General features: G+C 42.3%; 1 protein-coding gene and 1 pseudogene across 2 annotated transcripts; one reads left to right on the top strand and one right to left on the bottom strand.

The window, feature by feature from the left end:
* Window positions 1-29955: 29955 nt before the first annotated feature.
* Window positions 29956-36845, top strand: LOC123482018 (annotated as a pseudogene).
* A 39413-nt stretch (window positions 36846-76258) lies between these two features.
* LOC121570634 (apoptosis-stimulating of p53 protein 2) lies at window positions 76259-143923 on the bottom strand. 2 transcript variants are annotated; one of them, XM_041882112.2, is made up of 20 exons: window positions 143423-143923; window positions 120638-120785; window positions 112299-112412; window positions 107967-108037; window positions 107340-107441; window positions 100244-100418; window positions 99912-100093; window positions 97843-98007; window positions 97543-97584; window positions 94858-94905; window positions 93997-94192; window positions 92252-92362; window positions 91878-92002; window positions 90835-91240; window positions 81834-82660; window positions 79367-79504; window positions 77293-77426; window positions 76935-77101; window positions 76571-76770; window positions 76259-76437 (listed from the first exon to the last, which is right to left on the bottom strand). In XM_041882112.2, exons 1-20 carry the CDS (start codon window positions 143447-143449, stop codon window positions 76396-76398), a joined length of 3420 nt encoding a protein of 1139 aa, XP_041738046.1. In that variant the 5' UTR covers window positions 143450-143923; the 3' UTR covers window positions 76259-76395. The 2 variants fall into 2 exon arrangements, with proteins under 2 accessions (XP_041738046.1, XP_041738052.1); XM_041882118.2 differs by lacking the exon at window positions 97543-97584.
* Between the last annotated feature and the right edge of the window lie 256 nt (window positions 143924-144179).

The raw sequence follows: 144179 nt of genomic DNA, 5'->3' as shown, positions 1-144179 counted from the left end.
TCGATAATTGTGCACATTTTCAATCATTGTCACCCTAATTATTAATTTACGAAGTATACAGGACGGGACTCTTATTCTGAAGGATTCCAAAAAATCCGTGACCCAGAAGTACTTAGTTGTTCTTGCCTGCTTCACAGCGGTCTAAACCACCCCGGTAGTTTGCTAGCGAACATAGCCGATGTATATTAGTCACTGTGTTTTAAACACGCTTCTGTCGTATCTAGTTACCCAATTTAATTTAATATTTAAATTGTTAGTCAGCGCTGGCTGGTTAAATTAGCTAGCAGTAGCACTAACGTTAGTCTAGTCGCTAATGCTAACTAGCTAGCTTGCTAACAACCCAAACCATGGGTTCACAGAGTTACTCCTATCCTGCTAAAGAAGCGGGGGTTTGCTGGACCGAGAAAGAAACTCTCGTAAAAGAGCAGAAGGAAGAGGAGGAGGCTGTCACCGTCAAAAAAGAAGTAGAGTTTGAGGCTGTCACAGTGAAAGAAGAAGGAAAAGTTACAGTGAAAGAAGAGGAAGAAACTTTTAGAGTGAAAGAGGAGGATGTTACTGTAAAAGAGGAAGAAGTTACAGTGAAAGAGGAAGATGTTACTGTGAAAGAAGAGGAGGATGCAGTTTTTGGAGTAAAGGAGGAGGAGATGACTGTCACAGTGAAAGAAGAGGACAACGTTTTTGGAGTGAAGGAGGAGGAGATTACTGTCACATTGGAGGAGGATAAGAATGAGGAGGAGGAAGAAAAGAAGACTAGAGATCTGATTAACACCAGTAAGCACTGTCCTAAAAACAGGGGCACAAACTCAGCAGTTGTTGAACTGATGTGTGGTTTTAAAGGGCCACTCCGGGATTTAAACAACAGCAAAATGGCTGGCCTGACACTTGTTTTGGTACACAGATGAGAGATGGGGCTAGAGAAACGTACCCACTCTCCAAAACACAGGCAAAATTATGGATACATGGACTGACCATCCATAAGATACCAATGATAGTGGTTTAAAGGGGGCATGCTACTGAAGTTCTAAGCTTGAATATGTTGTTCTGTACTGTAGGAATTAATTGTTAACACTGCAAAGAGCAGAGGCAACCATCAAAACATTAATCTCTGAATATCAGCTAAACATGACACATACCATCTCAGTTTGTTCTGAAATTGTTTCTGTAGTTAGAAACAGGTAAGATTGGGATGCCTGAAACATTATTTTATAAAAAATAAAAAATAAAAGCTAATTGATTGCACCCAAGTTGGCCATTTTAATTGATCTTATTCAGATAATATTCAAATAAATATAGTACCCAACATCCGATTTGGACCAAACTTCATCCTAACACTGAGGAATTCAAAAGAAATGTCAAAAGCGACCCACGGACCCCCCACACTCCATGTCAATCCCACCCCAACAAGCAGTATACAGTATCAGTTCTCTATGTTTGACAAGTAGTATGAAGCTGTGGCTTGGAGTATTGCTATTAACTTTTTTTTCTTTTTTTTCTCCTGTTCATAGAAATCTGTCATTGAAGTTGTTTGCATTATTTACCATAAAGTAGTGTGAAAGTACCAGGTTTTGACCACTGGATGCTGCTGTTCCTGCTATACCGCCATAGTCTTTTATCAATTTTGCTGTCTCTTGTGTTTATTAAATAGGTCACAATATTTCCTTTGCAACTTTGGGGAGAAAACCAATAGATTTGGCTCATGATGAAAATAAATTGTGGTCATCACAATTCAAGCCAGTCCTCCATTTCAATAAAATAATGTTTCAAGGAATGCTAATCGTATCTGTTACTAACTACAACGATTTCAGAACAATCTTAGATGGTGGGTGTCAAAATCCTCTTGTGTTTTTTGAGGTGAAACGACCCTGTAGTGCTTTTCTCAGTCTCTATACTCGACATCCCATGAGAGCAAATGTATGACTAAGTTACTCACATCTCTAAGTTGCTTTGGATGAAAGCTAAATGGCATATCATTATTATTATACAAGGTTCATACAAATGCCTGCCCTCTGTTGCAAACCAACTGTTAGACTAGAAGCATTGGGTAAAAATCTCTAGATGCTTTTTCCCAGTGGAGAATAGTTTGAATTGCCTGGCTGGGCTGCGGGACAGTGGATGCGCTGTCCATTATCCTAGATTATCGTGAATAACTAACGGCTAGGGATGTTTTTTTTAAAATAATTACACTATTCGAATAGTATAATTCATTTTTGTCAGTTATCCGAATATATATTATTTATCATCCCATATTAACAGTGCCTATCTTGACTGGAGTAGCCTAGAGAAGCTAGCTAGCTAGCTTAGCTCTCAAACTCTAGGCGGCCTTCTGCCTTCTCCTTACAGTTTTCAGTGATTAGCTTCGCCCACGACTGGCTCATGTGAACTACAATGTTTAGAAAGATTGATAATCATCGCTTGCGATACGGCTTTCGAAACATATGGCCCTTATCTTTCATCAGAAAAAAATTATCCTTCAAATAAAAAAGATACACTTACTGCAGCAGTTTGCACAGATCCATACAGCTATGGGTGCCTCCACACAGGTGTTCGGAGCACACTTGATACCTAATTGTCACAGGTGGTCACCTCTGTCTTCTGTCTGTTTTCTGTAAACAAGTGCTGTAACATGGAGATATGGAACACTAACCCTATAAAGGTGTAGATCAATTTAACCTTGAGTTTTGAAAGTTTTTTTCTAATATGAAAGATAAGGTCCTTCTGCTTCCAAAACCATAGCACAAGCCATGCGTGTTAATGTTCAGACCTGGCATCGGGGCTCTTAACAAAACTCCCCCGTACACAAAATGCCTTCATCCAATGACACTTATGTGTAATGTAATGGAACTGAGAGTCATGATCAAGGGCTACAGCTAGCTAGGCTAATTGAGGCTACATGCTGTGCTTTCTCCCCAACCCCATTTAGATAAAACAACAGCCTACCTGTTGGTTGCTCGTTGTGGCCTACTCCTTCTCATTTCACTAACTTTTTATTCCGTAATTTTATTCCAACTTGCAATGCATTCGTGAACTCTCACCTGCTTTTATTGGCCAACATAAACAACAAGCTACACACATGAAGGCTTCCTGTTGCACCGTGCATGTCCTAAAAATTACATTGAAATTAATTTAAAATGCAATGTTATATCCTTGTATGTAACAATGTAACAATGTCACATGGATATTTTTATTTAATTTAGGAAAAGCCTTTTCAATGTTAAAATAGGCCTCATCAAAATGCATACTCACACAAGTATTTGAATACTAACGTCCGTTTTAATATTCAAATAACCGTGCACATCCCTACTAACAGCTATCAACCAATAAGCATCCAGGATCCAAATGTACTATTTTATGAGAGATCTAGTCTGGGTTAAACCTCAAAAGAAGACAGTTTTATCATGTGTAGGTTTCTTTCAAGTCTCTGTTTTGTTATTGAACTAAATACTCTGTCTTTGACAGGAGAGACACCAGACTCTCACTCTGACAGGGGGAAGAGTCCTTCGGGGGAACCAGACCCAGAGATGCCCAAACCATTAAGACCACACCACTGCTCCCATTGTGGAAAGAGTTTTACCCAGTTAGGGAAACTGAAAGATCATGAAAGAACACACACAGGAGAGAAGCCTTTCCAGTGCTCACAATGTGGAAAGCGTTTTACCCAGTTAGGGAACCTGAAAATGCATTTGAGAACACACACAGGGGAGAAGCCCTACCACTGCTCAGAATGTGGAAAGAGATTTACCCAGCTAGGGAACCTGAAGTCACATGAGAGAACACACACGAGAGCGAAGCCTTACCATTGTTCCCAGTGTGAAAATATTTTTTTCTCATCAGGGGACCTGATAATGCATGACAGAACACACTATGTAGAGAGGCCCTACCAATGCTCTCAGTGTGGAAAGAGATTTATAAAGTCATCTCATCTGAAGGATCATAAGAGAATACACACAGGAGAAAAAACATTCCAATGCTCTCAGTGTGGAAAGGGTTTTATCTGGGTAGGGAACCTGAAAAAGCATGAGATGACACACACAGGAGATAAGCCTTTCCAATGCTCCCAGTGTGGAAAAACTTTTAACCAGTTAGTGCACATGAAAACACATGAGAGGACTCACAAAAGAGAATAGCCTCACTTCTGCTCCCAGTCTGGACAGTTTTTTTTCTCAAGTTATGGGATCTGAAAGAGCATGAGAAAATACCCGGGAGGAGAAGACCTACCACTGCGCTCATTGTGGAAAGACATTTTCCCGGTAAGAGGACCTGAAATCACATAAGTATTATTGTTCTATAGTTGCCATGGCGCCATAGTAGAAGCCTAAGCAGAGTTTTCTTGTACATTGGTAAATATTTTATTGTTGTGTTTTTTTACTGAATTTATTTAATTAACTTTTTTAGTTATGTAATTGTTTTATTTTGATATATTCCTTTGAATATATTGTAATATCCATGTAACTTAGGAAGTGTCATGGATCTTTGTATTTGTGGGGATGATGTCATGATTGTCACAATTTATTTTGATGGATGTTTTCTTGGTAGCATGTATAAGATGATGGGTCAGTTATCTAGCATAGTTAAGGCTCTAGTCAGATACAGTGCTATGAAAAAGTATTTGCCCCCTTTCTAATTTCCTCTACTTTTGCATATTTGTGATACTGAATGTTATCAGATCTTCAACCAAAACCTAATATTAGATAATGGGAACATAAGTGAACAAATAACACAACAATTACATATTTATTTCCTAAACAAAATTATGCAACACCCAATTCCCCTGTGTGAAAAAGTAATTAATAATAATATGCCATTTAGCAGACGCTTTTATCCAAAGCGACTTACAGTCATGCGTGCATACATTTTTTTTGTGTATGGGTGGTCCCGGGGATCGAACCCACTACCTTGGCGTTACAAGCGCCGTGCTCTACCAGCTGAGCTACAGTAATTGCCCCCAATGACTCCAACCAAAGAGAGTGGGCAAGGCACCCTTGATGTAAGCTAGGATACATCATAAAATGAAATAGAGTGGGTTTTTAGTCCCGTAATGTGTAAGACATTATAAAAGAATAGGTTACGGACCTTTTAGATGTGGGAGAACATCATAAAATAAAATAGATGGTGAAATACTCAAAACGGCCAGGAGAGGGAGGCGATGAAATGTAACATATTGAATCATAGCACCAAAACGACATTGAAAGGAAAACTAAATTTTAATACATATCAGGATGGAGATTTTGTAAGTGTTTAATTACTAATAATTGCATGTACTAATAACAGTAATGAATGGCCAGCTTAGTAGACCGGTATATATATATATTTTAAAAAAGTCACCATTAAGAGTAAATCAGAGTAAATCAAATCATTTAATTCGAAGTGAGAGGCAGGAAATGACGAAATTATTACAGGCAAATCCGCAGTTAGAATAAGTATTTTGTAAAAGTAATGTTAAGTTAAGTAATTGAAGGGGACAAAATTGGCTATCTTATGAACAAAGAGCAGAAATGGGTATAATAATTTGATATAAGTTTGGATAAGAAGTTACGATATATAACATAAAAGGTCATAGAATATCAAGGAGTGGTAAATAGAGCTTGATGTTATTTTAGAGAGTAGTGGAAAGTCTGTGTTTTCTGGGACAGGCATGGCAGTGTCCTTGGAAATTAAAGTCTGTTTTTTGGTTCCGCTGGGAGAATGATTGAGAGGCTGATTTGGGTTGAATGAGGATTGTTAAACTAACAAAAGTATTCTTTGATGTGAGTACCTAGAAGTTTCTAACGTTATATATGTATTAACTTGATCACCCAAACGTAGACGTACGTCATGGGTGGGAAAGTAATTAATATGGGGTTTCTAAGTTTGTACCGTTGTTGGATCATATGATAGAGATAATATTTAATGATTAAACTGACCATAAGTAATGTGGTTATAGACGTAATGTATAATATAGTACAAAGCCAATATAGGGTTCCATTGAACTAATTAATAGGGTAGAGCTAACGTAGTGAAGTGATGGAACTTCATTTTGTATCAGAGGGTAAGATGAGAAACCATTGTAATTGAGCTATTTGTGGAGTTTATTTCTCATTTCAATGGCATAGAGTAAAATCTGTATTTATGAGTGTAATTCATATGATGGTATGTGTTGCTTGAATGGATACTACAAAGTATTTGGTTTGGTGATGTTGAATGGAAGATTTGTAGCGTGGTGCGTGGTTTAAATAGAAAGACTCACCTATTTAACAGGATAGCGGATTGTATGGAGCGACGGGTAATGGTGTTTCGATGGTAAATGTCGTTGATACAGTGGGGAAAAAAGTATTTAGTCAGCCACCAATTGTGCAAGTTCTCCCACTTAAAAAGATGAGAGAGGCCTGTAATTTTAATCATAGGTACACATCAACTATGACAGACAAAATTAGCATTTCTTTCTCCAGAAAATCACATTGTAGGATTTTTTTATGAATTTATTTGCAAATTATGGTGGAAAATAAGTATTTGGTCAATAACAAAAGTTTCTCAATACTTTGTTATATACCCTTTGTTGGCAATGACACAGGTCAAACGTTTTCTGTAAGTCTTCACAAGGTTTTCACACACTGTTGCTGGTATTTTGGCCCATTCCTCCATGCAGATCTCCTCGTTTTGGGGCTGTCGCTGGGCAACACGGACTTTCAACTCCCTCCAAAGATTTTCTATGGGGTTGAGATCTGGAGACTGGCTAGGCCACTCCAGGACCTTGAAATGCCTCTTACGAAGCCACTCCTTCGTTGCCCGGGCGGTGTGTTTGGGATCATTGTCATGCTGAAAGACCCAGCCACGTTTCATCTTCAATGCCCTTGCTGATGGAAGGAGGTTTTCACTCAAAATCTCACGATACATGGCCCCATTCATTCTTTCCTTTACACGGATCAGTCGTCCTGGTCCCTTTGCAGAAAAACAGCCCCAAAGCATGATGTTTCCACCCCCATGCTTCACAGTAGGTATGGTGTTCTTTGGATGCAACTCAGCATTCTTTGTCCTCCAAACACGACGAGTTGAGTTTTTACCAAAAAGTTCTATATTGGTTTCATCTGACCATATTACATTCTCCCAATCCTCTTCTGGATCATCCAAATGCACTCTAGCAAACTTCAGACGGGCCTGGACATGTACTGGCTTAAGCAGGGGGACACGTCTGGCACTGCAGGATTTGAGTCCCTGGCGGCGTAGTGTGTTACTGATGGTAGGCTTTGTTACTTTGGTCCCAGATCTCTGCAGGTCATTCACTAGGTCCCCCCGTGTGGTTCTAGGATTTTTGCTCACCGTTCTTGTGATCATTTTGACCCCACAGGGTGAGATCTTGTGTGGAGCCCCAGATCGAGGGAGATTATCAGTGGTCTTGTATGTCTTCCATTTCTTAATAATTGCTCCCACAGTTGATTTCTTCAAACCAAGCTGCTTACCTATTGCAGATTCAGTCTTCCCAGCCTGGTGCAGGTCTACAATTTTGTTTCTGGTGTCCTTTGACAGCTCTTTGGTCTTGGCCATAGTGGAGTTTGGAGTGTGACTGTTTGAGGTTGTGGACAGGTGTCTTTTATACTGATAACAAGTTCAAACAGGTGCCATTAATACAGGTAACGAGTGGAGGACAGAGGAGCCTCTTAAAGAAGAAGTTACAGGTCTGTGAGAGCCAGAAATCTTGCTTGTTTGTAGGTGACCAAATACTTATTTCCCACCATAATTTGCAAATAAATTCATTAAAAATCCTACAATGTGATTTTCTGGATTTTTTTTTCTCAATTTGTCTGTCATAGTTGACGTGTACCGATGATGAAAATTACAGGCCTCTCTCATCTTTTTAAGTGGGAGAACTTGCACAATTGGTGGCTGACTAAATACTTTTTTCCCCACTGTATGTATAGAGGGTCCCTGGTTCGAGCCCAGGTAGGGACAGAAAGCATAACTTTTACATTGATGCTATTGACCTAGATTACTAGATGAATTGATAACATTACGTGAAAGGAATTGTCTTATCAGCACATAGCGAATAGTATAAATAGATGTTTTGTTAGTTTTGATTATAACTAATTTATATTTTGTTGAGGTAACGTTATATGGAAAGTTAGCGATAGAGAATAATAGATATTGTAGAGGGTTTACAAAGTAAGTAAGTTAATTGGGTAATGAGACAAGTTGAATTGATGTTGAATTGGATTGTTTAATAAGACTGGTATTAAAATAATTATTTATATTTAGGTGAATGAAAATATGTTATTAGGTAGTAGTGCTTTGTGGATACAATTTACTAATGACATGATTTCGTAAGAGGGTGACAGGAAGTAGTGATAGTTGGGTTATATTGACATATGTAGGAAGCATTGGGATGATATGAAGAACATGTCTAGATAGTTGAATATGGAACGTTATTTGATAATTGGTAATTATTATTATTACATTATATAGTTTGTTTAAACAACAGTGAGTTATACAGACAGTTTACTTTGAACAACAGGATATAGTTTTTACTATTAGGATGATGAATTTAATTTTTTTTTTGTAAGTTATGAAGTTATTAAACAAGAGGTTTATATTTTATAACATCAATGAAACAGGTTGCGGGGATTAAATTAATTGAAAGGGGCTATAGGTTTATATTAGAAGGTGTAGTGTACTTAATGAAACGTGTTATTACCTAGTGTCTTCTAAGTGGGAGTTTTTTTATCCAGGATTGATGGAAGTCTCCTTTAGTATTATGTTAAGGGTAAGGTAGGAGACAACATATCAATCCATTTTTAAAATAGATGCCTGGGATAAAATATCACGTCTTACTTACACGGAGTACGTGATTGTATTGGCTAATGAATGACATATGACATTTACAGGGGTGACAGGAACAATAGAAGGGGAAACAGATTTTCCTATGTTGTTGATCAAGTAAACGATAATGGATCATTTGATAAGGGATCACATGGAGCAGATTTAGGGGTTCAATGATCATTGTGAGAATTAAAGAGGATATGGTCTGAAGGGTATTCAATTAAACATAATCATTGTATACTCAAGGAATTTTGAGTGGTTTTCATCTTTTGAGAGATTGTATATAATATTTTTATGGAGTAGTTATGAGGAATTATATTGATACAAATTATTATTGATGAGATAGGACTGTGTGTGTATCTGTATCATGTTTTGTGTGTAATTACTGTCTTTGGATTACTGTTTGTAATTGAATGTTAACAACATGTATAATTTCTCTTCCAGGAGAAAGGGGATTTCCTTATCTCATTGGAATGTTGCCAGGGCTAGGGGGAGAAGTTTAGTGAAGTTAGGCAGTATTAGGTTGTACAAGGGAGCTACCAAATTAAGTAAGGCCTGGCTATTTTTGTTTGTTGTTTTTCAATTGGGTTTTTCAAATAAAAAACAACACACCTAGTATGATGTTTATAAAGGGTTGTTATTTTGATTTTAGGGGGGTTTCAACAGGTCAAAGGTGATAAGTCTTAAAGGAGCACACACAGTGAATTTTATGAAGTTTTTCTTTTTCTTTTTTGACTGAGTTTTGGGTATACATGATTTCTTATGAGAATACAGTGGGGAAAAAAAGTATTTAGTCAGCCACCAATTGTGCAAGTTCTCCCACTTAAAAAGATGAGAGAGGCCTGTAATTTTCATCATAGGTACACGTCAACTATGACAGACAAAATGAGGAAAGAAAATCCAGAAAATCACATTGTAGGATTTTTTATGAATTTATTTGCAAATTATGGTGGAAAATAAGTATTTGGTCAATAACAAAAGTTTCTCAATACTTTGTTATATACCCTTTGTTGGCAATGACACAGGTCAAACGTTTTCTGTAAGTCTTCACAAGGTTTTCACACACTGTTGCTGGTATTTTGGCCCATTCCTCCATGCAGATCTCCTCTAGAGCAGTGATGTTTTGGGGCTGTCGCTGGGCAACACGGACTTTCAACTCCCCTCCAAAGATTTTCTATGGGGTTGAGATCTGGAGACTGGCTAGGCCACTCCAGGACCTTGAAATGCTTCTTGCGAAGCCACTCCTTCGTTGCCCGGGCGGTGTGTTTGGGATCATTGTCATGCTGAAAGACCCAGCCACGTTTCATCTTCAATGCCCTTGCTGATGGAAGGAGGTTTTCACTCAAAATCACACGATACATGGCCCCATTCATTCTTTCCTTTACACGGATCAGTCGTCCTGGTCCCTTTGCAGAAAAACAGCCCCAAAGCATGATGTTTCCACCCCCCATGCTTCACAGTAGGTATGGTGTTCTTTGGATACAACTCAGCATTCTTTGTCCTCCAAACACGACAAGTTCTATTTTGGTTTCATCTGACCATATGACATATGACATTCTCCCAATCCTCTTCTGGATCATCCAAATGCACTCTAGTAAACTTCAGACGGGCCTGGACATGTACTGGCTTAAGCAGGGGGACACGTCTGGCACTGCAGGATTTGTGTCCCTGGCGGCGTAGTGTGTTACTGATGGTAGGCTTTGTTACTTTGGTCCCAGCTCTCTGCAGATCATTCACTAGGTCCCCCCGTGTGGTTCTGGGATTTTTGCTCACCGTTCTTGTGATCATTTTGACCCCACGGGGTGAGATTTTGCGTGGAGCCCCAGATCGAGGGAGATTATCAGTGGTCTTGTATGTCTTCCATTTCCTAATAATTGCTCCCACAGTTGATTTCTTCAAACCAAGCTGCTTACCTATTGCAGATTCAGTCTTCCCAGCCTGGTGCAGGTCTACGATTTTGTTTCTGGTGTCCTTTATAAGCTCTTTGGTCTTGGCCATAGTGGAGTTTGGAGTGTGACTGTTTGAGGTTGTGGACAGGTGTCTTTTATACTGATAACAAGTTCAAACAGGTGCCATTAATACAGGTAACGAGTGGAGGACAGAGGAGCCTCTTAAAGAAGAAGTTACAGGTCTGTGAGAGCCAGAAATCTTGCTTGTTTGTAGGTGACCAAATACTTATTTTCCACCATAATTTGCAAATAAATTCATAAAAAATCCTACAATGTGATTTTCTCAATGTTTTTTCCTCAATTTGTCTGTCATAGTTGACGTGTACCTATGATGAAAATTACAGGCCTCTCTCATCTTTTTAAGTGGGAGAACTTGCACAATTGGTGGCTGACTAAATACTTTTTTTCCCCACTGTAAATGTCATAAGGACTTAATGTACACTTGGGATAAGTAACATTTATGAAATGTTTTGAATGTTTGTAAGGTTTAGCATACTATAGGATGGAACAATTCATTGAATTATTTCAATGACCTCTGAACTCTGTTTTGACTTTCTAGTGTGATTTGATCACCCACACTGGTAATTCTAAAGACAATGAGAAGAGGACTTTAAGATAGTTTATTTTACAGAGTTGAGGGTAATTTATAAACCTTAAAATTGTGAAAAAGTTTATAATTTGGTAATAATATATATATATGATTCTAACCATATAAAATAATAAGAGAGAGAGAGAGCTTTCCCTGAATGAGGGATACCTGTTGCTAGTTAAGTCTACTAATCTTGGATTACTTTACGGGATAGAAGTGAGTTGAGGTATTATCAAATGTTGTCATTTTAATTTAGGCAATGTTGTTGTTTTGTTATTGAATGCATAAATCACGAGGTGAGTCATGTGTCCAAGGGGGGAAAGTACTATTCAAATGAGAATTATTGGTAAATATGTAAATATTATAATGTATATCAGCAGTAGTCAGTAATGTGTTATGGGTTAGATTACATGTTTTAGGTGTAAAATGTATGTGTGGTATAAGGAAGAATGTAGAGGAGGTCTTTCTATGACATTAGTAGACTATAACAAGATGCAAGAATGTGCACTTCCTAATCTAAAAGGCTTATCAGGACTGATAAGAAGACAGGATAAAGTAGCATGCTGTGTCTCAACTAACAATGTTATGAAGTTTTCTTTCAAAAAGGTGAAGGCAACTCTGCCAACATGAAAGGAGTATCTGGGCATTTTCTGTGCATGGGTGACTATGTGGCAGTGGAGGATTACAAAAGTAAGAGCTGGACAGAATCTAGAAGGAGTGGTTAGTACTAGGTGTTGCTGGCTACCTCAATGGAGGTGACATTAGATAGAGAGATTTGTGCATATATTTGTCCCACGGTAGGAGTGTTAAAAATCAGAGGAGGAAGATGGAACTGCCACTGTGGAGCATTGTTTTTGTGTTTATGTCTGTGTGTCGTTGCAGCAGTGAATCTTGAATCCATATTGGTGTGATGCAAGAAGGACGCTACACAGAGCGATGTGAACAGAAATTGGGAAGTATATTAGAAATTGGTATTAAGAATAATTGTTAACACATAATAATTTGTCATATGGTGAATGATTGTATGGATTTATTGGATTAGAAATGAAATCAATTAAACTGTTATGTTTGTCTTCTAGTGAGATAAATACAGATGGTGTATTGATGCATGGCAGAGATAATTTGGACTAGCATGGTGTGAACCTACATAAATAAAAGTAACAAATTATTAACCGGCTGAAGATAAATATATGAGGCGTTGAAGACGTTTTTGTAAAATACCACTTCTACATGCAACATGTCTACAACAACCAATCAAAGATATCAAAGGATTTTCTCATGTTTTTATATTGAAGGAGTGGGACAGGAGTCCACCATTGAGTGAGAATGGAGAAAGATATGTTCGAATGCAACATTTTAATGATGTTGGTATGATGGTTGGAAAAGACAATGAGGTTGTGGAGTTGGTGGTGACTCGAAGAGACATTGAAGTTGTGACATTGTAATGGGCAAGTCATTTTGAAATGTGAAGATGGCTGAAGAACATAATGAAGAGACGCCAGAAGATTTAAGTGTGGGAGAAAGTGGGGTTGCTTAGCTGTGTTGATAATAAAATTAGGTTTATATACATTTGCTAATTTGGGTAGTAGATATATACACTGATAAATTAATAGTATTAAGAATGCATTGAGATAATGGTCTGTATTTATTTTCAGGATGATGAAAGTCATAATTGAATTATGGATGTTTATAATGTATGTTAATATAAGTGTATATTCTGACAGTTGTAATGGGTGATCAAGTTGAGGGTTTTAATTTTCATTGATATGGATTAAGTGAATCAATAACAATTGTCATTTTAAATTTGGTTGAGTTAAGTAATTTGGTTGGTTATAATTTATAACATGAATGAATTATTTAAGTAAATCATTAGTATATATTAGTATATTTATTTTCAGTATGAAGGGTAATGATTGTATAATTGATATACATGTTTTATATAGATATTATGGTTAAAAGTGATACATTATCGTAATGTCTTAGGATACACTTACCGGTATATGATTTATTTTGAGAAGACATTGTTGAATCATACTGTTTGAAACATGGAAGTTAAGGTGAGGATTGTGAATGAAATCATGAATATGTTGATTAATTGGGTTAAAGTATTAGCATATTAGTCATTATATACATTTGACGTATTGGGTGATATTGATATGGATGTTTAGAGTGGTAAATATCTATGTGCTAGGCAAGTACTGAATTGGTTACTATCGTGGGGGTTATGATATTTTCATATGATCTGATTTTGGTTAAATTCTTAAAGCATGAATAGTTTAGGGATGTAATGATTTAACAGGGAGTGATATTAGAGTGTTATCATGTGTATGTCATATTAGGAATAGTAGGAGGACAAAGTCGGAGTTGAACATTGTATCTTTTAACAATCATGGGTTTTTAAGCAATTGGAGCTGAGATGTTACTCATTAGAATATGTAAGTGATAATCACATAGCATTGGATGCTATTATAGTAGATAAAGAGGGAATGTATGTGATTATATGGGGGATACATGTTGGACATTAAGATTAGGAAGGTATTGGGAATTTAAATAAAGCTATGGGAAATATTAGAGACATATAGGAAGGTATTAGGAGTATGAATATATATGTATCAGTCAGTATAAATGCAAGGAGAGAAAGGATAAATTATTCATCTATACGTTATTACAGTTTAGAGTACATTGATAATGTTGATTGAGGAATGAGGAATGTTAAGTTGGAAATGTATAAAGTGGTTTGAGGTTTACAGGATTGAAGATGTGGAAAGAATCTCGGTAGATCAGCTAGCGCCCCAAGTGACCAGTGACAAGCTTGGGGTTCATCTGTATGAAGATGGATGAAAAAGATTGAAGTTGTTTTATTTTGATATATTCATTTGAATATATTGTAATATCCATGTAATTTAGGAAGTGTCATGGATCTTTGAATTTGTGGGGATAATATAATATGCCATTTAGAAGACGCTTTTATCCAAAGCGACTTACAGTGGGGGAAAAAAGTATTTAGTCAGCCACCAATTGTGCAAGTTCTCCCACTTAAAAAGATGAGAGAGGCCTGTAATTTTCATCATATGTACACGTCAACTATGACAGACAACATTAGATTTTTTTTCTCCAGAAAATCACATTGTATGATTTTTAATGAATTTATTTGCAAATTATGGTGGAAAATAAGTATTTGGTCAATAACAAAAGTTTCTCAATACTTTGTTATATACCCTTTGTTAGCAATGACACAGGTCAAACGTTTTCTGTAAGTTTTCACAAGGTTTTCACACACTGTTGCTGGTATTTTGGCCCATTCCTCCATGCAGATCTCCTCTAGAGCAGTGATGTTTTGGGGCTGTCGCTGGGCAACACAGACTTTCAACTCCCTCCATAGATTTTCTATGGGGTTGAGATCTGGAGACTGGCTAGGCCACTCCAGGACCTTGAAATGCTTCTTACGAAGCCACTCCTTCGTTGCCCGGGCGGTGTGTTTGGGATCATTGTCATGCTGAAAGACCCAGCCACGTTTCATCTTCAATGCCCTTGCTGATGGAAGGAGGTTTTCACTCAAAATCTCACGATACATGGCCCCATTCATTCTTTCCTTTACACGGATCAGTCGTCCTGGTCCCTTTGCAGAAAAAACAGCCCCAAAGCATGATGTTTCCACCCCCATGCTTCACAGTAGGTATGGTGTTCTTTGGATGCAACTCAGCATTCTTTGTCCTCCAAACATGACGAGTTGAGTTTTTACCAAAAAGTTATATTTTGGTTTCATCTGACCATATGACATTCTCCCAATCCTCTTCTGGATCATCCAAATGCACTCTAGCAAACTTCAGATGGGCCTGGACATGTACTGGCTTAAGCAGGGGGACACGTCTTGCACTGCAGGATTTGAGTCCCTGGCGGCGTAGTGTGTTACTGATGGTAGGCTTTGTTACTTTGGTCCCAGCTCTCTGCAGGTCATTCACTAGGTCCCCCCGTGTGGTTCTGGGATTTTTGCTCACCGTTCTTGTGATCATTTTGACCCCACGGGGTGAGATCTTGCGTGGAGCCCCAGATCGAGGGAGATGATCAAATCAAATCAAATTTTATTGGTCACATGCGCCGAATACAACAGGTGCAGACATTACAGTGAAATGCTTACTTACAGCCCTTAACCAACAGTGCATTCATTTTAAACAAAAAAAGTAAAAATAAAACAACAACAAAAAAAAGTGTTGAGAAAAAAAAGAGCAGAAGTAAAATAAAGTGACAGTAGGGAGGCTATATACACAGGGGGGTACCGTTGCAGAGACAATGTGTGGGGGCACCGGCTAGTTGAGGTAGTTGAGGTAATATGTACATGTGGTTAGAGTTAAAGTGGAATGTTTTCTTGGTAGCATGTATCAGTGTTCTTGTATGTCTTCCATTTCCTAATAATTGCTCCCACAGTTGATTTCTTCAAACCAAGCTGCTTACCTATTGCAGATTCAGTCTTCCCAGCCTGGTGCAGGTCTACAATTTTGTTTCTGGTGTCCTTTGACAGCTCTTTGGTCTTGGCCATAGTGGAGTTTGGAGTGTGACTGTTTGAGGTTGTGGACAGGTGTCTTTTATACTGATAACAAGTTCAAACAGGTGCCATTAATACAGGTAACGAGTGGAGGACAGTGGAGCCTCTTAAAGAAGAAGTTACAGGTCTGTGAGAGCCAGAAATCTTGCTTGTTTGTAGGTGACCAAATACTTATTTTCCACCATAATTTGCAAATAAATTCATTAAAAATCCTACAATGTGATTTTCTGGATTTTTTTTTCTCAATTTGTCTGTCATAGTTGACGTGTACCTATGATAAAAATTACAGGCCTCTCTCATCTTTTTAAGTGGGAGAACTAGCACAATTGGTGGCTGACTAAATACTTTTTTTCCCCCACTGTACAGTCATGTGTGCATACATTTTTGTGTATGGGTGGTCCCGGGGATCGAACCCACTACCTTGGCGTTACAAGCGCCGTGCTCTACCAGCTGAGCTACAGAGATGTCATGATGTCCTGATGGTCACAATTTATTTTGATGGATGTTTTCTTGGTAGCATGTATAAGATGATGGGTCAGTTATCTAGCATAGTTTAGGCTCTAGTCAGATATAATAATAATATAATAATATGCCATTTAGCAGACGCTTTTATCCAAAGCGACTTACAGTCATGCGTGCATACATTTTTGCGTGCATACATTTGTACTACTGATTGGAGAGCATTGTATTGTATATGAAGTTATGGGAAATGTTGGAATTAAGTAATGCTACTTACCACAACAGAGAGAGAAAAAAAGTGGATTGTAATGATGTCATGTCATAGTATTGTGTGGACCAGGGAAGAGTTACTACATAAATAGTTTGGGGCCACGGAGTCTACATTCCGTTATGTCAAAGGAGATTACTGATGTTTATGATAGCATGATGGATGGACAGGATATACTGACTTGGGGCAAAGGGTAATAACATCAGAGAAAGGGAGTGCCCATGGAGGGTTACCAGATGTAGGTTAAGGAATGGTAACCAATATGTGAGATTTGTGTATGTGGGCAGTTCAACTGACAAAGGGCAGAGCTATGTCCGTTTTGTTAGATGAACCCACGAGCTCGTGATCCAATAAACACTTGGTATAAAATCTCCACCGAATGTCTCAGTAAATTCTTGCATCCTCACTTCTCAATACTAGAAACTCATCATAACAGTAATGAAGCATTGATTATATATATATATATATATATACACATGATTCCATATGTGTTATTTCATAGTTTTGATGTCTTCACTATTATTCTACAATGTAGAAAATAGTAAAAATAAAGAAATACCCTTGAATGAGTAGGTGTGTCCAAACTTTTGACTGGTACTGTGTATATATAAATTATACACAGTACCAGTCAAAAGTTTGGACACCTACTCATTCAAGGGTATTTCTTTATTTTTACTATTTTCTACATTGTAGAATAATAGTGAAGACATCAAAACTATGAAATAACACATATGGAATCATGTAGTAACCAAAAAAGTGTTAAACAAATCAAAATATATTTTATTTTTGAGATTAGCCACCCTTTGCCTTGATGACAACTTTGCACACTCTTTGCGTTCTCTCAACCAGCTTCACCTGGAATGCTTTTCCAACAGCCTCCAAAGAGTTGAAGGACAAATTTCCACCGGTCTAATGTCCATTGCTCGTGTTTCTTGGCCCAAACAAGTCTCTTCTTCGTATTGGTTTCTTTGCACAAATTCGACCATGATGGCCTGAATAACACAGTCCCCTCTGAACAGTTGATGTTGAGATGTGTCTGTTACTTGAACTCTGTGAAGCATTAATTTGGGCTGCAATTTCTGAGGCTGGTAACTCTAATTAACTTATCCTCTGCAGCAGAGGTAACTCTGGGTCTTCCATTCCTGTGGCGGTACTCATGAGAGCCAGTTTCATCATAGTACTTGATGGTTTTTACGACTGCACTTGAAGAAACTTTCAAAGTTCTTGAAATGTTCCGTATTGACTGACCTTCATGTCTTAAAGTAATGATGGACTGTCGTTTGTCTTTGCTTATTTGAGCTGTTCTTGCCATAATATGGACTTGGTGTTTTACCAAATAGGGCTATCTTCTGTATACAACCCCTACCTTGTCACAACACAACTGATTGGCTCAAACGCATTAATGGAAGGAAAGGAATTCCACAAATTAACTTTTAACAAGGCACACCTATTAATTGAAATGCATTCCAGGTGACTACCTCATGACACTGGTTGAGAGAATGCCAAGAGTGTGCAAAGCTGTCATCAAGGCAAAGTGTGGCTACTTTGAAGAATCTCAAATATAAAATATATTTTGATTTGTTTACACTTTTTGGTTACTACATGATTCCATATGTGTTATTTCATTGTTTTGATGTCTTCACTATTATTCTACAATGTAGAAAATAGTAAAAATAAAGAAAAACACTTGAATGGGTAGGTGTGTCCAAACTTTTGACTGGTACTGTACATACATACATACATATATAGATCTAACCTATATACACAGTTCATTTGGAAAGTATTCAGACCCCTTGACCTTTTCAACATTTTGTTACATTACAGCCTTATCTCCTGCGTTGTCTTGGTGTTGTGCTTAGGGTCATTGTCCGGTTGGAAGGTGAACCTTCGCCCTCAGTCTCCAAACTCCAAGCGGGCTGTCATGTGCCTTTTACTGAGGAGTGGCTTCCGTCTGGCCACTCTACCATAAAGGCCTGATTGGTGCAGTGTTGCAGAGATGGTTGTCTTTCTGGAAGACTTTCCTATCTCCACAGAGGAACTCTGGAGCTCTGTCAGAGTGACCATCGGGTTCTTGGTCACCTCCCTGACCAAGGCCCTTCTCTCCCAATTGCTCGGTTTGGCCTGGCGGCCAGCTCTAGAAAGAGTCTTGGTGGTAACACACTTCTTCCATTTAAGAATGATGGCCACTCTGTTCTTGGGGACCTTCAATGCTGCAGAATGTTTTTGGTACCCTTCTCCATATCTGTGCCTCGACACAATCCTGTCTTGGAGCTCTACGGACAATTCCTTCGACCTCATGGCTTGGTTTTTGATCTGACATGCACTATCAACTGTGGGACCTTATATAGACACATCTCAATGATGATCAATTGAAATAGGAGGCACCTGAGCTCAATTTGAGTCTCACAGCAAAGGGTTTGAATACTTATTTAAATAAGGTATTTCTGTTTTTAATTTTTAATACATTTGCTAAAAATGATAAACTTGTTTTCACTTTGTCATTTTGGGGTAATGTGTGTAGATGGAAGAGGAAAAATAATAATGTAATTTCTAAATAAGGCTATGACGTAACAAAATGTGGAAAAAGTCAGGGGTCTGAATACTTTCCGAATGCACTATATGTATTGAGCTAACCAGAGAGAACCATGCAGCCAATTAACTTAATTGTCTTTTTTTTATTTTTGCGTCATTAAGATTCTTCTTGTGATTAAAAGGGCTACATAAATTAAATATATTATTATTGTTAGAATAGAGAGGCTCTGTTCTGACTTACGTTTTTGACTGAGAATTAGTGTTTCTGTTCATGCCACACAAAATCTAATTGTATATTTTACATTTGCATTTTAGTCATTTAGCAGACGCTCTTATCCAGAGCGACTTACAGTTAGTGAATACATATATATTTTATATTTTTTTTATACTGCCCCCCCCCTGGGAAACGAACCCACAACCCTGGCGTTGCAAACGCCATGCTCTATCAACTGAGCTACATCCCTGCCGGCCATTCCCTCCCCTACCCTGGACGACGCTGGGCCAATTGTGCGCCGCCCATGAGTCTCCCGGTCGCGGCCGGCTGCGACAGAGCCTGGATTCGAACCAGGATCTCTAGTGGCACAGTTAGCACTGTGCTCTGCATTGTTGGGCCCTTCCCAACAATGCAGAGCGTAACAAAATAGAGAAATAATAAAAAATTTAATAAATGAGTAACTATAACTTAGCATGCCAAATGTTTTCAGCCTCCTGAGGTGGAATAGGCTTTGTCGTGCCCTCTTCCCGACTGTCTTGGTGTGTTTGGACCATGATAGTTCGTTGGTGATGTGGACACCAAGGAATTTGAAGCTCTCAACCTGTTCCACTACAGCCTCGTCGATGAGAATGGGGGCGTGCTCAGTCCTCTTTTTTCCCCCTGTAGTCCACAATCAACTCCTTTGTCTTGATCACGTTGAGGGAGAGGTTGTTATCCTGGCACCACACGGCCAGGTCTCTGACCTCCTCCCTATAGGCTGTCTCATCGTTGTCGGTGATCAGGCCTACCACTGTTGTGTCGTCGGCAAACTTAATGAAGGTGTTGGAGTCGTGCCTGGCCATGCAGTCATGGGTGAACAGGGAGTACAGGAGGGGACTGAGCACGCACCCCTGAGGGGCCCCCGTGTTGAGGATCAGCGTGGCAGATGTGTTGTTACCTACCCTTACCACCTGGGAGTGGCCCGTCAAGAAATCCAGGATCCAGTTGCAGAGGGAGGTGTTTAGTCCTAGGATCCTTAGTTTAGTGATGAGCTTTGAGGGCACTATGGTGTTGAATGCTGAGCTGTAGTCAATGAATAGCATTCTCACGTAGGTGTTCCTCTTGTCCAGGTGGGAAAGGACAGTGTGGAGTGCAATAGAGATTGCATCATCTGTGGATCTGTTGGGGCGGTATGCAAATTGGTGGGGTCTAGGGTTTCTGGGATAATGGTGTTGATGTGAACCATGACCAGCATTTCAAAGCACTTCATGGCTACAGACGTGAGTGCTACAGGTCGGTAGTCATTTAGGCAGGTTATCTTAGTGTCCTTGGGCACAGGGACTATGGTGGTCTGCTTAAAACATGTTGGTATTACAGACTCAGTCAGGGACAGGTTGAAAATGTCAGTGAAGGCACTTGCCAGTTGGTAAGCACATGCTCGGAGTACACGTCTTGGTAATCCGTCTGGCCCTGCGGCCTTGGGAATGTTGACCTGCTTAAAAGTCTTACTCACTTTGGCTACGGAGAGCGTGATCACATAGTCATCCGGAACAGCTGGTGCTCTCATGCATGATTCAGTGTTGCTTGCCTCGAAGCGAGCATAGAAGTGATTTAGCTTGTCTGGTAGGCTTGTGTCACTGGGCAGCTCGCGGCTGTGCTTCCCTTTGTAGTCTGTAATAGTTTTCAAGCCCTGCCACATCTGACGAGCGTCAGAGCCGGTGTAGTACGATTCAATCTTAGTCCTGTATTGACTCTTTGCCTGTTTGATGGTTCGTCGGAGGGCATAGCGGGATTTCTTATAAGCGTCCGGGTTAGAGTCCCGCTCCTTGAAAGCGGCAGCTCTAGCCTTTAGCTCAGTGCGGATGTTGCCTGTAATCCATGGCTTCTGGTTGGGGTATGTACGTACGGTCACTGTGGTGACGACGTCATCGATGCACTTATTGATGAAGCTAGTGACTGATGTGGCGTACTCCTCAATGTTATCTGAAGAATCCTATAGAACATATTCCAGTCTGTGCTAGCAAAACAGTCCTGTAGCTTAGCATCTGCGTCATCTGACCACTTTTTTATTAACCGAGTCACTGGTGCTTCCTGCTTTAGTTTTTGCTTATAAGCAGGAATCAGGAGGATAGAGTTATGGTCAGATTTGCCAAATGGAGGGCGAGGGAGAGCTTTGTATGCATCTCTGTGTGTGGAGTAAAGGTGGTCTAGAGTTTTTCTTTGCTTTGGTTGCACATTTAACATGCTGGTAGAAATTAGGTAGAACGGATTTAAGTTTCCCTGCATTAAAGTCCCCGGCCACTAGGAGCACTGCCTCTGGATGAGCGTTTTCCTGTTTAATTATGGCCTTCTACAGCTCATTGAGTGCAGTCTTAGTGCCAGCATTGGTTTGTGGTGGTATATAGACAGCTACGAAAATATAGAAGAAAACTCTCTTGGTAAATAGTGTGGTCTACAGCTTATCATGAGATACTCTACCTCAGGCATGCAAAACCTTGAGACTTCCTTAGTATTAGATTTTTTGCACCAGCTGTTGTTTAGAAATATACACAGACCGCCACGCCTTATCTTACCGGAGTCAGCCGTTCTATCCTGACGATGTAGCGTATATCCCGCCAGCTGTATGTTATCAATGTCGTCGTTCAGCCACGACTCAGTGAAACATAAGATATTACAGTTTTTAATGTCCCATTCGTAGGATAACCTTATTTTCAAATGATTTAACATTGGCTAATAGGTTTGATGGAAGAGGCAGTTTACTCGCTCGCCGTCAGATCCTTACAAGGCACCCCGACCTACGTCCATGATATCTCCGTCTCTTTCTCATGCGAATGACGAGGATTTGGGCCTTGTCGGGTGTCTGTAGGATATCCTTTGCGTCCGACTCGTTGAAGAAAAAATCTTCGTCCAATACGAGGTGAGTAATCGCTGTCCTGATATCCAGAAGCTCTTTTTGGCAGAAACATTATATACAGAATAAATTACAAAGTCTACATCTACATATATCTATTGATACACCATGTAGGAGCATTAGGAGCAAGGTGCTTATTGTGATATTATATGTTTGTTTGACTGTAAGGTGAACGTCCTTAAAGGGGACGTTCACCCATTTTTAGTTGTGGCCTTATTTTCACTCTTTGTGTGCTTTTAGTTGATCCCCCAAACCGTTTATTTTTATTTTTTAATGTTTTGTTTCGTTACAGAGAAAATTGGTTGTAACATTTTGCTGAGTCATCACTTGCCATTGACTATAATGCAAATATGTCTAAAGCATATTAGAAAACACTCTTAAACACTCCACACCAGGGCTCTCCAACCCTGTTCCTGGAGAGTTACCATCCTGTAGGTTTTTGCTCCAATCCTAGTCTAGTGCAGCTGAAACTAATAAGTAGCTGGTTAATAAGCTGAATCAGGTTAGTTAAAACTGGGGTTGGAGCCAAAACCTACAGGAGAGTAGCTCTCCAGGAACAGGGTTGGAGATCCCTGCACACCAACTCGTATTACATCAGAATCCCATTCTGAATGATGTGCTGCACTCAATGTTTTTTTTAATGTTCCACAAATCCATGTTTGAATGATACTGTTTACAACAACAACAAAAATATGCAAATATGGATTTATGGGACAGTGGAACAATTATTATTATTTTTAAACGGTTTGGGTATGTGCAGTAGTATATTATGTTTTAAATTCTCACTTGTTAAAAATGTGCACTGATCACCGCATGCTTCTCTTTGTATGTGTCTATATAATATTATTTAAATGAAAAGTAAACTTATTGTCTGAAAATAAAACTGCATTACCCACTCTAGTCAGCAGATTGCGATGTGCGTCTTTCAGGCGATGCTGCTAGTGTGACCTATAGGGTGCGTTCGTAAATTCACTCTGGAGTGCCAGAGAGCGCTCAGAGTGCGCTCTGGGCGTTTGTAAATTCAGAGCGTTCTCAGATTGTTCGTTAGTAAATTCAGAGCGTTTCACTCACGGAGTGTGCACTGGACGCTCTGGCCAAGGAGTAGGGTTCATCCTAGCTATCTTAATGTTACTGTAGGTAAAAACAAGGTTAGTGACACACTTACACTCCAAATGCATGTTGCAAGGCCAATGTGTTAATCTTACATTGTCCTCATCACTGGGTAAGAGTTGAATACCGCTGATCTAGTGGATGGGACGCTAATTCAACAACAGCTAGTCAGTCACCTCTGTACCTTGCTAGTAGCCAACAGCCGAAACATTGGAGCTCTTTAGACGCTTTCAATGAGTGTGTCTTTGCCACTGTGTTTTAGACACACTTCTGTCATATAGCTAGTTAGTCAGCTAGATGGCTTGCTAAATTACCCATGCACTAGGCTAGTCCCTAGCCAAAAGGATCAAACTCTGGTTAATTTATTCTCTCGAGTTGGAACGGTGCTATGCCGGAATGTGGACAGGGAGCCCGGTGCGGTATATGGCTGGGAAAACGTACCTCATCCCGAAATGATGAGAAGATTGAAATACTGCTAGTTTTTTATTAAACTGCAGTTTTCGTCAGCATACTTGGCTAGCTAATGCTATAGCAGCCAATTGGATTCCATGAAAATTCGACGCCTAGTGTTGGGTGAGTAGCTACCGGAATCCAATTGGTTGCTTTAGCATTAGCCAGCCTAGCATGTTGACAACCCACAGACGCCCAAACCAGCGAGATGACACAACTGTTCCCAATGTGGAAAGAGTTAGGTGGTTAGGGCACCTGAAAATGCATGGGGACACATAGAGCAAAAAAATAACTACCAGCTTGAATTTGCGAACACACCCTAGATAGCTAGCTACAGTAGTTGCCTTGGTAACCAAACAAACATACTTGCTAGTATAGCTAACTAAACCATCAGTCCTAGCTTGCTATTATGAAAATTGAATTCAACAATGGCAATAATGTTTTCAATTCGACTTTTGATTTTAAAAGCAGCTCAAACATAGAACATGTAAGAATTAACTTCAAAGCAATTGAATTATACTGTGCATTATTTAAGTGATAATGCCCTCAAAGCCAGTGTTTGGAAGATATATTGGCATGGGTGTTGTTGGGCCCGAGAAGTCAAGGGCTTGCAAATCATGCCAATATATCCTCCAAACACCGGCTTTGAGGGCATTATCACTTTTATACAACAGGTTACAAACATATTCAAATAATGATTGACATATTTATTCATATGATTTCATCCTTCCACGAGATCGTCCCGACACAAATCGAAGGTTACTACCCAAGCCTGCTGGTCGTTTGTTCCATCGGTTAGATTGCCAGCGACGCGAACCAGTCATTAAGTATTTTCATTCTAAATCTATGGACGCGAACCAGTCGGTCGTTCTAAATGTTCCATTGCCATGATGGCTGGCAACGATCTTATCCCTTGCTTGCTAGCTAGCCAGCCAACTTCGGCTAACAAAGTCACGTCAAACAGTGCAGCCAGAATAACAGCAAAGCAGCTGCATTTGCATTTGCTTTAGTGGTTTTCTAGTGACATTTATTGGGATACATCCATAACAATGAGCTAATGATGGCCGATTTTGCTGGCATAGAACATTTTCTCTCTCGCCAGGACACTGTTCAGAGGAGCTAGCCAACTACACAGCTAACACAATCACTTCAAACTGAAGCTGGAATGACAGCCAAACTAGCTGCATTTCGTGTTTTTTCTATTGAATGACACAAAAATGCTGATTCATGATTTCGATTGGCTGAGAAAAGTTGCCAGCTTGTCTCCTCCGGACTCCCGGCAATTCATTACTATGGGACAGCTAGAGATCGACTTTTAATATTGAAACAATGTTGCAAATGTCGGAGACACAGACAGCAAGGTTAAACCAAATGCTAGTCTAGAAGAAACGGGAGATAATGGCTAGATGCTTTTTACAGTGGAGATCAAGTTTATAAATTGCCTGGCTGGGCTGATAAGACAGTGGATTGCGCAGTCAGATGGAATAGTGAATAGGCACTTCAATGTCATAGCCTTAGCCAGTGGTAAATTGTGGAATAGACACCGGCTGGAACGTGGTTTTAACCCATCAGCATCCAGGATTAGACCCACCCGGTCTAGAGTGCCCTTCAAGCAAATCAGAAATGAGTATTCAACAAAACTTGGTTTAGTCTGCTTTCCACCACACATTGGGAGATGAATTCACCTTTCAGCAGGACAATAACCTAAAACACAAGGCCAAATCTACATTGGAGTTGCTTACCAAGAAGACAGTGAATGGTCAAGAGTGGCCAAGTTATAGTTTTTACTTAAATCTATTTTAAAATCTATGGCAAGACCTGAATTGGTTGTCTAGCAATGATCAACAACCAATCTGACAGAGCTTGAAGAATTTACCCAGAAAGACTCACAGCTGTGTGAATAATTATTTAAATGAGATATTTCTGTATTTCATTTTCAATAAATTTTCTAACATTTAAAAAAAAACATGTTTTCACTTTGTCATTATGGGGTATTGTGTGTAGATGGGTGAGATAAAAAAAAATCAATTTTGAATTCAGGCTGTAACACAAAATGTGGAATAAGTCAAGATGTATGAATACTTTCTGAAGGCACTGTAAATGTTTTCTGAATGACTTCCTGTGTAACTGTCTACCAGCAGTACCCGTTTCCTGATGATGCAGTGACATACAGCACCAGCTTGGTTGGAGTCATGGCAGCTAAAGGTGGCACAACCAGTTATTGAATGTAAGGGGGCAATTACTTTTTCACACAGGGGAAATGGGTGTTGCATAACTTTGTTTATGAAATAAATATGTAATTGTTGTGTTATTTGTTCACTTATGTTCCCTTTATCTAATATTAGGTTTTGGTTGAAGATCTGATAACATTCAGTATCACAAATATGCAAAAGTAGAGAAAATTAGAAAGGGGGGCAAATACTTTTACATAGCACTGTATGTATTCACCCATTTGCTATGAAGCCCCTAAATAAGATCTGGTGCAACCAATTACCTTCAGATATCACATAATTAGTTAAATAAAGTCCACCTGTGTGCAATCTAAGTGTCACATGATCTCAGTATATATACACCTGTTCTGAAAGGCCCCAGAGTCTGCAACACCACTAAGCAAGGGGCACCACCAAAGCAAACGGCACCATGAAGACCAAGGAGCGCTCCAAACAGGTCAGGGACAAAGTTGTGGAGAAGTCCAGATCAGGGTTGGGTTCTAAAAAAATATCAGAAACTTTGAACATCCCACGGAGCACCATTAAATCCATTATTCAAAAATTGAAAGAATATGGCACCACAACAAACCTGCCAAGAGAGGGCCGCCCACCAAAACTCACAGACCAGGCAAGGAGGGCATTAATCAGAGAGGCAACAAAGAGACCAAAGATAACCCTGAAGGAACTGCAAAGCTCCACAGCGGAGATTGGAGTATCTGTCCATAGGACCACTTTAAGCCATACACTTCACAGAGCTGGGCTTTATGGATGAGTGGCCAGAAAAAAAGCCATTGCCTAAAGAAATAAGCAAACACGTTTGGTGTTTGCCAAAAGGCATGTGGGAGACTCCCCAAACATATGGAAGAAGGTACTCTGGTCAGATGAGACTAAAATAAAGCTTTTGGCCATGAAGGGAAACGCTATGTCTGGCGCAAACCCAACACCTCTCATCACCCCGAGAACACCATCCCCACAGTGAAGCACGGTGGTGGCAGCATCATGCTGTGGGGATGTTTTTCATCGGCAGGGACTGGGAAACTGGTCAGAATTGAAGGAATGATGGATGACGCTAAATAAAGGGAAATTCTTGAGGGAAACTTGTTTCAATCTTCCAGAGATTTGAGACTGGGACGGAGGTTCACCTTCCAGCAGGACAATGACCCTAAACATACTGCTAAAGCAACACTTGAGGGGTTTAAGGGGAAACATTGAAATGTCTTGGAATGGCCTAGTCAAAGCCCAGACCTCAATCCAATTGAGAATCTGTGGTATGACTTAAAGATTGCTGTACACCAGCAGAACCCATCCACCTTGAAGGAGCTGTAGCAGTTTTGCCTTGAAGAATGGGCAAAAATCATAATATCATAAAATAGTGAAGACATCAAAACTATGAAGTAACACATATGGAATCATGTAGTAACCAGAACAGTGTTAAACAAATCAAAATACATTTTATATTTCAGATTCTTCAAATAGCCACCCTTTGCCTTGATGACAGCTTTGCACACACTTGGCATTCTTTTAACCAGCTTCACCTGGAATGCTTTTCCAACAGTCTTGAAGGAGTTCCCACATATGCTGAGCACTTGTTGGCTGATTTACCTTCACTCTGCGGTCCGACTCATCCCAAACCATCTCAATTTGGTTGAGGTCGGTGGATTGTGGAGGCCAGGTCATCTGATGCAGCAGTGTATTACTCTCCTTCTTGGTAAAATAGCCCTTACACAACCTGGAGGTGTGTTGTGTCATTGTCCTGTTGAAAAACAAATGATAGTCCCACTAAGCCCAAACCAGATGGGATGGCATATCGCTGCAGAATGCTGTGGTAGCCATGCTGGTTAAGTGTCCCTTGAATTCTAAATAAATCACAGACAGTGTCACCAGCAAAGCACCCCCACACCATAACACCTCCTCCTCCATGCTTTACTGTGGCACCTACATATGCAGAGATCATCCGTTCACCCACATCGCGTCTCACAAAGACACGGCGGTTGGAACCAAAAATCTAAAATTTGGACTCCAGACCAAAGGACAAATTTCCACCGGTTTAATGTCCACTGCTCGTGTTTCTTGGCCCAAGCAAGTCTCTTCTTCTTATTGGTGTCCTTTAGTAGTGGTTTCTTTGCAGAAATTCGACCATGAAGGCCTGATTCACACAGTCTCCTCTGAACAGTTGATGTTGAGATGTGTCTGTTACTTGAACTCTGTGAAGCATTTATTTGGGCTGCAATTTCTGAGGCTGGTAACTCTAATGAACTTATCCTCTGCAGCAGAGGTAACTCTGGGTCTTCCATTCCTGTGACGGTTTCATCAGAGCCAGTTTCATCATAGCGCTTGATGGTTTTTGCGACTGCACTTGAAGAAGCGTTCAAAGTTCTTGAAATGTTCCGTACTGACTGACCTTCATGTCTTAAAGTAATGATGGACTGTCATTTCTCTTTGCTTATTTGAGCTGTTCTTGCCATAATATGGACTTGGTCTTTTACCAACTAGGGCTATCTTCTGTAATCCCCCTACCATGTTTTTCATCGGCAGGGACTGGGTAACTGGTCAGAATGGAAGGAATGATGGATTCTTGAGGGAAACTTGTTTCAGTCTTCCAGAGATTTGAGACTGGGATGGAGGTTCACCTTCCAGCAGGACAATGACCCTAAACATACTGCTAAAGCAACACTTGAGTGGTTTAAGGGGAAACATTGAAATGTCTTGGAATGGCCTAGTCAAAGCCCAGACCTCAATCCAATTGAGAATATGTGGTATGACTTAAAGATTGCTGTACACCAGCAGAACCCATCCACCTTGAAGGAGCTGTAGCAGTTTTGCCTTGAAGAATGGGCAAAAATCCCAGTGGCTAGATGTGCCAAGCTTATAGAGACATACCCCAAGAGACATGCAGCTGTAATTGCTGCAAAAGGTGGCTCTACAAAGTATTGAGGGGGGGTGAATAGTTATGCACGCTCAAGTTTTCTGTTTTTTTGTCTTATTTCTTGTTTGTTTCAGAATAAAAAATATTTTGCATCTTCAAAGTGGTAGGCATGTTGTGTAAATCAAATGATACAAACCCCCAAAAATCCATTTTAATTCCAGGTTGTAAGGCAACAAAATAGGAAAAATGCCAAGGGGGTTGAATACTTTCGCAAAGCCACTGTATTTTCTGTGATTTACATTCCATTTCTGCGGTACAGTTGATAACCATTCCTATGAACGCTAAGAAGCCAACGTTACTGAAGCATACACTACCGGTCAAAAGTTTTAGGACACCTACTCACTCAAGGGTTTTTCTTTATTTTTACTATTTTGTACATTGTAGAATAATAGTGAAGACATCAAAACTATGAAGTAACACATATGGAATCATGTAGTAACCAGAACAGTGTTAAACAAATCAAAATACATTTTATATTTCAGATTCTTCAAATAGCCACCCTTTGCCTTGATGACAGCTTTGCACACACTCAGTTATAATTATTATAAATATTTAGTTTTTTGTGAGTGTAGTATTAGATGGTAGGGTATTTTTTTATTTATTTTTATTTTTAAAGCAAAGTATAAGGGAGTTATACTCCAGTGTAGTAGGTGGCGGTAATGCAACATTTACTGGATACCAACCGCCCTTAAACCTAATCAAAGAAGATTATTCAACAACAATGAAATCTTGTCAACCACCTCTGTAGCTTGCTAGCCAATATATCTGAAACATTGGAGCTCTTTGGACGCTTATACATTTCCGTTGTATCTACTAGTTACCCCATTTAATTGCTAATTGTTGTTGTTAGTCAGCTAACTGTCTGGATAAAGTAACACTAGGCTAGTCGCTAGCTAGCTAACATCCTCGACCATGAGCTCACTAAGCTACTCCCCCTGCTAAAGAAGAGGTCTGCTGGACGGAGAAAGAAACTCTCGTGAAAGTGGAGAATGAAGAAGAGGCCGTCACCGTAAAAAAGAGGTAGAGGGTGAATCTGTCGCAGTGAAAGAAGAAGAGAAAGAATTTACAGTGAAAGAAGAGGAAGGAGCTTTCAGAGTGAAAGAGGAGGACGTTACTGTAAAAGAAGACGAGGAGGAAAATAAAAATGAGGATGCTTTTTTTGGAGTGAAAGAGGAGGATATGACTGTCGCAGTGAAGGGAGAGGGATACGTTTTTGGAGTGAAGAAGGGGGAGATTACTGTCACATTGGAGGAGGAGACTGGCGATCTGATTAGCACCAGTAAGTACTGTCTCAAAAACAGGGGCAAAAACAGGGGCAAAAACTCTGCAGTTGTTGAATGTGTGGTTTAAAAGGGGCATTCTATTACGTTTTACTGTACTATTTAGTTAAAGCTACAAAGAGTGGGGACCACCAACAAAACATAACAATGTATCAAATACATACAAAATAGCACTTTATGCTTTCTATGATAAAGGTAGCTAGTTTATTTTAATTCCTGCACACGGTATGAATATAATAGTTGTTTATTCACACTAGTTTAATTTCTATCTACCAAAACAAGGGTAGTGGTCTTAGAATATTACAGATGCTATGTGTTAGTATAACACAAATACCAGACTTGGCTTTTATCAGCTTGTCTTTGTCGTAGTGATAAACTTGGCCTCAGGTTATTGAGGGATCTGATTTGGATTAAACCTTACAGGAAGACAGTTGTATCATGTGGATGTTTCATTCAGGGTCATATTCATTAGTGCACTTCTTCTTAAATGAGGTTTAACGGCGGTTGGCATCCAATATGTTGCATTACCGCCACATACTAGACTGGAGTACAACTCCCTTATATTTTGCTTGGAAAATAAAATAAAGAAATACCCTACCATCTAACACTACACTCACAACCTTTGTTTATTTTTTAAACAAAATAAACCATTTAACACCACCCTACTCCACTATTTAAATCTATGTATTCCTACCTCATGCCCTCAACCTGAAAGGATGGGACATCACCACTTAACATGAGAAGAATTACAGGGTGTGTTAAGTCTGCATCTGCCACCACAACCTACATTTTCTTAGACTTATGTTCCATCCCTGCAGTACAATTAATACCCATTACTATAAATGCTAAAAATCCAATATTACTGAAACATATATCACTTGTTGGCCTTTCCCTCTGTACTGGTACATATCTCCTACTCTCACCACTCCTCCCCCTTGACCCCTCTTCCTCTACTTTCTTCACTGCCTCAGCACATGACAACTTCTTCACCACTCTTACCCTGGAAACCTCAACCTGCCTCTCTCGCACGGGACATACCACTACTTTCCCCAATGATACATATTCCTTTGTCTCATGCCCTTCTGCACACTTTTCACACCTTGGAACCTCCCTCCTACACACTGCTGCCAGATGCCCATAAGTTTGACACCTGAAACATCATAATATATTCGGCACATAAGCCCGTACAGGATAACTAACTTCACTTTGTCGGGCAAAGACTCAACTTCAAAACTCAAAAGAACAGACAATGACTCTTCTGTTTCCCCACTCTCGCCACCCTGTTTGCGTCGCACCAAACGACGAGCATCACAAACACCGGTAATCTTCCCCTTCAGTTGGTCAACTTTAACATTTACTGATACCCCAGTACTCACTCCTTTCAATGGCGCCCTTTTCTTGAGAGCGAAACAATTCACATTTCTTGCCCCCATTTGTTTAACTCCGAGCGCCTTCTCCCTCTGACCAACAGAAACACAAACAATTATCACTAAACCACTTCTGGTTACCCTCACCGATTCCACTATACCCAACTCTTTTTTTCACCCACCTCATTCACTTCCATTTCTCCTCCTGTCTTCAGCTCACTCTGCTTACATTTTATACCATTCTTCTTTAACAAACCTTCTCCATTTTTCCCGTCATTTGTAACCGACTCAAGCTCACAATCTTCCTCCCTCTCTCTCTTAGACCTCCTCTGCCTCTCTTTTTCACTCCATTCCTCCTCCTTAATCCAAGTATATCTCTCCTTATGATAATACTGCACTTCTCCTAACGTACATCTTGTTCTTGCTTTCTCAAGGGACGCCATTTATGAGGCTCTCCAACCAAATCTTTGTCTAACGTTACTTCCACCGTACTCCTGGTTTGCAGCAGGGGACTCTGGCATCCCTACGACGTTTCTCGAGATGTTTTCCCTTTTTGCAGTCCCAAAAACGTATTCCGTCGTTTATTTTCTCGACCACCCATTGAATCACTTCCGAAGCACGTACTCCTTCAGTGGACCTCAACCTCACCGCCTTCTTCACCAGTGGAGTTGTCTAAATAACCAGCGGTTACATGTCTCCATCTAGTGGACTGGAATGGGAAGTACAGCTTCATTAGTGCACGCCCGTAGCAAAACGTTTTTGCAACTCAAAACGAAAGCAAGCATTTCTTATTGGACAAGATCAGGTAGTCCGTCCGTCCCCCCGCCACATTTCGGCCTGTTTGCTTCCGTTTATACAACCCTGGTCTCTCTGGAGTCATTCCAAAGCACAAGAAAGAGGATTGAGGATTTCGACCCCCACCATCTGAAATCATTCCTGTAGTTAGAAACAGACAAGATTAGCATTCCTGAAACATTATATTTTGTTGAAATATAATATGATCTCTGAGAAATTAAGCTAATTGATTGCACCCAATTTGGCCATTTTTAATTTATGGGATCCATATAATCTTATATAAATATAGTACATTTACATTTTACTTTTTACATTTACATTACATTTTAGTAATTTAGCAGACGCTCTTATCCAGAGCGACTTACAGTTAGTGAGTGCATACATTTATTTTTCATACCTAACATCCGATTTGGACAATGAGTAAGACATGAGGAATCCAATAAATGATCAATAGCCACCCACAGACCCCCCCTAACAACCAGTATACAGTATCAGTTCTTTATGTCTTTATTTTATTTTATTTATTTCACCTTTATTTAACCAGGTAAGCCAGTTGAGAACAAGTTCTCATTTACAACTGCGACCTGGCCAAGATAAAGCAAAGCAGTGCGATAAAAACAACAACACAGAGTTACATATGGGGTAAAAAAAACATAAGGTCATAAAATACAACAGAAAATATATATACAGTGTGTGCAAATGTAGCAAGTTATGGAAGTAAGGCAATAAATAGGCTATAGTGCAACATAATTACAATTAGTATTAACACTGGAATGCTAGATGTGCAAGAGATTATGTGCAAATAGAGATACTGGGGTGCAAAAGAGCAAAATAAATAACAATATAGGGATGAGGTAGTTGGGTGGGCTAATTTCAGATGGGCTGTGTACATGTGCAGTGATCGGTAAGGTGCTCTGACAACTGATGCTTAAAGTTAGTGAGGGAGATAAGAGTCTCCAGCTTCAGAGATTTTTGCAATTCGTTCCAGTCATTGGCAGCAGAGAACTGGAAGGAATGGCGGCCAAAGGAGGTGTTGGCTTTGGGAATGACCAGTGAGATATACCTGCTGGAGCGCAGACTACGGGTGGGTGCTGCTATGGTGACCAATGAGCTAAGATAAGGCGGGGATTTGCCTAGCAGTGATTTATAGATGGCCTGGAGCCAGTGGGTTTGACGACGGACATGTAGTGAGGACCAGCCAACAAGAGCGTACAGGTCACAGTGGTGGGTAGTGTATGGGGCTTTGGAGACAAAACGGATGGCACTGTGATAGACTACATCCAATTTGCTGAGTAGAGTGTTGGAGGCTATTTTGTAAATGACATCGCCGAAGTCAAGGATCGGGTAGGATAGTCAGTTTTACGAGGGCATGTTTGGCAGCATGAGTGAAGGAGGCTTTGTTGCGAAATAGGAAGCCGATTCTAGATTTAACTTTGGATTGGAGATTCTTAATGTGAGTCTGGAAGGAGAGTTTACAGTCTAACCAGACACCTAGGTATTTGTAGTTGTCCACATACTCTAGGTCAGACCCGTCGAGAGTGGTGATTCTAGTCGGGTGGGCGGGTGCCAGCAGCGTTCGATTGAAGAGCATGCATTTAGTTTTACTAGTGTTTAAGAGCAGTTGGAGGCTACTGAAGGAGTGTTGTATGGCATTGAAGCTCGTTTGGAGGTTTGTTAACACAGTGTCCAATGAAGGGCCAGATGTATACAAAATGGTGTCGTCTGCGTAGAGGTGGATCTGAGAGTCACCAGCAGCAAGAGCGACATCATTGATATACACGGAGAAAAGAGTCGGCCCATGAATTGAACCCTGTGGCACCCCAATAGAGACTGCCATAGGTCCAGACAACAAGCCCTCTGATTTCACACATTGAACTCTATCTGAGAAGTAGTTGGTGAACCAGGCGAGGCAGTCATTTGAGAAACCAAGGCTATTTAGTCTGCCAATAAGAATGCGGTGGTTGACAGAGTCGAAAGCCTTAGCCAGGTCGATGAAGACGGCTGCACAGTACTGTCTATTATCGATCGCGGTTATAATATCGTTTAGGACATTGAGCGTGGCTGAAGTGCACCCATGACCAGCTCGGAAACCGGATTGCATAGCGGAGAAGGTACGGTGGGATTCGAAATGGTTGGTGATCTGTTTGTTAACTTGGCTTTCAAATACTTTTGAAATGCAGGGCAGGATGGATATAGGTCTGTAACAGTTTGGATCTAGAGTGTCACCCCCTTTGAAGAGGGGGATGACCGCGGCAGCTTTCCAATCTCTGGGGATCTCAGACGTTACGAAAGAGAGGTTGAACAGGCTAGTAATAGGGGTTGCGACAATTTCTGCGGCTAGTTTTAGAAAGAAAGGGTCCAGATTGTCTAGCCCAGCTGATTTGTAGGGGTCCAGATTTTGCAGCTCTTTCAGAACATCAGCTGTCTGAATTTGTGTGAAGGAGAAGCGGGGGGGCATGGGCAAGTTGCAGCGGAGGGTGCAGAGTTGGTGGCCGGGGTAGTGGTAGCCAGGTGGAAAGCATGGCCAGCCGTAGCAAAATGCTTGTTGAAATTCTCGATTATTGTAGATTTATCGGTGGTGATAGTGTTTCCTAGCCTCAGTGCAGTGGGCAGCTGGGAGGAAGTGCTCTTATTCTCCATGGACTTTACAGTGTCCCAAAACTTTTTGGAGTTAGTGCTACAGGATGCAAATTTCTGTTTGAAAAAGTTAGCCTTTGCTTTCCTGACTGCTTGTGTATATTGGTTCCTAACTTCCCTGAAAAGTTGCATATCGCGGGGGCTATTTGATGCTAATGCAGTACGCCACAGGATGTTTTTGTGCTGGTCAAGGGCAGTCAAGTCTGAGGAGAACCAGGGGCTATATCTGTTCTTAGTTCTGTATTTTTGAATGGGGCATGTTTATTTAAGATTGAGAGGAAATTACTTTTAATGAACAACCAGGCATCCTCTACTGACGGAATGAGATATATATCCATCCAGGATACCTGGGCCAGGTCAATTAGGAAGGCCTGCTCGCTAAAGTGTTTTAGGGAGCATTTGACAGTGATGAGGGTGGTCGTTTGACCGCGGACCCGTTACGGACGCAGGCAATAAGGCAGTGATCGCTGAGATCCTGGTTGAAGACAGCGGAGGTGTATTTAGAGGGTAAATTAGTCAGGATGATATCTATGAGGGTACCCATGTTTACGGATTTGGTAGTATGGAGCTGCTGCTTGGAGTATTGCTTCTTCAACCTTTTTAATGTATCCCCTGTGAATCTGGTGCTGGTTTTTTCCCCCCTGTTCAGAGAAATTAGCCATTGCTTGCATTCTTTAACCTACATTTGTGTGAAAGTACCACTTTTTGCCCACTAGAGGCCGCTACTGCTACTGCCACCACACCCTTTTATCCATTTTGCTGGTCTCTTGTGTTTATTAAATGGGTCACAACATTTTATTTACAACTTTGGGTAGAAAACCAATAGCTTTTGCTAATTTCTCAGAGATCAAATTATATTTCAACAAAATAATGTTTCAAGAATGTTAATATTATATGTTTCTAACTAAAGAAACAATTTCAGAACAATCTGAGATGGTGGGTGTCATGGCTTGCTGAAATGACATGGAATGACCCTCTGTTTAACTAAATACTTTGTTTTTCTTTGGCAGGAGAGAGACCAGACTCTCACTCTGAAAGCGGGACGAGTCCCTCAGAGGAACCAGACCCAGAAACGTCCAAACCAGCAAGACCACATCACTGCTCTCAGTGTGGAAAGAGATTTATCCAGTTAGGGCACCTGAAAGAACATAAGAGAACGCACACAGGGGAGAAGCCTTACCACTGCTCCCAATGTGAAAATAGATTTTCCTCATCAGGGTCCCTGAAATCACACGAGAGAACGCACTCAGGAGAGAAGCCTTTCCAATGCTCCCAGTGTGGAAAGAGTTTTACCCGGTTAGGGAGCCTGAAAAAACATGAGAGAATACACACAGGAGAGAAGCCCTATCAATGCTCTGATTGTGTGAAGAGTTTTAGCTGGTTAGAGCATCTGGAAGAACATAAAAGAATACACTCAGGAGAGAAGCCCTACCAATGCTCCCAATGTGGAAAGAGTTTTACCCGGTTAGGGCATCTGGAAGAACATAAAGAATACACTCAGGAGAGAAGCCCTACCAATGCTCCCAGTGTGGCAAGAGTTTTACCCGGTTAGGGAGCCTGAAAAAACATGAGAGAATACACTCAGGAGAGAAGCCCTACCAATGCTCCCAGTGTGGAAAGAGTTTTACCCAGTTAGGGAACCTGAAAGATCATAAGAGAATACACACAGGAGAGAAGCCTTTCCAATGCTCTCAGTGTGGAAAGAGTTTTACCCAATCAGGGTACCTGAAGTCACATAAGAGGACACACACAGGAGAAAAGCCTTACCATTGCTCCCAGTGTGGAAATAATTTCTCCACGTCAAGTAACCTAAAAAACATGAAAGAATACACTCAGTAGAGAAGCCTTTCCACTGTTTTCATTGTGAAAAGAGTTTTAAGAAGTTAGGGAAACTGAAACGGCATGAGCAAAGACACACAAGCGAGAAACCTTTTTCAACTACTCCTGTGGATTGAAATTTACTTGGGTAAAGCAACTGAAATCACATGAAATAATCCACACCAGAGAGAAACTTTATCAATGCTCCCAGTAGCTAGGTTTCCATCCAATTTGCGACAGATTTCAATGCAAATATTCAAAAATATGCATGAAAAATATTAAAATTTTCCCACCAGAGGTGTGTTTCCATCAAAGTGACTTGTTGAAAATAAAAAGCTGTGGGTGATGACATAGTGCACATAAAAGCACTAAGTCGTATAACTTTTCATTTAGGCCTACCAAATAAAACAAGTATATGTTTCCATCCCTTTTTTTTTCTGTCGATGATTTGGCACAAAAAGTCTGGCACAATCCAGACTCTGTCAGAGCCGGCCGCGACCGGGAGACCCATGGGGCGGCACATAATTAGCCAGCGTCGTCCAGGGTAGGGGAGGGAATGGCCGGCAGGGATGTAGCTCAGTTGGTAGAGCATGGCGTTTGCAACGCCAGGGTTGTGGGTTCGATTCCCACGGGGGCCAGTATGAAAATGTATGCACTCACTTAACTGTAAATCTGCTAAATGATTAAATGTAAATGTAAATGTCTGCAATAAACAGCAAATGTGCCCACTCTGGTCTTGGCACGTGCACTCTAGCCAACAACTCACAGATACAGTGCGGAGGGAGCCTACATGATGAGATTGTGGATAAGAGCAAAATCATTTTTATTTGTCAATTGGCAGCCAAGCACCGATCATCATGTCGCCAGCATACAAATGAAGACCCTGGATATTTATTGGAAAGGAGCATCAATCTCATCACCGTGCACTTTCACCACCCTGTGAAGTTCATCCTAACTTATTTAATCTGTAGCCAAATAAACTGCATGGTTATTTAAGTTGCGGTGGGAGGACCACACAACATATCAATGTGACTGCAAGTTTACTTCGACATGATGGTTATTCTATCAATATTTGTGCATGAAAGCGTTTTCACCGGAATTGTCGCATAGTTAATTTTACAGACACAAAAATATCCCACCATGTCGAACGAACAAGTTGTCTGTCGACATTTATGAAATTGTACCAACATTCCCTGTTTCTATCACACCTGTCGTGATTTGTTTTTACTCGCATAAAAAGGTTGGATGGCAACATGGTTAGTGTGGAATTATATTTACCCAGTTAGGGAGCCTAAAATACCATGAGGTAATAAACACAGGGGAGATGCCTTACCACTAAATAAATCACATCAAATGGACTTCAAGTTCATGAGAGAAGACATGCTGCTCCCACACTTGTCACATATTTTGACTGAGAAATTGTGCTTTTGTTCATGCCACATGAAATCAAATTGTATAAAGCAGACTTAAAAATAGCTGTATTTTTTTAAATTTCGAAACATGAACTAAATATGGAGTATGTCAGTTTGAATGTAGAGGATGTCCGTTTCAGGGTATACGCTTTGTGATTAAATTATCCTTTTCAAACTCTGGCTGTGTGTGTGTTGTGGCAACCCGGGGGCCAGCAGGGAGCTACAAAGGAAGGAGCAGGTCCTTGGTCAGCTCCAGGGGCTAGAGAGGCCAAGGTGAGTCAGCACCATGGACAGCTCTACAGGCACCAACTGGGGCTGGTGATTCAACACCAATACTACCCAGTCCAGGTGCTGCAACCAACTGGCACCTGGAATTGGACCCACCTGTCCCTTGTTACCCCAAATGGATATAAGTAGAGGTGCAGTCATTTGTGTGCTTGGTCAGACAGGTAGAGGGTACGCCTAGACCTCAGAAGAACCGGAGTGAGTATGATACGCACCTCGATCAGACGCCAAAGAAGATACTAGGCAATGTTTGACTCACCTGTCTCTCTCTCTTCCTTTTCTTTGCCCAAAGGAAGAGGACCCATTCCCAGGCAGCACGCCACCCGGGGAGGTTGAGAGCAAGTATTGAAACCCCCGGACTCCAGGCGGACCGAGGAGCCGCCACGCCGGACACAGAGTGACCCACCCGTTACCTGAGAGGCCTTTCAGTTGTATTTCTCCCCTCCCCGTTCCCCACAACCTTTATTAAAAAACAACTTTTGTTTGAGCACCGCAAAACGGTCTCCCGCGGTCTTATTTTATTGTGAGTTTCACCTCTGACTCCCCTGGGTTGCCACAGTTGGTGGAGGATGTGGGCACAACCCTCCCATGCTCTGAACTCACAATAGAATAAGAAGCCGGTGGTCATCATGGAAGACACTTTAACTCAGCTGGTGCAAGCCCAAAAACAGCAAACCCAAAGCCTCCTTGCCCTTCAGGAGACTGTCACACAGCTTAGCCAAACCATGGTCCGGCCGGACCGAATGACGGAACCAGGCAAGGTCCTCACCAAGCTAAGTGCTGAAGATGACATTGCAGCTTATCTAAAGGTAATTGAGCGCACCGCAGAGAGAGCGATGGCCCAAGGAGGACTGGGCTGGCAAAGTGTTCCACTTTCTGACTGGAGAAGCCCAGAGGGCCTGTAGGGACTTGGTGCTGGCGGAAGTCGACAACTATGCTGCTGTGAAAAAACTGCCATCTTTGCCCATTATGGGCACAACCTACCAACCCGGGCCCAACGGTTCCACTCCTGGGCCTATGATGGCCACGCCCCGGTAAGACCTCAATTAGCTGAGCTGGTTAGACTAGCTAGAACTTGGCTTACCACGGGGGACGGGCCATCAGCAATAGATTGACTGGTAATGGACAAATGTATCCGTTGCCTCCCCACTGACGCATAAGCGACATGCTGCCCAGAGCAACCCCCTGTCAGTTGACGCCCTGGTCGCTTTATTCGAAAATCAGCAGGTTACTGTAGAGATGTTGTCTCTCCAGAGATGTTCGATCGGGTTCAAGTCCGGGCTCTGGCTGGGCCTCTCAGCCACTCCTGCGTTCATCTTTCCCTTGATCCTGACTAGTCTCCCAATCCCTGCCGCTGAAAAACATCCCCACAGCATGATGCTGCCACCACCATGCTTCACCATAGGGATGGTATTGGCCAGGTGATGAGCGGTGCCTGGTTTCCTCCAGACATGACGCTTAGCATTCAGGCCAAAGAGTTCAATCTTGGTTTAATTAGATCAGAGAATCTTGTTTCTCATGGTCTGAGAGTCCTTTAGGTGCCTTTTGGCAAACTCCAAGCGGCCTGTCATGTGCCTTTTATTGAGAAGTGGCTTCCATCTGGCCACTCTACCATAAAGGCCTGATTGGTGGAGTGCTGCAGAGATGGTTGTCCTTCTGGAAGGTTCTCCCATCTCCACAGAGGAACTCTGGAGCTCTTTCAAAGTAACCATCGGGTTCTTGGTCCCTGACCAAGGCCCTTCTCCCCAGATTACTCAGTTTTGCCAGGCGGCCAGCTCTAGGAAGAGTATTGGTGGTTACAAACCTCTTCCATTTAAGAATGATGGAGGCCACTGTGTTCTTGGGGACCTTCAATGCTGCAGACATTTTTTGGTACCCTTCCCCAGATCTGTTCCTCGACACAATCTTGTGTCAGAGCGCTACGCACAATTCCTTCAACCTCATGGCTTGGTTTTGCGCTGACATGCACTGTCAACTGTGGGACCTTTATATAGACAGGTGTGTGCCTTTACAAATCATGTCCAAGCAATTGAGTTTACCACAGGTGGACTCCAAGTTGTAGAAACATTTTAAGGATGATCAATGGAAACAGGATGCACCTGAGCTCAATTTCGAGTGTCATAACAAAGGGTCTGAATACTTATGTAAATAAGGTATGTTTTTTATAAATTTGAAAAAATGTCTAAACCTGTTTTTGCTTTGTCATTATGGGGTATTGTGTGTAGATTGATGAGAAAAACATAATATTTAATCAATTTTGGAATAAGGCTGTAACGTAGCAAAATGTGGAAAAAGTCAAGGGATCTGAATACTTTCCGAATGCACTGTGTATATATATACACACACACACATACACATACATACATACACTGTATGTCCAGTATGAAAAAAACTATTGGATTTAGGCTGATAGTCCACTTTTTAAGGGTTACAGAATGAGCAATGACGCTCCTCTTGGTGTAAACTCTATGGATTTGGAAACTGTAAGTGCTCCAGAGTAGAATAGACCCTTCCTTTTACTGCGACACAACGTACAGAAGATTGTGTTCAGTGTACTATGTATGTCCAATATGAAAAAACTATTGTATAAGCTGATTGGCCACTCTTTAAGGGCCGCAAAATGAGCAGTGATGCTCCTCTGAAAGAAGCTCCTACAGTGCAATAAATGATAGGAGTACACCCCAAAAACATTGTTGACCTTTTAGGCTTGAAAATAAATCGTCAAAATATTATATAAATCACATAATATCGCATAGAAAATAATTGTAATTATTCTTTGTATGATAAGCAGTACAAAATATATCGATAATTGTGCACATTTTCAATCATTGTCACCCTAATTATTAATTTACGAAGTATACAGGACGGGACTCTTATTCTGAAGGATTCCAAAATCCGTGACCCAGAAGTACTTAGTTGTTCTTGCCTGCTTCACAGCGGTCTAAACCACCCCGGTAGTTTGCTAGTGAACATAGCCGATGTATATTAGTCACTGTGTTTTAAACACGCTTCTGTCGTATCTAGTTACCCAATTTAATGTAATATTTACATTGTTAGTCAGCGCTGGCTGGTTAAATTAGCTAGCAGTAGCACTAACGTTAGTCTAGTCGCTAATGCTAGCTAGCTAGCTAAGCTAACAACCCAAACCATGGGTTCAGAGTTACTCCTATCCTGCTAAAGAAGCGGAGGTTTGCTGGACCGAGAAAGAAACTCTCGTAAAAGAGCAGAAGGAAGAGGAGGAGGCTGTCACCGTCAAAAAAGAAGTAGAGTTTGAGGCTGTCACAGTGAAAGAAGAAGAAAAAGTTACAGTGAAAGAAGAGGAAGAAACTTTCAGAGTGAAAGAGGAGGATGTTACTGTAAAAGAGGAAGAAGTTACAGTGAAAGAGGAAGATGTTACTGTGAAAGAAGAGGAGGATGCAGTTTTTGGAGTAAAAGAGGAGGAGATGACTGTCACAGTGAAAGAAGAGGACGACGTTTTTGGAGTGAAGGAGGAGGAGATTACTGTCACATTGGAGGAGGATAAGAATGAGGAGGAGGAAGAAAAGAAGACTAGAGATCTGATGAACACCAGTAAGCACTGTCCTAAAAACAGGGGCACAAACTCAGCAGTTGTTGAACTGATGTGTGGTTTTAAAGGGGCACTCCGGGATTTAAACAACAGCAAAATGGCTGGCCTGACACTTGTTTTGGTACACAGATGAGAGATGGGGCTAGAGAAACGTACCCACTCTCCAAAACACAGGCAAAACTATGGATACATGGACTGACCATCCATAAGATACCAATGATAGTGGTTTAAAAGGGGCATGCTACTGAAGTTCTAAGCTTGAATATGTTGTTCTGTACTGTAGGAATTAATTGTTAACACTACAAAGAGCAGAGGCAACCATCAAACATTAATCTCTGAATATCAGCTAAACATGACACATACCATCTCAGTTTGTTCTGAAATTGTTTCTGTAGTTAGAAACAGGTAAGATTGGGATGCCTGAAACATTATTTTATATTTAAAAAAAATTAAGCTAATTGATTGCACCCAAGTTGGCCATTTTAATTGATCTTATTCAGATAATATTCAAATAAATATAGTACCCAACATCCGATTTGGACCAAACTTCATCCGAACACTGAGGAATTCAAAAGAAATGTCAAAAGCGACCCACGGACCCCCTACACTCCATGTCAATCCCACCCCAACAAGCAGTATACAGTATCAGTTCTCTATGTTTGACAAGTAGTATGAAGCTGTGGCTTGGAGTATTGCTATTAACTATTTTTTCTTTTTTTTTCTCCTGTTCATAGAAATCTGTCATTGAAGTTGCTTGCATTATTTACCATAAAGTAGTGTGAAAGTACCAGGTTTTGACCACTGGATGCTGCTGTTCCTGCTATACCGCCATAGTCTTTTATCAATTTTGCTGTCTCTTGTGTTTATTAAATAGGTCACAATATTTCCTTTGCAACTTTGGGGAGAAAACCAATAGATTTGGCTCATGATGAAAATAAATTGTGGTCATCACAATTCAAGCCAGTCCTCCATTTCAATAAAATAATGTTTCAAGGAATGCTAATCGTATCTGTTACTAACTACAACGATTTCAGAACAATCTTAGATGGTGGGTGTCAAAATCCTCTTGTGTTTTTTTGAGGTGAAACGACCCTGTAGTGCTTTTCTCAGTCTCTATACTCGACATCCCATGAGAGCAAATGTATGACTAAGTTACTCACATCTCTAAGTTGCTTTGGATGAAAGCTAAATGGCATATCATTATTATTATACAAGGTTCATACAAATGCCTGCCCTCTGTTGCAAACCAACTGTTAGACTAGAAGCATTGGGTAAAAATCTCTAGATGCTTTTTCCCAGTGGAGAATAGTTTGAATTGCCTGGCTGGGCTGCGGGACAGTGGATGCGCTGTCCATTATCCTAGATTATCGTGAATAACTAACGGCTAGGGATGTTTTTTTTTAAATAATTACACTATTCGAATAGTATAATTCATTTTTGTCAGTTATCCGAATATATATTATTTATCATCCCATATTAACAGTGCCTATCTTGACTGGAGTAGCCTAGAGAAGCTAGCTAGCTAGCTTAGCTCTCAAACTCTAGGCGGCCTTCTGCCTTCTCCTTACAGTTTTCAGCGGTTAGCTTCGCCCACGACTGGCTCATGTGAACTACAATGTTTAGAAAGATTGATAATCATCGCTTGCGATACGGCTTTTGAAACATATGGCCCTTATCTTTCATCAGAAAAAAATTATCCTTCAAATAAAAAGATACACTTACTGCAGCAGTTTGCACAGATCCATACAGCTATGGGTGCCTCCACACAGGTGTTCGGAGCACACTTGATACCTAATTGTCACAGGTGGTCACCTCTGTCTTCTGTCTGTTTTCTGTAAACAAGTGCTGTAACATGGAGATATGGAACACTAACCCTATAAAGGTGTAGATCAATTTAACCTTGAGTTTTGAAAGTTTTTTTCTAATATGAAAGATAAGGTCCTTCTGCTTCCAAAACCATAGCACAAGCCATGCGTGTTAATGTTCAGACCTGGCATCGGGGCTCTTAACAAAACTCCCCCGTACACAAAATGCCTTCATCCAATGACACTTATGTGTAATGTAATGGAACTGAGAGTCATGATCAAGGGCTACAGCTAGCTAGGCTAATTGAGGCTACATGCTGTGCTTTCTCCCCAACCCCATTTAGATAAAACAACAGCCTACCTGTTGGTTGCTCGTTGTGGCCTACTCCTTCTCATTTCACTAACTTTTTATTCCGTAATTTTATTCCAACTTGCAATGCATTCGTGAACTCTCACCTGCTTTTATTGGCCAACATAAACAACAAGCTACACACATGAAGGCTTCCTGTTGCACCGTGCATGTCCTAAAAATTACATTGAAATTAATTTAAAATGCAATGTTATATCCTTGTATGTAACAATGTCACATGGATATTTTTATGTAATTTAGGAAAAGCCTTTTCAATGTTAAAATAGGCCTCATCAAAATGCATACTCACACAAGTATTTGAATACTAACGTCCGTTTTAATATTCAAATAACCGTGCACATCCCTACTAACAGCTATCAACCAATAAGCATCCAGGATCCAAATGTACTATTTTATGAGAGATCTAGTCTGGATTAAACCTCAAAAGAAGACAGTTTTATCATGTGTAGGTTTCTTTCAAGTCTCTGTTTTGTTATTGAACTAAATACTCTGTCTTTGACAGGAGAGACACCAGACTCTCACTCTGACAGGGGGAAGAGTCCTTCGGGGGAACCAGACCCAGAGATGCCCAAACCATTAAGACCACACCACTGCTCCCATTGTGGAAAGAGATTTACCCAGTTAGGGGAAACTGAAAGATCATGAAAGAACACACACAGGAGAGAATCCTCATCTCTGCTCTCAGTGTGGGAAAAGTTTTATCAAGTTAGGGAACCTGAAAATACATGAGAGAATACACACAGGAGAGAAGCCTTTCCAGTGCTCCCAATGTGGAAAGAGTTTTACCCAGTTAGGGAACCTGAAAATGCATTTGAGAACACACACAGGGGAGAAGCCCTACCACTGCTCAGACTGTGGAAAGAGATTTACCCAGCTAGGGAACCTGAAGTCACATGAGAGAACACACACGAGAGCGAAGCCTTACCATTGTTCCCAGTGTGAAAATATTTTTTTCTCATCAGGGGACCTGATAATGCATGACAGAACACACTATGTAGAGAGGCCCTACCAATGCTCTCAGTGTGTAAAGAGATTTATAAAGTCATCTCATCTGAAGGATCATAAGAGAATACACACAGGAGAAAAAACATTCCAATGCTCTCAGTGTGGAAAGGGTTTTATCTGGGTAGGGAACCTGAAAAAAGCATGAGATGACACACACAGGAGATAAGCCTTTCCAATGCTCCCAGTGTGGAAAAACTTTTAACCAGTTAGTGCACATGAAAACACATGAGAGGACTCACAAAAGAGAATAGCCTCACTTCTGCTCCCAGTCTGGACAGTTTTTTTCTCAAGTTATGGGATCTGAAAGAGCATGAGAAAATACCCGGGAGGAGAAGACCTACCACTGCGCTCATTGTGGAAAGACATTTTCCCGGTAAGAGGACCTGAAATCACATAAGTATTATTGTTCTATAGTTGCCATGGCGCCATAGTAGAAGCCTAAGCAGAGTTTTCTTGTACATTGGTAAATATTTTATTGTTGTGTTTTTTTACTGAATTTATTTAATTAACTTTTTAGTTATGTAATTGTTTTATTTTGATATATTCCTTTGAATATATTGTAATATCCATGTAACTTAGGAAGTGTCATGGATCTTTGTATTTGTGGGGATGATGTCATGATTGTCACAATTTATTTTGATGGATGTTTTCTTGGTAGCATGTATAAGATGATGGGTCAGTTATCTAGCATAGTTAAGGCTCTAGTCAGATACAGTGCTATGAAAAAGTATTTGCCCCCTTTCTAATTTCCTCTACTTTTGCATATTTGTGATACTGAATGTTATCAGATCTTCAACCAAAACCTAATATTAGATAAAGGGAACATAAGTGAACAAATAACACAACAATTACATATTTATTTCCTAAACAAAATTATGCAACACCCAATTCCCCTGTGTGAAAAAGTAATTAATAATAATAATGCCATTTAGCAGACGCTTTTATCCAAAGCAACTTACAGTCATGCGTGCATACATTTTTTTGTGTATGGGTGGTCCCGGGGATCGAACCCACTACCTTGGCGTTACAAGCGCCGTGCTCTACCAGCTGAGCTACAGTAATTGCCCCCAATGACTCCAACCAAAGAGAGTGGGCAAGGCACCCTTGATGTAAGCTAGGATACATCATAAAATGAAATAGAGTGGGTTTTTTAGTCCCGTAATGTGTAAGACATTATAAAAGAATAGGTTACGGACCTTTTAGATGTGGGAGAACATCATAAAATGAAATAGATGGTGAAATACTCAAAACGGCCGATGAAATGTAACATATTGAATCATAGCACCAAAACGACATTGAAAGGAAAACTAAATTTTAATACATATCAGGATGGAGATTTTGTAAGTGTTTAATTACTAATAATTGCATGTACTAATAATAGTAATGAATGGCCAGCTTAGTAGACCGGTATATATATTTTTTTAAAAAGTCACCATTAAGAGTAAATCAGAGTAAATCAAATCATTTAATTCGAAGTGAGAGGCAGGAAATGACGAAATTATTACAGGCAAATCCGCAGTTAGAATAAGTATTTTGTAAAAGTAATGTTAAGTTAAGAAATTGAAGGGGACAAAATTGGCTATCTTATGAACAAAGAGCAGAAATGGGTATAATAATTTGATATAAGTTTGGATAAGAAGTTACGATATATAACATAAAAGTTCATAGAATATCAAGGAGTGGTAAATAGAGCTTGATGTTATTTTAGAGAGTAGTGGAAAGTCTGTGTTTTCTGGGACAGGCATGGCAGTGTCCTTGGAAATTAAAGTCTGTTTTTGGTTCCGCTGGGAGAATGATTGAGAGGCTGATTTGGGTTGAATGAGGATTGTTAAACTAACAAAAGTATTCTTTGATGTGAGTACCTAGAAGTTTCTAACGTTATATATGTATTAACTTGATCACCCAAACGTAGACGTACGTCATGGGTGGGAAAGTAATTAATATGGGGTTTCTAAGTTTGTACCGTTGTTGGATCATATGATAGAGATAATATTTAATGATTAAACTGACCATAAGTAATGTGGTTATAGACGTAATGTATAATATAGTACAAAGCCAATATAGGGTTCCATTGAACTAATTATCAGGGTAGAGCTAACGTAGTGAAGTGATGGAACTTCATTTTGTATCAGAGGGTAAGATGAGAAACCATTGTAATTGAGCTATTTGTGGAATTTATTTCTCATTTCAATGGCATAGAGTAAAATCTGTATTTATGAGTGTAATTCATATGATGGTATGTGTTGCTTGAATGGATACTACAAAGTATTTGGTTTGGTGATGTTGAATGGAAGATTTGTAGCGTGGTGCGTGGTTTAAATAGAAAGACTCACTTATTTAACAGGATAGCGGATTGTATGGAGCGACGGGTAATGGTGTTTCGATGGTAAATGTCGTTGATACAGTGGGGAAAAAAAGTATTTAGTCAGCCACCAATTGTGCAAGTTCTCCCACTTAAAAAGATGAGAGAGGCCTGTAATTTTAATCATAGGTACACGTCAACTATGACAGACAAAATTAGCATTTTTTTCTCCAGAAAATCACATTGTAGGATTTTTTTATGAATTTATTTGCAAATTATGGTGGAAAATAAGTATTTGGTCAATAACAAAAGTTTCTCAATACTTTGTTATATACCCTTTGTTGGCAATGACACAGGTCAAACGTTTTCTGTAAGTCTTCACAAGGTTTTCACACACTGTTGCTGGTATTTTGGCCCATTCCTCCATGCAGATCTCCTCTAGAGCAGTGAGGTTTTGGGGCTGTCGCTGGGCAACACAGACTTTCAACTCCCTCCAAAGATTTTCTATGGGGTTGAGATCTGGAGACTGGCTAGGCCACTCCAGGACCTTGAAATGCCTCTTACGAAGCCACTCCTTCGTTGCCCGGGCGGTGTGTTTGGGATCATTGTCATGCTGAAAGACCCAGCCACGTTTCATCTTCAATGCCCTTGCTGATGGAAGGAGGTTTTCACTCAAAATCTCACGATACATGGCCCCATTCATTCTTTCCTTTACACAGATCAGTCGTCCCTCGTCCCTTTGCAGAAAAACAGCCCCAAAGCATGATGTTTCCACCCCCATGCTTCACAGTAGGTATGGTGTTCTTTGGATGCAACTCAGCATTCTTTGTCCTCCAAACCTGACGAGTTGAGTTTTTACCAAAAAGTTATATTTTGGTTTCATCTGACCATATGACATTCTCCCAATCCTCTTCTGGATCATCCAAATGCACTCTAGCAAACTTCAGATGGGCCTGGACATGTACTGGCTTAAGCAGGGGGACACGTCTGGCACTGCAGGATTTGAGTCCCTGGCGGCGTAGTGTGTTACTGATGGTAGGCTTTGTTACTTTGGTCCCAGCTCTCTGCAGGTCATTCACTAGGTCCCCCCGTGTGGTTCTGGGATTTTTGCTCACCGTTCTTGTGATCATTTTGACCCCACAGGGTGAGATCTTGCGTGGAGCCCCAGATCGAGGGAGATTATCAGTGGTCTTGTATGTCTTCCATTTCTTAATAATTGCTCCCACAGTTGATTTCTTCAAACCAAGCTGCTTACCTTTTGCAGATTCAGTCTTCCCAGCCTGGTGCAGGTCTACAATTTTGTTTCTGGTGTCCTTTGACAGCTCTTTGGTCTTGGCCATAGTGGAGTTTGGAGTGTGACTGTTTGAGGTTGTGGACAGGTGTCTTTTATACTGATAACAAGTTCAAACAGGTGCCATTAATACAGGTAACAAGTGGAGGACAGAGGAGCCTCTTAAAGAAGAAGTTACAGGTCTGTGAGAGCCAGAAATCTTGCTTGTTTGTAGGTGACCAAATACTTATTTCCCACCATAATTTGCAAATAAATTCATAAAAAATCCTACAATGTGATTTTCTGGATTTTTTTCCCTCAATTTGTCTGTCATAGTTGACGTGTACCTATGATGAAAATTACAGGCCTCTCTCATCTTTTTAAATGGGAGAACTTGCACAATTGGTGGCTGACTAAATAATTTTTTCCCCACTGTATGTATAGAGGGTCCCTGGTTCGAGCCCAGGTAGGGACAGAAAGCATAACTTTTACATTGATGCTATTGACCTAGATTACTAGATGAATTGATAACATTACGTGAAAGGAATTGTCTTATCAGCACATAGCGAATAGTATAAATAGATGTTTTGTTAGTTTTGATTATAACTAATTTATATTTTGTTGAGGTAACGTTATATGGAAAGTTTGCGATAGAGAATAATAGATATTGTAGAGGGTTTACAAAGTAAGTAAGTTAATTGGGTAATGAGACAAGTTGAATGATGTTGAATTGGATTGTTTAATAAGACTGGTATTAAAATAATTATGTATATTTAGGTGAATGAAAATATGTTATTAGGTAGTAGTGCTTTGTGGATACAATTTACTAATGACATGATTTCGTAAGAGGGTGACAGGAAGTAGTGATAGTTGGGTTATATTGACATATGTAGGAAGCATTGGGATGATATGAAGAACATGTCTAGATAGTTGAATATGGAATGTTATTTGATAATTGGTCATTATTATTATTACATTATATAGTTTGTTTAAACAACAGTGAGTTATACAGACAGTTTACTTTGAACAACAGGATATAGTTTTTACTATTAGGATGATGGATTAAAAAAAAATTGTAAGTTATGAAGTTATTAAACAAGAGGTTTATATTTTATAACATCAATGAAACAGGTTGCGGGGATTAAATTAATTGAAAGGGGTTATAGGTTTATATTAGAAGGTGTAGTGTACTTAATGAAACGTGTTATTATCTAGTGTCTTCTAAGTGGGAGTTTTTTTATCCAGGTTTGATGGAAGTCTCCTTTAGTATTATGTTAAGGGTAAGGTAGGAGACAACATATCAATCCATTTTTAAAATAGATGCCTGGGATAAAATATCACGTCTTACTTACACGGAGTACGTGATTGTATTGGCTAATGAATGACATATGACATTTACAGGGGTGACAGGAACAATAGAAGGGGAAACAGATTTTCCTATGTTGTTGATCAAGTAAACGATAATGGATCATTTGATAAGGGATCACATGGAGCAGATTTAGGAGTTCAATGATCATTGTGAGAATTAAAGAGGATATGGTCTGAAGGGGTATTCAATTAAACATAATCATTGTATACTCAAGGAATTTTGAGTGGTTTTCATCTTTTGAGAGATTGTATATAATCTTTTTATGGAGTAGTTATGAGGAATTAGATTGATACAAATTATTATTGATGAGATAGGACTGTGTGTATCTGTATCATGTTTTGTGTGTAATTACTGTCTTTGGATTACTGTTTGTAATTGAATGTTAACAACATGTATAATTTCTCTTCCAGGAGAAAGGGGGATTTCTTTATCTCATTGGAATGTTGCCAGGGCTAGGGGGAGAAGTTTAGTGAAGTTAGGCAGTATTAGGTTGTACAAGGGAGCTACCAAATTAAGTAAGGCCTGGCTATTTTTGTTTGTTGTTTTTCAATTGGGTTTTTCAAATAAAAAAACAACACACCTAGCATGATGTTTATAAAGGGTTGTTATTTTGATTTTAGGGGGGTTTCAACAGGTCAAAGGTGATAAGTCTTAAAGGAGCACACACAGTGAATTTTATGAAGTTTTTTCTTTTTCTTTTTTGACTGAGTTTTGGGTATACATGATTTCTTATGAGAATAAATGTCATAAGGACTTAATGTACACTTGGGATAAGTAACATTTATGAAATGTTTTGAATGTTTGTAAGGTTTAGCATACTATAGGATGGAACAATTCATTGAATGATTTCAATGACCTCTGAACTCTGTTTTGACTTTCTAGTGTGATTTGATCACCCACACTGGTAATTCTAAAGACAATGAGAAGAGGACTTTAAGATAGTTTATTTTACAGAGTTGAGGGTAATTTATAAACCTTAAAATTGTGAAAAAGTGTATAATTTGGTAATAATATATATATATATGATTCGAACCATATAAAATAATAAAAGAGAGAGAGAGCTTTCCCTGTATGATGGATACCTGTTGCTAGTTAAGTCTACTAATCTTGGATTACTTTACGGGATAGAAGTGAGTTGAGGTATTATCAAATGTTGTCATTTTAATTTAGGCAATGTTGTTGTTTTGTTATTGAATGCATAAATCACGAGGTGAGTCATGTGTCCAAGGGGGGAAGTACTATTCAAATGAGAATTATTGGTAAATATGTAAATATTATAATGTATATCAGCAGTAGTCAGTAATGTGTTATGGGTTAGATTACATGTTTTAGGTGAAAATGTATGTGTGGTATAAGGAAGAATGTAGAGGAGGTCTTTCTATGACATTAGTAGACTATAACAAGATGCAAGAATGTGCACTTCCTAATCTAAAAGGCTTATCAGGACTGATAAGAAGACAGGATAAAGTAGCATGCTGTGTCTCAACTAACAATGTTATGAAGTTTTCTTTCAAAAGGTGAAGGCAACTCTGCCAACATGAAAGGAGTATCTGGGCATTTTCTGTGCATGGGTGACTATGTGGCAGTGGAGGATTACAAAAGTAAGAGCTGGACAGAATCTAGAAGGAGTGGTTAGTACTAGGTGTTGCTGGCTACCTCAATGGAGGTGACATTAGATAGAGAGATTTGTGCATATATTTGTCCCACGGTAGGAGTGTTAAAAATCAGAGGAGGAAGATGGAACTGCCACTGTGGAGCATTGTTTTTGTGTTTATGTCTGTGTGTCGTTGCAGCAGTGAATCTTGAATCCATATTGGTGTGATGCAAGAAGGACGCTACACAGAGCGATGTGAACAGAAATTGGGAAGTATATTAGAAATTGGTATTAAGAATAATTGTTAACACATAATAATTTGTCATATGGTGAATGATTGTATGGATTTATTGGATTAGAAATGAAATCAATTAAACTGTTATGTTTGTCTTCTAGTGAGATGAATACAGATGGTGTCTTGATGCATGGCAGAGATAATTTGGACTAGCATGGTGTGAACCTACATAAATAAAAGTAACAAATTATTAACCGGCTGAAGATAAATATATGAGGCGTTGAAGACGTTTTTGTAAAATACCACTTCTACATGCAACATGTCTACAACAACCAATCAAAGGTATCAAAGGATTTTCTCATGTTTTTATATTGAAGGAGTGGGACAGGAGTCCACCATTGAGTGAGAATGGAGAAAGATATGTTCGAATGCAACATTTTAATGATGTTGGTATGATGGTTGGAAAAGACAATGAGGTTGTGGAGTTGGTGGTGACTCGAAGAGACATTGAAGTTGTGACATTGTAATGGGCAAGTCATTTTGAAATGTGAAGATGGCTGAAGAACATAATGAAGAGACGCCAGAAGATTTAAGTGTGGGAGAAAGAGGGGTTGCTTAGCTGTGTTGATAATAAAATTGGGTTTATATACATTTGCTAATTTGGGTAGTAGGTATATACACTGATAAATTAATAGTATTAAGAATGCATTGAGATAATGGTCTGTATTTATTTTCAGGATGATGAAAGTCATAATTGAATTATGGATGTTTATAATGTATGTTAATATAAGTGTATATTCTGACAGTTGTAATGGGTGATCAAGTTGAGGGTTTTAATTTTCATTGATATGGATTAAGTGAATCAATAACAATTGTCATTTTAAATTTGGTTGAGTTAAGTAATTTGGTTGGTTATAATTTATAACATGAATGAATTATTTAAGTAAATCATTAGTATATATTAGTATAATTATTTTCAGTATGAAGGGTAATGATTGTATAATTGATATACATGTTTTATATAGATATTATGGTTAAAAGTGATACATTATCGTAATGTCTTAGGATACACTTACCGGTATATGATTTATTTTGAGAAGACATTGTTGAATCATACTGTTTCAAACATGGAAGTTAAGGTGAGGATTGTGAATGAAATCATGAATATGTTGATTAATTGGGTTAAAGTATTAGCATATTAGTCATTATATACATTTGACGTATTGGGTGATATTGATATGGATGTTTAGAGTGGTAAATATCTATGTGCTAGGCAAGTGCTGAATTGGTTACTATCGTGGGGGTTATGATATTTTCATATGATCTGATTTTGGTTAAATTCTTAAAGCATGAATAGTTTAGGGATGTAATGATTTAATAGGGAGTGATATTAGAGTGTTATAATGTGTATGTCATATTAGGAATAGTAGGAGGACAAAGTCGGAGTTGAACATTGTATCTTTTAACAATCATGGGTTTTTAAGCAATTGGAGCTGAGATGTTACTCATTAGAATATGTAAGTGATAATCACATAGCATTGGATGCTATTATAGTAGATAAAGAGGGAATGTATGTAATTATATGGGGGATACATGTTGGACATTAAGATTAGGAAGGTATTGGGAATTTAAATAAAGCTATGGGAAATATTAGAGACATATAGGAAGGTATTAGGAGTATGAATATATATGTATCAGTCAGTATAAATGCAAGGAGAGAAAGGATAAATTATTCATCTATACGTTATTACAGTTTAGAGTACATTGATAATGTTGATTGAGGAATGAGGAATGTTAAGTTGGAAATGTATAAAGTGGTTTGAGGTTTACAGGATTGAAGATGTGGAAAGAATCTCGGTAGATCAGCTAGCGCCCCAAGTGACCAGTGACAAGCTTGGGGTTCATCTGTATGAAGATGGATGAAAAAGATTGAAGTTGTTTTATTTTGATATATTCATTTGAATATATTGTAATATCCATGTAATTTAGGAAGTGTCATGGATCTTTGAATTTGTGGGGATAATATAATAATATAATATGCAATTTAGCAGACGCTTTATCCAAAGCGACTTACAGTGGGGGAAAAAAGTATTTAGTCAGCCACCAATTGTGCAAGTTCTCCCACTTAAAAAGATGAGAGAGGCCTGTAATTTTCATCATAGGTACGTCAACTATGACAGACAAAATTAGATTTTTTTCTCTCCAGAAAATCACATTGTATGATTTTTAATGAATTTATTTGCAAATTATGGTGGAAAATAAGTATTTGGTCAATAACAAAAGTTTCTCAATACTTTGTTATATACCCTTTGTTGGCAATGACACAGGTCAAACGTTTTCTGTAAGTCTTCACAAGGTTTTCACACACTGTTGCTGGTATTTTGGCCCATTCCTCCATGCAGATCTCCTCTAGAGCAGTGATGTTTTGGGGCTGTCGCTGGGCAACACAGACTTTCAACTCCCTTGCAGATTCAGTCTTCCCAGCCTGGTGCAGGTCTACAATTTTGTTTCTGGTGTCCTTTGACAGCTCTTTGGTCTTGGCCATAGTGGAGTTTGGAGTGTGACTGTTTGAGGTTGTGGACAGGTGTCTTTTATACTGATAACAAGTTCAAACAGGTGCCATTAATACAGGTAACAAGTGGAGGACAGAGGAGCCTCTTAAAGAATAAGTTACAGGTCTGTGAGAGCCAGAAATCTTGCTTGTTTGTAGGTGACCAAATACTTATTTTCCACCATAATTTGCAAATAAATTCATTAAAAATCCTACAATGTGATTTTCTGGATATTTTTTTCTCAATTTGTCTGTCATAGTTGACGTGTACCTATGATGAAAATTACAGGCCTCTCTCATCTTTTTAAGTGGGAGAACTTGCACAATTGGTGGCTGACTAAATACTTTTTTCCCCCCACTGTACAGTCATGTGTGCATACATTTTTGTGTATGGGTGGTCCCGGGGATCGAACCCACTACCTTGGCGTTACAAGCGCCGTGCTCTACCAGCTGAGCTACAGAGATGTCATGATGTCCTGATGGTCACAATTTATTTTGATGGATGTTTTCTTGGTAGCATGTATAAGATGATGGGTCAGTTATCTAGCATAGTTTAGGCTCTAGTCAGATATAATAATAATATAATAATATGCCATTTAGCAGACGCTTTTATCCAAAGCGACTTACAGTCATGCGTGCATACATTTTGCGTGCATACATTTGTACTACTGATTGGAGAGCATTGTATTGTATATGAAGTTATGAGAAATGTTGGAATTAAGTAATGCTACTTACCACAACAGAGAGAGAAAAAAAGTGGATTGTAATGATGTCATGTCATAGTATTGTGTGGACCAGGGAAGAGTTACTACATAAATGGTTTGGGGCCACGGAGTCTACATTCCGTTATGTCAAAGGAGATTACTGATGTTTATGATAGCATGATGGATGGACAGGATATACTGACTTGGGGCAAAGGGTAATAACATCAGAGAAAGGGGGTGCCCATGGAGGGTTACCAGATGTAGGTTAAGGAATGGTAACCAAGATGTGAGATTTGTGTATGTGGGCAGTTCAACTGACAAAGGGCAGAGCTATGTCCGTTTTGTTAGATGAACCCACGAGCTCGTGATCCAATAAACACTTGGTATAAAATCTCCACCGAATGTCTCAGTAAATTCTTGCATCCTCACTTCTCAATACTAGAAACTCATCATAACAGTAATGAAGCATTGATTATATATATATATATATATACACATGATTCCATATGTGTTATTTCATAGTTTTGATGTCTTCACTATTATTCTACAATGTAGAAAATAGTAAAAATAAAGAAATACCCTTGAATGAGTAGGTGTGTCCAAACTTTTGACTGGTACTGTGTATATATAAATTATACACAGTACCAGTCAAAAGTTTGGACACACCTACTCATTCAAGGGTATTTCTTTATTTTTACTATTTTCTACATTGTAGAATAATAGTGAAGACATCAAAACTATGAAATAACACATATGGAATCATGTAGTAACCAAAAAAGTGTTAAACAAATCAAAATATATTTTATTTTTGAGATTAGCCACCCTTTGCATTGATGACAACTTTGCACACTCTTTGCGTTCTCTCAACCAGCTTCACCTGGAATGCTTTTCCAACAGCCTCCAAAGAGTTGAAGGACAAATTTCCACCGGTCTAATGTCCATTGCTCGTGTTTCTTGGCCCAAACAAGTCTCTTCTTCTTATTGGTTTCTTTGCACAAATTCGACCATGATGGCCTGAATAACACAGTCCCCTCTGAACAGTTGATGTTGAGATGTGTCTGTTACTTGAACTCTGTGAAGTAACAGTTAACAGTTAAGCCAAGTTAACAAACAGATCACCGACCATTTCGAATCCCACCGTACCTTCTCCGCTATGCAATCCGGTTTCCGAGCTGGTCATGGGTGCACTTCAGCCACGCTCAAGGTCCTAAACGATATTATAACCGCGATTGATAATAGACAGTACTGTGCAGCCGTCTTCATCGACCTGGCCAAGGCTTTCGACTCTGTCAACCACCGCATTCTTATTGGCAGACTAAATAGCCTTGGTTTCTCAAATGACTGCCTCGCCTGGTTCACCAACTACTTCTCAGATAGAGTTCAGTGTGTCAAATCGGAGGGCCTGTTGTCTGGACCTATGGCAGTCTCTATGGGGGTGCCACGGGGTTCAATTCTTGGGCCGACACTTTTCTCCGTGTATATCAATGATGTCGCTCTTGCTGCTGGTGACTCTCAGATCCACCTCTACGCAGACGACACCATTTTGTATACATCTGGCCCTTCATTGGACACTGTGTTAACAAACCTCCAAACGAGCTTCAATGCCATACAACACTCCTTCAGTAGCCTCCAACTGCTCTTAAACACTAGTAAAACTAAATGCATGCTTTTCAATCGAACGCTGCTGGCACCCGCCCACCCGACTAGAATCACCACTCTCGACGGGTCTGACCTAGAGTATGTGGACAACTACAAATACCTAGGTGTCTGGTTAGACTGTAAACTCAACTTCCAGACTCACATAAAGAATCTCCAATCCAAAGTTAAATCTAGAATCGGCTTCCTATTTCGCAACAAAGCCTCCTTCACTCATGCTGCCAAACATGCCCTCGTAAAACTGACTATCCTACCGATCCTTGACTTCGGCGATGTCATTTACAAAATAGCCTCCAACACTCTACTCAGCAAATTGGATGTAGTCTATCACAGTGCCATCCGTTTTGTCTCCAAAGCCCCATACACTACCCACCACTGTGACCTGTACGCTCTTGTTGGCTGGTCCTCACTACATGTTCGTCGTCAAACCCACTGGCTCCAGGCCATCTATAAATCACTGCTAGGCAAATCCCCGCCTTATCTTAGCTCATTGGTCACCATAGCAGCACCCACCCGTAGTCTGCGCTCCAGCAGGTATATCTCACTGGTCATTCCCAAAGCCAACACCTCCTTTGGCTGCCATTCCTTCCAGTTCTCTGCTGCCAATGACTGGAACGAATTGCAAAAATCTCTGAAGCTGGAGACTCTTATCTCCCTCAATAACTTTAAGCATCAGTTGTCAGAGCACCTTACCGATCACTGCACCTGTACACAGCCCATCTGAAATTAGCCCACCCAACTACCTCATCCCTATATTGTTATATATTTTGCTCTTTTGCACCCCAGTATCTCTATTTGCACATAATCTCTTGCACATCTAGCATTCCAGTGTTAATACTATTGTAATTATTTTGCACTATAGCCTATTTATTGCCTTACCTCCATAACTTGCTACATTTGCACACACTGTATATATATTTTCTGTTGTATTTTTGACTTTATGTTTTTTACCCCATATGTAACTCTGTGTTGTTTTTATTGCACTGCTTTGCTTTATCTTGGCCAGGTCGCAGTTGTAAATGAGAACCTGTTCTCAACTGGCTTACCTGGTTAAATAAAGGTGAAATAAATAAAATAAAAAATTAATTTGGGCTGCAATTTCTGAGGCTGGTAACTCTAATTAACTTATCCTCTGCAGCAGAGGTAACTCTGGGTCTTCCATTCCTGTGGCGGTACTCATGAGAGCCAGTTTCATCATAGTGCTTGATGGTTTTTACGACTGCACTTGAAGAAACTTTCAAAGTTTTTGAAATGTTCCGTATTGACTGACCTTCATGTCTTAAAGTAATGATGGACTGTCGTTTGTCTTTGCTTATTTGAGCTGTTCTTGCCATAATATGGACTTGGTGTTTTACCAAATAGGGCTATCTTCTGTATACAACCCCTACCTTGTCACAACACAACTGATTGGCTCAAACGCATTAATGGAAGGAAAGGAATTCCACAAATTAACTTTTAACAAGGCACACCTATTAATTGAAATGCATTCCAGGTGACTACCTCATGACACTGGTTGAGAGACTGCCAAGAGTGTGCAAAGCTGTCATCAAGGGAAGGGTGGCTACTTTGAAGAATCTCAAATATAAAATATATTTTGATTTGTTTACACTTTTTTGGTTACTACATGATTCCATATGTGTTATTTCATTGTTTTGATGTCTTCATTATTATTCTACAATGTAGAAAATAGTAAAAATAAAGAAAAACACTTGAATGGGTAGGTGTGTCCAAACTTTTGACTGGTACTGTACATACATACATACATATATAGATCTAACCTATATACACAGTTCATTTGGAAAGTATTCAGACCCCTTGACCTTTTCAACATTTTGTTACATTACAGCCTTATCTCCTGCGTTGTCTTGGTGTTGTGCTTAGGGTCATTGTCCGGTTGGAAGGTGAACCTTCGCCCTCAGTCTCCAAACTCCAAGCGGGCTGTCATGTGCCTTTTACTGAGGAGTGGCTTCCGTCTGGCCACTCTACCATAAAGGCCTGATTGGTGCAGTGTTGCAGAGATGGTTGTCCTTCTGGAAGACTTTCCTATCTCCACAGAGGAACTCTGGAGCTCTGTCAGAGTGACCATCGGGTTCTTGGTCACCTCCCTGACCAAGGCCCTTCTCTCCCAATTGCTCGGTTTGGCCTGGCGGCCAGCTCTAGAAAGAGTCTTGGTGGTAACACACTTCTTCCATTTAAGAATGATGGCCACTCTGTTCTTGGGGACCTTCAATGCTGCAGAATGTTTTTGGTACCCTTCTCCATATCTGTGCCTCGACACAATCCTGTCTTGGAGCTCTACGGACAATTCCTTCGACCTCATGGCTTGATTTTTGATCTGACATGCACTATCAACTGTGGGACCTTATATAGACACAACTCAAGGATGATCAATTGAAATAGGAGGCACCTGAGCTCAATTTGAGTCTCACAGCAAAGGGTTTGAATACTTATGTAAATAAGGTATTTCTGTTTTTAATTTTTAATACATTTGCTAAAAATGATAAACTTGTTTTCACTTTGTCATTTTGGGGTAATGTGTGTAGATTGAAGAGGAAAAATAATAATTAAATTTCTAAATAAGGCTATGACGTAACAAAATGTGGAAAAAGTCAGGGGTCTGAATACTTTCCGAATGCACTATATGTATTGAGCTAACCAGAGAGAACCATGCAGCCAATTAACTTAATTGTCTTTTTTTTATTTTTGCGTCATTAACATTCTTCTTGTGATTAAAAGGGCTACATAAATTAAATATATTATTATTGTTAGAATAGAGAGGCTCTGTTCTAACTTACGTTTTTGACTGAGAATTAGTGTTTCTGTTCATGCCACACAAAATCTAATTGTATATTTTACATTTGCATTTTAGTCATTTAGCAGACGCTCTTATCCAGAGCGACTTACAGTTAGTGAATACATATATATTTTATATTTGTTTTATACTGCCCCCCCCCCTGGGAAACGAACCCACAACCCTGGCGTTGCAAACGCCATGCTCTATCAACTGAGCTACATCCCTGCCGGCCATTCCCTCCCCTACCCTGGACGACGCTGGGCCAATTGTGTGCCGCCCATGAGTCTCCCGGTCGCGGCCGGCTGCGACAGAGCCTGGATTCGAACCAGGATCTCTAGTGGCACAGTTAGCACTGTGCTCTGCATTGTTGGGCCCTTCCCAACAATGCAGAGCGTAACAAAATAGAGAAAGAATAAAAAATGTAATAAATGAGTAACTATAACTTAGCATGCCAAATGTTTTCAGCCTCCTGAGGTGGAATAGGCTTTGTCGTGCCCTCTTCCCGACTGTCTTGGTGTGTTTGGACCATGATAGTTCGATGGTGATGTGGACACCAAGGAACTTGAAGCTCTCAACCTGTTCCACTACAGCCCCGTCGATGAGAATGGGGGCGTGCTCAGTCCTCTTTTTTCCCCCTGTAGTCCACAATCAACTCCTTTGTCTTGATCACGTTGAGGGAGAGGTTGTTATCCTGGCACCACACGGCCAGGTCTCTGACCTCCTCCCTATAGGCTGTCTCATCGTTGTCGGTGATCAGGCCTACCACTGTTGTGTCGTCGGCAAACTTAATGAAGGTGTTGGAGTCGTGCCTGGCCATGCAGTCATGGGTGAACAGGGAGTACAGGAGGGGACTGAGCACGCACCCCTGAGGGGCCCCCGTGTTGAGGATCAGCGTGGCAGATGTGTTGTTACCTACCCTTACCACCTGGGAGTGGCCCGTCAAAAAATCCAGGATCCAGTTGCAGAGGGAGGTGTTTAGTCCTAGGATCCTTAGTTTAGTGATGAGCTTTGAGGGCACTATGGTGTTGAACGCTGAGCTGTAGTCAATAAATAGCTTTCACACGTAGGTGTTCCTCTTGTCCAGGTGGGAAAGGACAGTGTGGAGTGCAATAGAGATTGCATCATCTGTGGATCTGTTGGGGCGGTATGCAAATTGGTGGGGTCTAGGGTTTCTGGGATAATGGTGTTGATGTGAACCATGACCAGCATTTCAAAGCACTTCATGGCTACAGACGTGAGAGCTACAGGTCGGTAGTCATTTAGGCAGGTTATCTTAGTGTCCTTGGGCACAGGGACTATGGTGGTCTGCTTAAAACATGTTGGTATTACAGACTCAGTCAGGGACAGGTTGAAAATGTCAGTGAAGGCACTTGCCAGTTGGTAAGCACATGCTCGGAGTACACGTCCTGGTAATCCGTCTGGCCCTGCGGCCTTGTGAATGTTGACCTGCTTAAAAGTCTTACTCACTTTGGCTACGGAGAGCGTGATCACATAGTCATCCGGAACAGCTGGTGCTCTCATGCATGCTTCAGTGTTGCTTGCCTCGAAGCGAGCATAGAAGTGATTTAGCTTGTCTGGTAGGCTTGTGTCACTGGGCAGCTCGCGGCTGTGCTTCCCTTTGTAGTCTGTAATAGTTTTCAAGCCCTGCCACATCCGACGAGCGTCAGAGCCGGTGTAGTACAATTCAATCTTAGTGCTGTATTGACTCTTTGCCTGTTTGATGGTTCGTCGGAGGGCATAGCGGGATTTCTTATAAGCGTCCGGGTTAGAGTCCCGCTCCTTGAAAGCGGCAGCTCTAGCCTTTAGCTCAGTGCGGATGTTGCCTGTAATCCATGGCTTCTGGTTGGGGTATGTACGTACGGTCACTGTGGTGACGACGTCATCGATGCACTTATTGATGAAGCTAGTGACTGATGTGGCGTACTCCTCAATGCTATCTGAAGAATCCCAGAACATATTCCAGTCTGTGCTAGCAAAACAGTCCTGTAGCTTAGCATCTGTGTCATCTGACCACTTTTTTATTAACCGAGTCACTGGTGCTTCCTGCTTTAGTTTTTGCTTGTAAGCAGGAATCAGGAGGATAGAGTTATGGTCAGATTTGCCAAATAGAGGGTGAGGGAGAGCTTTGTATGCATCTCTGTGTGTGGAGTAAAGGTGGTCTAGAGTTTTTCTTTGCTTTGGTTGCACATTTAACATGCTGGTAGAAATTAGGTAGAACGGATTTAAGTTTCCCTGCATTAAAGTCCCCGGCCACTAGGAGCACTGCCTCTGGATGAGCGTTTTCCTGTTTACTTATGGCCTTATACAGCTCATTGAGTGCAGTCTTAGTGCCAGCATTGGTTTGTGGTGGTATATAGACAGCTACGAAAATATAGAAGAAAACACTCTTGGTAAATAGTGTGGTCTACAGCTTATCATGAGATACTCTACCTCAGGCATGCAAAACCTTGAGACTTCCTTGGTATTAGATTTTTTGCACCAGCTGTTGTTTACAAATATACACAGACCGCCACGCCTTATCTTACCGGAGTCAGCCGTTCTATCCTGACGATGTAGCGTATATCCCGCCAGCTGTATGTTATCAATGTCGTCGTTCAGCCACGACTCAGTGAAACATAAGATATTACAGTTTTTAATGTCCCATTGGTAGGATAACCTTATTTTCAAATGATTGAACATTGGCTAATAGGTTTGATGGAAGAGGCAGTTTACTCGCTCGCCGTCAGATCCTTACAAGGCACCCCGACCTACGTCCACGATATCTCCGTCTCTTTCTCATGCGAATGACGAGGATTTGGGCCTTGTCGGGTGTCTGTAGGATATCCTTCGCGTCCGACTCGTTGAAGAAAAAATCTTCGTCCAATACGAGGTGAGTAATCGCTGTCCTGATATCCAGAAGCTCTTTTTGGCAGAAACATTATATACAGAATAAATTACAAAGTCTACATCTACATATATCTATTGATACACCATGTAGGAGCATTAGGAGCAAGGTGCTTATTGTGATATTATATGTTTGTTTGACTGAATTCCTTAAAGGGGACGTTCACCCATTTTTAGTTGTGGCCTTATTTTCACTCTTTGTGTGCTTTTAGTTGATCCCCCAAACCGTTTATTTTAATTTTTTTATGTTTTGTTTCGTTACAGAGAAAATTGGTTGTAACATTTTGCTGAGTCATCACTTGCCATTGACTATAATGCAAATATGTCTAAAGCATATTAGAAAACACTCTTAAACACTCCACACCAGGGCTCTCCAACCCTGTTCCTGGAGAGTTACCATCCTGTAGGTTTTTGCTCCAATCCTAGTCTAGTTCAGCTGAAACTAATAAGTAGCTGGTTAATAAGCTGAATCAGGTTAGTTAAAACTGGGGTTGGAGCCAAAACCTACAGGAGAGTAGCTCTCCAGGAACAGGGTTGGAGATCCCTGCACACCAACTCGTATTACATCAGAATCCCATTCTGAATGATGTCGCTGCACTCAATGTTTTTTTTTAATGTTCCACAAATCCATGTTTGAATGATACTGTTTACAACAACAACAAAAATATGCAAATATGGATTTATGGGACAGTGGAACAAAATGCATTTTTTTAAACGGTTTGGGTATGTGCAGTAGTATATTATGTTTTAAATTCTCACTTGTTAAAAATGTGCACTGATCACCACATGCTTCTCTTTGTATGTGTCTATATAATATTATTAAAATGAAAAGTAAACTTATTGTCTGAAAATAAAACTGCATTACCCACTCTAGTCAGCAGATTGCGATGTGCGTCTTTCAGGCGATGCTGCTAGTGTGACCTATAGGGTGCGTTCGTAAATTCACTTTGGAGTGCCAGAGAGCACTCAGAGTGCGCTCTGGGCGTTTGTAAATTCAGAGAGTTCTCAGATTGTTCGTTAGTAAATTCAGAGCGTTTCACTCTCGGAGCGTGCACTGGACGCTCTGGCCAAGGAGTAGGGTTCAACCTAGCTAGCTTAATGTTACTGTAGGTAAAAACAAGGTTAGTGACACACTTACACTCCAAATGCATGTTGCAAGGCCAATGTGTTAATCTTACATTGTCCTCATCACTGGGTAAGAGTTGAATACCGCTGATCTAGTGGATGGGACGCTAATTCAACAACAGCTAGTCAGTCACCTCTGTACCTTGATAGTAGCCAACAGCCGAAACATTGGAGCTCTTTAGACGCTTTCAATGAGTGTGTCTTTGCCACTGTGTTTTAGACACACTTCTGTCATATAGCTAGTTAGTCAGCTAGATGGCTTGCTAAATTACCCATGCACTAGGCTAGTCCCTAGCCAAAAGGATCAAACTCTGGTTAATTTATTCTCTCGAGTTGGAACGGTGCTATGCCGGAATGTGGACAGGGAGCCCGGTGCGGTATATGGCTGGGAAAACGTACCTCATCCCGAAATGATGAGAAGATTGAAATACTGCTAGTTTTTTATTAAACTGCAGTTTTCGTCAGCATACTTGGCTAGCTAATGCTATAGCAGCCAATTGGATTCCATGAAAATTCGACGCCTAGTGTTGGGTGAGTAGCTACCAGAATCCAATTGGTTGCTTTAGCATTAGCCAGCCTATCATGTTGACAACCCACAGACGCCCAAACCAGCGAGATGACACAACTATTCCCAATGTGGAAAGAGTTAGGTGGTTAGGGCACCTGAAAATGCATGGGGACACATAGAGCAAAAAAACAACTACCAGCTTGAATTTGCGAACACACCCTAGATAGCTAGCTACAGTAGTTGCCTTGGTAACCAAACAAACATACTTGCTAGTATAGCTAACTAAACCATCAGTCCTAGCTTGCTATTATGAAAATTGAATTCAACAATGGCAATAATGTTTTCAATTCGACTTTTGATTTCAAAAGCAGCTCAAACATAGAACATGTAAGAATTAACTTCAAAGCAATTGAATTATACTGTGCATAATTTAATTGATAATGCCCTCGAAGCCAGTGTTTGGAAGATATATTGGCATGGGTGTTGTTGGGCCCGAGAAGTCAAGGGCTTGCAAATCATGCCAATATATCCTCCAAACACCGGCTTTGAGGGCATTATCACTTTTATACAACAGGTTACAAACATAGTCAAATAATGATTGACATATTTATTCATATGATTTCATCCTTCCACGAGATCATCCCGACACAAATCGAAGGTTACTACCCAAGCCTGCTGGTCGTTCGTTCCATCGGTTAGATTGTCAGCGACACGAACCAGTCATTAAGTATTTTCGTTCTAAATCTATGGACGCGAACCAGTCGGTCGTTCTAAATGTTCCATTGCCATGATGGCTGGCAACGATCTTATCCCTTGCTTGCTAGCTAGCCAGCCAACTTCGGCTAACAAAGTCACGTCAAACAGTGCAGCCAGAATAACAGCAAAGCAGCTGCATTTGCATTTGTTTTAGTGGTTTTCTAGTGACATTACTTGGGATACATCCATAACAATGAGCTAATGATGGGCGATTTTGCTGGCATAGAACATTTGCTCTCTCGCCAGGACACTGTTCAGAGGAGCTAGCCAACTACACAGCTAACACAATCACTTCAAACTGAAGCTGGAATGACAGCCAAACTAGCTGCATTTCGTGTTTTTCTATTGAATGACACAAAAATGCTGATTCATGATTTCGACTGGCTGAGAAAAGTTGCCAGCTTGTCTCCTCCGGACTCCCGGCAATTCATTACTATGGGACAGCTGGAGATCGACTTTTAATATTGAAATAATGTTGCAAATGTCGGAGACACAGACAGCAAGGTTAAACCAAATGCTAGTCTAGAAGAAACAGGAGATAATGGCTAGATGCTTTTTACAGTGGAGATCAAGTTTATAAATTGCCTGGCTGGGCTGATAAGACAGTGGATTGCGCAGTCAGATGGAATAGTGAATAGGCATTTCAATGTCATAACCTTAGCCAGTGGTAAATTGTGGAATAGACACCGGCTGGAACGTGGTTTTAACCCATCAGCATCCAGGATTAGACCCACCCGGTCTAGAGTGCCCTTCAAGCAAATCAGAAATGAGTATTCAACAAAACTTGGTTCAGTCTGCTTTCCACCACACATTGGGAGATGAATTCACCTTTCAGCAGGACAATAACCTAAAACACAAGGCCAAATCTACATTGGAGTTGCTTACCAAGAAGACAGTGAATGGTCCTGAGTGGCCAAGTTATAGTTTTTACTTAAATCTATTTTAAAATCTATTGCAAGACCTGAATTGGTTGTCTAGCAATGATCAACAACCAATCTGACAGAGCTTGAAGAATTTACCCAGAAAGACTCACAGCTGTGTGAATAATTATTTAAATGAGATATTTCTGTATTTCATTTTCAATAAATTTTCAAACATTTCTAAAAAAACATGTTTTCACTTTGTCATTATGGGGTATTGTGTGTAGATGGGTGAGATAAAAAAATCAATTTTGAATTCAGGCTGTAACACAAAATGTGGAATAAGTCAAGGTGTATGAATACTTTCTGAAGGCACTGTAAATGTTTTCTGAATGACTTCCTGTGTAACTGTCTACCAGCAGTACCCGTTTCCTGATGATGCAGTGACATACAGCACCAGCGTCACCAAGAACAAGACTCAACTAAATGTAAAGACAACGCTAAGGCTGCTCTACTGGTGTTATTTTCCTTGTTTAGCAGTACTCTAGCCATGGCTGGGTTAATAGTTCCCATGAACTAAGTTATATACTTTAAGCTTGGTAAATATCCCCTGTTAAAAGATTTTGAAAATGCAACGATCAGGCTGACTAACTGCCTGCGTGTCTGTCAATGAGTAGGACCCATTTACCTGATGATGCAGTGACAGCACCATTGTCACCACGAACAATACCCAACTAAATGTAGGCCTACATACAAAAACTGAGGCTACTTACTGTAAACTTATTCATGCCTTTGTCTATATCATAAGAGTCTATTTACTTCTAAACAGAAGGCTCTGTGTATCACCATTATAACTGTATAATGTGTGTGTGTGTGTTCCTCTTCTCTAACAGGCAGCAGAGCCAGGTGATGATGTTGTCTACACCAGAGATAGGTCACTGTGATCTGTGGAAATCTTCATGTTTGCTATTTCCTTTCCTTTGCTGCACTTGTCATTTTATCTGCACTTTCTGAGAAACTGACCACATTGCTATCATTGTCTATTAGGAACCTATACAGAGTGCAAATTATACCATGACATTCGGGGGTCTAAATGTTTTCATGGGACTTACTATGTGCCTAATAGTAAAATAATTTAACGGTAAACATTTTTTAAATTACCTTTTAATTTGCCTTGAACACAACCAGTCATGATGTTTTCATCATATTGTCAAAGAAATCACTTCAAAAAGTAGCGGTATCTCTGCATGTTCGTCAACTCCAAAATAATTCCAGTATCCTAAAAGTGCACTGTGCACACGCACTAGCCTAGGCAGCTGATAGTGGCCACTAGATCTGCACTATTGTCTAGGATTCTTCATCTTTGGTGGGGTTTAACTGCGGTTTGCATCCAATATGTTGCATTACCGTCCCCAACTGGACTATAGTATAAATCATTCCACTGTGATACAAAAACACCCTTCCAATTAACCCAACATTCATTAAAAACACACTACCCCATTCCAGTACTTTGACCCTATCTGCTCCTGCACCATTCCAACGGCCTGGGAGGATGGGACACAACCACTCAACACACCCTGTAACTCTTCTGAAGTCAAATCTCGTACATCCAAGTACTTCTCTGCAGCTGCCACCACAACATCTACAGTGCCTTGCAAAAGTATTCATCCCCCTTGGCATTTTTCCTATTTTGTTGCATTACAACCTGTAATTTAAATTGATATTTATTTGGATTTCATGTAATGGACATACACAAAATAGTCCAAATTGGTGAAGTGAAATGAAAAAAATAACGGAAAAGTGGTGCGTGCATACAGTGCTATGATACTGAATGTTATCAGATCTTCAACCAAAACCTAATATTAGATAAAGGGAACATAAGTGAACAAATAACACAACAATTACATATTTATTTCATCAACAAAATTATGCAACACCCAATTCCCCTGTGTGAAAAAGTAATTGCCCCCTTACACGCAATAACTGGTTGTGCCACCTTTAGCTGCAATGACTCCAACCAAATGCTTCCTGTAGTTGTTGATCAGTCTTGTATTGACTAGACAATGATCCAAAACACACAATCAAGTCTACATGAAAATTGCTAAAAAGCAATACATTTGAAGTTTTGGAATGGCCTAGTCAAAGTCCAGACCTAATCCCAATTGAGATGTTGTGGCAGGACTTGAAACGAGCAGTTCATGCTTGAAAACCTACACGTTACTGAGTTAAAGCAGTTCTGCATGGAAGAGTGGGCCAAAATTCCCCCACAGCGACGTGAGAGACTGATCAACAACTACAGGAAGCATTTGGTTGGAGTCATGGCAGCTAAAGGTGGCACAACCAGTTATTGAATGTAAGGGGGCAATTACTTATTCACACAGGGGAATTGGGTGTTGCATAACTTTGTTTATGAAATAAATGAAATAAATATGTAATTGTTGTGTTATTTGTTCACTTATGTTCCCTTTATCTAATATTAGGTTTTGGTTGAAGATCTGATAACATTCAGTATCACAAATATGCAAAAGTAGAGAAAATTAGAAAGGGGGCAAATACTTTTTCATAGCACTGGGCTTTATGGATGAGTGGCCAGAAAAAAAGCCATTGCCTAAAGAAATAAGCAAACACGTTTGGTGTTCGCCAAAAGGCATGTGGGAGACTCCCCAAACATATGGAAGAAGGTACTCTGGTCAGATGAGACTAAAATTGAGCTTTTGGCCATGAAGGGAAACGCTATGTCTGGCGCAAACCCAACACCTCTCATCACCCCGAGAACACCATCCCCCATGTTTTTCATCGGCAGGGACTGGGAAACTGGTCAGAATTGAAGGAATGATGGATGGCGCTAAATAAAGGGAAATTCTTGAGGAAAACTTGTTTCAGTCTTCCAGAGATTTGAGACTGTGACGGAGGTTCACCTTCCAGCAGGACAATGACCCTAAACATACTGCTAAAGCAACACTTGAGTGGTTTAAGGGGAAACATTGAAATGTCTTGGAATGGCCTAGTCAAAGCCCAGACCTCAATCCAATTGAGAATCTGTGGTATGACTTAAAGATTGCTGTACACCAGCAGAACCCATCCACCTTGAAGGAGCTGTAGCAGTTTTGCCTTGAAGAATGGGCAAAAATCATAATATCATAAAATAGTGAAGACATTAAAACTATGAAGTAACACATATGGAATCATGTAGTAACCAGAACAGTGTTAAACAAATCAAAATACATTTTATATTTCAGATTCTTCAAATAGCCACCCTTTGCCTTGATGACAGCTTTGCACACACTTGGCATTCTTTTAACCAGCTTCACCTGGAATGCTTTTCCAACAGTCTTGAAGGAGTTCCCACATATGCTGAGCACTTGTTGGCAGATTTTCCTTCACTCTGCGGTCCGACTCATCCCAAACCATCTCAATTTGGTTGAGGTCGGTGGAATGTGGAGGCCAGGTCATCTGATGCAGCAGTGTATTACTCTCCTTCTTGGTAAAATAGCCCTTACACAACCTGGAGGTGTGTTGTGTCATTGTCCTGTTGAAAAACAAATGATAGTCACACTAAGCCCAAACCAGATGGGATGGCGTATCGCTGCAGAATGCTGTGGTAGCCATGCTGGTTAAGTGTCCCTTGAATTCTAAATAAATCACAGACAGTGTCACCAGCAAAGCACCCCCACACCATAACACCTCCTCCTCCATGCTTTACGGTGGGACCTACATATGCAGAGATCATCCGTTCACCCACATCGCGTCTCACAAAGACACGGCAGTTGGAACCAAAAATCTCAAATTTGGACTCCAGACCAAAGGACACATTTCCACCGGTTTAATGTCCACTGCTCGTGTTTCTTGGCCCAAGCAAGTCTCTTATTCTTATTGGTGTCCTTTAGTAGTGGTTTCTTTGCAGAAATTCGACCATGAAGGCCTGATTCACACAGTCTCCTCTGAACAGTTGATGTTGAGATGTGTCTGTTACTTGAACTCTGTGAAGCATTTATTTGGGCTGCAATTTCTGAGGCTGGTAACTCTAAAGAACTTATCCTCTGCAGAAGAGGTAACTCTGGGTCTTCCATTCCTGTGACGGTTTCATCAGAGCCAGTTTCATCATAGCGCTTGATGGTTTTTGCGACTGCACTTGAAGAAACGTTCAAAGTTCTTGAAATGTTCCGTACTGACTGACCTTCATGTCTTAAAGTAATGATGGACTGTCATTTCTCTTTGCTTATTTGAGCTGTTCTTGCCATAATATGGACTTGGTCTTTTACCAACTAGGGCTATCTTCTGTAATCCCCCCTACCATGTCACAACACAACTGATTGGCTCAAATGCATTAAGAAGGAAATAAATTCCACAAATTAACTTTTAACAAGGCACACCTGTTAATTGAAATGCATTCCAGGTGACTATCTCATGAAGCTGGTTGAAAGAATGCCAAGCGTGTGCAAAGCTGTCATCAAGACAAAGGGTGGCTATTTGAAGAATCTCAAATATAACATATATTTTGATTTGTTTAACACTTTTTTGGTTACTACATGATTCCATATGTGTTATTTCATAGTTTTGATGTCCTCACTATTATTCTACATTCTACAAAATAAAGAAAAACCCTTCATTGAGTAGGTGTTCTAAAACTTTTGACCGGTAGTGTATGTCACTTGTTGGCCTATCCCTCTGTGCTGGCACAGATCTACTACTCACAGGGATCCTCTCATGATCCCTCACCCTTGACCCATCCTCCTCTACTTTCTTCACTGCCTCAGCATAGGACACCTTCTGCACTACTCTAACTCTGGCCACCTCAACCTGCCTCTCGCACCTGACACTTCCGATTTCCAGCAACATGGGCATCCTGACTGTTGACACACACAACCTTTTCCACCGAAACTACACAATACTCTGTCCCATGCCCTCCTGCGCACTTCCCACATCTTGGAATGTCCTTCCTACACACTGCTGCGACATGACCATAAACGTGGTACCTGAAACACTGCAGTCAATTCGGCAAAAAAGCTCTAACAGGATAACTGATATATCCTAACATGACTTTCACTGCGCTCCCCACAGGGTCTGTGTCGCACCAAACAACGGGCGTCACAAACATCAGGAATCTTCAACTTCAATTACTCCACCTTCACACTTAATGCTACCCCAGAAATTACTCCTTTCAATGGTGCCCTATTTCTAAGAGCAAAAAAATAAAAATAAACTTAAATATCACATTTACATAAGTATTCAGACCCTTTACTCAGTACTTTGTTGAAGCACCTTTGGCAGCGATTACAGCCTCAAGTCTTCTTGGGTATGACGCTACAAGCTTGGCACACCTGTATTTGGGAAGTTTCTCCCATTATTCTCTGCAGATCCTCTCAAGCTCTGTCAGGTTGAATGGGGATCGTCGCTGCACAGCTATTTTCAGGTCTCTCCAGAGATGTTAGATCAGGTTCAAGTCCGGGCTCTGGCTGGCCACTCAAGGACATTCAGAGACTTGTCCCGAAGCCACTCCTGCGTTGTCTTGGCTGTGTGCCTAGGGTCGTTGTCCTGCTGGAAGGTGAACCTTCACCCCAGTCTAAGGTCCTGAGTGGTCTGGAGCAGGTTTTCATCAAGGATATCTCTGTACTTTGCTCTGTTCATTTTCCCCTTGTTCCTGACTAGTCTCCCAGTCCCTGCCACTGAAAAACATCCCCACAGCATGATGCTTTCACCACGTGCTTCACCGTAGGGATGGTGCCAGGTTTCCTCCAGACGTGATGCTTGGCATTCAGGCCAAAGAGTTCAATCTTGGTTTCACCAGACCAGAGAATCTTGTTTCTCATGGTTTGAGAGTCCTTTAGGTGCCTTTTGTCAAACTCCAAGCGGGCTGTCATGTGCCTTTTACTGAGGAGTGGCTTCCGTCTGGCCACTCTACCATAAAGAACTCTGGAGCTCTGTCAGATTGACCATCGGGTTCTTGGTCACCTCCCTGACCAAGGCCCTTCTCCCCCAATTGCTTAGTTTGGCCGGGCGGCCAGCTCTAGGAAGAGTCTTGGTGGTTCCAAACTTCTTCCATTTAAGAATGATGGAGGCCATTGTGTTCTTGGGGACCTTCAATGCACAGAAATTGTTTGGTACCCTTCCCCCTATCTGTGCCTCGACACAATCCTGTCTCAGAGCTCTATAGACAATTCCTTCGACCTCATGGCTTGGTTTTTGCTCTGCCAACTGTGGGACCTTATATAGACAGGTGTGTGCCTTTCCAAATCATGTCCAATCAATTTAATTTACCACAGGCGGACTCCAATCAAGTTGTGGAAACATCTCAAGGATGATGAATGGAAACAGGATGCACCGTCGCTCAATTTGGAGTCTCATAGCAAAGGGTCTGAATACTTATGTAAATAAGGTATTTCTGTTATTTTTTATAAATTTGCAAACATTTATAAAAACCTGTTTTCGCTTCGTCATTATGGGGTATCCTGTGTAGATTGATGAGGATTTTAGTATAAGGCCGTAACATAACAAAATGTGGAAAAAGTGAAGCGGTCTGAATACTTTCCGAATGCACTGTATGGATCAGCCAAAAGGCCTGGATCCACTTTCTCCATGAATCTCACTCCCACTGGGCCAAACTCATCTTAATCATAACCATGTCCATCGATGCAAGGCTCGGGCTCCGTGCTCACCACACCTTCCACCTCACTTAAATCTCCCTCATTCACTTCCATTTCACCTCCAGAGCTCGGTCTGGCGGACATCTCACTCTGTCTGTACTTGACCCAGTCTTCTTCGACACACCATCTCCCTTTTTATTGTCATCTTCAACAAATTCAGATTCAACCTCTGCTTTCCTCATTCTCTTCGACCTCTTCTTCCTCCTCCGCAACCACCTTTTCGTGTCCCTGTCCCAATAATCATATTCTTCCGGCTTTGCTAGCGACCCTATGGCATCCCGACTTGACTCTAACTCATAATCGTCCCATCGTCTAGGGTTGAATTTCATTCCTGGTAATACACTCATGTCCCCCGTGGACCGGCTCTTACATATGCAAGGGTGTGCAACATCCAAATTTGTCTGAAAATCCAAAAACGGGGGTGGAAAATTGTTTTATTAAGACAGTACACATATTTTTTCTTTTTTTTTCAGGCGGCTCGCCATTAAAGCTAGCTAAGGAGGAAAATTATGCCTTTGCAGCCTGATTGGAGGATGATTTATGTAGGAGCCGGTCCACAGAGGACACTAGTGTATTACCGGGAATGTACATCAATCCTAGATCTAGCGGCCACTATCAGTTACACTCGAGCCATTTGATTAATTGAAAGAGACAAAACATCAAAGGTGTCAACACTCTTGTAGCCTGAATTAATTGATGCGTCTAGCTGACAAAATTACCTGAAGGTTCTCTTTCTCTCCAGCAGGTGGCAGCAGCTCAACAGAGAGTGAAGTCCCTCCAAATGACAAACCTAGGCCCAGTTTCATTTCAGTCCCTTGCCCCTACCTCTTTGGGGGTTACTGATCTGGAAATATATATATATATATATATATATAATTGAAAGGGTAGGGTTAAGGTAAATGGGTAAGGTGCAGAAATTGATTAAGACTACTACCAGTCTATCACAGCCTTGTTCTTTTTCATTGTGCAGGCTCTGCTGGCTTAATTATTGCCAGTGATGACATATTCTAGACAAAGGCAGATTGTTCTTTTTGATTTTCTGAAAAACTATACTGAACAAAAATATAAACGCAAGATGTAAAGTGCTAGTCCCATGTTTCATGAGCTAAAATAAAAGATTCCAGAAATGTTTCATACGGACAAAAAGCTTATTTGCTCAAATTTTGTGCACAAATTTGTTTACATTCCTGTTAGTGAGCATTCCTCCTTTGCCAATATATGCCACACCTGTCAGGTGGATGGATTATCAAACAGCTTGATCATTACACAGGTGCACCTTGTTCTGGTGACAATAAAAGGCCACAAAATGTGCAGTTTTGTCACACAAAACAATGCCATAGATGTCTCAAGTTTTGAGGGAGCGTGCAATTGGCATGCTGACTGCAGGAATGTCCACCAGAGCTGTTGCCAGATAATTTAATGTTCATTTCTCTACCATAAGCCACCTCCAATGTCGTTTTAGAGAATTTGGCAGTGCATCCAAACGGCCTCACAACCGCAGACCACATGTAACCACGCCAGCCCAGGACCTCCAAATCTGTCTTCTTCACCTGCGGGATCATCAGAGACCAGCCACCCGGACAGCTGATGAAAGCGAGGAGTGTTTCTGTCTGTAATAAAGCCCTTTTGTACGGAAAAACTTAACTCTGATTGGCTGGGTGGGCCTAGCTCCCAAGTGGTGGCACCCCTGCCCAGTCATGTGAAATTCATAGATTATGGCCTAATGAATGTATTTCAATTGAACGATTTCCTTATATGAACTGTAACTCAGTAAAACAAATGAAATCGTTACATGTTGCATTTATATTTCTGTTCAGCATATAACAGACTGCTGTAGGTCGGTGTTCATGTGTATTTCAATGCTTCCTATCTCAAGTAAACTACTATAACAAGAGACTTACCTGAAACAAATTAATGTACAACATCATTCACAGGCGATTAAGATACTGACATATTTTCAAGAATGCAGAGCACTATTTCATCTCACAAAAAGAGGATAGGATCATTCTAATGCTAGCACACAACTATCTGGGACCGTATGCGTCGAGCGTCTCAGAGTAGCAGTGCTGATCTAGGATCAAGTCCCCATTGTCCATGTAATCTTATTCATTGTGATCTGAAAGGGAAAATGTATCCTAAACAGCACTCCTACTCTTATACGCTTGATACGGCCCCAGGTCTAGAAGACACAGTCACAGCCATTAGTTTACAAAGTATTTTATTGCAAATGTTTACAATTCTACATATGAGGTTATAGATTTGATGAGACAAAACATTATGATAATAAGGTAACAAAAATAAATACATCTGTTGAGTAGACAGTGGTAAGGGTGGAGGAGAGTTGCTGCAGAATTCCTTACTATGAATGAGCTGATTACCTCAAACTTGTTGAGCGATTTTAAGGAAAGACATCCTTGTCTGTCATTGTAAGCATGAATCTTTGCCGTCTCTTACTCTTCAAGCCAAGCTACACAGATATAACGTGAAAACGGTTTCTTTAAGTTTAGTCTCATCCTTCCTACATGGCTAAATGGTCCAAATGAATTGCATGGACATCATTTCAGCAACAGACGATATGGATTCGACAAGTGAGTTAAGAGTTTACGAGGCATGTTCATTGTGACAATTGCACAAACGCAGTACAAATATGTTTGTTATATCTCAACCATAAAGCCAGTGTAGAGAAACATAATGAGCAATGCTAATATCTGCTCACATAGAAAATATACCACAGGCTATATTGGCATCATAGAACAACAAGAGTCAATAGCAATAGCTAATTCAACAGTGGCATAGGCTAAATTTGGTCAACCTAACATTATACATTTCACCCCCAATTTCATAAGCTGGACAGTGGTAATAGCGGCGCACACACACACACACACATTAACCCTTGCCAATACAGAGGGACACGGCCACTAAAAACAGGAAATTACAAGCAGACCGAGCCCCCACAGGGATTGTCGTGGTAACAGAATAACTGTTCAGACAGAATGTCATATATCACCAAACATTACACTCATTAATTCACTCAACTAATAGTCTCTTCAGCTCCAGCGCTTTCCGACAGGGTTAAAATAAAATAATAACCCAGAAGAAAACACCTTTCTACATAAAAATACTGTTTGTTCCATTTATCCCCACAGAGTTCCGATAACTGCAGATACTTAAATCTGATCTGAAAACAATACGACAAACATGTAGAGAAACATAATGCCTTTAGTGCCTTATACACACACAGTGGTCTGAAAAAATAAGTGTGGAAAACTTCTTCTGCTTGTATATAAAAGTGCCTCAGTCGGGCCATAGAGTCAGTGGTTATAGGCCCGCCTGTAGAGTAGTGTTCATAGGTCAGTTTAAAATCCTTCAAGTGGTTTGGTCTCTCAACGTTTCTTCATATGATTGATAAGATTGTCCTTGTACAGTCCTGTTAAAGCCTGCGTGGATTTGCATATCAATTGTTGTCTCAATCGTCTCAACTGGCTCCCTTCCCCTTGCCTAATTTCATTCATCCTCACTGATGTGAAAGAGCTGGCAAAGTGAGATCAAATCACCCTGGAACCTTCGAACATATTACTACCACCCATCCTGACATGACAGGTCAGAGCAGATGAAGCAGAAAAAGACGCAGAGAGAAGACGAGGAGAGGAAGCCACTGTGGACCAATAAGGTTGCATTTAGACAGGCAGCCCAATTCTGACTTTTTTCCACTAATTGTTCTTTTGACCAATCAGATCAGCTCTAAAAAAGATCTGATGTGAAAAGATCTGATGTGATTGGTCAAAATACCAATTAGTGGAAAAAATATTAGAATTGGGCTACCTATGTAAATGTAGCCTAAGACGCAGCCAGTGTCCAGTTCAGGATGAGCAGGTCTAAGCCAGGCTTCTCTGTCTAGGCTTGATTCTTGGGTAAAGCTGTTGAGAAAGCAGACACACACACTGCTTATTAGGTACATTGGAATATTATCAAACAATAATTAACCTCTTAATGCAAAGTTATTCAGTAATGTTTAACTTGAGGAAACTCAGTTCTGACACTGTGACTCACTCCCAGAAGGTTCCGAGGGATGTACCCCTCGGTGTCGCCCATGCGTGCCCACCACCACTCGATCTCGTCCTCGTCTTCCCGGCGAACAATGGTCATGCAGTCGCCCTCGTGGAACACCAGCTCATCAGAATTGTCATTGGAGTAGTCCCACAGGCCGTAGACCACGCCCCTGTTCATGATGCCCATCTTCTCCTGCACTCCTGGAGGAGAGAAAGGAGGAGAATGGGTGTTAGTAGAGCAAGAACACACACACTCAAACAAAAATGTACAAAGCCTACACACACAGATATATGCACGCAAACACATAAACTTTCCCAGACATAACACTCAGGGCTATAGGACCAGTAGATGTTGAGCTACTAACCATAGAGGAACTGGGAGCACTGGGTGTATCCCTCCTCCATCTCCTCACACTTATCCGCTGCTGTCTGCATGTCGCTGTAGGTCATAGCAAACACTGCTGCTCCCGACTCAACCAGGAACTTACACACCTGCACGTTATTACAGGAGGCAGCGCAGTGCAGCGGAGTCCTGAGGGAGAGGGAGAGAGGGAGAGGAAGAAAGAGAAAGATTGTGATAAGAAAAAAATAAAAATAATCTAACCATACATTCCAAAATTCTTTCAAGTAAGAGTTCAAGTTGGACCGCAGTTTATAACACTCCTTTCACTGGCTGCAGTAAGAACCACAATCAGAGGTGTTGGTAGTATAGGGTCCACTCACCATCCATCACTGTCGGCTGCGTTGACGCTGACGCCAAACTGCACCAAGAACTTGACGATCTCCGTGTGTCCGGCACAGACTGCGTTGTGGAGGGCTGTGATCCCCTCATCATTAGGCAGACTAGGGTCCTCCACCTGAGATGGGAGAGAAAGGTGGATACGATTTTACAACTCGGTTTACACACACAGAATATTTTACACCCACTTAATAAAATGTATAATCAGCTAAGACAAAAAAAAAAAAACATTACGACTACTTCACTTTTTGTGAGTGATGGTTTACCAGCTACCATGCTACCTGCTATTACAAAAACACCTTACACATTTTCCTTCACTACACACAAGCCTGTTAAAAAGCACTTGTAAACACTGTTCGTCTATGAAAGTTTTTGTTTACAAAATACCTTAATAGAGAGCTACATTAGGGAATAATATAAAGTATATACAGTTGAAGTCGGAAGTTTACATACACTTAGGGTGGATTCATTAAAACTCGTTTTTCAACCACTCCACAAATGTCTTGTTAACAAACTATAGTTTTGGCAAGTCGGTTAGGACATCTACTTTGTGCATGACAAGTAATTTTTCCAACAATTGTTTACAGACAGATTATTTCACTTATAATTCACTGTATCACAATTCCAGTGGGTCAGAAGTTTACATACACTAAGTTGACTGTGCCTTTAAACAGCTTGGAAAATTCCAGAAAATGATGTAATGGCTTTAGAAGCTTCTGATAGGCTAATTGACATCATTTGAGTCAATTGGAGGTGTACCTGTGGATGTATTTCAAGGCCTACCTTCAAACTCAGTGCCTATTTGCTTGAGATCATGGGAAAATCAAAAGAAATCAGCCAAGACCTCAGAAAAAAAATTGTAGACCTCCACAAGTCTGGTTCATCCTTAGGAGCAATTTCCAAATGCCTGAAGGTACCACGTTCATCTGTACAAACAATAGTACGCAAGTATAAACACCATGGGACCACGCAGCAGTCATACCGCTCAGGAAGGAGATGTGTTCTGTCTCCTAGTGATGAACGTACTTTGGTGCGAAATGTGCAAATCAATCCCAGAACAGCAGCAAAGGACCTTGGGAAGATGCTGGAGGAAACAGGTATAAAAGTATCTATATCCACAGTAAAACGAGTCCTATATCGACATAACCTGAAAGGCCGCTCAGCAAGGAAGAAGCCACTGCTCCAAAACCACCATAAAAAAGCCAGACTACGGTTTGCAACTGCAAAGATCATACTTTTTGGAGAAATGTCCTCTGGTCTGATTAAACAAAAATAGAACTGCTTGGCCATAATGACCATCATTATGTTTGGAGGAAAAGGGGGGCGGCTTGCAAGCCAAGGAACACCATCCCAACTGTGAAGCATGGGGGTGGCAGCATCATGCTGTGGGGGTGCTTTGCTGCAGGAGGGACTGGTGCACTTCACAAAATAGATGGCATCATGAGGATGGAAGATTATGTGGATATATTGAAGCAACATCTGAAGACATCAGTCAGGAAGTTAAAGCTTGGTCGCAAATGGGTCTTCCAAATGGACAATGACCCCAAGCATACTTCCAAAGTTGTTGCAGGACAACAAAGTCAAGGTATTGGAGTGGCCATCACAAACCCTGACCATCCTATAGAAAATGTGTGGGCAGAACTGAAAAAGCGTGTGCGAGCAAGGAGGCCTACAAACCTGACTCAGTTACACCAGCTCTGTCAGGAGGAATGGGCCAAAATTCACCCAACTTATTGTGGGAAGCTTGTGGAAGGTTGCCCGAAACGTTTGACCCAAGTTAAACAATTTAAAGGCAATGCTACCAAATACGAATTGAGTGTATGTAAACTTCTGACCCACTGGGAATGTGATGAAATAAATAATAGCTGAAATAAAATCATTCTCTCTACTATTATTCTGACATTTCACATTCTTAAAATAATATATAATTTATAAAAATAATTTTTACTAGGATTAATTGTCAGGAATTGTGAAAAACTGAGTTTAAATGTATTTGGCTAAGGTGTATGTAAACTTCCGACTTCAACTGTATCTATACATACACAGACATAGTCTTACCTCGTAGATGATCCTCTGGACCAGGTCAAACTCTCCCTCCAGAGAGGAGTCCAGGAGCAGGGCCAGGGGGTTAAACTTTACCCTCATACTGTGGTCGATCCTTTCCGAGCCAGTCTTACGCAGGTTGGTCCTCTTCCCCTAATACAGACACACGGAGGTGAGTACACTTTTCAAACAATGTCACACCTTGATGAAGTCACACAGCCACTGACACACACTCACAAGGAAGTGTCTGAGAATGTTAGCTAGTGTCCTATCCCATCTGTGCTCAAATGGATAGAGAGGTGATGTATGGAGGTCCTTGAGCCACATTCCAAATCAATGCTCAGTTCACTTGGAACGGGTGCCAGTCCACAATGCAACACCAAGCTAAAGAAAAATTAACACATTGCAAACACGATTCGATAGAGCATCCAGAGTATCCATTGATTGTGCATCTACCCTGGCTTGAAAGAGAAAAAAGATATGAGCAATCTGTTCCTTCAGCTCCTAGCTCAGTACTGAGCTTATTGTGACGGGACCAAATCATTGAAGAAACAAAATGGTTTCACTAAGCAACCTGATTATTACACAACCAGATTATGGTAATTACTAGCCCCATGAAAGAAAGGGCCCTTTTGACATTTCATTGTCACCTTTGAATGGGGGAAGAGTGAAGGCTTACTGAAGCATAGCTATTTCTTTTTTGATTAGGATATATTGAATAGAGTGGCTTGCGAAAGTATTCACCCCCCCTTGGCATGTTTCCTATTTTGTTCCCTCACAACCTGGAATTAAAATAGATTTTTTGGGGGGGGGTTTGTATCATTTGATTTACACAACATGCCTAACAATTTGAAGATGCAAAATATATGTTTTATTGTGAAACAAATAAGAAATAAGACAAAAAAACAGAAGACTTGAGTGTGCATAACTATTCACCCCCCAAAGTCAATACTTTGTAGAGACACCTTTTGCAGCAATTACAGCTGCAAGTCTCTTGGGGTATGTCTCTATAAGCTTGGCACATCTAGCTACTGGGATTTTTTTGTTGTTGGCAAAACTGCTCCAGCTCCTTCAAGTTGGATCGGTTCCGCTGGTGTACAGCAATCTTTAAGTCATATCACAGATTCTCAATTGGATTAAGGTCTGGGCTTTGACTAAGCCATCCCAAGACATTTAAATGTTTCCCCTTAAACCACTCGAGTGTTGCTTTAGCAGTATGCCTAGGGTCATTGTCCTGCTGGAAGATGAACCTCCATCACAATCTCAAATCTCTGGAAGACTGTAACAAGTTTCCCTCAAGAATTTCCCTGTACTTTGCGCCATCCATCATTCCTTCAATACTGACCAGTTTCCCAGTCCCTGCCGATGAAAAACATCCCCACAGCATGATGCTGCCACAACCATGCTTCACTGTGGGAATGGTGTTCTTAGGGTGATGAGAGGTGTTGGGTTTGCCCCAGACATAGCGTTTTCCTTGATGGCCAAAAAGCTCAATTTTAGTCTCATCTGACCAGAGTACCTTCTTCCATATGTCTGGGGAGTCTCCCACATGCCTTTTGGCGAACACCAAACGTGTTTGCTTATTTTTTTCTTTAAGCAATGGCTTTTTTCTGGCCACTCTTCCGTAAAGCCCAGCTCTGTGGAGTGTACGGCTTAAAGTGGTCCTATGGACAGATACTCCAATCTCCGCTGTGGAGCTTTGCAGCTCCTTCAGGGTTATCTTTGGTCTCTTTGTTGCCTCTCTGATGAATGCCCTCCTTGCCTGGTCCGTGAGTTTTGGTGGGCAGCCCTCTCTTGGCAGGTTTGTTGTGGTGCCATATTCTTTCCATTTTTTAATAATGGATTTAAATGGTGCTCCGTGGGATGTTCAACGTTTCTGATATTTTTTTCGAACCCAACCCTGATCTGTACTTCTCCACAACTTTGTCCCTGACCTGTTTGGAGAGCTCCTTGGTCTTCATGGTGCCGCTTGCTTGGTGGTGCCCCTTGCTTAGTGGTGTTGCAGACTCTGGGACTATTTTGTGTATGTCCATTATATGAAATCCAAATAAAAATGAATTGAAATTACAGGTTGTAATGCAACAAAATAGGAAAATCACCAAGGGGGATAAATACTTTTGCAAGGCACTGTAGGTTCCTCTTCCTACTGCACTTGATCAGGATTACTGTGCTTATATAACCAATGAGAGGGTGGAGGGTGAACATGTAATCTATAATCTGAACAGTCAGAAGAACCCATGATTCGACTATGAGACTGATAAACAACATGAGGCACATACAGTACTGTAGAGTACAGTCGGCTATTGTTAATACATGCTATGGCTTAGGACTGGTAAGCTATTTGCAGCAAGTAGAGGATGTGTTTGGTCTGGGACTGGTGTTAAATGTGTTTGATTGCGAGCTGATGTTTATGAGTGTCATGGAAGGCATTTAAAATGAAATGTATCATAATTAAAACAACAGTGTAACTTAGGTTTCTTACAGGTGGCAATGTGACCTGTCCGGTGACCTCCGGTGCCTGCATACTGAGAGTGTCCTCCTCCAGGCTCTCCTGCTCAGCCCCGCTGGGGTAGGGTGGTGGGGGGTAGGGGGGGAACTCCTCCATGAAACTCTCTGGAGGAAGGGGCAGGCTGGGCTCCTCCATGCCAGCAGCAGGGGGGGGCGATGGGGGGAACAGGGGCTGGTCAGGTCGCGGCGCAGGATGGGCCGGATGGGGAGGGGGGGTGAACTCCTCTTGGTCTCCCTTTGGGATGGCTGGTGGGGGAGTCTGCTCCGCAGGGAGTGGGGGGAGGAGGTTAGGGGAGGGGGGCAGGACTTCACCAGCCTCAAGTGTTACACTCTCCTGTTGGTTGCTCTCCCCACCAATCTGGGCCCCTGGAACACCAGGCCTTGCCCCTCCCTCCTCCTTCACAGCCTCGTGTGTGGTGGGCGTGGTGAGGATGGTCTCCATTGCAGCCAGTGTGGTTTTCTGGTATAGCAGTTTCTGGATGTTGGGCCCCGCGGGGCCCTCGGGCTCTGTGATAGAGCTGCGTTTCTTCAAGGGCCGTGGGGCGTTGTACAGCTTCTTCCTGAGGGCCTCCAGGTCCCCGTCGCTCTGGTGGCGGTAGGGATTGGAGATGAAGGGCAGCAGCTTGGTCGGGCTGAGGGGACGGGGGGTGCGTTCTGTCTCCCCCTGCTGTCCCTCGGTGGGGGGGGCATGGGGGACCCCGTGGTCCACCTCAGAGTGCTGGTCTGGGGAGTGTTGCTGCTCGCTGTAAGGATTCTCTGGATGCTGGGGGCCTCCGCCGGGGATCACAGGCTTACCGTACACTACACACACAGAGAGAGACACAGAAATTTACATAGAGAGAGAATCGGTTAGGATTTAAAGCAGGCTTTAAACCTATTTTCCTGCTAATAAACAATGACACAACAGGACCAGAGTTGGAGAAAATCTAACATTTGAATCAGCTTTTAAGAAATACCCCTTGACTTTTTCCACATTTTGTTATGTTACAGCCTTATTCTAAAATGGATTAAATAAAAAAAACTGGTTTGTATAAATGTTTGCAAATGTATTAAAAGTTAAACACAGAAATACCTTATTTACATAAGTATTCAGACCCTTTGCTATGAGACTCGAAATTGAGCTACGGTGCATCCTGTTTCCATTGACCATCCTTGAGATGTTTCTACAACTTGATTGGAGTCCACCTGTGCTCCGAGACAGGATTGTGTCGAGGCACAGATCTGCGGAAGGGTACCAAAGAATTTCTGCAGCATTGAAGGTCCCCAAGAACACAGTAGCCGCCATTATTCTTAAATGGAAGAAGTTTGGAACCACCAAGACTCTCCCTAGAGCTGGCCGCCCGGCCAAACTGAGCAATCAGGGGAGAAGGGCCTTGGTCAGGGAGGTGAACAAGAACCCAATGGTCACTCTGACAGAGCTCTAGAGTTCCTCTGTGGAGATGGGAGAACCTTCCAGAAGTACAACCATCTCCGCAGCACTCCACCAAATCAGGCCTTTATGGTAGAGTGGCCAGACGGAAGCTACTCCTCAGTAAAAGGCACATGACAGCCCGCTTGGAGTTTGCCAAAAGGCACCTAAAGACTCTCAGACCATGAGAAACAAGATTCTCTGGTCTGATGAAACCAAGATTGAACTCTTTGGCCTGAATGCCAAGCGTCATATCTGGAGGAAACCTGGCACCATCCCTACGGTGAAGCATGCTGGTGGCAGCATCATGCTGCAGGGATGTTTTTCAGCGGTAGGGACTGGGAGACTAGTCAGGATCGAGGGAAAGATGAACGGAGCAAAGTACAGAGAGATCCTTGATGAAAACCTGCTCCAGAGTGCTCAGGACCTCAGACTGGGGCAAAGGTTCACCTTCCAACAGGACAACGACCCTAAGCACACACAGCCAAGACAACGCAGGAGTGGCTTCAGGACAAGTCTCTGAATGTCCTTGAGTGGCCAGCCAGAGCCCGGACTTTGAACCCGATCGAACATCTCTGGAGAGACCTGAAAATAACTGTGCGGCAACGCTCCCCATCCAACCTGACAGGGCTTGAGAGGATTGGCAGAGAAGAATGGGAGAAACTCCCCAAATACAGGTTTGCCAAACTTGTAGCGTTATACCCAAGAAGACTCGAGGCTGTAATCGCTGCCAAAGGTGCTTCAACATAGTACAGAGTAAAGGGTCTGAATACTTATGTAAATGTATTTATTTTTAATAAATTAGCAAACATTTCAATAAACATGTTTTTGCTTTGCCATTATGGGGTATTGTGTGTAGATTGATGAGGGGAAAAAACAATTAAATCAATTTTAGAATAAGGCTGTAACGTCACAAAATGTGGAAAAAGTCAAGGGGTCTAAATAAAAACACAAAACAAAATTCAATTCAAAGTTCAATAAATTGTATTTGTGGAGTGCCTTTGTTACAACTATGAAACAGAAAGCATCTGTTGGAACACTAACAGCTTCTTTTTATAACGACAAAATAAAAGAAATACCCCAACCACCAAGACGCACGGTCAGCAAGACGCGTGGTCAAATGAAAACATCAGTAGCCTAAACATAATTTTAAGCGCCAAGTGTGCTTGATAAACAGTGAAACTCAGCACAAAACCAATAATGGCATTATAAGAAATGTAAGTGTCGATATGACAGCAGTCAAAAATAGTCAATTATTGTTATAACTCCAGTTCTGTTTGTGATATCAATATTCTAACAATGACAGATTGTTATATAGACTTATTTAGGAAAAGTCAAGGAAGGAGGGGGACATTACTTTAAAAATGTCAGATTAATAAAATGTTTTAATTCATGAGCAGTCCAAATTACTGCTTTACTGGTTCTAGTGTTAAACAATGTCACGCAAAGGCTTCCTCCAAAAGGGAATCCGCCCTAAACATCCCGGACCTAAGTCCTATGGAGTTCAGCAAGTGGCTAACGGGGCAGGATTGTGAGATCTGAAAGCTCCTAGTCACGAGCTGGCACATCAGGCGGTGGGTGTTAGATTCAGTCGCTGGGCTCAACTCCAATGGAATTCCTCTCACCAAATGTGCTAAGTATGACCTTACCATCACCAACACTCTCGTCCACCATAAAAATAAACTCAATGCATCTTGGAGGCACCCCCGCTCCAAACGGTGGCATCTCATTGATTATGTCATTGTTCGAGCTAGGGACTTCCGTGATGTTAACGTCACCAGGGCCATAATCAGTGTAGATGACTGCTTGACATATCATCACCTTATCCGCTCCACAAACATTGTTGAAGGACAACGAGGCAATCAACATCCGATGGAGAGAGCACTTTCAAGAACTCATCAAATGCAACAGCATCGCTGAACTGGAGGTTATCAACCAAATCCCCCAGAGATCCATGAGAGGTGACATGGGGGAACCTCAGTGTGACCGAGGTGCATGATGCCATCAGGAGCCTGAAAAACAAAGCCACCGGGTAGGCTTGGGCGGTATACCGTATATACCGTATACCGGGGTATTTGGAAAAAGCCGCGGGATGGTTATTCAATACCGTCAAAACTATTTATTTTAAGTTTTTCAATAACTTTCAATATTTGTAACTACTTTTTAAGTTAATACCTGCAGTCAACTTGTGCAATATGTTAGGAGATAAAGCAGATTGTGTTCTTCATTTCACCTGTCACATTATTTTACAATATGAAGCTTTTCCAGTTGTCTTGAACGCTCTGAAGTCGGAGATTTCCAAGTTACTAGTTGTTTTGAACACAGCATTAGTCTCAGTGGAGGGAGGTAGAGAGCAGCAGAGGGTCTGCCTCTCACGGTGCCTGCTCTCTGCTTTTCCCCCGGTGAGACTGACCAGAGAGAGGGGACACAGTCTTCCACTTAATGGTGAAACTCGTGTTGCACCGCATCAGCCTAGTGTTGTTCCTATGACCAGAGAAACAGAAATATTCCTCGATTTTAAAATGTACACGACGAGCTACTAATAATAATTAAAACGCAGGACTATCGATACACTTGGCTACTCATTCATTGCAGCGCGAATGAAAGTAGGGAGAAGTGCGTTTTGTAATAGTGTTGAATAAAAACAGTATTGACAGCGCTGAATAAAAAGTTAGACATGAACTCACTCATAAAAACAGCAGCTCTTTGCTATATTCTTTGACAGTCTATTCTGGTCATGGTTTCAAAAGTTATGAAATCTCACATAGGCCAGTATCAAACTGTGCTGTGGCCGGAGTCATGATTTGAGCTATTCGATTGATCATCGCAGTAGGCACACTCGATTTAGCCACAGATCTCCCGGTCTGCCGGGTTGGTGGAGTTTATCTTTTCCGATAAATTAAATGGATCAAAATGGGAACACTTTGCCTACCCTGTACACAGGGCTTCTGAAACAAGTGCACCTACTGCCAACAACGCAACATGAATAACACGAAAAAAGGAACGCAAGCCTTTATGCCTTTACCATTGGCTTTTCTACAGAAATGTTTGGTGATCGACTACGAGTGCCTTGAAGATTGACCAGTCGATCGTGATTGACCGGCTGGTGACCACTGTACTCCTCCATTCTTCTCCCCTTTGCTCTGTGTACACATGCTGCTCTTCCTTCAGAAAAGCATCAAAACTTTGTTCATTTGCAAAATGTCTCTCATTCACTTTCGCTTGTAAATGTCCACACTCACCGAAAATGACATTCTGTAGCTACTAGCTATGCTTGTATAACTTTATGAGCTGGATTTACCCATTTTTGCAATTAGTTTATGTTCGATTTCGCTCGTTAGCATTTAGCTAAGAGCGTCTATGTGATTTTGCTATTAGTTTGTGAAATGTTGTTAGCATTCTGGTAATAGAGGCCCAATGGGCTTTTCTTGCATTTTTAGCACCCCCTTGTGTGCTATGCCAGTAATACCGTAAATCCCGGGCTGAGAGAAGGACAGTGTGACGATATAAAAATCTGGATACCGCCCAAGCTTACCGCCGGGCCAGACGGGATTCCAGCAGAAATCCTAAAGGAAGGCGGACCAGAGCTCCTGCACCACATACATGCCCTGCTCCTGAAGATCTGGGACAAGGACGAACTACCCTCAGAGCTCAGGGATGCTCTGATAGTGACCATCTTCAAAAAGGGAGACAAGGCAGAGTGTGGGAACTACAGAGGCAATTCCCTCCTGTCAACCACAGGCAAAGTAGTTACACATCTCCTTGCCAACCGACTGCTAGGCCAGTCTGAGGATGTACTCCCAGAATCGCAGTGTGGCTTCCGCCCATCCAGAGGTACTGCAGATATGATTTTAACAGCACGCTAACAAGAGAAATGGCGGGAACAAAAGAAGCCATTGTGCATGGCCTTCATAGACCTAACAAAATCCTTAGACACAGTTGACCGCCACTCTCTGGCAGATACTCTCGAAATATGGCTGCCCTGACAATTCATTGGAATACTGAGGCTTCTGCATGATGACATGTCTGTGCAACAATGGCTCTGAGTCAGAGCCCGTCACTGTGGAGATGGATCAAACAGGGCTCCATCATCGCACCCACCTGGTTTGCCGTCTTCATCGCTGCCACCTCATTAGCCAAGACCTGCCACAATAAATTCTAATCCTGTACCGGACAGATGGCAGGCTGTTCATCCTCAACAGGTTCAAGGCCAAAAGCGAAGTCTTCACCATCACCCTCATGGAGCTTCAGTATGCCGACGACAATGCCATCGCAGCACACTCCGAAGTAGACCCCCAAGTGAATCCTGGATGCCTTGGCCAAGGCATACAGGCCCCTGGGTCTAGCCTTGAATTTAAAGAAGACATAAATCCTTTCCCAACCAACACCCAACAAGACCCCTACTCCGCCCACAATACAGGTTGACAATAACACCCTTGAAAATGTGAATCACTTCCCATACCTTGGCAGCCTTCTCTCCTCCAAAGCCGACCTTGACTCAGAGATAAATCACCGCTTGAGTTGTGCCAGTGGAGCTTACGCAAGACCGAGAAAAATTGTATTTGAAGACCATTACCTACAGGTCCAAATGAAACTCTTGGTCTACAAAGCTGTTGTCCTCCCCACATTGCTATATGGCTGAATAATTGCAACATTTACCTGAAGCTAACGCTGCAAATAGCACTGCTGGGTGATTTAAAAAGTCATAGTCAATTGATCAATACTATAATACTACTATAATACTAGCTCAGCTGGTAGAGCATGGCGCTTGTAACGCCAATGTAGTGGGTTCGATCCCCGTGACCACCCATACACAAAAATGTATGCACGCATGACTGTAAGTCGCTTTGGATAAAAGCGTCTGCTAAATGGCATATTATTATTATTATTTACTCTTAGGGAGCTGCACTACACGAAAAATATCTCCACCGTGCCACAGAGGACAAGAAACAGCTACGCAAGGAGAGACAACACCAGGGAGGCCCTACCGCAACCACCCCTCACGGATCGGCCTCTACAGCCATCTGAAGACCCACAAATAGAAGACCCCATGGAGGACAATCATACTCGACTCGAGTGATCACCGATGGATGAGATGTGGCGTGTCAACATGCGTCAGCCAGGTCAGGTTGCTGGATTTGCCCCGAGGGAGACAGCCTAATGGACTCTTAATAAATCATGCAAGTACACTAAAGCCCTCACCTTTACAGATGATTGTCATATCCTATAAGTAGTTTGTCTTATCATAACTAGGGCAACACGTTTTTCCTGGCCAGAGCAGAGCAGATCCCTGAGAGTTCATGTCCTCTGTTTCACTCAAGAGGAGAAATCCCACAGGGCTGAGACTAACACATTACAAACCTAGTCAGACATACAGTGGGGAGAACAAGTATTTGATACACTGCCGATTTTGTAGGTTTTCCTACTTACAAAGCATGTAGAGGTCTGTAATTTTTATCATAGGTACACTTCAACCGTGAGAGACGGAATCTAAAACAAAAATCCAGAAAATCACATTGTATGATTTTTAAGTAATTCATTTGCATTTTATTGCATGACATAAGTATTTGATACATCAGAAAAGCAGAACTTAATATTTGGTACCAAATCCTTTGTTTGCAATTACAGAGATCATACGTTTCCTGTAGGTCTTGACCAGGTTTGCACACACTGCAGCAGGGATTTTGGCCCACTCCTCCATCCAGATCCTTCAGGTTTCGGGGCTGTCGCTGGGCAATACGGACTTTCAGCTCCCTCCAAAGATTTTCTATTGGGTTCAGGTCTGGAGACTGGCTAGGCCATTCCAGGACCTTGAGATGCTTCTTACGGAGCCACTCCTTAGTTGCCCTGGCTGTGTGTTTCGGGTCGTTGTCATGCTGGAAGACTCAGCCACGACCCATCTTCAATGCTCTTACTGAGGGAATGAGGTTGTTGGCCAAGATCTTGCGATACATGGCCCCATCCATCCTCCCCTCAATACGGTGCAGTCGAAAAGCATCCCCAAAGAATGTTGTTTCCACCTCCATGCTTCACGGTTGGGATGGTGCTCTTGGGGTTGTACTCATCCTTCTTCTTCCTCCAAACACGGCGAGTGGAGTTTAGACCAAAAAGCTCTATTTTTGTCTCATCAGACCATATGACGTTCTCCCATTCCTCCTCTGGATCATCCAGATGGTCATTGGCAAACTTCAGATGGGCCTGGACATGCGCTGGCTTGAGCAGGGGGACCTTGCGTGCGCTGCAGGATTTTAATCCATGACGGCGTAGTGTGTTACTAATGGTTTTCTTTGAGACTGTGGTCCCAGCTCTCTTCAGGTCATTGACCAGGTCCTGCCATGTAGTTCTGGGCTGATCCCTCACCTTCCTCATGATATAATAATAATAATAATAATAATAATAATATGCCATTTAGCAGACGCTTTTATCCAAAGCGACTTACAGTCATGTGTGCATACATTTTTACGTATGGGTGGTCCCGGGGATCGAACCCACTACCCTGGCATTACAAGCGCCATGCTCTACCAATTGAGCTACATAGGACCACAATCATTGATGCCCCACGAGGTGAGATCTTGCATGGAGCCCCAGACCGAGAGTGATTGACCGTCATCTTGAACTTCTTCCATGTTGTAATAATTGCGCCAACAGTTGTTGCCTTCTCACCAAGCTGCTTGCCTACTGTCCTGTAGCCCATCCCAGCCTTGTGCAGGTCTACAATTTTATCCAAGATGTCCTTACACAGCTCTCTGGTCTTGGCCATTGTGGAGAGGTTGGAGTCTGTTTGATTGAGTGTGTGGACAGGTGTCTTTTATACAGGTAACGAGTTAAAACAGGTGCAGTTAATACAGGTAATGAGTGGAGAACAGGAGGGCTTCTTAAAGAAAAACGAACAGGTCTGTGAGAGCCGGAATTCTTACTGGTTGGTAGGTGATCAAATACTTATGTCATGCAATAAAATGCAAATGAATTACTTAAAAATCATACAATGTGATTTTCTGGATTTTTGTTTTAGATTCCATCTCTCACAGTTGAAGTGTACCTATGAAAAAAATTACAGACCTCTACATGCTTTGTAAGTAGGAAAACCTGCAAAATCGGCAGTGTATCAAATACTTGTTCTCCCCACTGTCTCTGCATATGCAAACCAGTAATAGTAACAGGGTGATGATGAGGATTGCTTTGATGTTTTATTTAACGATTGCCATGCCTCATTGCTTATTACCTTTAATTAGATTAACTAACTACAGCTTGTTCTGAGTCAGGACCCTCTCCTCTCCACTGCCTAAATTAAATTACTGTACTCTCCTAGGTACTTAACATAGGACTGACGTCAGCCTGCTTTAAACTCTCTGTTAGGAGTTACTCTTGCAGTAAGTGTAAAACAGAGAAAATAACAGAAATGAGACTGTTTCTAGTACTCTGGTGTTCAGTGAAATGCTTTGGAGCCATGGTTCACACATCTTTCTTGATTGTCAAAATAATTTGGCTATTTGTCTTAAGACTCCAGACAGACAGTAGCCCTGATAAAGTCAACAGGAACTGAAGAGGAACCAGAAGGTAGTCTTACCACTGACAAATCCGTTGCCGCGGCTCTGGCTCCTGTTGAGAGCCCCCTGTATGGCTGGTGGGAAGGGCTTGCCTGGGGTGGGCTGCTGGGTGTACATGGAGTAGATGGAGCTGGCTGCCAGGGTCTGGGGCTTGGTCAGGTCTTTAGGCAGCTCTGGGGTGAAGGGTCTGACAGTGGCCGCCGGAGGGGGGTCCTGCTTTGAGGGCAGGGGCAGGGTCTGGCTCTGGGAGGAGGGCAGGGAGACATGGGCCTGTGGGCCCCCCTGGGATTGCTGATGCTGGCTGGGAGGCTTGGCCTTGGGGAAGGTGCCTGTGTTGAGGCCTTGCTTGCCATAGGGGGCACCACTGGGGGCTTTGGGTTTGCTGGCAACGGGTGGGGGCACCTTAACTGGGGGTTTAGCAACAGACTGGGGAAAGGAGGAGACGGAGAGAAGCTGGTTAGACCACAGAGGAATGGCACGCACACACACACACAACTGATCAAGGAGAACTCCTGATGTCAAGAGTTCATGTCCATGATATTTACATTACAGTTGACCCATCACAATACAGCCATTCAGCCGATAATTATCCTGCACTACTTACAGTGAGTGCACACAATAAGTCATGCTCAATCTAGCTGCTTTGCAAATACATCCACTCAGTTCAAGGTTGATTAGATTGAGCAGTAATAATGAGCAGTATGAACAGAAGGTCAAGTGCCTTGTTAAGGCAGGATGCATTATTATCTAGATCTGTAACAGCATGGTTCTGAAGCACTGTTCTTCTTCTCATTTAACCCCATTACTCGCAGGCTTACACTCAAACCTCTGCATGGAAAAACAAATGTCCTGTTAAAGGTGTACTATGTACATGTATTTGTAGGTACATGTGTCTGTGTGTGTGCATTGGAGAAACTGCTCTAAGCTGTTGGTAGGAAAGTTGGCAGGTATTGGACTCAGTTTAATGAAATGTTCAGTTTTCTGACTTTCTGGGCACCATCCATTTTGGGTCTGCAGTAAAAACAGCTAAGCAGCCATTTTTGTTCAGTTGCACAGTTTTTACCTGGGAGTCTCTGACCAGGTCGTCACTGCTCTGGTTCTTGCGGAGGGAGGCGGCTGGCACCTCAGTGGGCTCAAACATGGAGAACGGACGCACCCTCCTGTCCTTATTCATCCCCTCAGTCTCATCTACACACACACAACAACAACACAGGTGTAAACATAACTAGACACACATACAGGGAAAACAATCACAAAACCCTATCTGGACTGTGTAACTACTTAAGTGCATATTCAAGGATAGTAAAGTGGAAGTTTGAGTCTTGTGCTCATGTTTGTGTGGGTTCGCGGATATGATTTGGCCACTACATATCTGGTCATTGTGTGGTCGAGTCTTACAGTCATATTTATGTGTGGTTGTGCTGTGGGGGTGGTTACCTTGCTCTGTGTTGGGGCTGGAGTGAGAGGTCATTCTGGGCAGTGTGGAGGATGACCTATGACTACTGCTGTTGGACTCTGGTCCCAAAGGGCCCCACTCTGCCAGTTTACCTGAGAGAGGGGGGTGAGGGTGGTGGTGGTCAGGGAGTTGTGGTTTAAGGGGTGTTTTCTAACAATACTTTCAATTGAAACCAATAGAAGGTGAAATATGTTTAGAAAGGGTCTGGCCAAAACTGGGCTATATAGCAATACAGGAAAACCCCTGTGGTAGGGTCTTCTGTTTTCTCAACAAAATTAAGACAGTACAGGAGAGCAAAATGTGGTAGAACTAGCTAGTTCTTTCCATCTTTCGCATTTCCTCAATAACTGATTTAGACCTGATCGGGCCAGTCCGAAACCACATGATTGTCAGACTGTCAGTTCTGCTGGCGGTAATGTGATTGTTCCAACTGACCCATTTAGAATGCTGCCGAATCCAGAGTGGAAGGAGAATATGAACAGGCACGGTTTAATTCAACAAACAGGCAGTATCGTCTCACAGCAAAACATACAACAGAGATCTGGCAGAAAGAGAGATGATGATGAAAAATAATGGAAACTTAAGTAAATGAGGGATAAAAAGTATATTGAAAGCAGGTGCTTCCACACAGGTGTGGTTCCTGTGATAATTAAGCTATTAACATCCTATCATGCCTAGGGTCATGTATAGAAATGCTGGGCAGGCCATTATTTGGGCTATGCCCCCATCCACAGGGCAGGAATGGTCACTGAATGGTTTGATGAACATGAAAACAATGTAAGCCATATGGCATGGCCGTCTCAGTCACCAGATTTCAGCCCAATTGAACACTTATGGGAGATTCTGGAGCTGCGCCTGAGACAGCGTTTTCCACCACCATCAACAAAACACTAAATTATGGAATTTCTTGTGGAAGAATGGTGTCGCATGATCCTCCAACAGAGTTCCAGACACTTGTAGAATCCATACCAAGGTGCATTGAAGCTGTTCTGGCCCAAAACCCTATTAAGACACTATGTTAGTGTTTCCTTTATTTTGGCAGTTACCTGTAGATGAGGTAAATTGATAGTAGCCATTTGACCAATCTGAGGAGAATACTACTGAGCTTTCCCTGGTTCAACCTCTGAATGCACAATCACACAGCAACATGAGGGCTGGTATTCCACCCTGGCAGACATACAATAAGTCGCCATTTAGTGGTGGAAGAGTTATGAATAAGAAGGTAGGCTGTGATCTCAGACGGGAACAACAACACGGCAACATAACCACTGATTCAAGGTCCAGTATCTTTTAAATCCCCCTAATGGTTCATGTTCAAATTAGGAGTAGGGTAATCGGATCCTAGATCTATGGTTAGGGGCATCGGTAGAGGAAATAGCCACACCAGAGCACCAAGGCCGTAGGCTACCTTCTGAGCTTAGAGTCACGTCACAACCAGAGCCCGTCTATCAACAGGGGTATCTCAGAATCCTCGGCTCCTGTTGAGGGTGGGGAACTCAATCACATGTCAAACCTCTTACAAGCTCGTCATCGTGATTTTATTTATCACTCAGCTGAGGTAGAGATATAGAGTACCAACCATAGTTAAAAGGGGAATGTGAGGGAAAGAGGTGGAGTGGAGACTTCAGCAGAAGAATTGACAGGCACACTTTGCCAGGGCCAAGAGGGAAGACGTGAGAAGGGAAAGGTGAAGGGAACATGTGTAAGGTTGAGGTCACTGTCTCACCTGTGTTGGCCTTGCCCTGTGGGTCTGGGTGTGCGGGGAGGTTGGCGGTGCCGTCGGGGTATACAGCAGGTTTGACCAGCAGCTCGTGTCTCACTGGGCCGCGAGGCATGGTGGACGACTGGATGTACGGGCCGACAGCCGCCACACGAGAAGGACCCTGCTGCTGCTGCTGACCCGCCAGACCATCAGAGGGCAGCTAGAGGGAGAAAGAGAGATGGAGGGAGGGAGAGAGTAACACTGACAGTTCAGAGCAAGACAAACACACAGATCCACCTTGTCATCAGTGGGGAGGAACAACAGGGTCACTCACTGAGAGACAAACACAGTATGTAAAGAGTGAAAAGTACATCACAAAAACAGATAATACATTTCTTAAGCATCTCCCTCAGCTTAGTAGTAGATTACGCTGTTAGTCTATTTGCCACTATTCCTAAATACGGAGTGGTTGAAGTTCTGAATTAAAATATGATAAGCTAATTTAGGGGAGCTAAACAATGTTGAAAAATACTCCAACTACCCCACATAAAGCTTGATCAAGTTTAACTCTGAAACATTTAGAAAAAAAGCCAGACCAAACTATCAGCTCTCTTTACTTTCTAACATGGCCAAAGCCCTTCTCCAAAAGTTTTTGTTTCAGAAAACAAACTTTAGCAGTTGTGTGAAACAAGGTCTTACACAACCGAGCAGATTAAATACGTCAAGCCATGCCCTTTAAAACAAGATCAATCAACTGCACATCGCTACTGGAAACAGAAATGCAGTAAATCCTACAGCTGCTGCTGCTCTGCCAAGTCATGCTGAAGAGATCAGTGTGTGTCTATGTCTGTATGTCAGGTCCACCTCTGCCATTAATTACTGTACCTGGGGATGAGTGTCTTTTGAAGCCCTCTCCTTACCAGGGTAGCCATTCTTGAGAAAACAAAAACACAAAAGGCAATAGCAGTTGAACACACTAGTAGTCAAAGCCCATACAAGTACATAAGTCACTATTGATCAGTTCCTCCCATATGTTCAGAAGTAGCGAGGTGATTCTAGGCTGGCATCTTTCAGGCTAGCGTCTTGAGACCAATGTGGTTGAAACATGCCTACCAGGTGATGTCAGACAGACCCTTGCTGTGTAGTTGGCCAGAGAGAAGGGTAAACGTAATGGCTCTTTGTGGCTGCCTCAAAAAGCTCTGCTCATTATGATTCATGGCAGACTGTCACTAAATCACCTCCTCAAAGAGTCCTGCTCTATTCAGCCTTCAGCTTCTCTGCTTTTATCTGTAATAACTACAGTACATACATATTACACCTTTACCTCTTCAGAGCTTTCCTTTCTTTACCTCAGCTCTTCCCTTCAACAAAGGAGAGAGGACTTAAAAAGATGGACTTTTTTAATATTGTATTAAATTATTTTCTACTTGTGGTTTTCATTTATATAAAATTATTAAGTATGCCTATTAAGGGAAGGATTAATTCCACTACAGTATGTGGTTGAATTACTAATTCTGTGAGTTTTAGCACTGCATATTAGAGGGGGATCTAATGGTATAGAATGTGTTTTGCTTAGTATACACTTTCATCGAGAGCAGCTTACAAAGCAGACTATTTGTGACTCGTTTCAGGAAACTAGGCATATGTCGCACGTCACTACTTTACACGAGCGGCATTTGATCGTAAACATTAATTCTTTATCAAAATGCGTTTTTGGGCAGAAATGCCTTCTGGAACATGTGCATTTTCATGTGCCTTAATAACAAACTTGTATTCCATCCATATATACGAATACAATTGTTAAATTACGAGCCTAGTTGGTTTAGCCACGGAAAAAGACAGGAACCTTCCCGCTAGCCGGAGAGGAAGGAAACCGCTCAGGGATTTCACCAGTTTATTGGCTGTGATTGGAGAAAACTGAGGATGGATAAACAACATTGTAGTTACAAAGTGTTATGTTTGGGGCAAATCCAATACAACACATTACTGAGTTCAACTCTCCATATTTTCAAGCATAGTGGTGGCTGCATCATGTTATGGGTATGCTTGTAATTGTTAAGGACTGGGGAATGTTTCATGATAAAAAATAAACGGAATGGAGCTAAGCACAGGCAAAATCCTAGAGGAAAACCTGGTTCAGTCGGCTTTCCATCAGACACTGGGAGATTAATTCACAATTCAGCAGGACAATAACCTAAAACACAAGGCTAAAAATCTACACTGGAGTTGTTTACCAAGACGACAGTGAATGTTCATGAGTGGCCGAGTGACAGTTTTGACTTAAATCTACAAGAAGATCTATGGCAAGACCTGAAAATGGTTGTTTAGCAATGATCAAAAACCAATTTCACAGAGCTTGAAGAATTTTCTAAAGAATTAATGGGCTAATGTTGTATACTCCAGGTGTGGAAAGCTCCTAGAGACTTACCCAGAAAAAGTAACAGCTGTAATCGCTGCGAAAGGTGCTTCTACAAAGTATTGACTGGGGTCATTTTCAAGAAATGTGCAAACATTTCCCTTTTTTTTTTTTTTTCCACTTTGTCATTATTGGGTATTGTGTGTAGATGGGTTCGATATTTTTATTTTTAAATTCATTTCGAATTCTGGTTCTAACAACAAAATGTGGAATATAAAAGTCAAGGGGTATGAATACTTTCTGAAGGCACTGTAAATCTAGACTCCCCACATTAAGTTAGTTTGATTGAAATACAACATGATAGAGTTATCAAGGAAAGTAAAGGGTGTTGTCTATTCATTTGACAGTGGTTTTGTTTCTATTAAAATACCACTAATCGAGGATAGATTCTGTAAAATGCCCACCACATGTAACATGTCAAATCATAATAAAATCATGCCTGTGATTTACTAACATAGTTTAAGAAATTGAGTGTCAGAGCAAATCCACAACCACTCTGAGTTTCCATTTGACAAACACTCCATGCCCTTACACGTTGTTCTAGTACACTAATGGCTACAGCAAATCTCATGTGTCCTGACAATTTCCTCACAAAATCTTTCAAAGACAGATTAAAAAGTTCCATGTTTACATAGATTAAAGTTCCATGGAAACCACAGGAGTCAAAAACAATTCAGAGGAAGAGGGGCAGAGAGATACCAGGCAGTGATACCATCTCCTCTGGCATTCCTGTCTGTCCGTTTGCCTGCCTGAGCTCTAGTCTCCTCCCCTCTCCTGGAGTTGTTTTTGCCAAGCTGGGCTGAAGAGAGGGAGTGTTGAGTGTAAACTGAGATAGCAAATCAATCCTGTGACATGATCAAAACAATGATTCATTCCACCAGTGTCCTTCAATCCTGATCTTTGGGAGCCACCGGGGGTGCAGGCTTTTGCTCCAGCCAAGCACTAAAATACCTGAATCAGGTGTTAGTACTGGGCTGGGAGAAACATCTCCCCACGCTGTGGGTCTCAGGGACCAGGGTTGAAGAATGCTGAATAGATTGAGATTGAACAAGTGAAATGTGGAAGGAGAGCTATGAGGGTATTTCAGTCCTGTGAGTCAGTGATTTGTTTGTCAGTGCAGAAAGGCAGCGAGAGACACGTTTGAGGAGTCTTACTTTTTTGATAGAGGCCGGCTCTGAGGGCCAGGGCATCTTGGGCTTTCAGAGGTAAACAAAATACAGTGTGTTTATACTCTCCAGCCCCTAGGGGGCGCTCAGGTTATCACTTTTGATGGGGTGTGCTTCACTATGTAAACAGTTCCATTTCTTTCACCAAGTCTTGAGATGTCAAAGTAGGTGTTCTGCATTTATGTGTGTGTGCGAGTGCGTATGTGTTTGTGCGAGTGCGTATGTGTTTGTGCTTGCGCTTCTGTACAGTATGTGTGTAGTGTATGTACACTACGTGTGTGTACTCACAGGCAGGTTCTCTTTCTGCTGCAGAGCGGCCTTCTTCTTCCAAAGGCGGTCTCGGAGCTCACTGACCCGTTTGTCCATAGAGGCCACCTCCAGGTTGCGCTTGTTCAGACTGTCTCTCTGATGCTGCAGCTTGGCATTCTGCTCCTGGTTCAGCTTATTACGCAGCTAGAGGGGACAAGAGATGACATGTCAGAGAGCTGAACTCGGATGGAGGACAGGGTAGAGGACATGCAGTGCGCCATCAGAAAGTATTCATACCCCTTCACTTATTCCACATTTTGTTGTGTTAGTCTGAATTTAAAATGGATTAAATTGATTTTGTTTCTCACCCATCTACACACAATACCCAATAATGACAAAGTGAAAACATGTTTTTAGAAATGTTAGCAAATTTACTGAAAATCAAATACAGAAATATATAATTTACATAAGTATTCACACCCCTGAGTTAATACATGTTAAAATCACCTTTGGCAGCGATTACAGCGGTGAGTCTTTCTGGGTAAGTCTAAGAGCTTTGCACACCTTGATTGTACAATATTTGCACATTATTCTTTAAAACAATTCTTCAAGCTCTGTCAAGTTGGTTGTTGATCATTGCTAGACAGCCAATTTCAAGTCTTGCCATAGATTTTCAAGCCGTTTTAAGTCAAAACTGTAACTAGGCCACTTATGAACATTCATTGTCGTCTTGGTAAGCAACTCCAGTGTATATTTGGGCTTGTGATTTAGGTTATTGTCCTGCTGAAAGGTGAATTTGTCTCCCACTGTCTTTGTAAAGCAGACTGAACTAGGTTTTTTTTCCAGGATTTTGCCTGTGTTTAGCACTATTCAATTTATTTTTATACTAAAAACACTCCCTTCCCGATGACAAGCATACCCATAACATGATGCAACCACCACCATGCTTGAAAATATGAAGAGTGGTACTCAGTGATGTGTTGTGTTGGATTTGCCCCAAACATAACGCTTTGTATTCAGGACATAAAGTTAATTTCTTGGCCACATTTTTTGCAGTTTTACTTTAGTGCCTTATTAAAAACAGAATGCATGTTTTGGAATATTTTATTCTGTACAGGCTTCCATCTTTTCACTGTCATTTAGGTAAGTATTGTGGAGTAACTACAATGTTGTTGATCCCATCCTCAGTTTTCTCCCATCACAGCCATTAAACTCTAACTGTTTTAAAGTCACGTATGGCCTCAGGGTGAAATCCCTGAGCGGTTTCCTTCCTCTCCGGTAACGGAGTTAGGAACGACGCCTGTATCTTTGTAGTGACTGAGTGTATTGATACACAATCCAAAGTGTAATTAATAACTTCACCATGCTCAAATGGATATTCAATGTCTGCTTTTTTTTTTTTTACCCATCTACCAATAGGTGCCCTTCTTTGCGAGGCATTGAAAAACCTCCCTGGTCTGTGGTTGAATCGGTGTTTGAAATTCACTGCTTGGCTGAGGGACCTTACAGATAATTGTACGTGTGGGGTACAAAGATGAGGTAGTCATTCAAAAATCATGTTAAACACTATTATTGCACAAAGACTGAGTCCATGCAACTTATGTGATTTGTTAAGCAAATTATTACTCCTGAACTTATTTAGGCTTGCCATAACAAAGGGGTTGAATCCTTATTGACTCAAGACATTCAGCTTCTCATTTCTTTATTCATTTGTAAAAATTTAAAAAAACATTATTCCATTTTGACATTATGGGGTACTGTGTGTAGGCCAGTGACAAAATTAAATTGCTATTGAATACATTTTTAATTCAGGCTGTAACAGAACAAAATGTGGAAAAAGTCAAGGGGTGTGAATACTTTCTGAAGGCACTGTATGAGGCTATGAACCAGTGGTTCTGCTGGCTCAGTTGATAGGGCATGGTGTTAGAGAGAGTTAAGGGTTTGAGTCCCACACGAGCCACATGCAAAATGAATGTGATTTGGAATCAGACCTGGGTTAAATAGCATGCATATGGAAAACACTTTCTAACAACTGAGCTTCTGGGATTTAGTTCAGGTAAAATGGAATTTTCTATTGTCCCACATCTGCAAACTCCAAGCACACACACCTGTAGCTCCTTGTAGAGGCGGTCCAGTTCAGCCACAGAGCTCTGGTTGTCGTGGAAGGAGTCCATCTTGCCATTCTTGAGCATTTCCAGCTGTCTGCTGAGATCCTCCACCTTGGACACAGCCACCACCAGCTCCTTCTGCTTCTGTTGGAACATACTGTTCATCTGCTCTATCTCCTCCACTACAGGGCAGGGGGGGAAGAGACACATACACACAGGTTATAACCAATCGATCAGTCAGTCATCCTATAAAAATCCACCAATCAATTCACCACTCAATCAATCCAACAAACAATCAATCCCTTGCCCATCAATAGCAACACTGTGCTCACCCAGCTTGCCGTTGCTGAGGCGTTTTTGCTCCACCTGGCCCTTGAGGGCCCGGACCTTCTTCAGCCTGGTCTCCTGGTTCTCCACGTTCTCCCTTAGACGCTGCAGCTTCTCCTGCTCTGATGCTTGCTGCTGCTGCCTCTGCTCCTGCTGCTTCAGGTAGCGCAGACGCTGCTCCTAAAGAGAGGGGGAGTAGAGAAGAGAGCAGGAATGAAAAGAGGAGAGATTGAGTTATTACAGTGCTGTTGCTGCCTCTGCTGCTTCAGATTGTGCAGACACTGCTCCTGTGGAGGGGGAGGGGAGAAAAAATAGAGGATGTTATGGAGGCCTGCTGTTTTATAAACCATAGCGGCTGCTCCTACACCTTCCCTGAACAAAGTATTTTTCTTTTTTTTTTCTCCATCATTTCATAGACAGCCTACTATATCATTTTAAATGCCCATTCTGCTTTCCTTTTGATACAGCTAATGTAGTGATGTGCATTTTGGTGTATCTATGACCTGTTTTCAATTATATTGAATGCTGCTTTTATGGCATGCTATCCTGCCAAACATACAGTACCTGTCATTAGTTATAATTGAACATTTGACAAACGGAATATCACTACAGTCAGAAAGTTTAACAATGAACTACTCATTGCGCCATAAAACGTGACATGAATCTCCTGAGAAAGGTTATACTTTAAAACAATAGTGTATTTTCCAGCTCCATTACAGATGATCTGTAGTGATAGTAAGGCATGTTTACTTGGCTGCTCTCCTGGGTGATCAAATCAAATTAAGCTTTATTTATACAGCACATTTCAGACATGGAATACAACGCAATGTGCTTTAAATAAAAGCTGAAATATTTACTACACAACATACATAAGATAAAAAAAAAAAAAACAATGACACAAACTGAGCACCCTAAGGAAAAGCAACGCTAAACATATGTATTTTAAGATCTCTTTTAAATATGTCCACAGTTTCAGTCCCCCTCTTGGTCCTAGGCTTTGGGATGGTTAAAAGGCCAGTGCCAGAGGACCTGAGGGACCTACTTGGTACATAACTTAAAAGCATGTCTGACATGTATTGGGGTGCATAATCGTAGGTTGATTTAAGAAAAACAATAGAATAATCTTAAAATGAATTCTAAAACTCACAGGCAGCCAGTGCAGAGACCTTAAAACTGGTGTAATGTGTGCTCTCCGTCTGGTCTTGGTCAGTACCCGTGCTGCAGCATTCTGTATGTTTTGCAGTTGACCAATGGCTTTCTTGGGTAGACCAGACAGGAGAGCATTACAGTAGTCAAGCCTAATTGTAATAAAAGCATGGATGAGTCTCTCTGTATCAGCTTGGGAGGATTCAATAAGAGGGGCACTACAGTCTGATGACAGCCATGTTTCAGTGAGACACATGCAATCAACTTTGTGCTCTGTAACGAGGTCATTCACGAGAAAGGTCATATTCAATGAGTGTGGGCCACTCTGCCCCTGGGGCATCTGCCTCGAGGTACCAATAGAATAACAACCAATTTATTAACGTTACAACCACATTTTCTAACAGGTCTCCAATATATCAGAATGGTAGGAGATTACAGTTTGTATAAACTCATTAGAAGGCAGAGTTAAAGGAACATAAATTAGGTTTCTCACAATAATCATAGTGCCATTTCTACAGGAGTTGATACGCTTTCCAAGTCCTCTGTTGCTTATTCTGACAGGGAGAACTGGAGAACTACCAGACCCTGTCCGTCAGTATCTAAAACAGTTTGCGATGTTGCTGGAAATAATCCTAGAACCCCTGCGGTTAGGGTGAATCCAGTCAAAGTTGTCACAAAAAGAGACAATCCTGTAGTTGCAAAGTTTCTTCAGGTACTCGTTCAGGGCAAAGAGTCGGATGAAATGTTCGGAACCCCTTCAGTAGCACGGGAAGGGGGACAGAGATAATTATTCTCTTCCCTGTGCTAGCGAGGATGTTTAATTTTTTTGTAGTCCTCCCTCAGTTCGCCTAAAACGAAGGTCGTTAAAACCTACGTGAGTGACGATGGTGTCAATATTGGAGTAGTTGGCCAGAACCGTGGGCAGAGAGTTGATGTAATGGACATGGGCTCCTGGGTGACAGTGGACCCTGGTCGGTCCACAGACCGTGGGCAGGCCAAAATCTCTCACCATCGAGCTGCCCACAATGATGGTGGTCGTGATTGAATCCGATTGGGGAAGCAACCTGCTGAACTGCGGTGGCCATGGGGGACGGTGCAACTGGGCGGCCGCCGGCTGTTGGTATACACCCGGGATCCGTGCTCACTCCCGGGATTGGTAGGTCCGTCTCAAGCGGGGCAAAGCTGTTTGATAGCTGGATCGGATCTTCTCTAATAGATGAAGGGTGGCCAGACTGCCTCCCCGATCTCCTACGCCTTGCGAGTGTCCAGTCTCTCATGGGCCGCGGAGTTGAGCTTAACATCTGTCCGTTGGATTGGGACAGATAAACGCAGCCCGACTCATCGACAGCTGTGCTATAGGAGGCATTTAAAACTGAGATTCGGTTTGCCTGGGTTATAGCAAGGTCGGTGAACTTAGAAAGCAGGTTATCCTTTTCTCGCAGCCGAGCTAACAGCCGGAGGATCTCTTACCTAAGCTGCTTGATTGTGGTGCATTTAGGGCAGACAAATCCCTGTCCATTTTCCAGTTCCACCTTATCTTCATCTTGTGATTGTGAGGAAAACATCTCACACCTGACGCATTTGTGCCCAGCCGTGGATAAAAACACAGGTGGGCTAGCACTGCTAGCGTTAGCCTGCTCCATTTTCATGATGGCTATCAGCTAACTGCTACTTAACAGGAATCCGGGACACAAACTTGCGGTCTCAGACGTTAACGCTGACCGCCTCGCCGAATCCGAAGATACAAACTTTAGCTATGATTAAAAACTATTTAATTGAAACTATGTCATAAAAACAACAAACCGAGTGTAGACAGTACACTGTTCTGTTACGCGCTTTGATGATTGTTGCGTGATGACGTCTAGGGGCAAAATAAAGCTCAGGGCTACATTCCTAAGCTTGTTGTGCTATCCTCTGGGTTACCCTAACAAACATTTCGGATCAGCACACAGACAGAGAGAGAGCACAGGTGTGCACGCAGTGTGGAAAAGATTGGGTTGAGCCATGCAAGGCAGAACAGAAAAAAACACTTCTCAGTTTGACTGAGAAAAGAGACAGAAAAAACGATCTCAAGAGAATTCATCTCCATGAAACTTGAGCCTTGATAAATATAGGTACAAAACAATATAGCGGTGGAAAGTGAGGCTGTGGTTCAAGATGCCTCAGCAACTACAAAAACCTTTGAAGGAAAGAAACCCATCAATCAACCAAACTGTAATGTGTCTGCCTATTTCCCTCATTCATCTGCATCTGAAAAAAGTCCTTAGTTTATACCATGGTTATAGTGATTGATGAGCACAATCACATGTTAATGGGATGGGGAAAACCCAACACACTGAATAAACTCAATGGCTTATTGCCCTACATCCTACAGTAATGTTCTTACCTGTGCCACAATTCATCTGTACAACTATTTCCCTTATTTTCCTCTCCTTTGAAAGGCTGGTCACGACACACATGAACACCATCATCCCAGACAAACTGGACCCACTCAAATTCGCATACTGCCCCAACAGATCCACAGATGACGCAATCTCAATTGCACTTCACACTGCCCTCTCTCTCCTGGACAAGAGGAGAAATAACTATGTGAGAATGCTGATCATAGACTACAGCTCAGCGTTCAACATCATAGTCCCCTACAAGCTCATCACCAAGCTAGGAACCCTGGAACTGAACACCTCCCTCTGCAACTGGATCCTGGAATTCCTGACGGGCCGCCCCCAGGTGGTGAGGGTAGGCAACAGCACCTCAGGGTGCGTGCTTAGTCCCCTCCTGTACTCCCTGTTCACCCACGACTGCGTGGCCATGCATGACTCCAACACCATCATTAAGTTTGCTGATGACAAGATGGTGGTAGGCCTGATCACTTACAACGAGGAGACAGTCCATAGGGAGGTCGTCAGAGATTTAGCAGTGTGGTGCCAGGTCAACAACCTCTCCTTCAACGTCAGTAAGACCAAGGAGCTGATCGTGGACTATAGGAGAAAGAGAGGAGGGCAAGCTCCCATCCACATCGACGGGGCTGTAGTGTAGCGGGTCGAGAGGTTCAAGTTCCTTTGCGTCCACATCACTAAAGACTTAACATGGTCCACACACACCTGAACAGTCGGGAAGAGGGCCGGGCAGTGCCTCTTCCCCCTCAGTAGGCTGAAAAGGTTTGGCATGGGCCCTCGGATCCTCAAAAGGTTCTACAGCTGCACCATCGAGAGCATCTTGACAGGCTGCATCACCGCTTGGTATGGCAAATACATCGCCCTTGACTGCAAAGCACTACAGAGGGTGGTACGGACAGCGCCGTACATCACTGGGGCCAAACTCGCTGCCATCCAGAACCTCTATATCAGGCGGTGTCAGAGAAAGGCCCTAAAAATTGCCAAAGACTCCAGCCACCCAAGCCATAGACTGTTCACTCTGCTACCGTCCAGCAAACGGTAACAGAGCATCAGCTCTCTGACCCCCAAGCCATAAGACTGCTAAATAGCCACAAGACTGCTAAATAGTCAATTAGTTGTTACCCGAACTATCTGCACTGACCCTACACACATTCACTAGACTGCTGTATACAGTGGGGAGAACAAGTATTTGATACAATGCCGATTTTGCAGGTTTTCCTACTTACAAAGCATGTAGAGGTCTGTAATTTTTATCATAGGTACACTTCAACTGTGAGAGACGGAATCTAAAACAAAAATCCAGAAAATCACATTGTATGATTTTTTTATAATTAATTTGCATTTTATTGCATGACATAAGTATTTGATACATCAGAAAAGCAGAACTTAATATTTGGTACAGAATCCTTTGTTTGCAATTACAGTGATCATACGTTTCCTGTAGTTCTTCAGGTTTGCACATACTGCAACAGGGATTTTGGCCCACTCCTCCATACAGACCTTCTCCAGATCCTTCAGGTTTCGGGGCTATCGCTGTGCAATACGGACTTTCAGCTCCCTCCAAAGACTTTCTATTGGGTTCAAGTCTGGAGACTGGCTAGGCAACTCCAGGACCTTGAGATAATTCTTACGGAGCCACTCCTTAGTTGCCCTGGCTGTGTGTTTCGGGTCATTGTCATGCTGGAAGACCCAGCCACGACCCATCTTCAGTGCTCTTACTGAGGGAAGGATGTTATTGGCCAAGATCTCGCGATACATGGCCCCATCCATCCTCCCCTCAATACGGTGCAGTCGTCCTGTCTCCTTTGCAGAAAAGCATCCTCAAAGAATGATGTTTCCACCTCCATGCTTCACGGTTGGGATGGTGTTCTTGGGGTTGTACTCATCCTTCTTTTTCCTCCAAACACGGCGAGTGGAGTTTAGACCAAAAAGCTATATTTTTGTCTCATCAGACCACATGACCTTCTCCCATTCCTCCTCTGGATCATCCAGATAGTCATTGGCAAACTTCAGATGGGCCTGGACATGCGCTGGCTTGAGCAGGGGGACCTTGCGTGCGCTGCAGGATTTTAATCCATGACGGCGTAGTGTGTTACTAATGGTTTTCTTTGAGACTGTGGTCCCAGCACTCTTCAGGTCATTGACCAGGTCCTGCCGTGTAGTTCTGGGCTGATCCCTCACCTTCCTCATGATCATTGATGCCCCACGAGGTGAGATCTTGCATGGAGCCCCAGACCGAGGGTGATTGACCGTCATCTTGAACTTCTTCCATTTTCTAATAATTGCGCCAACAGTTGTTGCCTTCTCACCAAGCTGCTTGCCTATTGTCCTGTAGCCCATCCCAGCCTTGTGCAGGTCTACAATGTTATCCCTGATGTCCTTACACAGCTCTCTGGTCTTGGCCATTGTGGAGAGGTTGGAGTCTGTTTGATTTAGTGTGTGGACAGGTGTCTTTTATACAGGTAACGAGTTAAAACAGGTGCAGTTAATACAGGTAATGAGTGGAGAACAGGACGGCTTCTTAAAGAAAAACTAACAGGTCTGTGAGAGCCGGAATTCTTACTGGTTTGTTAGGTGATCAAATACTTATTTCATGCAATAAAATGCAAATTAATTATTAAAAAATCATACAATGTGATTTTCTGGATTTTTGTTTTAGATTCCGTCTCTCACAGTTGAAGTGTACCTATGATAAAAATTACAGACCTCTACATGCTTTGTAAGTAGGAAAACCTGCAAAATCGGCAGTGTATCAAATACTTGTTCTCCCCACTGTATACTGTGTACACACACTACATTGACACTCCCACACAACTCAAACACATACTTTTACATTCATAATTTGCTGCTGCTGTTCTTTATTTTACTCTTACTGTTATCTATCCTAATGCCTAGTCACTTTACCCTGCCTTCATGTACATATCTACCTCAAATTCCACATACCTCTGCACATTGATCTGGTACTGCTCCATTCTTGTGCATTTTATTTTATTCCTCATGTTACTATTTTATTAAAATGTTTTCTTTGTATTATTATTTTTTAACTCTGCATCGTTGGGAAGGGCTCATAAGCAAGCATTTCACTGTAAAGTCTACACCAGTTGTATTCGGTGCACGTGACATAAAATGCTATTTGATTTTCCTGTTTGTTACCTTCTCCATCACTCCACCTGCTCAAGGCCATCCCATAAACCAGATGCTACATCAAAAGGGTTATCTTGCAATCTCTTCCTATTCCAAAAAACATTTTTCTCTCCCTGATAACTCCCCTTCTGTGCTCCTTGCCTCCACTTTTTTCTATCACTTTTACCTCGCCTTTAATCTTCCTCTCTCTTTGTCTCTCACCCCCCGTCTGTTTTTCATCCTCTCCATTTATTTCCATCACTTCACCCACCCTCTCATCACCCTCTTTCACATTATCTTGCTCTCAGTATCTCCCGCTCTCTTTCATCCCACCGCACTAGCTCTCCCTTGCTTTCTTTCTTCATCCATGTCTCATAAGCCCCTTTCCACCCCCCTTCTCCATCTTTCTACGCTCCCTCCCTCCCTCCCTTGTTACCTTGGAGGCGAGGAGTTGTTGCTGTGTGTCTATTTGCTGCTGCTGTCTGGCAGCCATTTCCTGCAGCTCAGCCAGAGTCATGTCCATCCGTGGGGCCAACACCTGCACAACACAGAGAGAGGGTCAGCTACACACGCACACACACACACCAAAGAGAATTGGCAAAGTAAGACACACATAGTCTACGTACAAACACCCTCTCTCTCTCACTCCAAACCAAAGGAAATGTGTGTTTTGCATCTGTCAGGACAGGCCTGAAGCCAAGTAGAACAAGTACAGTCTCTGCATGTGGGTGAGTAGCACAAGCTCAAATATGGGGAATGTTTTTGCGCGATTGGTGACACAGGACTTAACCAAACTCGTTTTTCCCTCTCCTTCTCTCACTCGCCTTCTCTTTGGAAGTTATAGCTGTTACAGGTTTTAAAAAAGTTTGAAAACTAAACACCAGCATACCAACAGCAGGGGAAGGAAATGGTCAAACATAGCTCAGTCTAATGACTCATAGGACAGGAAATGTACATGTACCCTCAGCAATTAGCAACTGTATAATGCACACAGTGAGTAACTGAAAAACTGTTTTAAAAGGTCTCCAAGTGTTTGTCTAAAGTCAATGGTTTCTGAACTCACCCCGTTCTCCATCAGTCTATCTGAGGGGCTCTTTACTCCGTTCCTCTTTGAGTCTGATCCTCGGGGGCCACCTGAAACACATGTCCAAAACCTCAGTCAAAAAGACACTCGGAGAGAAGAGTAAAGCAGCAGAAGTTTTTTTGGGACTGGAAACATTAAAAAGCCACCAAGTCTGTTTAGGAAACTATGAGAAACTCTCGCAAAGTGTTAATTGGAACTATAGCTGATATGAGTGACTGAAACAGCTCTTGCTCTTTCAGATACCATACACTGACACACGCATGCGTAGTGTATTTGTGTGGTTGGTGGTGTTTTTGGGAGCCAGTGAACCTGATCTAATCCCTTCAGCACCAGCCCTAGATCAAGCCTTTACCAAGTAACGTAAATAATAGTTTTGGAGAACCTCTGTCACAAACATGGGCTAGGCCTGGAGACTACTCAGGGGCAAAATAATATGCTAAGCTAACTCTGGATAAATAATTAGCCTACAAGCTAATGATATGACACTGGCAAATTCACTTAATAGGTTGAAGATAGGTTGAAGTTGAAGTCGGAAGTTTACATACACTTAGGTTGGAGTCATTAAAACTTGTTTTTCAACCACTCCACAAATTTCTTGTTAACAAACTATAGTTTTGGCAAGTCGGTTAGGACATCTACTTTGTGCATGACACAAGTAATTTTTCCAACAATTGTTTACAGACAGATTATTTCACTTATAATTCACTGTAACACAATTCCAGTGGGTCATAAGTTTACATACACTAAGTTGACTGTGCCTTTAAAAAGCTTGGAAAATTCCAGAAAATGATGTCATGGTTTTAGAAGCTTCTGATAGACTAATTGACATCATTTGAGTCAATTGGAGGTGTACCTGTGGATGTATTTCAAGGCCTACCTTCAAACTCAGTGCCTCTTTGCTTGACATCATGGGAAAATCAAAAGAAATCAGCCAAGACCTCAGGAAAAAAAATTGTTAGACCTCCACAAGTCTGGTTCATCCTTGGGAGCAATTTCCAAACGCCTGAAGGTACCACGTTCATCTGTACAAACAATAGTACGCAAGTATAAACACCATGGGACCACACAGCCGTCATACCGCTCAGGAAGGAGACTCGTTCTGTCTCCTAGAGATGAACGTACTTTGGTGCGAAAAGTGCAAATCATTCCCAGAACAACAGCAAAGGACCTTGTGAAGATGCTGGAGGAAACAGGTACGAAAGTATCTATATCCACAGTAAAACGAGTCCTATATCGACATAACCTGAAAGGCCGCTCAGCAAGGAAGGAGCCACTGCTCCAAAACCGCCATAAAAAAAGACAGACTACGGTTTGCAACTGCACATGGGGACAAATATCGTACTTTTTTGAGAAATGTCCTCTGGTCTGATTAAACAAAAATAGAACTGTTTAGCCATAATGACCATTGATATGTTTGGAGGAAAAAGGGGGTGCCTTGCAAGCCGAAGAACACCATCCCAACCGTGAAGCATGGGGGTGGCAGCATCATGCTGTGGGGGTGCTTTGCTGCAGCAGGGACTGATGCACTTCACAAAATAGATGGCATCATGAGGAAGGAAAATTATGTGGATATATTGAAGCAACATCTCAAGACATCGGTCAGGAAGTTAAAGCTTGGTCGCAAATGGGTCTTCCAAATGGACAATGACCCCAAGCATACTTCCAAAGTTGTGGCAAAATGGCTTAAGGACAACAAAGTCAAGGTATTGGAGTGGCCATCACAAAGCCCTGACCTCAATCCTATAGAAAATGTGTGGGCAGAACTGAAAAAGTGTGTTGCGAGCAAGGAGGCCTAAAAACCTGACTCAGTTACACCAGCTCTGTCAGGAGGAATGGGCCAAAATTCACCCAACTTATTGTGGGAAGCTTGTGGAAGGTTGCCCGAAACGTTTGACCCAAGTTAAACAATTTAAAGGCAATGCTACCAGATACTAATTGAGTGTATGTAAACTTCTGACCCACTGGGAATGTGATGAAAGAAATAAAAGCTGAAATAAAATCACTCTACTATTATTCTGACATTTCACATTCTTAAAATAAAGTGGTGATCCTAACTGACCTAAGACAGGGAACTTTACTATGATTAAATGTCAGGAATTGTGAAAAACTGAGTTTAAATGTATTTGGCTAAGGTGTAAGTAAACTTCCGACTTCAACTGTAGCCATCTCTTTTGGTCGCTAGCTAAGCTCGCTTTATGAGAAAGAAGAAAGGAGATGGGAGAAAAAAGGCTAAGCGCTCTCTCAATGGAGAGAACACAATGCTTAGATAGCTGATTGTATCACAAGGCTAACTAACAATACTAAGCTAAGCAATTGTAGCCCATCACAAGGCTAACTAACTCTATGCGAAATAACGCAATGGGAGCCAACTACGAAGACATGGTCTAAGTACAAACAAGCTAACAGTGTGGGGGGAAAAAAGAGCAGGCTAAGATGGCCAGAAAGGAAAACAGCCATCTAATCCCAGAGCCAGACCCAAGCTGTGAGGGGTAAAGGGCTTAGTAGTTACGCAACGAGGGGCTGAGAGGATCCCCGCCGGCCGAGGACTAACTAACTTATGGAGATGTGATTTGAACACCCCTTCACAGTGACAGCCCTGGAGCATTAGGCTAAAGAAGGCTTGTCTGGGATTTGAAGACTTGTAATAGAAATCTGTAGGCATATGCGGATCAAGGGGGTCTTAGGCTTCTGTTGCACAATCCATGTCCTGTGGGGAGGGAGGGCCGAGTTTCTACTTACTTTCTAACAACTTGTTACGTAATTGATTACAGGGCTGTGTCTTTACACTGTCTGGTGTGTTTATGAACATGTGTATATACAGTGCATTCGGAAAGTATTCAGACCTCTTGACTTTTTCCACATTTTGTTACGTTACAGCCTTATTCTAAAATTGATTCAATATTTTTTTCTTTCAACAATCTACACAGTACCCCATAATGACAAAGTGAAAACAGGTTTAGACATTTTTGCAAATGTATAACAAATCAAAAACATAAATACCTTATTTACATAAGTATTCAGACCCTTTGCTATGAGACTTGATAATTGAGCTCAGCTGCATCCTGTTTCCATTATCATCCTTGAGATGTTTCTACAACTGGATTGGAGTCCACCTGTGGTATATTCAATTGATTGGACATGATTTGGAAAGGCACACACCTGTCTATATAAAGGTCCCACAGTTGACAGTCCATGTCAGAGCAAAAATCAAGCCATGAGGTCGAAGGAATTGTCCGTAGAGCTCAGAGACAGGATTGTGTCGAGGCACAGATCTGGGGAAGGGTACCAAAAAATGTCTGCAGCATTGAAGGTTTGGAACCTTGGTCAGGGAGGTGACCAAGAACCCGATGGTCACTTTGAAAGAGCTCTAGAGTTCCTCTGTGGAGATGGGAGAACCTTCCAGAAGGACAACCATCTCTGCAGCACTCCACCAATCAGCCCTTTATGGTAGAGTGGCCAGACGGAAGCCACTCCTCAGTAAGAGGCACATGACAGCCCGCCTGGAGTTTGCCAAAAGGCACCTAAAGACTCTCAGACCATGCGAAACAAGATTCTCTGGTCTGATGAAACCAAGATTGAACTCTTTGTCCTGAATGCCAAGCGTCACGTCTGGAGGAAACATGGCACCATCCCTACGGTGAAGCGTGGTGGCAGCATCATGCTGTGGGGATGTTTTTCAGCGGCAGGGACTAAGAGACTAGTCAGGATTGAGGGAAAGATGAACGGAGCAAAGTACAGAGAGATCCTTGGTGAAAACCTGCTCCAGAGCACTCAGGACCTCAGACTAGGGTGAAGGTTCACCTTCCAACAGGACAATGACCCTAAACACACAGCCAAGACAACGCAGGAGTGGCTTCGGGACAAGTCTCTGAATGTCCTTGAGTGGCCCAGCCAGAGCCCGATCAACATCTCTGGAGAGACCTGAAAATAGCTGTGCCATGACGCTCCCCATCCAACCTGACAGAGCTTGAGAGGATCTGCAGAGAAGAATGGGAGAAACTCCCCAAATACAGGTGTGCCAAGCTTGTAGCATCATACCCAAGAAGACTTGAGGCTGCCAAATCGCTGCCAAAGGTGCTTCAACAAAGTACTGAGTTTTTTATTTTAAATCAAATTTGCTAAAATTTCAATAAACATGTTTTTGCTTTGCCATTATGGGGTTTTGTGTGTAGATTGATTATATAGAATAAGGCTGTAACGTCACAAAATGTGGAAAAAAGTCAAGGGGTCTGAATACTTTCCGAATGTGATGTGTGGCGTGCTTTTATTCTTCTGTATCCATCTTGTCCTGTCAGGTGATTGGGAACTAACCTGATTCTCTGCAGGGCGCTCTGTCGTGACGCAGGAAGAAGCGCACCTCTGCCCTGTGCTGTCCCCAGCGATGAAGCACGTCCAGCATCCGTTCCCCGTCTCCTACAGGTCGCTCTGATTGGGGGTAAGAGAAGAAGGGGTTAGACTAGAGAACACACACACAGGTTTAGGAGGTTATGGAATCGAGTTACAGTGGTGCTTTGGGAAACAGTGAACCATAACAAATCAGTGCTCCCCCCAAGCTTTGGAAATAATGACATGGGCACCTCCTATAAAACAATGATTCATCCTATATCATCCTAAACAAGATCAGTGTGTAATTCTAGCCTTGCCTAGCATTATTGATGTGTTTTATTTCACTGGATTAAAGTGACAAGAGTAGAAAACATTTACAAACACGCATGGGACTGCCAATCCAGCATCCATACATTGGACAAACATACATTCATCTGTAAATGTTAGTCATTTTGTCTCAGAGGAAAAGCAGTCAAGGTGTGTCATATGGTTTGTGAATCCAGTCAGACCACACTGACTGATTGGGGGAGGCTAGTCTACATTTTGAGGATATGCATTTAATCAAGACTTCCATTTGTGACCGACCGGCTCGATCTTATGTAGCAAAATTTGAAATTGTGTTTTTCTTTTTACATTGGATAAAAGTAGAGACTCAGAGTTAAAAAATGGTATATCATACACTACAGTTGAGGAACAATGGGAAAGTAATTCTGCTTTGAAAGTTAATAAACCTTTGAGAAAATGGCCCTTTGTCACGTATACGCAGGGAGTCAGGAAGCAGGTGCAGAAGGAGAGTTTAAAAACAATGATGAAAGGCAAATGAACAAAACAGGAGATGCGTACTGAACATGAAAGCAAACCAGTACTGCCTGAAGACTGAGGCAACTGAGAGCTAAATAAAGGGGAAGTAATCGATTGGGAGCAGGTGTGCGTAATGATGGTTGCCAGGTGTGTGTAATGTGGGTTGCATAACCGTTATATTTTAACACCAATAAACCCATCTGTGTCACAAGCTGGGCTAGAACTCCGGTCTCAGATGTGGGGAGCTGGGGGTTCTACCCCTTAGCCACAGAGGAGGTATAGTTGGACCCAAATGAAACACCCAAGGCAATACTCCAGGTAAGTAGATTTAATGTAACAAAAAGGTTCTTTGCACTTCAAAAATAGTCCAACAAAAGTTCTTCTCAGAAAGAGGTATATTAACATAGGTAGAGTAACAAAACAGGAGGCAAAACAAAATAACTCCACGAGGGGAGAAAAACAAACTAAAGATAACTTAGAAAAGCTTACTTGGAAAGACACGGTGGGACAAAGCAGGAGACACATAGCCAGGACTCAAAAACCAAGTGAGGAACAGGGGAAAAAACACAGCTAAAATACTCTAGGTGAAACAAGGCACAGGTGACCTGGATCAAGCTAATAAGGACACCGAGGAAGAACTAAGGCAGAGGGGAACACAGATGACCTCTAGAGGCCCGGAGACAAACAGGAGGCAGGAAGCTGACAGGACCCCCTCCTCTAGGAACGACTCCTGACGTTCCTTCCAGAACACCCTGGCCTCAGGGTGCGAAACTCTCGGATCAAACCTGGGTCCAGGATGTCCTTGGCTGGAACCCAGGAGCGCTCCTCTGGCCCGTAGCCCTCCCAGTCCACCAGATACTGCAGAGAGTTCTGGACCCTCCGGGAGTCCAGTATCCGGCGGACTGTGTAGGCTGGCTGGCCATCAATGATCCTGGGAGGTGGCGGGGGTCTGCGTGGGGGGGCAAAGGGAGAAGACAAGACAGGTTTAAGTAGTGAAACATGGAAAGTGGGGTTAATTCTAAGGGAGCGAGGGAGAACCAAACGATACGAAACAGGGTTAACCTTTCTTGCTATGCGGAAAGGGCCGATGTATTTCTGGGAAAGCTTCTTGGATTCGACCCGGAGGGGCAGGTTCTTAGTGGCCAACCAAACTCTCTGACCAGCTCGGAAACTAGGGGCCGTCCGGCGGCGGCGATTAGCCTGACTTTGGTATCTCTGGGAGGTCCGAAGGAGGGTACGCCTGGCCTTCTTCCAGGTCCGCCTACAGCGTTGGACAAAGCGCTGGGCCGAGGGAACACCAACTTGCGCCTCTTCCTCTGGAAATAATGGAGGGGGTGTAACCGAACTGGCATTCGAAGGGGGACAATCCGGTGGCTGAGGACTGGAGGGTGTTGTGGGCATATTCAGCCCAAATGATATAGGTGGCCCAAGACGTGGGATTACTGGCCGCCATACACCGCAGGATGGTCTCCAGATCCTGATTAATCCGTTCCGTTTGGCCATTAGACTCTGGATGGAACCCCGACGATAGGCTGGCTGTGGCCCCAATAAGCCTGCAGAAGGCCCCCAAAACCGGGACGAGAATTGGGGACCTCGGTCGGAGACCACGTCCAGGGGAATACCAAATATCCGGAAGACATGGTTCATGAGGAGCTCAGCAGTCTCCTTAGCCGAGGGCAGCTTGGGCAGGGGAATAAACCGGGCAGCCTTAGAGAACCGGTCTACCACCACTAGGATGACGGTGTTGCCCTGGGATGGAGGAAGTCCCGTAACAAAGTCCAGAGAAAGGTGTGACCATGGCCTTCGAGGAACAGGTAAGGGATGGAGCAGTCCCTCCTCCCTTGGTAAGCGTCGTCAAAGGGGCTACCACAGAGCTGAAATTCTTAATGAACTTCCGATAGAAGTTAGAAAAGCCAATGAACCGTTGAACCTCCTTGACCGTGGCAGGTGTGGGCCAGCTGTGGACCGCTTTGACCTTCTTGGGATCCATCTCTAGGTGGCCGGGAGTGACAATAAACCCAAGAAACTGAGTCTGAGAAACATGAAACTCACACTTCTCAGGTTTAACGTAGAGGTGATTGTCAAGGAGCCTCTGGAGAACCCTGCTAACATGCCCCTCATGCTCCTTCAGTGACCTCGAGAAGATGAGGATATCGTCCAGGTACACGAAGACGAACAGATTAAGCATATCCCGGAGAACATCATTAATCAGGGCTTGGAATACTGCGGGGGCATTGGTGAGCCCGAACGGCATCACCCGATATTCATAGTGCCCCGTGGGCGTGTTGAACGCCGTCTTCCATTCGTCCCCTTGCCGGATCCGCACGAGATGGTAAGCATTGCGGAGATCCAGTTTAGTAAAAATGGAAGCCCCTTGAAGCAGCTCAAAAGCAGTGGCCATGAGAGGAAGGGGGTATCGATTCCGAACCGTGATCTTGTTGAGTCCCCGGTAATCAACACAAGGCCTAAGACCCCCGTCTTTCTTTTCAACAAAAAAGAAGCCCGCCCCAGCCGGGGAAGTAGAGGCACAGATGAGGCCGGCTGCCAAGGACTCCTTAATGTAGGTGTCCATAGCTGCTTGCTCGGGGAGGATAAGGAAAAGATCCGACCTCTAGGAGGGCAGCAACCAGGGAGTAGATCAATGGCACAGTCATACGTGCGATGAGGCGGTAAGGAAGTAGCCAGGGCCTTGCTGAACACTGCCTTGAACCGATGGTAAACACTGGGGACTCGGGAGACGTCAACAGACTCTTGAAACTGGGTACTAGGGGGCTGAGGGACTCTGAAGCATGCAGGTGAGTTGGCAAGTGGAACCCCAGTTTAGAATGGTGCCAGTAGGCCAGTCGATCTGGGGATTATGTCTGCATAGCCAAGGGTGACCCAGGATAATAGGATACTCGGGAGAGTCAATGAGATAGAAGGTCTCCTCCTGCTGGTGTTGAGAGATAGTAAGTCGCAGGGACTGAGTCGCCTCAGTAACCTTTCCTGGTTCCAGAGGTCTGCCATCTAAGGCTGTAACTGCCTGGGGTTGAGGAAGTAGTTGGGTAGGGATCTTGAGTTCCTTAGCCAAGGTTACATCCATGAAATCACCTGCGGCACCGGAATCGATCATAGCCTGGACCCGATGCTGGTGGCCCTCCCAGGACAGAGTGGCTGGAATAGCTAGGACAGCGTTAGTAGGAGGAGCTCTAATTTTCCCCATCACAACCCTCCTGTAGCTGGGCGGGGACAGGCGTTTCCCGAAGCTCGGGGGCAAGTGGAGCGGAAGTGGCCGGCAACCCCGCAGTAGAGGCACCGACGCTCCCTCATGCGACGTTCCCTTTCGTTGGGAGAAAGCCTGGAACGGCCTAACTGCATGCTCTCTGGGGAATCCTGGAGCAGTTCAGGAGCCGGGGAAGCTCTGAATGACGGAGTCCAAACAGGAGAAACAGAGCTGCTCAGAGGAACCTGGGACTGAGACACCTGGCGGCGAGCCGTTCTCCGCTCTCTTAGACGATTGTCCAGGCGGATGGCCAAGGCTATGAGGGACTCGAGATCTCCAGCTGGTTCTCGGGTGGCTAACTCATCTTGAAGGGGCTCAGATAACCCTCCCTGAAAACAGACCCTCAGCGCTTCATCATTCCATCCGCTCCTTGCTGCTATGGTCCGGAATTCAATGGCAAAATCTGCCGTGCTTCGGGGACCCTGACGGAGAGACAGTAGGCGCTTGGAAGCCTCCCGCCCACTGACAGGATGATCGAACACCCGCTTGAACTCTTCTACAAATGCAGCGTAGGAGTCACAACAGGCCTCCTGGGACTGCCACACCGCAGAGGCCCAGGCGAGCGCCTTGTCTGAAAGAAGGGTAATGATGTAGGCAATCTTGGAACGGTCTGTGGGAAAACTTGAGGGTTGGAGCTCGAAGGTGAGGGAGCATTGGGTGAGGAAACCCTGGCAAGAGCTTGGATCCCCAGAAAAGGGCTTGGGAGGTGGTAGTCGGGGCTCCGCCACTGGAGAAGGCCTGTCGTCACTGGGGGTGACCTGGAGGAAGGGAGAGGACCAGGGAGGCGTTCAAAGAGCTGGTGGAGGGAACTCATCATTTCGGCCAGGAGTTGAGAATGACTAGCCATCAGCTCTTCTTGTCGGCTGAGAACGGCTTCATGGCGCTGGAAAGATGCCTCATGTCGAGTGATCACCGCCAACAGGTCCTGGGAACTGAGTGTTTCTGGGTCCATGATTGACTTGGTTTTTCTGTCACAAGCTGGGCTAGAACTCCGGTCTCAGATGTGGGGAGCTGGGGGTTCTACCCCTTAGCCACAGAGGAGGTATAGTTGGACCCAAATGAAACACCCAAGGCAATACTCCAGGTAAGTAGATTTAATGTAACAAAAAGGTTCTTTGCACTTCAAAAATAGTCCAACAAAAGTTATTCTCAGAAAGAGGTATATTAACATAGGTAGAGTAACAAAACAGGAGGCAAAACAAAATAACTCCACGAGGGAGAAAAACAAACTAAAGATAACTTAGAAAAGCTTACTTGGAAAGACACGGTGGGACAAAGCAGGAGACACATAGCCAGGACTCAAAAACCAAGTGAGGAACAGGGGAAAAAACACAGCTAAAATACTCTAGGTGAAACAAGGCACAGGTGACCTGGATCAAGCTAATAAGGACACACGAGGAAGAACTAAGGCAGAGGGGAACACAGATGACCTCTAGAGGCCCGGAGACAAACAGGAGGCAGGAAGCTGACAATCTGTTTGAAAATTAATTTAGTATATGTCAATTTAGCAAACCAGGCAACTAAAAGCAACTTTCTAAACAATGTTTTAGTTCGTTTGTAGCTTGTTAACTAGCTAGCTAACGTTAAGTTAGCTGGCTAGCCAGTTCAAATAAGGACCACATCATATAGCTGACAATGTCTTAACTTTAGCTAATTTGCATTCATTATTACAGGAAAATAAACTCACAACAAGATCATTATTTACAAGTTAATGGCAAGCTAATTACAGAAAATAGCTTATGGTTGTGAGCGTGACGAAATAAAAGCAGGGCATTCTACCAGAGAATTTTAGAACTTGGACACTGTCTTGTTGGCCTAACGTTATATCCTAATTTGACTGGTGCAGGCTGTGTTGTTCTTCACATTACCATCTCTGGTAAACACTCACTATATCAAATAAAATCTAAATGTATTTGTCACAGGAAATGGTACCTTGCATAGTGGAGTCTTTTGTTTAGACATGTAGCTAGCTAAACAATGAATCTGCAGGTAGCTAACCAAATAGATTAAATGTTAGCTAGCTAACATTATGCTATAACTAGCAATGCAAATGGCTCTGAGATATGAATAATATTACTACACAGATCATATACGTAATGTTAGCTAGTGATCCAGCCAGGTAACGTTAGCTAGTTAGCTAACAGTACGTTTTAACTTGATGAAAATGACTTTGACAAAATTTGAAACGTATAATATCTGAAAATGTAGCTAGCTAGACTCTCTTAACCGTATACATGGATGAACACTTCTCCCTCTCTGTCACAGATACCATGGTTGCCCTTAGTTTGAAGATGTAATCTGGAGACAGGTGTTTTATACAACAGCTTTCTGTGTCTTCTCTTTTCTTCCACCGGGCATTCCACTGATTTCAAAACTCTGTCCTCCAGAAAGTGGAGAGCAACACTTTTGCAGTTATTCGTGATATCTTTCAAAAAAGCCGCATTAGAAAGGATTACCTACACATACTGAACAGCCCTTTGTTATAGACAGAAGCGTGCTACATGACAGACCAATCCGAACTCATCTCTCAGCATGTCCAGCCCAACCATTATCTCAGCCAATCATGGCTAGTGGGAAGGTTCCTGTCTTTTTCCGTGGCTAAACAAACTAGGTTCGTAATTTAACAATTGTATTTGTATTTACAGATGGCATACATGTTTGTTATTAAGTCACATGAAAGTTCACATGTTCCAGAAGGCATTTCTGCCCCAAAAAACGCATTTTGATAAAAACAATTATGTTTACGTTCAAATGCCTCTCTTGTGAAGTAGTGACACGCGACATAGGCCTAGTTTCCTGAAACGAGTCACATTTTCACTTTAGCTCCCTGAGAGGTGGTGCCTCTGGGAAGGACAATGATCTGTTGTTGATACTTTCAGATGAGCTGGCGCTGATCCAACAGGCCTATTAATCAACCACTCCAACCTCTAAACACCCTCATCCATCTTCTCTTCATCATACGGAAGTACTAATCACCTGGTTGATTACTGCACAAAGGTATTTAAAACATTCCAACCACATCGCTCATGCCTTCACTCTTAACAAAAAAGGACTGTCCAATAATCAGGACAGTACACACTAGGGTAGGGCGGCATCCAGATTTTCATACCGTCATACCGTTTCTGTACCATACCAGGGCATACGGTATTACCGGAAGTGCACACAAGGGGCGCTAATGTTTTTGACACATAAAACTATTTATGCAACAGGGATCTTTATCGAGGAGGGGATTGAATGTCTCTGCTGTAACCAAAAAGCTTTATCTTGACATCTAGCATCTTAGCTAACAAGTTAGCAAACCAAATTCATAGCTGGACCCCTGAGCTGGATATAATAGTGGTCTAAGGCACTGCATCGCAGTGCTAGCTGTGCCACTAGAGATCCTGATTCGAATCCAGGCTCTGCCGTAGCCGGCCGCGACCGGGAGACCCATGGGGCGGCGCACAATTGGCCCAGCGTCGTCCAGGGTAGGGGAGGGAATGGCCGGCAGGGGATGTAGCTCAGTTGGTAGAGCATGGCATTTGCAACGCCAGGGTTGTGGGTTCGATAAAATAATGTATGCGCTAACTGTAAGTCGCTCTGGATAAGAGCGTCTGCTAAATGACTAAAATGTAAATGTAAATGTATAATCTATTTGACACATCTTAGATTTATTATAGTTATACTTAACTTAAAGTTATAAGCAGTGGCGTAACACAACCCCCCAAAAAAAATCAATTATACCGTCGGTATTTCAAAATACCTCTGTTTTAACAGTACATCGCCCAAGCCTAGAACACAGAGACGGTTTTACATCAGTGCAGACAGCAAAACAGTGTGCAAAATGTACAAAGGTATAAATCTGGTTCCCAGTCTGTATTTATTAAATCTTCCCGTCTAGGATTATTGAGACACTTGAGACTAGCGAGAGAGGTTTGTTATTTGTGTGGCGGGCTACAAAGATAATACAACCAGCTTATTAGCATCAGAGATACTGCACAGACAAAGACCAGCTCTTCAGAGGAAGCATCAAGTCTGGTCAGTTGGCACACCTCTATTCTTTGTGTGCTTTCCAAAATAGTATTTTGTCTCAAAACTCTCCCTATTTATGTTCCATATCCTCTTGGAGTTTGTTTAGAAGATTAGCCTAGATGTGTTTTTCCCACGTAACCACTAGATCATAGGTATTGTTACTGGTCCAGGTTCCTTATTGACAGGCCTCTACAGGTGTTAGTTGTCAGATTGACAGGCGTCTACAGGTGTAAAGGGGGAGAAGGCTCACCAGATCCACGCCACATCTCAGCCAGGTGGCATTCGGTCTCTACGGGCTCCTTACACAGCTCCACTACGTCCCGGCACAGCGTCTCTGGGGTAACGGGCACCTCGGTAAAATGCTGGTCATTGTTACTGAGGTACACTGTCAGGAACATCTGGGGGGGCAGAGAGAGACAAACACGGGATATTAGCATAATGACCTCCTTTAAAGAGATTCCCCAGTACTTTTGTATACTTTTTAGTCACCAAAGTCCCGGAGCATGTCTTTAACATTTTAATTTCACGATATGAAATACTGAAATGTTTACTGCTCACATTTTTATTTATTTATTTTATTTCACCTTTATTTAACCAGGTAAACCAGTTGAGAACAAGTTCTCAAAAGAGAACTTTACAGACTTTATGATCACAGTTGATGAAGGCTAAAGATGCCCATTGCAAGATTGTAGGACAGTGCCACCCTTGAGGCCATCAAAGCTCCATATCTAATTCTCAGTGATAGGAATCTAATAGCCCTGCACCTGCCTGGCTGTGTGACATTGAGAGCAACATACCGTCTCTACCCTCATTCCTCTGTATACACATGGAAACAAGAGTACAGTGCCTAGCATTCTTCCCTGCTTATAGCCTACTAATGTTAACCAGGGCTGTCGGCACGGTGACAGCCCTTCTGCTAACAAGCAAAGCGCTTTGAAGGGTAGAAATACTGTAGCCACTGGTCCAGGTGTTTTGAATTCCCCAACTGGTCATGGTTAGGATTTGGGATTGTTGCTATGAATGCACCTGCATTTGGGTCCCCGGGACCAGGATGGAGAAGCACAGCCTCTGAAGATTGTAAAAATGTCCATGACCTTGTGTGAAATAGTCTAAAACGGTAAATCATGAAATATGTAACAACTTGAAATATGAATACTGGGAAAAACCTGAAAAACACACATATGTAACCACCAAAACAATGGAAACACGAGTAAATGAGGGATAAAAAGTATATTGAAAGCAGGTGCTTCCACACAGGTGTGGTTCCTGAGTTAATTAAGCAATTAACATCCCATCATGCTTAGGCTCATTATTACAAATTCTGGGCAGGCCATCTTAATAATAATAATAATAGATTGGCTTTATATAGCGCCTTTCTACCTACTGCGGTATTAAAAAGCACTTTACATAGTAACTTTGACCATTATTTTGGCTACCAGGCTATGCTCCCATAGGATGACAATGCCCCCATCCACAGGGCAAGAGTTGTCACTGAACGGTTTGATGAACATGAAAACGATGTCAACCATATGCCATGGCCATCTCAGTCACCAGATGTCAACCCAATTGAACACTTATGGGAGATTCTAGAGCGGAGCTTGAGATAGCATTTCCACCACCATCAACTAAACACCAAATTATGGAATATGTCGTGGCAGAATGGTGTCGCATCCCTCCAATAGAATTCCAGACACTTGTAGAAACTATGCCAAGGTGCATGCAAGATCTCACCTCGTGGGGCATCAATGATCATGAGGAAGTTGAGGGATCAGCCCAGAACTACACGGCAAGACCTGGTCAATGACCTGAAGAGAGCTGGGACCACAGTCTCAAAGAAAACCATTAGTAACACACTACGCCGTCATGGATTAAAATCCTGCAGCGCATGCAAGGTCCCCCTGCTCAAGCCAGTGCATGTCCAGGCCCGTCTGAAGTTTGCCAATGACCATCTGGATGATCCAGAGGAGGAATGGGAGAAGGTCATGTGGTCTGATGAGACAAAAATATAGCTTTTTGGTCTAAACTCCACTCACCGTGTTTGGAAGAAGAAGAAGGATGAGTACAACCCCAAGAACACCATCCCAACCGTGAAGCATGGAGGTGGAAACATCATTCTTTGGGGATGCTTTTCTGCAAAGGGGACAGGACGACTGCACCGTATTGAGGGGAGGATGGATGGGGCCATGTATTGCGAGATCTTGGCCAACAACCTCCTTCCCTCAGTAAGAGCATTGAAGATGGGGCGTGGCTGGGTCTTCCAGCATGACAACGACCCGAAACACACAGCCAGGGCAACTAAGGAGTGGCTCCGTAAGAAGCATCTCAAGGTCCTGGAGTGGCCTAGCCAGTCTCCAGACCTGAACCCAATAGAAAATCTTTGGAGGGAGCTGAAAGTCCGTATTGCCCAGCGACAGCCCTGAAACCTGAAGGATCTGGAGAAGGTCTGTATGGAGGAGTGGGCCAAAATCCCTGCTGCAGTGTGTGCAAACCTGGTCAAGACCTGCAGGAAACGTATTATCTCTGTAATTGCAAACAAAGGTTTCTGTACCAAATATTAAGTTCTGCTTTTCTAATGTATCAAATACTTATGTCATGCAATAAAATGCAATTTAATTACTTAAAAATCATACAATGTGATTTTCTGGATTTTTGTTTTAGATTCCGTCTCTCACAGTTGAAGTGTACCTATGATAAAAATTACAGACCTCTACATGCTTTGTAAGTAGGAAAACCTGCAAAATCGGCATTGTCTCAAATACTTGTTCTCCCCACTGTGTGTGTGTGTGTGTGTGTGTGTGTGTGTGTGTGTGTGTGTGTGTGTGTGTGTGTGTGTGTGTGTGTGTGTGTGTGTGTGTGTGTGTGTATGTATGTATGTATACACACACACACACACACACACACACACACACACACACAGAACGTAATAAACAAATAATAATAAAAATAAACATTAGGAACACCTTCCTAATATTGAGTTGCACCCCCTTTTGTCCTCAGAACAGCCTCAATTCATCGGGGTATGGTTTACAAGGTGTTGAAAGCGTTTCACAAGGATGCTGGCCCATGTTGACTCCAATGCTTCCCACAGTTGTGTCAAGTTGGCTGGATGTCCTTTGCGTGGTGGACCATTCTTGATACACATGGGAAACTTGAGCGTGAAAAACCCAGCAGCATTGCAGTTATTGACACACTCAAACCAGTATACCTGACACATACTACCATACCCCGTTCAAAGGCACTTAAATATTTTGTCTTGCCCATTCACCCTCTAAATGGCACACATACACAATCCATGTCTCAATTGTCTCAAAGCTTAAAAATCCTTCTTTAACCTGTCTCCTCCACTTCATCTACACTGATTGAAGTGGATTTAACAGGTGACATCAACAAGGGATCATAGCTTTCACCTGGATTCACCTGGTCAGTCTATGTCATGGAAAGAGCAGGTGTTCCTAATTTTGGTGAATTCTGAAAGTTTTCAGACCCCTTCAACTTTTCCACATTTTGATACGTTACAGCCTTATTCTAAAATGGATCAAAATATTTTTTCTCATCAATCTACACACAATACCCCATAATGACAAACAAAACAAATTCTGCAAATGTATTAAAAATAAAAAAAACTGAAATACCTTATTTACATAAGTATTCCCACCCTTTACTATGAGACTCGAAATTGAGCTCAGGTGCATCCGGTTTCCATTGATCATCCTTGAGATGTTTCTACAACTTGATTGGAGTCCACCTGTGGTATATTCAATTGATTGGACATGATTTGGAAAGGCACACACTGGTCTATATCAGTTCCCACAGTTGACAGTGCATGTAAGAGCAAAAACTACAGTGGCCTCCATCATTCTTAAATGGAAGAAGTTTGGAACCACCAAGACTCTTCCTAGAGCTGGCCGCCCGGCCAAACTGAGCACTCAGGGGAGAAGGGCCTTGGTCAGGGAGGTGACCAAGAACCCGATGGTCACTCTGACAGAGCTCCAGAGTTCTTCTGTGGAGATGGGAAAACCTTCCAGAAGGACAACCACCTCTGCAGCACTCCACCAATCAGGATTTTATGGTATAGTGGCCAGACGGAAGCCACTCCTCAGTAAAAGGCACATGACAGCCCGCTTGGAGTTTGCCAAAAGTCACCTAAAGGACTCTCAGACCATGAGAAACAAGATTCTCTGGTCTGATGAAACCAAGATTGAACTCTTTGGCCTGAATGCCAATCGTCATATCTGGAGGAAACAAGGCACCGCTCATCACCTGGCCAATACCATCCCTATGGTTAAGCATGGTGGTGGCAGCATCATGCTGTGGGGATGTTTTTCAGCGGCAGGGACTGGGAGAAAAAAAGCAATATACTAGTCCATCGAGGGAAAGATGAACGGAGCAAAGTACAGAGAGATCGTTGATGAAAACCTGCTCCAGACCGCTCAGGACCTCAGACTGGGGCGAAGGTTCACCTTCCAACAGGACAATGACCCTAAGCACACAGCCAAGACAATGCAGGAGTGGCTTCGGGACAAGTCTCTGAATGTCCTTGAATGGCCCAGCCAGAGCCCGGACTTGAATCCGATCAAACATCTCTGGAGAGACCTCCCCATCGAACTTGACAGAGCTTGAGAGGATCTGCAGAGAAGGATGGGAAGAACTCCCCAAATACAGGTGTGCTAAGCTTGAAGCGTCATACCCAAAAATACTTGAGGCTATAATCGCTGCCAAACGGGGCTTCAACAAAGTACTGAGTAATGGGTCTGAATACTTATTTAAATTAGATATCAGTTTTTTATTTTTTTAAATGTGCAAACATTTTTAAAAACCTGTTTTTGCTTTGTCATTATGGGGTATCGTGTAGATTGATGAGGGGAAAAAACAATTGAATCCATTTTAGAATAAGGCTGTAACGTAACAAAATGTGGAATAAGTGAAGGGGTCTGAATACTTTCCGAATGCACTGTATATGCCCCTGCATTGGCCTCAAGACTGTGAGCTCTAACATTGAGAATGACTGCGAGATGGGACTAGTTGTTTGATAAGCTACTAGAAAGCATGCCACCTAAAAACCCATTGGATTTCAAACACAGTGGGCAAATCTAAAAACACACACAACTGAATGAATAAAGCCCAGCCTTAATCCCATTGTGATGTTTCAGTGACCTTAGGTCGATAAGCACTTTACAGACGTTGACCCTCCATGCTGAACGCAAACTGTTGTCATCAACAGATGTGTTTCAGAAGCTTTTGGCCCTTCGTGGAATATGATCTCTGCTGTAATCTGCACATCAGATTGGAGTGACAGATTGGAAAGGAACTGTAATAAAATAAACACATCCCAGATTTCCTGGGGAAGACTATGGTACGAGCTGAACTAAACACTTTCAGTGTGTGTGTGTGTGTGTGTGTGTGTGTGTGTGTGTGTCTCATCCCTTTGTTTACCCTAACCCAGCCCAAGGAAAGCAATTCTCTCTTTCCCTTGACTTTAGTACAGTTACGTCAGCAAAATCCTGTTTATTCTTCAGATCATGCCAATTGCTTAGACTACAAAGGTGACGTAGACAGTATAATTTTCATTTTAACACAGTACAGAATAAGCAGCCCAGCCATGCCTAGGAGAACATTAGGTACATTGGGCCATTCAGTCACCCAGGCACAAAAGCTAAGGGCAGTGCAGCGTCAGCCCTCTCAGTGAAAACAAAGACAGGCTAAAGTATATGTTCAAAGGAGTGGCCTCCACACACATCACTGCATCTCAAGGGGGAGCCCCCCGCCCTCAATAAGTTCCTAAACACCAAATTGTATTTCGTTTTTGTTTTTATGTCCTGGTCCTAGATCTGTGCTTAAAGCTTATCCAAGATCAATGCCAAATGCTGATCCCAGATCTGTGCGTAGAAGGGAAACCCAGAGCCAGCACTCTACTTCTTTATGAACCACTGGACTACATACAGCGTGTGTGGATCATTCAACAGCTCTAGTAGAGTAGAAGCTTTAGCTATGCAGGATGGGTTTGTCAGATTTGCTCTGCAAGGTTTCAAATAACAGTGACCCAGATACATAATCGTTTATGGCTGCTTGGTTGTTGTGGGGCAACAAATCATGTAAGACAAGCATGGGGTTCCCTTTGACGCTTCAATGCATTAGATTAGCCCTTTTTTACAGGAGGGCAAATATGCTTTAAATCCCAGCAGGACAGGAAAAGTCACCCAGAAATCACTACAGACACAGCAGTTGACAACATCAGCTCTTGCAAGTAATGTAGGACATCCAGAGGACCCTGTTAATGTTAGGAGAGAGCGAGACGAGAGACAGACAGACAGAGAAAGAGTTGTGACATACGGTAAAGCCTTCTGGGGCTCAGCACTAAAGTTAATGATCCAGACAGACCATGCTATTGGGCTCTCTTCTCAGCCTACACTGGATGAGTTGGCATTTTGCGGCGTCTGCTCCTGACCTTCATCCACCTCCCTCCATCTCTCCCTCCCTTTATCCCTTTCACACAAAATACCTTGTAGATAAAATACTTCTGAGTATATCATGAGAGAGAGGAAGAGTAAGAGATTAGAGAGAGGAGGGGTGGGGTGGGTAGTAAAAATATACAGTACTGCATAATATGGCCAGTATATTGACCCATTTGTTGTAACGGGAAGGTTGTTGCCAACAAATAGCACATATAGGTAACTGCCAAAATAATGGAAACATAAGTAAATGAGGGATACAAAGTATATTGAAAGCAGGTGCTTACACACAGTTGTGGTTCCTGAGTTAATTCAGCAATTATCATCCCATCATGCTTAGGATCCTGTATAAAAATGCCCAGTTGCCCATTATTTTGGCTACCATGGCTAGAATAGATCTCTGTGACTTTCAAAGTGGGGTCTCAAAGGACCATAGGGGGTGTAAAGGGTGTGTGTGTGTGTGTGTGTGTGTGTGTGTTGTGTGTATCTGTCTCAGTCACCAGATCTCAACCCAACTGAACACTCACGGGACATTCTGGAGCGGCACCTGAGACAGCATTTTCCCCCACCATCAAAAAACACCAAAGTATGGAATTTCTCATGGAGGAATTGTGTCACAGCCATCCAACAGAGTTACAGACACTTGTAGAGTCTATGCCAAGGCACATTGACGCTGTTCTGGCGGCTCGTGGTGGCCCAACGCCCTATTAAGGCGCTTTGTTAGCGTTTCCTTTATTTTGGCAGTTACCTGTAGCTATAGATTCCATTTATTTTCTCAATGTCCTGATGAAACAATTTTCTATGATGCTCATTCTCTTTTGTGTCAACATTACCTATAATAATGTTGAAGTTAATATAAATGCTAGAGCAAAACGGGAGAGTGAAACTGCGGTAGAAAAATTGCACTAAATCATGGAGTGGGGTAGTGTCTCAATACCACTGAGTGCATTAAATATTCATTAACATCACAGCCAGAGAAATAAACACAGGTCAATAAAAACCTGATGAGCCTATTAAGAAATAACACAGCATAACACCAGCTGTTTAACAAAGCAGAGCAAAAATATCTAAGACAAATAGGCCTAAATTAACCTGATATGTGTATTCAGTAAGTGAAACCAATTAACCCAAGCCATAAAAAAGCAATATACTAGTCCAGTGGCTCTCAAGTTTATTTGTTTACTGTACCACCAACTGAATTTGGCTCTGCTCTGAGTACCTCTGAAGTACCCCCTCATGTGCATTTTACCAGTAAGCCTATGGTCTCATGAGTCTTCTCAAGTACCCCCTGTGGATAGGCGAAGTACCCCCAGGGGTCCTAGTACCCCTGGTTGGGAACCACTTTACTAGTCTAAACCTTGACACTTTCACCCAAACGAGATAGAGAGCGTAGAAGCTTCAGCATCACCCTAGATCTCCAGTAACACACAAGCCAAGTATACTACATGGTCTGAATGGAGATAAGACACTTCAGGAACAAAAACCTGCACAGATCAGTAATCAGGAGCTATGACTACGATACAATAGTTATACACTATCAAAAACAAAGCCTAGTATATCTCCCCTGAAAGTGAAGGTTTAATTTCAGTATCATAACCAAAAAAGGGGGGATGGAACCAGATGATGTGCTGCATTACCTGCTTGAGGAATATGGCTGGTTTCTAATAATGGCCAAAAAGAGTGTGCCAGCTGCTAGTCAAATTATAGATACAGTGGGGAAAAAAGTATTTAGTCAGCCACCAATTGTGCAAGTTCTCCCACTTAAAAAGATGAGAGAGGCCTGTAATTTTCATCATAGGTACACGTCAACTATGACAGACAAATTGAGAAAAAAATAATCCAGAAAATCACATTGTAGGATTTTTAATGAATTTATTTGCAAATTATGGTAGAAAATAAGTATTTGGTCACCTACAAACAAGCAAGATTTCTGGCTCTCACAGACCTGTAACTTCTTCTTTAAGAGGCTCCTCTGTCCTCCACTCGTTACCTGTATTAATGGCACCTGTTTGAACTTGTTATCAGTATAAAAGACACCTGTCCACAACCTCAAACAGTCACACTCCAAACTTCACTATGGCCAAGACCAAAGAGCTGTCCAAGGACACCAGAAACAAAATTGTAGACCTGCACCAGGCTGGGAAGACTGAATCTGCAATAGGTAAGCAGCTTGGTTTGAAGAAATCAACTGTGGGAGCAATTATTCGGAAATGGAAGACATACAAGACCACTGATAATCTCCCTCGATCTGGGGCTCCACGCAAGATCTCACCCGTGGGGTCAAAATGATCACAAGAACGGTGAGCAAAAATCCCAGAACCACACAGGGGGACCTAGTGAATGACCTGCAGAGAGCTGGGACCAAAGTAACAAAGCCTACCATCAGTAACACACTACGCCGCCAGGGACTCAAATCCTGCAGTTCTAGACGTGTCCCCCTGCTTAAGCCAGTACATGTCCAGGCCCATCTGAAGTTTGCTAGAGTGCATTTGGATGATCCAGAAGAGGATTGGGAGAATGTCATATGGTCAGATGAAACCAAAATATATACTTTTTGGTAAAAACTCAACTCGTCGTGTTTGGAGGACAAAGAATGCTGAGTTGCATCCAAAGAACACCATACCTACTGTGAAGCATGGGGGTGGAAACATCATGCTTTGAGGCTGTTTTTCTGCAAAGGGACCAGGACGACTGATCCGTGTAAAGGAAAGAATGAATGGGGCCATGTATCGTGAGATTTTGAGTGAAAACCTCCTTCCATCAGCAAGGGCATTGAAGATGAAACGTGGCTGGGTCTTTCAGCATGACAATGATCCCAAACACACCGCCCGGGCAACGAAGGAGTGGCTTCGTAAGAAGCATTTCAAGGTCCTGGAGTGGCCTAGCCAGTCTCCAGATCTCAACCCCATAGAAAATCTTTGGAGGGAGTTGAAAGTCCGTGTTGCCCAGCGACAGCCCCAAAACATCACTGCTCTAGAGGAGATCTGCATGGAGGAATGGGCCAAAATACCAGCAACAGTGTGTGAAAACCTTGTGAAGACTTACAGAAAACGTTTGACCTGTGTCATTGCCAACAAAGGGTACATAACAAAGTATTGAGCAACTTTTGTTATTGACCAAATACTTATTTTCCACCATAATTTGCAAATAAATTCATTAAAAATCCTACAATGTGATTTTCTGGATATTTTTTTCTCATTTTGTCTGTCATAGTTGACGTGTACCTATGATGAAAATTACAGGCCTCTCATCTTTTTAAGTGGGAGAACTTGCACAATTGGTGGCTGACTAAATACTTTTTTCCCCCCACTGTAGCAGGTGCACATAATATCCTGTTGTGACTAGACAGGCATGGGTCTGTCTGATGAAAGCCACTGGTAGCAGAACAACATCAAACCCTGTCTGACTGTGATTCATTTTATGAAAGCACTTCTGAGAGCAGGAGAGCAGCCACAGCTGATGACACTACTGTACCCTCTCAACCATGACCCAGGGGGTTCCTGTGTGCATGTGTGTGTTGCATGCATGCTACATCCTGCTGCCCCTCCAAACAAGATTGACCCTTGACCCCCTAGTGGGCGGGTTTGTGCCTTTCACTCTCTTACACACACACACACACACACCCACCTACATTGACCTTGTAGAGTCATGTTGATCTAACCCTATGGGATCGAGGTACAAACTGCCATGATCTAAGATCAGACAGGCCTACTCCCAATCCTAACGTTAACCATTAGGGGATGGAAAATTAGCTGACCCTGTATTTTTACATTTTAGTCATTTAGCAGACGCACTTATCCAGAGCGACTTACAGGAGCAATTAGGGTTAAGTGCCTTGCTCAAGGGCACAGACAGATTTTTCACCTAGTCGGCTCGGGGATTAGAACCAGCAACCTTTCGGTTACTGGCACAACGCTCTTAACCACTAAGCTACCTGACGCCCAGTATCAGTGGTTTTGGACAGATTGCTGGGGGAACAGGCTTATCAGGCCTCTCCAGTTGTTTAGGCATGCTGTCACATCTACTGGGTTTAAACATAGCCAATTACAAGAAGTAGGAGGATGGCAGTGTGTGTGTGTGTGTGCCACTCCCACCCAAACAGAATGCACTCGTAAAAAAAAAAAAGTATTTATGTAGGCTACACAGTCCCACAAATGTCCCGCAAAATAAGGGTCAATACTACTGTATGTTATTCTCCTTTAGTACAAACTCAATATCTATTTTATTGAGTTACAAGATCCCCAGGACAAAACATGAGGCACAGTAAGAGTTAGACTTCAATGTCAAAGTAACTAGCAAATGAAAGACCTGCTTAGAAAGCAATCAATACCACTGTGTGCGCCTAGTCAGAGACACCTGCAATATGCTGCAGGGCCACACACACATACAGTGCATTCGGAAAGTATTCAGACCCCTTCACTTTTTCCACATTTTGTTACGTTACAGCCTTATTCTAAAATGGATTAAATATGTATTTTTTCTCATCAATCCACACACACAATACCCCATAATGACAAAGCAAAAACAGGTTTAGACTTTTTGCAAATGTATTAAAAATAAAAAACCAGAAATACTTTATTTACATAAGTATTCAGACCCTTTGCTATGAGACCCAGGCACAAAGGCTAAGGGCAGTGCAGCGTCAGCCCTCTCAGTGAAAACAAAGACAGGCTAAAGTATATGTTCAAAGGAGTGGCCTCCACACACATCACTGCATCTCAAGGGGGAGCCCCCCGCCCTCAATAAGTTCCTAAACACCAAATTGTATTTCGTTTTTGTTTTTATGTCCTGGTCCTAGATCTGTGCTTAAAGCTTATCCAAGATCAATGCCAAATGCTGATCCCAGATCTGTGCGTAGAAGGGAAACCCAGAGCCAGCACTCTACTTCTTTATGAACCACTGGACTACATACAGCGTGTGTGGATCATTCAACAGCTCTAGTAGAGTAGAAGCTTTAGCTATGCAGGATGGGTTTGTCAGATTTGCTCTGCAAGGTTTCAAATAACAGTGACCCAGATACATAATCGTTTATGGCTGCTTGGTTGTTGTGGGGCAACAAATCATGTAAGACAAGCATGGGGTTCCCTTTGACGCTTCAATGCATTAGATTAGCCCTTTTTTACAGGAGGGCAAATATGCTTTAAATCCCAGCAGGACAGGAAAAGTCACCCAGAAATCACTACAGACACAGCAGTTGACAACATCAGCTCTTGCAAGTAATGTAGGACATCCAGAGGACCCTGTTAATGTTAGGAGAGAGGGAGAGAGCGAGACGAGAGACAGACAGACGGACAGAGAAAGAGTTGTGACATACGGTAAAGCCTTCTGGGGCTCAGCACTAAAGTTAATGATCCAGACAGACCATGCTATTGGGCTCTCTTCTCAGCCTACACTGGATGAGTTGGCATTTTGTGGCGTCTGCTCCTGACCTTCATCCACCTCCCTCCATCTCTCCCTCCATCTCTCCCTCCCTTTATTCCTTTCACACAAAATACCTTGTAGATAAAATACTTCTGAGTATATCATGAGAGAGAGGAAGAGTAAGAGATTAGAGAGAGGAGGGGTGGGGTGGGTAGTAAAAATATACAGTACTGCATAATATGGCCAGTATATTGCCCATTTGTTGTAACGGTAAGGTTGTTGCCAACAAGTAGCACATATAGGTAACTTCCAAAAATAATGGAAACACGATTAAATGAGGGATACAAAGTACACGGCTCAAAAAAATAAAGGGAACACTAAAATAACACATCCTAGATCTGAATGAATGAAATAATCCTATTAAATAATTTTTTCTTTACATAGTTGAATGTGCTGACAACAAAATCACACAAAAATAATCAATGGAAATCAAATGTATCAACCCATGGAGGTCTGGATTTGGAGTCACCCTCAAAATTAAAGTGGAAAACCACACTACAGGCTGATCCAACTGATGTAATGTCCTTAAAACAAGTCAAAATGAGGCTCAGTAGTGTGTGTGACCTCCACGTGCCTGTATGACCTCCCTACAACGCCTGGGCATGCTCCTGATGAGGTGGCGGATGGTCTCCTGAGGGTTCTCCTCCCAGACCTGGACTAAAGCATCCGCCAACTCCTGGACAGTCTGTGGTGCAACGTGGCGTTGGTGGATGGAGCGAGACATGATGTCCCAGATGTGCTCAATTGGATTCAGGTCTGGGGAACGGGCGGGCCAGTCCATAGCATCAATGCCTTCCTCTTGCAGGAACTGCTGACACACTCCAGCCACATGAGGTCTAGCATTGTCTTACATTAGGAGGAACCCAGGGCCAACCGCACCAGCTTATGGTCTCACAAGGGGTCTGAGGATCTCATCTCGGTTCCTAATGGCAGTCAGGCTACCTCTGGCGAGCACATGGAGGGCTGTGCGGCCCCCCAATGAAATGCCACCGCACACCATGACTGACCCACCGCCAAACCGGTCATGCTGGAGGATGTTGCAGGCAGCAGAACGTTCTCCACGGCGTCTCCAGACTCTGTCACGTCTGTCACGTGCTCAGTGTGAACCTGCTTTCATCTGTGAAGAGCACAGGGCGCCAGTGGCGAATTTGCCAATCTTGGTGTTATCTGGCAAATGCCAAACGTCCTGCACGGTGTTGGGCTGTAAGCACAACCCCCACCTGTGGACGTCGGGCCCTCATACCACCTCATGGAGTCTGTTTCTGACCGTTTGAGCAGACACATGCACATTTGTGGCCTGCTGGAGGTCATTTTGCAGGGCTCCGGCAGTGCTCCTCCTGCTCCTCCTGGCACAAAGGCGGAGGTAGCAGTCCTGCTGCTGGGTTGTTGCCCTCCTACGGCCTCCTCCACATCTCCTGATGTACTGGCCTGTCTCCTGGTAGCGCCTCCATGCTCTGGACACTACGCTGACAGACACAGCAAACCTTCTTGCCACAGCTCGCATTGATGTGCCATCCTGGATGAGCTGCACTACCTGAGCCACTTGTGTGGGTTGTAGACTCCGTCTCATGCTACCACTAGAGTGAAAGCACCGCCAGCATTCAAAAAAAGTGACCAAAACATCAGCCAGGAAGCATAGGAACGGAGAAGGTCACCACCTGCAAAACCAGTACTTTATTGGGGGTGTCTTGCTAATTGCCTATAATTTCCACCTGTTGTCTATTCCATTTGCACAACAGCATGTGAAATTTATTGTCAATCAGTGTTGCTTCCTAAGTGGACCGTTTGATTTCACAGAAGTGTGATTGACTTGGAGTTACATTGTGTTGTTTAAGTGTTCCCTTTATTTTTTTGAGCAGTGTATATTGAAAGCAGGTGCTTCCACACAGTTGTGGTTCCTGAGTTAATTCAGCAATTAACATCCCATTATGCTTAGGGTCATGTATAAAAATGCCCAGTTGCCTATGGCAAGGATAGATATATGTGACTTTCAAAGAGGGGTCTCAAAGGACCAAAAGGGTGTATGTATGTGTGTGTGTGTGTGTGTGCCTGTCACAGTCACCAGATCTCAACCCAACTGAACACTCACGGGAGATTCTGGAGCGGCACCTGAGACAGCGTTTTCCACCACCATCAACAAAACACCACATTATGGGAGAATTGTGTCACAGCCCTCCAACAGAGTTCCAGACACTTGTAGAATCTATGCCAAGGCACATTGAAGCTGTTCTGGCGGCTCATGGTGGCCCAACGCACTATTAAGACGCTTTGTTAGCGTTTCCTTTCCAAAATTGCACTAAAGTATGGAGAGTGGTATTGAGACACTACCCCAGAGTGCATTAAATATTAATTAACACCACAGCCAAAGAAATAAACACAGGTCAATAAAAACCTGATGAGCCTATTAAGAAATAACACAGCATACCACCAGCTGTTTAACAAAGCAGAGCAAACATATCTAAGACAAATAGGCCTAAATGAACCTGATATGCCTATTCAGTAAACAAAACCAAATAATCCCGAGTGGCGCAGCGGTCTAAGGCACTGCATCTCAGTGCTTGAGGCGTCACTACAGACCCCCTGGTTCGATTCCAGGCTGTATCACAACCGGCCGTGATTGGGAGTCCCATAGGGCGGCGCACAATTGGCCCAGCGTCGTCCGGGTTTGGCCGGTGTAGGCCGTCATTGTAAATAAGAATTTGTTCTTAACTGACTTGCCTAGTTAAATAAAGGTCAAAAAAACAAAAAAATAATGTTTTTTTTAAAGCAATATACTAGTCCAGTGGTTCTTAACCTTTTTCGGTTACTGTACCACCAACTGAATTTGGCTCCGCTCTGAGTACCCCTGAAGTACCCCCTCATGTGCATTTTACCAGTAAGCCTATGGTCTTATGAGTCTTCAAGTACCCCCTGTGGATAGGCGAAGTACCCCCAGGGATCCTAGTACATATTTCCGTACACAATCCCATATTTTTTTAAATATACATTTGCTAAAATTTCTAAAAACCTGTTTTTGCTTTGTCATTATGGGGTATTGTGTGTAGATTGGTGAGAATGTAAAACAAAAAAATCCATATTAGAATAAGGCTTTAACTTGTGAAAAAGTCAAGTGGTCTGAATACTTTCCGAATGCAGTCCGAATGCACTGTATGCAAGTGCATACACACACAGTCTCTGTCCATTACAGATATTGCTGGGGTAAGCTAGTGATCCTACAAGGTCTTGTTGATAGAGCCCCCTCTAAGGAAGTCAATAGACTGCATCAAGACAGGCTGCATCTCTCGGTGTGTGTGTGTCTGTCTTTCCATCCTCTCTGCAGAACTCTGGACCTGAAGACTATCGCTCCAGCCGGGCAGTCCTTCAAAAACGCATGGCAGGATACTCTATACATTTCCTTTTCATCTACCTCCACTAAAGGGGAAGACGGAGGAGAAAAGGTCATTGGTGAGAGCGCTAGCCAACAATTTGTGCTGCAGTCTGCAGTAGGCTACATCACTCCCTACTTAAATTCAGCATAACCTCCCGTCTCTGTCTGCACTGCACCATGTTTCCCTCTAAATTCCTCCTTTCCTGGTCTCTCCATCCTGCATATTATATTGTGATGAGAGAGAGGCAACTACGAGCCTTCTACGAGAGATAAGAGAAATGGGAGCCACATTAAGCAGAATGAGCCAACTAACAAGAATCTTATTCTTCCCTATCCTAGACAAACTGGTTTTGAGCTGAGCAACAACCACAATCCCATTTATTCATATTTTAGAAGGGACAAGTTAAATGTCTTTATTAAGCCCAATTTGGAATGAGAAGGATAAAGTATAACGAGATCATTGGCACAGGTGAGTGAATGTGGGACACAAACTTCCTCTGACCAACCCTGGCTGCTGCAGTGCTCTACTCTGGCCTCTCTCATCCCATTTGACATTATAGTCATTTAGCAGACGCTCTTATCCAGAGCGACTTACAGTTAGTGAGTGCATAAATTTTTCATACATCCCCATGGGTGAACTAGGATTAATGCCCCTGACATTACACCCAATGTCCTCGCTGTGTCTCAGTCTCTCTACAGTACAGCCACACACCTTTACCCCTTTCACCTGAATCCACCACGGACATCACGTCAGTCACTCTGGATTCTAGGGCAGGTAAGTAGACACCTGGTCAGGTGATTCTATGGTGCCGTGCCTTCTCCCTTCCTCTGAAGGGTCAGGTTCAGTAGCTACACCCATATCCATTCTCATTAAGTTACTATGGGGAGGAAACCCATTCGAAACACTGAATGACTGAGGCCATTCATCAGAGTCTCTAGTCTCTGTACATGACACAGAATCCTATCTAGATTTAAATATTAGCACATAACACACGCACTCCTCTAGAAATCACTTCAACTGATTTTTTGGGATCAAAAAGGGGCTTAGGTGGTGAGCGTGGCAGGGGCGCTATTATTTTGGTGATTGTTGGTTCTCAAAGATTAGGCCTATATTATTTTTAAATGTATAGGTTCATCCTCTTTTCTACATAAATTACTGAAACAGATATAAAGTAAGTTTACACACAGCGTTTTTCCATCCCGAAACATGTAAGGGAAAATCCACGAGGGGCTATGCGTTCTCTGGAAAATAGTGCTAGACGTGGAAGGTGTGTTCCACGATGCATTAGCGGAGTAGAACTAACCTTACAAGGTGTTGCATTATTTTCCAGAGAACACAGAGCCCTGAGTTGATTATCCCTTTTATACCATGGCTATACATTAACGTATATGCCACTAGAAATGTATTCATTTGCCAGTAGAAATGTGACAACATCCACTGAAGTAGCTAGCAAGTTTACTAGCTATCTAGATAGGTACAGTAGTTGCCTTGGTAACCATGCAGACTTCCTAGCTTAGCTAACCAACCCATCATCCTAGCTTGCTATTATGAAAATCGAATGTCTCGAATTCAACAATGCCAATAATGTTTCAATTAGACTTTTGCTTTTAAAGCAACTCAAAAACAGAACATGTAAGAAAGAACTTCATAGCCATTGAATTATACCGTGCGTTATAGGGAAATAATGCACGCTCTAGAATACCCTTCAAGCTAATCAGAAACTAGTATTCAACAATGCCATGGTATAAATATATAAATAAACTGGGTGGTTCGAGCACTGAATGCTGATTGGCTGAAAGCAGTGGTATATCATACTGTATACCAAGGGTATGACAAAACAAATATTTGTACTCATCTAATTATGTTGGTAACCAGTTTATAATAGCAATCAGTCACCTCAGGGGTTTGTGGTATATGGCCAATATACCACAGCCAAAGTTGAAGTCGGAAGTTTACATACACTTAGATTGGAGTCATTAAAACTTGTTTTTCAACCACTCCACAAATTTCTTGTTAACAAACTATAGTTTTGGCAAGTCGGTTAGGACATCTACTTTGTGCATGACACAAGTAATTTTTCCAACAATTGTTTACAGACAGATTATTTCACTTATAATTCACTGTATCACAATTCCAGTGAGTCAGAAGTTTACATACACTAAGTTGACTGTGCCTTTAAACAGCTTGGAAAATTCCAGAAAATGATGTCATGGTTTTAGAAGCTTCTGATAGGCTAAATGACATCATTTGAGTCAATTGGAGGTGTACCTGTGGATGTATTTCAAGGCCTACCGTCAAACTCAGTGCCTCTTTGCTTGACATCATGGGGAAACCGAAAGAAATCAGCCAAGACCTCAGAAATGAAATTGTAGACCTCCACAAGTCTGGTTCATCCATGGGAGCAATTTCCAAATGCCTGAAGCTACCACATTCATCTGTACAAACACTAGTATGCAGGTTTAAACACTATGGGACCACGCAGCCGTCATACCACTCTGGAAGGAGACGCGTTCTGTCTCCTAGAGATGAACGTACTTTGGTGCGAAAAGTGCAAATCAATCCCAGAACAACAGCAAAGGACCTTGTGAAGATGCTGGAGGAAAAAGGTACAAAAGTATCTATATCCACAGTAAAACGAGTCCTATATCAAAATATCCTGAAAGGCCGCTCAGCAAGGAAGAAGCCACTCAAGGTATTGGAGTGGCCATCACAAAGCCCTGACCTCAATCCTATAGAAAATGTGTGGGCAGAACTGAAAAAGCATGTGCAAGCAAGGAGGCCTACAAACCTGAATCAGTTACACCAGCTCTGTCAGGAGGAATGGGCCAAAATTCACCCAACTTATTGTGGGAAGTTTGTGGAAGGCTACCCGAAACGTTTGACCCAAGTTAAACAATTTAAAGGCAATGCTACCAAATACTAATTGAGTGTATGTAAACTTCTGACCCACTGGGAATGTGATGAAAGAAATAAAAGCTGAAATAAATCATTCTCTCTACTATTATTCTGACATTTCACATTCTTAAAATAAAGTGTTGATCCTAACTGACCTAAGACAGGGAATTTTTACTAGGATTAAATGTCAGGAATTGTGAAAAACTGAGTTTAAATGTATTTGGCTAAGGTGTACGTAAACTTCCGACTTCAACTCTAAGTGCTGTTTCCAGCCCTTAGCCGTGGTATATTGGCAATATAACACACCCCATTGGGTCTTATTGCTTAAAATATTTTACACTGTTTGGACAAAGACGACACGAGAAAACGCTTAGCCGGCCTGCCCAAGGATTTCAATGGCAGAAAAATCCATGACATTCGTGCCGCACTAGGCCTACTTTATTATTAAAAGGTATTGTTTTTTACAACTAGCCTTCAGCAGTTGATTCATTATGGTCCCGTGATCATTTCAAGTGGAGGTCCATTTGTTTACAGGTGTATATGTTTCCTTGGATCTCCCAGCCTAGCCAATCTCCACCTGACTGGTGTGAATGTCAGGTGTTGCATAAGAAGGAGCCCTCCCAGAGAGTCAACACAAAGCCAGTCAGTGGTGACACAGTGAAAGCCTCCTCAGGTTTCTGTTGACATACAGCAAAGTAAAGCAGGGCTGCCTACAACACAACCTAATTTTCCCACCATTCTATTGCCACAAGCCTAGTGTGATGTGGTTGTTGTTTTGGTTTATTAAGACAATATGTTTAAGTCAACATTGAACACTTCAAAGCTGTTTAGGAACAAATGTAACAGTATCCTTGTAACAGTATCCTTAAAAAATATATATTAAACATGAAAGGTATGGCCAATAAAGAAGGATAGGCCTATAGGCTAACCAGAGTTTCACCTCATTACCCTTCAAAACTGTAACATGTCAGGGGTTAGGGGGTAATCAATTCAAATCACACTAACCTCCCTAAAATAAACAAGCTTTGATTACAACACTGTGTACACATCAGCTCAAGACCAAATGTGTCAATCACTGCTAGCTGTACACAGAGCTTGGCTGGACAGAAGGTAAATCAGAGTAAAACCATTGCGTACAACTAGCCTACACCCACAATGGGCCAATAAAGGGAGAGCATCTCTGATCATAGACAGACAAGACACACACAATCACCTCTTCCACACCATGTCATAAAGAGTCGCAGCCCATTGTCCTAAGAAAACAGTGACCAACGTACCGCCCTTCCCCACCCAAGCCAGCCACAATGCTGCTACATTCTAACTCCCACATAGCACTGTACAGTAGTGTACAAGCACAGAAAATACCTCACAATACCTCATGTTCTAATGTGGCTATCTTGTGATGGAGATTGTGCTGATCATACTGCTTCAGTTTAAGAAACGATTTTCAACAGATTCTGCAGAATGCATATACTCCTGATCACGCGTAAACAGAGTTCACTCTCATAACAGCCACGTTGTATTGCTTCTCTTCCCTTTGCTTGTGGACTTCAATGCACAACAAATCAGCTGTATGTGACCAGGCAAAAAAACATTTCCAAGCCAAACCTCTACAAACAGCCTACATCGTTGTCACCATATTCACTAAAGTAACGTCATAGTCAGCATAGCTAATAGAAATAACACGTTAGTAAACCCGCTACAATCATGCAGTAACGTTAGTGTCCAGTCAGTAACCAATTACACCGGCGGCCCCGAGTGGCAATAACTTAGTAATACCAAAAGCATACCTTGACTTGACTTGTTCCAGTGTTGTGTTGGAAAGTCATAGCCAGCTAGCTAACATAGCATCCCTCTGTTTGAGCAGGGTGTTTCAGTAGGCTAAACTAGCTAGCTGTAAGTCCTAGCTAAGTAAGTGAAACTGAACGTGCTTTTCCTTCATTTTGGAAGAAATTATTTTGTTCAAAACTGTTCATCTATCGTCTGTCTCTCTCTTTGAGTCAACCACTCACCACATTTTATGCATTGCAGTGCTAGCTAGCTGTAGCTTATGCTTTCAGTACTAGATGAATTATCTGATCCTTTGATTGGGTGGACAACATGCCAGTTCATGCTGCAAGAGCTCTGATAGGCTGGAGGACGTCCTCCGGAAGTTGTCATAATTACTGTGTAAGTCTATGGAAGGGGGTGAGAACCATGAGCCTCCTAGGTTTGGTATTGAAGTCAATGTACCCAGAAGAGGACGGACGCTAGCTGTCCTCCGGCTACACGATGGTGCTACCCTACAGAGTGCTGTTGAGGCTACTGTAGACCTTTGCAAAATAGTGTTTTAATCTGTTATTTGGTGACACGTGTTTATATTTAGTAGTTTTATCTAAAAAGGATAACTTAAGTGTTTTACCATTTTAATTTTTATGAAATTCACTGGAGAATGGTCCTCCCCTTCCTCCTCTGAGGAGCCTCCGCTGATACGGACACACCCCAGTGGACACAAGGTCTCCTGTGGCCTATAAAGAGCTACATGGCATGGTAAGGATTTATATTGATGTCCATGTGAATGGCGGTTGGTGATAACAAATGGCTGGGTGTGAATAGTGGCGCTAGGTCATATCTAGCAGACGGGAGTCATCCTGAGAGTACTCTGTCACTGTTGCCTTACAACATGATTAATTCACTCATCCAGTTACTGGAAAGGGAGGAATGAGGGGGAGAGATGCACACACTGCAGGCTACCTATATGTATAGTAAGTAATACTCTCTCTACTTCAATAAAAGTGATGAAAGATGGAGCTCAGCACTGCAGAAAAAGGAATGAACCTCTCATGATGTTGGCAGGGGTCCACATTACCAACTGGTATGCGCGGGAATGATCCCTTCATCCCCCTCCCGCCAGCAGCTTTTTATACCACACCCGCCCACTCCCGCTAGCTTTTTGTCCAACTCCCACCCGCTCCCGAACCCAACCACAGTCCCACAATGTTATTTTAGGCGTATTTGACACAGCTCACTTGCCAACCATGGTCGCAGCAATTTTGCACCCTAAAGGCAATATCAGAATGCGCTAAAAGGAATAGGTTAAATTACCAGAGATTCTCACGTGGCCCAATATATTAGGCTATCGGTATTACTGGGCTATATCAGCTAATAGGCTAGATGCAGTTTGAAGAGAGCAGAGTTTGAGAGAGAGCGGACACTTGCACCTTCTCTTGAGATAGGCTATATGCAAAACGTATCTTTTAGGAGTGGGACGATTTTCAGATGGAGACAAATATGGTGGATCAATATTTATGTCTAGGTAATGTAGTTAACTATTGCCTAATCATTTTTAGTTAATTTCCTTGGAAAGATAACTGCCACCTGATTCTACTCCCATGCATAGACAAGGCAGCCTACTCTATTTCATATAGCCAGAGAGGAAGAGGCAAAGCCAGAGGGTTTACTCAGCCCAAAATCTGTCCACTATAAGCAGATAATTAATTATTAAGCAAGGAGTTTTTGTATGGGGGGCCAATCAGAGGGTATTGAATTTAGTCAAGATAAAACATTCATTGCTAATTAGATACAGCAGGCTTATTTGAGCTAATAGAAGTTTCAAATGCTTAGGTTGGTGCAACGTGACATCCCGGCAAATTTGAGAAAAAACACTGTATATTAGAGTCCCTGTTGAAATTCGAGATGGTCTATGCATATTCATAAAGCTAGCATAGCATCTCACTATCAATTGAATACAGGCGGTTGACGTCAACACCCCTCATCGAATATTCAATAAAAGTATTCAAATAACAAGATATATCCAACAATTCCATGCTAGGAATACGTGTGCGCTTGACAGCCCGCCGTTCCACTTTGTGGACAACGAATTCCATTCTTAGGGCGGAGACACAAGCGTCTCTGATATAGCCCATCGTACTTGATCTCGCACGCCCAACTAGGTAGGCTTCTGAAATTGAAAAGGAGAGCCGTACACTAGGAGCTCCGATGCAATAACTTAATAACCAACGTTTCGACAGACAAGCTGTCTTCATCAGGGTATAATGGCTACTGAACTTGACGCAGCGAATTCTGAATATGTGAATAATGCGACAGAGCTGCTTTTAATACAATATGTAGAAAAAAAGAGTTGCATTCAAAAGTTATCCGTCTGACCGCATGCTCCTCCCGCAGGTCCTACGGGCATCCCGAGGGAATGCAGCCCTCTACTACAGACAGAGTTGGTGGGTGACTTGTTCAAGGGAAAACAATAACCACCACGTTCAAATTAGGTCTCTGTGTCAAAACAATCTGATTAATTATGTTTTGAACAAAGATTGAGCATATCTCATCAATCTCCTATGGACATAAATGTAGACACTCTGGGGTGATTGATTATGCATTAGGCTTCTCTGCAAGTCCTCAGTGCTGTGTATGGGTCATTCAATGTAAACAATCATAACAATAGCTTCCTAGTGAATACATAATTAAAAGGTTTTCGAGCATAAAAGTTTTAGCATAGGAGCCTATACAAAAAAACATCCAAGACTTGCCGTTTTTAAAAGAACTAACAATATCTGAAAATCTGTTCAATTTCTATAGGTTCTGCCATGAATTAGGCAGCCTACCCTTAGGTTGCATCATCCCTATAGGAAGAATGTCACACACACACACAACACATATACATACATGATGAAAACGGTGTAAATTCTAATGTATACCGTGTAATACAACTTGAGTTTTCTTTTATGGCTTAAAACATGAATTGGTGGAGATCACAACAAAGTAACCAACAGTAGGGCTAGGCCCTATGTGTCAATTTAATGCCTGACGATAACGCTACAATGTCGCGTAAGCTATCTCTACCATAGAAGCAAATAGGCGAGGATAGTGACAACTTTTTTTCAAGCAATTAAAGGCAGAAATTCTCACCGGCATCATTTTAGACTCGTACCGCATTTAACCAGTTTTTTAAAAAAATACTTGAATCGTAGTTTCTAGGAAAGCTGATGGCGTTGCAACTCAATGTATTTTTAATCCTGGTCCTGTCCCGTAGCCTGTCGGATATAAGCGAGTCGATGAGTTGGCTTCTTGTTGTTGAATTGTAAAAAAAAAAAAAAAAAAAAAACATTTATTTCGTTGTCTAATAGCCTAATCAGTCTCCTCTCTTCATATGCCGTGGACCTGTTGTAACAAAATGCAAGGCCTTCTGGAAAGGAAAGTTTTTTAGTGGCGATTGCATTGCTTAGAAGTTGGTAATCGCTGACGGAAACGCATTGCGTTCAAAATGAAATTATTGCCTGGCCATTACCCAAACCGATCGAATAACACAGGTATGTGCGATGGTTTTGATATATTTTTGCGATCGTTTACCGAGGCCGTAGGTGCCTATCCAGCCATGAAACACCGCTGACAGCGTACTAGTTCGATGGAGTGCTAACAGCCTATCCCAGAGTGACGTAGCAGGAGGAAACTCATCCAACTCATCCCATTGGAATTTAAGCTCCGCCTCGTTTCGGACAATGAGGGACTTCGATTAAGCTGAACCGGGTGCAAGCAGTGAGGGAGTACGCTGCACCAAATACCCTAGTTTCAGACTAATTATCATTACACCTCTGAAGACTCTAGCCACTTCCATGCCAGTTGGAAGAACTTAACTGTTATCTCTGAACACTTAAATTGGTTTCTC

The sequence above is a fragment of the Coregonus clupeaformis genome, chromosome 1 (genome assembly GCF_020615455.1).
Source record: "Coregonus clupeaformis isolate EN_2021a chromosome 1, ASM2061545v1, whole genome shotgun sequence".
Lineage (NCBI taxonomy): Eukaryota > Metazoa > Chordata > Actinopteri > Salmoniformes > Salmonidae > Coregonus > Coregonus clupeaformis.
The sequence above is the reverse complement of the archived record's forward strand: the minus strand, read 5'-3'. Positions and strand labels throughout refer to the sequence as shown.

Excerpts from the sequence above, each read along its gene's own strand:
- LOC121570634 (XM_041882112.2), bottom strand. The coding sequence starts at position 143,449 with ATGCGGTACGAGTCTAAAATGATGCCG. Across the intron at positions 120,786-143,422 it reads ACGAGTCTAAAATGATGCCG|ATGTTCCTGACAGTGTACCT; the intron begins GTGAGAATTTCT and ends CTGCCCCCCCAG. Across the intron at positions 79,505-81,833 it reads GACAGGTCACATTGCCACCT|GGGAAGAGGACCAACCTGCG; the intron begins GTAAGAAACCTA and ends TGTCTGTATTAG.